Consider the following 120,919-nt stretch of genomic DNA (forward strand, 5'->3'; position numbering starts at 1 on the left):
GTGTGTGTGTGTGTGTGTGTGTGTGTGTGTGTGTGTGTGTGTGTGTATAAAAGTGCCTGTATAGTAGACAGTAGGTAAATACTTATTGGATGGATAAATGCTAGACCCCAAATTTTAGTGAACATCTAATGAACATCTTCATTTCAATGCCCTTGAGACACTGATCATTATCTCTCATTCCATTTGGCAGACAGAAGATTACCTCCATCCAAAGATGTTCAGGTCCTAATCCTTGGAAATTGTGAATATAACTTGTGTAGATTATGTGGAAAGGGGGAATTAGGTTGCAAAGGAAATTATGGTTGCTAATTAGCTGACCTTAAAATAAGGGCATTATCCCAGAGCGGCTGCAGGGACTCACACTGAGTCCTTAAAGCTGGAAGAGGAACAAGAGGAGGAACTCAAGAGTGGTGTGATGTTAGAAGAACGCAACTAGCTTTTGTTAGCTTTAAAGATGGAAGAAGGGGGTGACAAGCCATGGAATGCAGGCAGCTTCTAGAAGCTGGAAGAGGCAAGGAAATGAACCTTTTCCAAAGCCTATTGAAAGAATAGCCTTGGCTTTAGCCTGGTGAGACCCTTGCCAGACATATGACCTTCAGAACTAAGTAATACATTTGTGTTGTTAAGTCACTAAATTTTGTGGTAATTTGTTACGATTGCAATGGAAAATTAATACACTTCCTCCCTGTTCTCTTTAGATCTATTTATTCTCCTACACCCTCTTTATTACCAGGAACACAGTATAATACAGTGGTCATAGCTTTCTTTCTGGAGCAGGGTCAGCCTCCTCAAATCCAGTTTCTAGGTAGTAGCTTCAGGAAACTTCAGCCTTCGGAAGATAAACTCCTACTTATTTACTCCTGTTTCCATATCTGGAACCAAGCACACCTATAGTTTTGATCCCCATTTGTGTTTCTATTCTATTTCTGATCAACAGAGATGCTAATCTTGTATTTAAGCATAGTTAAGTTTTATTAAATTTTAATGTCCCCTTCCTTTCATAGTAAATCACCAAGTTTTATCCATTCTACTTCTAAAATGTCCAAGGGATTTGCCCCTCACTGAAATTGACACTAGTACTGTTATACTTTAAGTCCTAAGCATCTCTTCAAGGATTATTGCAGTATCTTCCTAACCGGGTTAGCTGTTTCCAGGCTTTCCCATTTTAAATCATTGTCCTCACTGCATACTGCCAGTTATAATTATAAGGATGATGTAATATTACTACACTGTTGAAAAATCTTAACTAGCTCCTATTATATTTAAAGTTCATATTATTAAGAACTGAGTAGTATTAAGGCCACAGGCTCTGGAATCAAATCGCCTGTGTTCTGAACTTTTTGTTTCAGTACAGGTTCTGGGTCAGAAAAATCTGGGTTTGCATTCCTAGTTTTTCCATGTATTGCATGACTCAGGGCAAAGATTTTTCCTCCTAAGAGATCACTAGAGTACTTTTTCCAGAATGGTGAGGGTTTCTGTACTGTAATACATGTAAATTGCTTAGTACCGTGACTGGCATAAAATGTGATCAATAAATATTAGCTGCTTAACTATGTAAGATAGTATTCAATGTTATTAAGATTCTGGCCCTTTATATTAGTCTGCTCAGATTGCTATAACCAAATTCCAAATATTGGGTGACTTAAGTAGCAGAAATTAATTTTCTCACAATTTGGAAGGCTGCAAGTACAAAGATCCAAGTGCCATCAGGGCTGGTTAATGGTTCTTCCTGGCTTATAGACAGCCACCTTCTTACTCTGTTCTCACGTAGACTCTTGTCTCTGTGCATGTGGGATGAGAGAGCTCTCTGGTGTCTTCCTCTTCTTATTAGGACACCATTGGGCTTAATTACCTCTTTTTAGGAACAGTCTAAATACAGTTACATTGAGGGTTAGGGGTTCAACATATGGATTCAGAGGGGACACAATTCAGTCTATGGCACCCTCCTTAACCTGATATTCCTGACTCATCTCTTTCTAGTGATACAAATGCCAGGCTCCTGCCATAATAGTATTTCGTGTCAAAAATGCATGTCCTCCCTTTCTTCTCTAGTCAAAATTCTATCCCGCTCAAATGCAGAAATAACTCATCTTCCATCTTTGCTCCTATGGTACTTTGTTCAAGCCATTAACATAGCTAACATAAGATTAGTATTTTTCAGTTGCATATTTCTTTTACATAAGATGTTTTCTGTTAAATCTCATCATTATATGATGTAATTATTATTAATGACCTTCCTTTATGAATGTGGCAACTGAGCCTCAAAGAGGTTGTTTATTAATCCTATCAAAATTGAGAACACTAAAAAATGTGATTGTTTGTAGAGGATGGTACCATTCACTGATTATGAAACATTGAAAAAGGAGTTTTATGGAGAAAGACGTTTTATTTGACACATAGCAAGTTCAAGGTGCCTATGACACATCCAAGTATGCAAATATTCTGTACCTATTTAATATTGCCAGTCTTGGATTAACATACAATTTGGGACTTAATCTTCTCATTCCATAATGTTAGCACAAGTAAGTGTTAAGTGGCAAATAACCTCTTTTAGTGGTTAGTGAAGAATAATGTGTTAGTGAGTAATAATGCTAAATTATCTATCCTATATGCTCAACATTCTTTTTTCTTCTCACTCTTACCATATATCTTAACTTCTTAGCAGACAATTTTTTAAATCATAGAAGTGGACAGAATCTGAAGTGAATGACATCTTAAGAGATTATCTAAAGACAGTTCTCTTAATTTATAGATAAAAAAAATAGTATAGTTAAAATGACTCATCCAAGGCCACAGTTAGTACTCACATAAGAAGTAACATTCATATTTTTTTTAAATTTAAGTTTATACCTCTTAAGCATATTCATATACATAACATTCATATTTTCTCATTCCAATCAAAAGCCTATTCCATTATACCAGTGATTCTCAAACAGTATTCTGCAGAACATAAACTATGTGAGAAGCTCAGTGAATAAAATCGTTCAAATGACTTTTAACCCTGAATACAATCCTCTCTCTCAGAGAGTTGCAGTGAACAATTAACTTTATTTAACCCAGAATTTAATGATAGAACCCCTTTTCCAGCATGTATTAATGCTAGTAGAAAATGCTTTGGGAAATGATGCACTATGCCATATTTTAGAATGACAATGGTGGGCTTAAATGCTCAGTAGGAAAATTATCCTGCTGAGATGAGGTCAGGCTAATGCAAAGGAAAGAATTTCATTTGTTTGATAGATTTACGCTGTTATTGGAAGATGTAGGGCATATTAAAAAATAGTTTTATGGGGCGCCTGGGTGGCTCAGTCATTGGGCGTCTGCCTTCAGCTCGGGTATTGATCCCAGGATCCTGGGATCAAGCCCCACATCGGGCTCCCTGCTTGGCGGGGAGCCTGATTCACCCTCTCCCTCTCCCCCTGCTTGTGTTTCCTCTCTCGCTATGTCTCTGTCTGTCAAATAAATAAATAAAATCTTTTTAAAAAAATAGTTTTATTAGTAAGTGAGTATGGGATTGTTTGAGTAACTTGCCTAGAATGTATTAATCATATTGTAGGGTAGGTTTTTTAAAGATCTTATTTTTCTTAGGTAAATGGAATGTAAGTACACTAAATTGGGTGTTTGAGGGCTTCCAGGTGGAGAATTGTTCTTTCCATGGTAGTTGCTGGGAACCAGGTAACGAAGTCATTGTGCTTTGTTTGACAGAGAAATTTTGGGAAAGACAGGAAACTAAACACAGAGTTAGGGTTTCATGTAGTAATTAATTCTGTTGCTGTGAAGTAGTAAAGAAGGCTCAAGGGAATTAATCATGATGGAAATCTCAGCCCAGTTTTATGGCTGTGCACTGACTTGAATTTGAATTAAAGGGAAATATTACTAATAAAATTTACATATGAACAGAAAGTTTCTGATTTTTTTAGGACTCTCTTTTAGGACTAAAGATCATTCATGCAACCTGTGTACATCCTAATGATACACATAGATGGTATTAAGAAATAAATATGTGATAAAATATGGAGCAATATAAATACTTCAAAGTAAATTTACATAATTTTCAAGTTATTTTGGTAAGAGAAAGCCATTATTGTCCTGTACCAGATATAAATGCAAACTTGACTGCTTTCAATATGTATTATGTTTATATATAGTGAATAAGAAAATTTTAAATATTAATTTGCATTTCTATTGTATTTAAGCAAGGTCACATTTTAGACGTTATAACTAATGAAATAAATATAAATAATTTAACATTAATCAAACATTCCTTCTTAAAAATATGCCGTTAATTAAAAAATTTTAAAACATTGCAAATAAAGAATATACCTAAAAGTGGAAAGGACAGATTTTGCCAGCTCTTTGTAGCTGGAAACTTAAGAAAAATCACAGATCAAGAAATATTCTATTTTTAAAATTACATTTTGGAAGTTTAGCCCTTTTCCCCCATATCTATAGAGAGTTAATCAAATCTATAACTATCTGTATAGTAATGGAAAGAAAACAATTGTGGCAAACATCTCTAAACTTAGAGGTCTGCCACTTACCTCCTCTATGAACATAGACCCTTCTATGTCTTTCAGGAAGTGAAATAAACTTATCAATTGTAAACCACCAAGCAAACATTAGATATTTAACTGGACCAGTCAGTACTACTTCCCCTGATTCCTCGCATGCTGAAAGATAATGAATTTTTAAATTCCCGTAAAGGCACGTATCATTCCTCCAACTAATACTTATTGATCCAGCAATGTTCAATGCACCATACTAGGTACTATGAATAAGACAAGTCCTTGATTTCCATTAATTTATATCCCAGGAGAGTAATTCTTTGCAAATACTAGGATGAAGGTAACGGTCATAAGCAAGTTACAGAGAAGTTACCACGACCGGCTGCTTTGAATCTGTTTCCCTATAAATAGCTTTGTAATTCTGCCTTACATCCGGTAGAGATATTTCTATAATGCACATTATACCACACCCTTCGGTAATGTATATAATAGTTGGCTAGACTTTATAGGATTTATCGAGGCATACAGGCTGACAGCCTTTACATTACTGGTGGCTCTTCCTCGCTGAGACTCAACCATCGTCTTAAGAGTGTAGTTCAGTATAACTAATATTACAAATTTTTAAAGACTAGGCTATATTCAGGCCCTAAGGTTTCGTCCTCAGAGCCTACCGCTAAGACCACGGCAGTGCGCCGAGGAAGGTGTTCCTGGATGGTAAAAAACACGCCAACGCCCAGGGAACGCGGCAAGTCCGCCGGCACAAAAGCTGTCAGCCCACCTAAGACCCGAGGCTGAGCGCAGGAAGGCCGGCGGCCTCCCGAGAGGTCGGAAGCGCTTCCTGCCCCCCCACTTCCGCTTCCGGGGAGGTGACTGCCAGGCCCTCCTGGCGTGGGGGGCGGTACCTGCAGGGGAGCCGGAAGTGGCCCGGCACTTCCGGTACGGGAAACTCCTTGCTGCCGCTCCGGCTGGCTTGACAGGCGCGGTCTCTGCAAGTACATCTCTCTCCTTTCGTCTTCCTCGCGTCCAACCCCCGAGTTCTTTTGCCGCTGCCGTCCCTCAACTCCTGTCTCCGAAGGCGCCCCTTCCCCATGTTCCGGGGCAGGAGTCCTGAAAGCGAAGACCCGCTCGCCGGTACCCCATCATGTCCGAACTGACTAAAGAGCTGATGGAGCTGGTGTGGGGCACCAAGAGCAGCCCCGGTCTCTCTGACACCATCTTCTGCCGCTGGACGCAAGGTACCCTGGCTGGGCTCAGACTTCCAGCCGCTTCCTTTGCCCTGCGAGAGGCTAGCTGTGCCCCCTGGCTCGCCCCGCACTCTGTCCCGGTTGTCCTGCTCAGTTCTGAAACGACTTTCTAGAAACGCCCTGCCTGCCTTGGGGGGAGTGGTTGGGTAGGAGAATGGTTACAGCTAAATGGTTACACTGAAGCCCCGAAGCGCCTCTGCCACTCCCTGGGCTGCCCTCCGACTGGAGAGCAGGGGTGGTTGTTGGGCTGCAGTGTGTGACACTGAGGGTACGCCCTGTGCCCCGGTGTCAGTTTCTCAGCAAGTGTTGTGGCCCCCTGAATCTTAACCCCCTAACAGGCTTCATGATACTTGTGTTTGGTTTAATTTTGGAGAGAGAGTGAAGTCCGCAGGAAAGTCAAAGTGGCTAATTCCAGAAAGCAGCTCTGTTGTTTGTATTTTAATTACGTGGTTAGACATAGTACTCGGTGTATGAATATAGTGTTGTTTGCTCTCAGGTGCTCTCTTGACCCAAAGCATCCCGGGCTTTGAGATGGTTTAGTATCTGTTAAAATTAAAAGGAAATGTGGATCATAGCACTTTCTGCGCTGGTCTAATTGTCCAGACGGGATTTTGAGTTATGTAAGAAGTTTTATTAATACGAACACTAATGAAATAAAAATTACCATTTATTGAATTTCTGCACTGTGCCAGGCCCTGCGTTAGGTACTTGATGCTAGCAATTATCTGTAATTCTGAAATTATAATAAAACACAACATTGCACACTACTTAAGGTGACTTCAGAAAGACTGGTGAAGTTAAGTGAGGTTAAGAGCCTTTGGAGTCAGAAGGATTGGTAACATAAGTATGTAAAACATCACAGGCCGGTAAATAATAGCCATTCATTCTTATTATTAAATCATTTATTTAGAGAATACCTGTTCTCAAAGGATTTGGGGCAATTTTAGCATAGTAAATCCAAGTTCCTACCTCATAGTATGTATTTTGTAACAAAAATTCAGGATTTAAGTAAATCCCTTCCTCTCTCCCAGATATGCCTCATTTAAGAGCTGGTAAAATTAGACTCCGTGTATTACAGTCAGCTTATTTAGTCCATCACTCTTTTTTTGCTGATCAGGAAAATGAGTGGTGGGGCTAAACAGGACAAAGTTGCACAAATTTATAGAATGGGAGTGAATTACAAGTCTCCCAATTCCTAATACAGCTCTGTTTTCACTATATTCCTTTGAGTTTCCAAACCTTAACATGTAATTAGTTTGGCTCTTTTTACACATTTTAATTACGTCACTGAAGTAATATTTTCTGAAACCTTGGGCTCCTGCATTTGCAGATTTTAAAAAGCTTACTTTCTACTTTGACTTAATTTATCCTAATAGTGAACAGCCCAGAAGTACACAAGGCTGTGAAGGGTTAAGAAAAAATTACTTCCTGTGTAAGTAGTTAGCATTAATTAAGCTTTTACAACATAGAATAAGATAGTATTCAGCCTTGTTTATGTTAATACTGTGATGCAGATTCCAGGAGAATTCAGAGGCCATTCTAATAATGGTTAAGAGAAGGCTTTGGAACAGGTGTACTTTGGTCCCAGATTCAAGTTGTTTAATTTACTTAAGCCTCAGTTTCCTTTTCTGTAAAATGCAGATAATAGTAGTGTCAACCTTACAGGGTCGTTGTGAGGATTGAAGGCATGTAAGTCCATTGAGGCCCTTAGCACGATATCTGACATACAGTAAACACTCAAGACAATGGAGGTTCTTAAGACTTAATTTAAAAAGCGTTTAATTGTAGGCTAAGCCAAAGATCACTCTCTCTAGCCGTGACCTGACAATTACAAGAAATTGTTTATTTGATGAATAATCATTTTTTTTACTTTTATTTCTTATTGAAGCATAGAGGATACATGATCATTATTTAAAGTACAACTTTATAATGATATTCGAAAATGCTGTGCCACAAGAAGTTCCTTAAGATTCATTCAGTCATTGGCATTTAAAAATAAAGGATTTTTTTTTCTTTTTAGGGTATGCTTATATTGTGGATATATAATTCCTCATGGTCTTACAGTGATCAAGATTTTCAGGTGACCAAATATATATTTTTAAGTTACCACCTCTGAATCAGAGGGAGGTTGTTATTGGCTTTGCGATGTTAACTGTTGTATTCATTTATTCATTTAGAGGCAGAAATCATTGCTAAAGATTGCTTTGGCAGTCATTTGGGATTATGAGACTAGGCACAAGACCTTGCTTTGCTGCACTTGCCTTAATGCATTTGTAATGTGACACCAACTTTGGCTCTATTTTCTAGTCTGTAATGTGCTTTGACAACTGCAGTCTTATAAGTTTTTGGAAGCAAGTTAAAGTGTAAGATGTTTAGGGTAAATATTTGTAAAATTATGTTTAGGCATATTCCATTTATGAACCCATATTGATCACATTAAGGTTTTTTCTGATACATTAAAACAAGCTGCAGGAGTTGCTGCAGCACAGAGTTGGTTTTTTTTTTCTTAATTGATCTGGCAGTTTCAGATAATACGTGAAATCAGTGAGCCACAGAAGTGGCACATAGTTGTTTTAATTCATTTGGCAGTTTTAGATAATTCTCTCCTGCAATTCCTTTTACTTTGGGGGAAAAAACAGGGTTTTATGGGGTTTTGGTTTGTGTTTGGGTTTTTTTTTTTTTTGCCAGTTTTTCTTTGAAAGACAGTAAGTCACATAATTTAAAGATTTGCAGCTGTTATTTTCTATCTTGGAAATTGAGTCTCTACCCCTGCCTCCTTCCCTCCTGCTCAGTTTTGCCTGTGATCATTTTTTAAGAAAAGTGCGTATTTTCTACCTCTTATTCAGAAGCACCATTTATCCTCGCCCCTTTCCCACAAACTATAGCGATGTTCCTAGGCCTCTGCAGGTTAGACTTGGTAGGTAGAATGGGAAGAAAGACAAATAATGAGCGTAGCACAAATGAAGTACATGTAATAGTTAGAAGGTAAAGAAATAGGGAGTTGTGGAATGGGGTGGTGTGGCTTGGCCTTATTTTAAGAGGAGATTTGAGCAAGCACTAGAAGCAACTGAGTTATGCAGTTATCTGAAGAGTGTTCTAGGCAGGGAGAATAGCCATTATAAAAGACGTGATGCAGAATATTCCTGGCTTTTTGTTCAAGGAGCAGGAAGGAAACTAGTTCAGCTGAAGAGGGAATGAGGGAAGGGGAGAGTATAATAAAAGATGATGTAAAAAATAATTTTCATATGATGGCCAGGAAAGCCTTATAGGCCATGGTAAGGACTTTGGCATTTATTCTGAATGAAATGAGAGGTCATTGCAGGGTTTGGAGCAGAGGAGAGAAATGACATGACAAGTTTTTAAACTGACTGACTGCTGTGTTTGAGGATAAAGTGTAGTGGCTTGAGTGAGACAGCAAGATCAAACGAGAGACATTTGCAGGAATCCATTGGGGTAGAGTTGGTGGCTTAGACCAGGATAGTAGTACTGGGGATGGTAGCAAGTGGTGTGACAGACCAACTCCCAGCAGAACCAAAATAGAGTCATCTAGATCTGACAGGAGTAAGTATAAATCTTATTATAAATGAAAACATTTTGACTTACTGGGAATTTCTGTTTTCTTTTCAGTATTGATTATCTAGTTCAGTGTTTGGCAGACTTTTTCTGTAAAAGAGTCAGCTGCATTTATTGTTTCTGTCTCAATACTCCTCTCTGCCATTGCAGCAAAAGCAGCCCTAGATAATATAGGTATGGCTGTGTTCCAAAACTGCATTTACAGAAACAGGTCAACCCCTGATCTAGATTATAAGCTCTGAGAAATCTTTTTTTTTTTTTCCTTTCCCCCCCGCCCTTTCCCCTAAGCTTTAAGTTATTTTATTGTTTAATGTATAAGATTAACCCAAGAGAGAGAAACACAATTCCTGCTTATACCTGTTCATTGTTTTGGGGGGCCTCATGGAGGTGGAAGGGGAATGGAGCTGTAGCTGGCTGAAATTAGAATTTGGACTTTTGATATAGGACAATTTTTGTTATGTAATATAAAAAAAATAAAATTTAACAAATAACATGATAAGTGAGGAATCAGTTAAAATGTAAGTATCAAATGTATTTACAAATTAATACATTTATTATAATATGATTTAACATTTTACCAAAGTAAATGTTAAACCAGTATAATTATTATTGTTATTATTCTTGAGAGAGGGTGAGCAAGCATGCACAAGCAGGGGGAGGGGCAGAGGGAGCTAGAATTTTTAGCAGGCTCCCAGCCCGGGGCAGAGCCTGACATGGGGCTCTTTCTCATGACCCTGAGATCATGACCTGAGCTGAAACCAAGAGTCAGACACTTAACCGACTGAGCCACCCAGGCATCCTCATACACCATTATTAATTAATTTTTCTTCCAAAATGAGAATAATGTGGATCATACCATTTCAGAGGTTTTTGTTGTTGGATGCCTCTTACTTCTCTCAAGGATATACTCCTTCCTCCAGCCTACCTGAATCATGTCACCTAAGATCCAGTTCTTTTAAACTTAAAATTTGTAAGCTTATATGACAAAGTTAATTTCTTGGTACTTTGAATACAAATACTTTGTTTTTTTAGTTCAAAGTATCTATCATAATATCTTACATTGCATTATGCTTTCCAGTTTTTGGAATTCTTATTTAATCCTTGCAACAACCCTGCGAGATAGCAAAGGATAAATGTAGTTATCCTCATTTTTATAGAGGAGGAAACTAAGGCACAGTTCAGATTTGACTCAACCAATATCATTGAGTTTGTAATGACAAACCAAGTCTTTCTAAGGGCTTTGTTTACTTGGGAGCCTAGAATTATGGAGGCAGAAGTTAAAAAACTGATTTAAATAACATATATATGCATAGTAAGTCATATGAAAATAAGATTGGAAAGTTACAAAGAGGTTCATGGCTCAGGTTTAAATTAGTTACGAGCTATAAAACTGAGAGATTTCTGTCTGTAGGACTGGAATGTGATACAAAATTACGTATTTAGGATCAGATGCTTTAGATGGCTAATTTCAGATTTAATCAGAAAAAACCATTTTGTGAAAAGATAATTCCTTTTAAAAGTAGGAGATCATTTGAATATAAGAATAAAAGAGAAATAACTGTATATCCTAAAAAATTAAACTCAAGTGAAACCTTATATTATAAAGGGAGAAGCCTACTTAGCCTATCTTGTTTTAGCATAGAATACTTAATTTACATTTAGTTGACTTTATTTCATTATAACCTTTTGCTCATTATCAGCACATTCAAACATGTATACGTAATTAAACAGAATTTGGAGCACAGCAGATCTGCCTAGAATTCTCGCCATGGGATTTTTATACAAAAGCAACTCACTGTAGTTCATTTCAGCTATAAGCCCCACCCATGGATCTTGAAAACTGCATTACATTACTAGTAATTTTAAGGAAGGTAAGAATTCGTTCCTGATTCATGTTTATCGCATAGCCCGAATGTTTGATAGATTCTAGTTTCGCTTTGCCCTTAGGCCCAACGTCAGGGATCCTTTCCTTATTTCTGGTAGGAACAGAACTGGACAGAGTGGGGGGGCCTCTTGGCTTCATCTCTCGTTCCTAGGTTGGACCTCAGATTTGGTTGTCTTGACATGATAACCACCACCCTTAGAGCTCATTTGTCCTGTGCATCATACCTGTTTCTCATCCTCCATATAGCCTGTCATCTGTTTCGTTTCTCCCAGGCTGCTATGTATCAGTGGAGAAAATTGTGGTCAGCATCAATACAAATGCAATAATCAAACCTTAGCTGAGACCTCGGCATTTCTCTCAGTTCTTTATCTTGTCAGCTTTTCCTAATGTTTTTTAGAATTAACATTCTCCTCAGTTCTCTCTCTCTCATTCCCCTCACTCTTATTCAGTATTATCACTTCCTCTTTGCCTATATATTTAATTTAGAAGCCTGCTAAGATTTACTGCTTCTGCTAGGCCAGTGGCTTTCAAGTTTTTTTAACTTGGGGCCCCATTATACTCAAGAACTTCAATATGAAAAATAAAATTAATGAGACCTGAGGCATTGTTTTACATTTCTGTAAGTCTCTCTAATGTCTGGCGCATTAGAAGACAGCTTGGATCCTTACATTTGCTTCTCGGTTCATTCTGTTGTAATATGTTGTTAGGAAGTGTATGCAGAAGATCCAGCCTCACCAAGATTGTAATTGGTAAGGTAGGAGTCATACAACAGCCTTTTCAGGTAATTGTGGATATTTGTCTTTGATACTACACCAAAACTTGACAGGTGGTAGTTTCTTAGAGGTTATTCGCAATATGCAATCTGAAACCACATGAATGAATTTTTTGTACTCTATCAAATTGAAAACCATTGGTTTGTCTTGTACTTTGAATGGATCTTTACCCATGCATTTCTAACAGCATGCATCAGTCATTTGAAAGTTATTGGTCCACTGGTTTATTCAGACATTCCAAATGATAACACATTTCAATATCAAAAATCACATTTATTACTGTCACCACTGATCTCATTAGAAAAATATCTAAGAATTGAGGTGTTGTCAAGTTCACAGTGGTAGATGCAGGTTTTCCAAAATGTTAGTTATGCTTGAAGGCCTGAAATTCTATCACTGGCGAATATAACTGTCAGTTATTTTTCTTGAAGTATCAGGCTCACTTCATTCACTTCTGAGAAAGGGTTTGCCACATACCCAAGTCTGAATAATCATAGTTTGTCAGTAGCTCTTCAGAATAAAAACAGTGCTCTACAAAAAAGTACTTACAGCTTGCAATTCAGAAAATTACATGCTTTTTCTTGAGACAAAGATCAGTCATCATCAAGGTATGTAGCACAGGTGCTTTATGGGTAGTTTCCGTTTTGTCATGCAGAATAGTTTTAAAAAGGGCACTTTATTCAAGGTCAAGATTTAAATAAAATTAGCCTCAGTGAGGGCATTCTTTAGTTAAATTGGCTTTTGTGTGTGTGTTTGAGAGAGGGTGGTTTTGTTTACTAGTATGGTAACTGCTAATGCAGTTTAATGACGCTGCCTTCGTGTTTGCTGACACACCAGCAATCACACCTACTATTTGCTTTTGTACCATGGCTATGAATGTCAACACAGTGTAAAGGGCAAATAATGTCTTAGTATCCTTACGAGAATTATTTTTACCCCTAGTAGATCCCCTGAAAGAGTCTCAGATTTCCAAGTTTCTATAGACCACACTTTGAGAACCTCTGTTTATCCAGTCTTCCCCCCCCCCCACCACACCACAACTCTTTCTAAGACTTGGAGTCTTTAAACGTCCTCTTTCCCATGTAATCACTCTTTTCCTGTTTTTAAACCCATGCCCTTCAGTCTGTATAAATAATAATTCTTTATCCAGCTACCCTTCAAGTTACCATATTTTTTGCCTTCATTTGTTTAACAAGTAGGTTGCTTTTACTCTTTCTCCTTGTATTCTGAATCACTTTAAATCACTTTTACTCTCTCCGGTGCTTTAGATTTCTTCTTTTGTATTCCCAGTGATATGCTTAATCCAGTGTTTTAATTTATGTTTTTACTCGATTCAGCAGCCTTTGTAGCCAGTGACTACTCTTTGCTTCCTGGGGGACTTCAGTGTGTTTTTCTCTTACCTTCCAGTCTTTGTCCATCTTCGCTGACTCAGCCTCTGCTTATTTTTTAATGTTCCCAACTCCATTATTTTTGTTTACTTGTTCTCATTTACTTTGACTGCCAGTGTTGAGGATGATTCAAATTGCTGTGTTTAATCCTAATCCCTGCCCTGAGCTTCAGACCCATATTTCCCCACTTCTAAGAAATGTTGCCAAATGGGGGCGCTTGAGTGGCTCAGTCAGTTAAGCATCTGTCTTCGGCTCAGGTCATGATGTCAGGGTCCTGGGATCAAGCCCCGCATCAGGCTCTCCGCTCAGGGGTGAGTCTGCTTCTCCCTCTCACTCTGTGATGTCTCTCACTTTCACTCTCTCGCAAATAAATAAATAAAATCTTAAATAAATAAATGTTGCCGAATGGTTATCTCACAACTGAACTTGGCACACCTAGAAACAGACTCCCCTGTTATCTTTCCTTGTAACAGTTCAAAAAGCACTTATTGAGCATTAACTATACTAGGAAAACTGGTCAGCAGAACAGGCAAGATACCTTATAGGCAAATAATAAACAAGTAAACAAGCAATATGAAGTAATCATTGATTAGGGAAAGTACTGGTTATGCTGATGGTAGGAGAGACCTACTTAGGTTTATCAGGGAATATCTCTGAGAAGTTAACACCTAAAATGAGTCCTTAATAATGAGAAGGATTCAGGTTTCTAAAGAGAGAAGGGGAAATGCATATAGAAGGAAGAAATGCATATAGAAGGAACAGCAAGCACTAGGGCTAAAGTAAAAACCTTGAGATGTTCTAAAGTCACTGTAGATGATGAATATGAGAGTGAACTGAGGGAATGTGGGTTTGATCATGGTGTCTTTTAAGGCCATGAAAAGGAGTTTGGGTTTCATTCTAATTGCCATGAGAAGCCACTGAAATGTATTAAGTAGGCTATGACAGAATCTGATTTCCAAGTCTGAAATATTCCTCTGGTAACTATGGTGAACATATAAGGATGGGGGGCAGGGTAAGTGGGGAGAAACAGGGGCATCTACTTGGAAACTTAATAGTATTCTAGATGACAGATGACAGTGGTTTGAACCTCAGGGTAGACCAGAGATGGGATAGAAATGGACAGATATAAGTCATGTTTTGGGGTCTTGAACCAAGAGGATCTTGCCTTAAGATGACAAAGAAAGGGTTAGGAGGTGTTTCAAGTGGAGGGCACAGTATGTTCAAAAGGTAAGAAACCTGACAGAAAATGGGTATTTGAGGGCCTGAAAGATGCTCGGCATGCCTGAAGGTCCAAGAGGAAGAGTGGCAAAGGATGAGATAGGAGATTTAGGTAGAAATCATATCATACAGGACCGTGTTAAGAAAACTAAACTCTGTTTATGTCTGGAATTGTAATCTGGGCTCTATTTGAGAATTCTCTGATTATAACCAGTAATGGAAATCTTGAGAGTGGATGAGTTACCTAAGGAAAATATATGGAATGAAAGAACCATAGATCCTAAAGCCAAGACATGAGGAACATTAGCATTGAAGAGAAGTTGACGGAGGGAACTGAGAAGAAACTGAAAAGGAAAATTTGCAACAAGGGGGACCAGTAAAGCCAAGGGGCAAAGGTTTTTTCAGAAGTCCATGGTCAGGTTTTCAGGTGATTCTCTGGAGAGTAAATAAGAAAAGACTTGAGAAATCGCCTGTATTGGTCATTGATGAACTTGGTGAGAATGAATTTGGTGCAGTCGGAGGTTGAAAGCCAAATTTTGGGGGTTAAATAAATTACAAGAAGAATAATATCATAAGGTTGAATAATTGTAAGGAGATTGAGAGAGTGCATATAAGACCAACTAGGTGGGCTTTGAGAGGGTGGTGGTTGGAGTTTTCGGTGGGTTTTTTTTTAATGGTCAGCTGGATTTTTTAAATTTAGACTTTACTTTTTTAGAGCAGTTTTCAGTTGACAGCAAAACTTGGGGAAGCTACAGAGGTTTCTCATATACCTCCTGCTCCCACAACATGCGTAGGCTCCCCTATTAGCATTACACCCCACCAGGGTGGAATATCTGTTAATGATGAACCTGCACTGACACATCATTATCACACAAGGTCCATAGTTTACAGCTCACTCTTGGTGTTGTACATTCTCTGGGTTTGGACAAATGTATAATATGGTTTCACAGTATTTTCACTGCCTAAAAATCTTCTGTGCTTTGCATATCATCCCTCTTCCCTTTCTCCCTCCACCAATCCCCGGAAACCACTCATCTTTTTATGGTCTTCATAGTTCTGCCTTTTCTAGGATATCCTATAGTTGGAATCATACAGTATTTAGCCTTTTCCAGTTGGTTACATCATTGAGTAATATGCACTAAGGTTCCTCCATGTCTTTTCATGACTTGTAAGCTCATTTATTTTTTAGTGCTGAATTATATTTTGTTGTCTGGATGTACCGCAGTTCATTTACCCACCCATTCACTTATTGAAGGACAACTTAGTTGCTTCCAAGTTATTAGCAATTATGAATAAAGGAGCTGTAAACATCTGTGTGCAGGTTTTTGTGTTTACGTAAGTTTTCAACTCTTCACTCAGAGAAATTTGGGTCGATCCTTAAGGAGGATTTTTTGTTTTTTAAATATGTGAGACACATGTTTAAGTACTGTTTGAAAGAGAGGGATTGAAAGGTTAAGAGAGCAGAGGTGGGATGGAATGGGCTCCTCTATGCTGTCTCTTATCTCAATTGTTATCACCTAGTGTCTCAAGCTAGAAACTTCAGAGTCTGCTCTAATTTCTTTGCCCCACTTGCACATACTCATCAAATCTTAATTTTTACCTAAGAAATACTATTTGGATAGAGTTTCTCCTCTCCATACTAATAATGTCAATTTTATTAGGTCGACAGCATCTCTATATGGCTGTTGAAACAGTCTCATCCCCATTCTGTTCCTTTAAAAAAGGGGAAAAAACAGTATGATCATATTACAGTTTAATTAGTACTTGTCATGGTCTGGCCCTTCCCAGTATTAACCTCTTGTCAGCTTTCCCTCCTCCCAGTTACCATCTCCCCCGTCCTACCCCCATGCTACCCTTAAGCTACGTTAAATTTCCCCCTGCCCCATAAATTTGTCTTGTTCTTCCCAAACCTTTTTTCTTTAATAAAGGTAAGTTTTCTTTACCTGAAAGTCATTCCTCATCCTTGTCCTCACAAACTCCTGTTCAAGATCAGCCCCAAAGCCACCGGTTGTGACTTGACTCAGGCAGAGTAATCCGTTCCTTTCTGTATCCATAATACTGTCTTCATACTTGTTTTTTTTTTTTTTTTTAAGATTTTATTTATTTGACAGAGACACAGCGAGAGAGGGAACACAAGCAGGGGGAGTGGGAGAGGGAGAAGCAGGCTTCCCGCGGAGCAGGGAGCCCCATGCGGGGCTCGATCCCAGGACCCTGGCAGATGCTTAACAACCAAGCTACCCAGGCGCCCCCGTACTTCTGTTTTAACATTCATTTATTCTTTATTATTTATTTGTTCATATGTCCATGTTCACCTGTACTGTTGGCTCCTGCAGACCAGGGACTTTGTCATTCATGCGTACATCCTAGATGCTTGCTGTAGTATTTTATGTTCATTAAGTGTTCATGGGATGAATGACTGAACTACAACCATTAGTGAAACTTTACATATTCTTAGCATGTTCGAATTGGAAACAGTCATTTTAAAGATAAGTACACAGAGACCTAGGGAGGCGAAATGATTTCCCAACAGTGATACAGATAGTAACTCAGTCCTCTGGACTTCTGGCCCTCTGCTGTCTGTAGGAACATCTACTAGTTGCTCTCAGTCCGTGCTGGTTGGGTAATAGTGAAATTGAGATAGAGCTAGTATGAGCACATTCCCTGTCTGATGCCTTTAATTTTTAGCTTATAGAATGTGACTCAAAGATTTGGTTGAAAAAATATTCTATATGGAAAGGATCCTAAAAATTCTCTTTGAATTCAGTAGATAGACTTGTCTTTCATCAAATAAAGTATTTAATTTAGTATTCTTTTACTAAGGTCCACACTTTATCCCCTTAGCCCACTTAGAGGGGTCCCTAGGTGCAGATTTTGTGTGCGCACATGTGTGTGTCTGTGAGTGTGTGTGTGTGTGTGTGTGTGTGTGTGTGTGTGTGTTTACATGCATTTGGGGCACAGGGTGGGAGCATAGGCTCCAGATCTTTTTTCAGAGGATTTCTTGATCCCCCCAAAAATTAAGAACCACTGTGCCTGAATAAATTGGAGATATTTTGCTTTTGTAATAAGTGATCTTTCTCAAAGCATACATTAAAAATTCTTTGGGCTGCTGTTTGAATTTCATTTTTAATCTTTGCTACTTGCTTTCATTTTTAGGGTTTGTGTTTAGTGAATCAGAGGGATCTGCATTAGAACAGTTTGAAGGTGGCCCCTGTGCTGTTATTGCACCTGTTCAGGTAACATAGACTACTTTACCAACTCCTTAAGAGGGACATGTTCAAACGTTTCATACTTTTTGTTTTCTACTATCTATATGTAATGAGACATGATCAGTTATCTCTTAACTTTTGTTCATGTAAATTGCTATAAATATCCAAAATAAAAAATGAATTCAGAACATAAGCAGGTTATGCAGCAATAGCCTTTAGACTGTCTTTATTTTCAAGAAAACGTAATAGGTGTTCACTGACCTTCAGAAAATGAGGAATTAATGATAATGACATCTTTCTAATACAGTGATCCTGTCAAGTCATAATGTTTTATGCTATTGTTAGGTATATCAGCAATTCTTTTCATTTGTTCTTTCTGTAAAAATGATTTTCCTACAAAGTTGAAGATGAATAATATTTTCATGCTCTAAAACCTTATACATTTTTAAAAATAAGCTGTATTTACAGTTTTAGGCCGTTGGCTTTTAAAATAAAATTAGTAATAACTGACTTCAAACAGAATTTCCAAAATTTTAAAAAAAGGTTTTTTCTTTGGGCAAGATAGTGTTAATCTGAATATATTTATTTATATATATATATGTATATATATGATTTTGAATCCTAATGTAGTGTTTGAATTTCAAAGGCCGATTTGCTGCAGATGTTACATTGTTAAAACCACAAATTGAATTTTCAGTTTACTGTCATACTTAAAATGTCTGAGCAGCAGTGTCACTTTACAACTGTTCTAAGAGAAGCTGGAATTTATTATGTTTTAATCAGCACGTTTTGAAAATACATATTTAATGTGATATTTATTATTCATTGAGCATAAGGAACACATTCCTGAACTGTTAGCTGCAAAGTAAATTTGTCTCAAGCCTTATGCTCCACATTATTAAATTAAAAATTTATCTCTGAAGGAGGCAAAAAAATCTCCTTTCATGACTGATTCCAAAATATAACCTTTATAGGTCATCATTTTATTTCTTTAAAGGGTAAAATTGATTTTTTGCATTAGAATTATAAAAAAAATTAAGAAAAGTTTGAATGTTTGAACGTTGCCTGGGAGTAACTGAATATAAAGAATAAAATTTAACTGTAAATTAGATTAGAGTTGTTATACTGTTAGGCTGGGGGCAGGTTTTGGTTGCTTGCAGAATCTTACTATCTGAGTTTGAAGATGCGTTGTCCTGTCTGTATTTAAATTAGATTATATTAATACTGCCCCTACTGGGTTTTTACTAAAAGTCTATGAATGTTGTTAAATGCAAGGTATACCACAGGAGCTCCCTGTTTTATAAAATTCAGTATATTTCCACAATGGTAGCTATTTTTTTGCAAGGGATAATTGTAATAATGTTCAAAGCCCTCTTGTATCTTTGAGGTAGTAATTTAGTTTCATAGTCACATAAATCTTTTCAATCATAGAAGAATTTTGGGTTTTTTTTTTAATATTTCAATGTAAAAGTCAAAACTAAACCATTAAGCCTAATGAAGGGAAATGAGCAAGTCTAGATATTAAAACTTTTTTAAACTATAAAAATTAGAATAAAAATTAGAACGTGGTACTATTGACAGAAGAATAGGCATATTATGGGACCCAGTAGTTAATACAGGACTAGACCACATTACATACAGCAATTTACCAAGAATTTATCACATACTACAAATCAGTGGTAGAATAAAATGAAATTTAATGAATGTCACTGGTATGCCTGGTTGCCAGTTTGAGGGGCAAAATGAATTTAGATCATCTGATACCATATACCAAATATGTTCTTGATATAATATTTAATCAAAGAAAAACTAAAACTAATTATTGTCAACACTAGAGAAAGGATGAGTTCCAGGCTCAGAAAAATATTTGCAGTGAATTAATATTGCAGTAAGTAGATACTATCTTTCTTATACAAAGAATTTGTACAAATTGGTTAGAAAACACTAAAACTCCGGTGGTGAAATGATGTGTATGCAGTCATCACAGGTGGAATAATGATAGACAACCAGAGAATCAAGATGTTCAACCTCACTAGGAATCCAAAAAAAGTACAAATAAAACTGTAACTATATTCTATTGGTTACTCTTTCTAATTTTTAAATATAAAATAATTGCTAGTGCATATATGGGTAGGATGATGCTGGCATATTCATACTGCCATATAGTACATTTGTACTTTGATTTGGGGAGGGAATTTACGTTATAACAGGAAGCATAATGCAGATTTTTTTGATGAAATGATTGTACTTCTGTGAATCTTAAAGAAGTAATCCTTAATATGGAAAAGGTTGTGTTCAGTAAGTTTTTATAGTAGTAAAAGAAAAAATTATAAACCTAATATACTGTAACGTAATTTACACATGAAATGATGTTTGAGTATATTTTGATAGCTCAGTAGACATTTAGTGATTAAGAATTACAGTTATGAATCCTGTGGGAAAACAAAAATGGGAAACATAGTCACATACCCGTTATGCTTCTCACTTGTAATAAAAAATAAAACAGGTATGAAAGAAAGACTGGAAGAAAGTATATCAGAATACTAACAGCGTTCGTATTAGTGGTGAAATAATGGGTATCCCACCTCATTTTTCCCGAATTTTGGGATGTAGTTATACACCTCAGTTTTATGGTTGTTGCTATACTGGGGAAAAGTCAGAAACACTTGATTATAGTATTGGTAGATTTTACTTCTATAAGAATGTTGTAGAATATTACTTAGTTTTTTGTTAAAATATTTTGAAATGATTGCTTATTAGGTGGCAGGTACTGTGCTAAGTGCATTACGTAGATTATTTCATATAATCCTCACTGCAGCCTTTTAAAGTTTATGCTATTATTATTTTTAGTTAGTAAAGTAGTGGAACCAAGATGCACACCTAGGTGTGTCTGACTAAAAGCAGTCCTCTTATCAACACACTACTGCTTTCGAACATGTAAGTGAGAAGCATCGAAGTAACCTTCTTCTTGGATCTGCCCCCTGGAAATTCAGATACAACAGATGGCACATAAGGGTCTTCATTTTTAATAACCAAGTCAGGTGACGAGGATGGAAGTGGTCCATAAACTGCACTTTGAGAAGGAAACACTACTGAACTGCTTTCTATCAAATCATTAGTATAACACACTTGACTCACTTAAGGAAAGGTGAGAGGTCCATTTGTTTTTTTTTAAATCTTGTAACTTTTTTTAGTTAAACCAGGAAGTTGGAACTCATAATAAAGTGATGAGACTTGTAGTGATATTCTCATATCACAAATCAGAGCTAATAGAGCAGAACCACGTTTGTATTTTGATTTCTTTTCCCCCAAGGAATCTAAGAGAAATGTAGACAGACTTGTTCCTGTTTCTAGGGTCATCACTTTGTGAATGAGCAATAAGTTTCTTTATGTGTTACATTATGTGTCTGTTATTTTGAATCAATTGAGTCAGTTCTTCTATTTGCCAGAAAATATGTATCATGAAAGAAGAATTTTATGGATCTAGAATCAAGTTTATATGGTAGTATATTCTGAATAATATGCTCAATTACTGTTGAATGTGAAGGGAAACTTTCTGAAATTTTTATAGCACTAAGTAGATCATAAAGGGGTACAAATTAGGGTTTTTTTTCCATTTTAAAATAAAAGAATAAGGTATGTTTATAATGCATTCTAATAATTATTACTTTAATTGTGTAAAGGCATTTCTTTTGAAGAAGCTCCTGTTCTCTTCAGAGAAGTCTTCTTGGAGGGATTGCCCAGGTATGATAGTGGTCTTCTATAAACTTTTCCTTCACCTTCCAATTTATAGGTGATCTGTGCAGCTTTCAGTGGCAATAGTTTAACTGAAATTATTTATCTTAAAAAATAAACTGTAAACGGGATACTTGAGGTTTATTTTTTTCAGTGTTTCAGAGATTTTCATCAACAGTGACTCCAAATGTTAATATGTGTATCCCCAAATTTGGTTTACCCAAGAGGTCTAAGACAGGATAATAGAACTAAGGACAAAAACCTTTGGCCTCTCACTAAAAAGTGGTGCCATTTCCCTGAACTGTTAAATGATAACATACCGTAAGGAGCAGTCATTTGTGTTTGTTTTGTGTTACTTAGCTCTGAGCAAGAACGGAGTTACCTTTGTATTCCTGCACCTTTTAGTACAGTGCCTTACACAGTGCAGATAACACTGCAAATATCTGTGGATTAAATTGCATACGAAGCTGTCCCAGCTTCTGCAAGATGATTAGGTCAGAGAGCTGTGTGCTGCTACCTGATAACAACAAACATTTGCATTCCACTTGACAGTTTGCAAAGTCTTTCCTTTAGTTAGGAAGTGAACAATTTCATGGGGACATCACAATAACTTCTGGAAGAATGGGGGATGTATTATAATCCTAGTTTGATATATAAAGGCAAAACAGTTTCCATTCCAAACCATACCCTTAGAATCTTCTAATGATTGTGAATTTAAGAGCTGAAGTGTCACTCGTGTATTTTTTATTAATAGCTGAAATGCAAAATAAATTGTAGAGAAGAAACCAAGAGATACTATTATTAACATCAATGTTTTATTTATAAAATTTGATATTTGTTATACAGAAATATATTCACATTGATAAAATATATAGCACTGTCATAAATGTAAATGTGGTGGTTATAAAATGACCTAATTCTTGCCTTTAAAGAACTGCTAACCTATTAAGAGAAGTAGAATTCTCCCCATAGCATAAAATTTTACACAGGATGTGTACACATCATATCCCCTTTGAAAGTTTCAGCGGCAATACTTACTTTTGGAGAGCTATACTGCTTGAAAAGGGGAGGTGCCAAGGCTCAGGAAGAAGTTGTCTGAGCATTTTCTCATTGCCCCTTTCTATAAAAGTCTAATGTCCAAATCACTGCAGTATAGTATCGGGAGCTTCTGTATTATGCAGCATAACCATGATGGCGTCTGCTAATGTAATGAATTGTGGTATTGCATGTGCTGACTATGTGTTATCTCATTATCCTTACTACCCCTGTGGGACAAGGAAATCAAAGACATTAGACTAACTCAGAAATGAGGAAAAAATAGAAGTCTCAGCAGGCCCTCACACTGTGCCTGGTTCTGCAGTCAAGGAGACCTCATGGCTCCAGGGCTCCCTTTGCAGCCCAAGGAAGGGGAGCGATCAGTACCAGGTTATTCCAAGTAACGTATTCTTTCTCCTAATGTTTAATTCTTCATTTTTCAGGATTCTTTTTCTAATTAATGGCAATATTTAATAGTGATGACATATTAATCCTCAAGCACATTGTTTTTTTTAAACAGATGGTTTATTGTGTGGGAGGAATCCTCCACTTACTATTAAATTAAAACAGTCTTAATATTGTTATCCATGACAGGATTTTTTCTTTTCAAAGAAAACCATTATAACTGATACTTTGGTTATTTTTAGAGGAAGAGCGGAAGGAACTCCTTTGTCATACCTTATGTGATATTTTAGAAAGTGCTTGTTGTGACAACTCTGGATCATACTGCTTGGTTTCCTGGTTAAGAGGAAAGACGGCCGAGGAAACGGCTAGTATTTCTGGGAGTCGTGCAGAGTCTAGTTGCCAAGTGGAACATTCTTGTAAGATACACTTTTATTTCCTGAAGTAATTTCTTGTACCTTTGTTTTAATAAAACTATTGAAAATCTTAAAGAAAAAATATTTAAAATTTTCATAACACATCTCTTTTTTTAGCCTGAGCTTAATTCATGAGCCTTAGTATTTTTCATTTCCCTGTCAGTTACTTTCGTTGTTGGAGGATATTGCACTTACCGTGTCATTTTTAGAAAAAAGAATTGCATCTTTTAAACTTTTCTAAAAGTTTTAGTTAATTTCTGCTTGATGACAATCTCTTCGGAGCTTTGGAACTCTCATTTAGAAAGTTTAAAGAACATAATCCTACTTATGTTAGTTTTAGATGCTTTAATGTTGGTTTTCTTGGTATTGGAAAAAAGGGATTTTTTGGGACATTAGAAAATTTCTTAAATATCTTTAGTTTCTTAGAGCAGAGATGGGTGCATTATTCTTCATTACGTATTGTTTCTTTTCCTCCTGAACTTTTTGGACATTATGTAATACAGTCTACATATATGGATTATTTTAAGGTAGTGTTACGAAAAGGATTTTAATTATTCCTTCATTTAAGTTTTTTATTATTGAAGATTTCTCTATTAGCTATTCTTATTTATAAAAAATATGCTGTGGAATTTAGCGTTTGAAAATTCTTATGCAATCGACCTCAAAACTGCCAGAATGCACTGGTAAAATGGAGACTTCTGGTGGTACTGAAGGTAGATAAAGAATTGCTGTTCTGTTTTTCTTTTCAGGAATTCTCTTGCTAGTGTGTGACTTTGATAATTGGTAGTACTACGTGCTTATATCGAAGAAGTGGCTTATTCTACCTGTGATGCATTCCATTAACTATCATCTCTGCAGAAATTATTTTTAAAGAAATTGGACACCTGATTTATAGAGAGTAAATTTTGATTACTCACGACATAATCTCGATTTCCATGTAGGATGATCCCTGAGGGACGATTGTCTCCACAGGCTGAAATGGCTCTGATTATGTCAGCGTCTTCTTTCTCCTGCAGTTGTAGGGGCAAATTCTACTGGGAGTACATTGGCAAGGAGTAATTTTTAAAATTTAAACAGTTGAATGATGTTTCTGTTTGAGGCCTTTTTAAACATAGCCTTTCAAAAAGAATTTAACATACTTTGAGAGTTGATGACAATTGAAGAAAACAAGTGGAAAATATTCACAGGGATGATAGTCAAAAATCTTAAGGTTGGCTTTAAAATATTTTCCAGGTTTTGCTGGGTTTCATGAAAGCACGTTTAATATTGCATTTAGGACATTAAAATTCTGTTAGAGGAACAGTTGAACTAATTAAAAGTTGTTTTAAAGAATATCTGCATAAAGCCAATCTATATATTAATATGCAAGAAAATAGTAAGATCTTTTCTTTTAACATTTTTTGTTAGTATTTTTGTAGTACACTCTGTACTTACCATGGGGTATACCGTACATTTTTGTAGTTAGAGGTTAAATCGCTCTAGGTTAAATAGCCTCATAATGTATTAACTTTGGTACTTGAGTAATTTAAGTGGGCATATTAGATTTAATTTCTCTTCAAAAAACATATTTTAGTAGTTTTCCAATTTACTTTGCCCCTTTTTTAAAAATGGATATGAAATAAAACCATATTAAATCTGTTTTTAGGACTGTAAAAATTTGTAAAGTTTTGTTAACTGAAAATTTGAGAATTTACCTTAGATGTTGACAAATGCAAAGAACTTACATTAAAGTTTTTATTCCGTATAACAATCTTTTACCTGTTCTTTCCTTTGTTCCCAGCTATGTTCTTTTTCTTGTGTTTTATATTTTTTCACCATCCTGCCTGCTAAGCTTTTTATTTTGCTTGCCTCTTTTTTCTAAATTACTATCTTTATGTCTACTTTCATAGTGTATACCCAGTAGAATTATTTAGGTAATCAAGCGCTGCACAGCAAATTAGTACAATTTGGAAAAGGTTAGGTCGAATTTTTATTTTATCCTGAAATTTTACATGTGAGTTGTTTTCCCCTTTGTCAATAGTACATTGTGCACAAACATTAATTTCATTGGCTTGTGTGGTGTGTGTAGTTTTTGGCTTTTGGTAACGCACACTTGTTTGCAGTAGTGAATGCTCAGGTTCAGTTTCAGTTTGTTTCCCACACATGTCAAAAGCTTATTGAAATTAACCCATTTGGACTGGTAAAGATTTTTAAAAGTAGTTTAAAACATTTGAAAATTAAAATGATTTTAAAACGATAGCCTAAAGAAACATTTTTAATTGTAATTCAAAAAAAATCCAAATTTTGAATTCATAATGAATTTCTTTGATTCTCTAGTAAGAATATTTAAAAGTACTAAGATTTGCTTTATAAAATGTATATGAACTTGTTCATTGTGATAAATTAGAGTATTTTGATTCACGTATGAGATCTTTAAAGCTGTTATCTTTGTAAAGAGAGCCAAGACTCTCTGGATTCAGATCTCAGCTCTGCTGTTTGTTGCGTTGTGCTCCAGGGAGGCTTCTTCTCTGCCTCGGTTCCTCTTCTGTAAAATGGGGATGATAGGGTTGTTAGAGGATTAAATGAGATTAGACCTGTAGAGCATTTACAAGGGGCTCTGGCACTTGGTATAAAGTGCTACATAAACATTACCTTGGATTTAAATGATTTCTTTTATTTCCTGGTTTTTTTAAATTTATAATTGTACTGTATTAATGATCATAATCTAAATAAGTTACTGAAAACTTCTCTAACAGTTGTACAAACAAATGAGGAAACAAACTTAAAGCTGTCGTTGAACCTGTGTAGTTTCAAAGTGCTATGCCTTTTTATACACATTAGTTTAATAATTAAAACATTAACCTAAAGATTTTACGTTATAAAGGAGGAAGATTAGCTGTGGTGATTTTATTTGGATCTGTGAATTGAAAGATTATTTAAAAGTGCAGGACACATTTCAGTGATGTGTGAAGCACTCTCAATAATTTCTCATATTTTATATACTAGCCTAACTGAATTGAAAATAAATGTTTATTATTTAATCACCCTTCTACATTCTCAGTATTATGTCCATTTTAGTTATAATCATGGTAACTAAGATCCTGAAATATAGATTTGTGTTATAGTAAAGTTGAAAATAAACAGAATTTTAAGAAGGGAGTAAGGAAATAGGGAAAATTTTGATTGCTTGAAAGTATTTACAGCCTGCTGTGTGTATCTTGTGTCATTTATTTGCCATGTGTAGTGCTGAAAAGTGTCTTTTATGTATAGCTGCCTTGGCTGTCGAAGAGCTTGGCTTTGAGCGATTTCATGCATTAATTCAGTAAGTAACATTGGAACATTTAAAATACTTACCTTGTGGACACATTGCCATTTTAAGTCTGTTCATACTGTGGAAAGGTACTTAGATTTATATACTTGAGGATTAATTTGTTATCAGTTCTTTTTAATAATAATTTATAAATGTTTACTTAAATTATTCTGATTCCTAAATTAGCTAACTACCAGAATACACTTTTTTATATTAAAAGATGCTTCATCATTACAACGAAAAAAATCATTCTAGCTTAATGTTTCTCTGACCTGAATGAATACAAAGATTTCTAATGGGATAAATATTTGAATTATTATTTCATTTGCCAAAATATGCCTTCTGTGATTCCCGTCAAAAGTGCCATATTTTCATTAGAGCGTTAAACTTTTTATTGTTAAAGGTAAGGATAGCTACATTGATAGAATTACAGGTGGCATTTGAAATACGACATTAATTTCTTTTAAAAGAAGCCACAAATGTATACCTTATCTTTGGTATTCAGATATTTATTACATAATTTTCAGGCTTTACAGAGTAAAGTTTTCTTTTTTCTTGAACACTTCTTAGAGCTACTTCATTCTTTAAAAATGTGTAATTATAGTAGACATTATTGATGCCAGACAGTTCACCTAAGTGATGAAGAGTTTTCCTGCCAAGTAGGCATTCTATTTTAACGGTATATATTTAGCGACATTTGTCAGCAGCTACAGCTTTTGCTTTTAATGGCTACATTTGTATTTGAAAATTTGAGACGCAGAAATCTCATTTGTACATATACAGTTTAATGTATAAGACGATTTAAAAATTTTCCCATTTGTCAATGTAGTCAGTCTTATCATAATACTAATACTTAATTCTTTCCCCCCCCACCAGAAAAAGCTCATTCAGAAGTTTATCAGAATTAAAAGATGCTGTCTTGGACCAGTATTCAGTCTGGGGAAACAGATTTGGAGTATTGCTTTTTCTGTATTCTGTGTTACTGACAAAGGTTTGTTTAAGAAGATGCTTCTTCTCGCTTTTATTAGAGTTCAGTTCTGTTTTTCATGCTGTGATGAGTAATTTTATTTTTCATACTGTTTCTAAATCTCAGAATAAAAATCTCTTATGCTGATAATAAGGAATCATCAAGTTCTCTTTCCTCACCACTCACTTAGTACTTAACCACTTTCAAACTTAGTTTCACCCCTGATCTTCTGTGTTATAGAGGTTATCAGTAATGTTCTAATTATGAAATGCACTCAGTTCTTCTGAATTTTATTTTCTTTCATCCTAACAGTATCTGGCATTTGACACCTTAATGCCGTCTGGAAGCTCTTTCTGATGCTCAGTCCCTCTCTTAACTTACTGATAAATCACTGTGCTAGTTCCCTTTTTTTAATGTCTAATGATCCCACTTCCTCACCCCCCCTTTTTTGATGCTTCATTTTCTTCTTTCCCTGTTAATTCCTGCTCCTTTCTCTCCCCCTCTAAGTTTTTATATTGCAGAAGTTTTTAGTCCCTGTCTTCTGTATGCTTTTTTTTTTTTATGGGCATTTTATTCTCTCAACTTACTTGTATGTGGTTAATTCCAGTGTGTACACTTCCTGTCCTGCCTTTTTTTTCCCCCAACTGCTAATCTCCCATCTCTAACAGCCTGTTAGTCTCAGTTGAGTATCCTGCTAGATTTACCACGTCTGCTATCAGACTTCTGTCATTTGACAGATGTGTATTGGGCATTGACTCTCTGCTGGGGGTTGGAATTATAATGTCAGAAACAATTTTTTTAAATGATTCCTCTTCAGTACTATAAAAAAAAAATTGACACAATAATTCCATGATGACACTGTTTTTAGATGTTTATTTGTTGCATGCACAAAGAATGGGGGAAAATAGAAGTCTTAGGTTTGGTTTTCTTTTTTTCTTTTTTTTTTTTTTTGGTGGAATCAAGGACAGACTTTACATAGTAGGGACAGTGTGGTGGGTATAGCGTCTTGATGGATGAGGAAACGTTTTCTAGATGGAAAAGCTGTGGGAAGATTTTTCTGAGCCATGGAAACAGCAAGTATAAAGGCATAATGAATTTGGGGGTGTAACACCAGAAGAACTATAAGGAGTTTAGTATTACTGCAGCATAATGTACCAGGAAGGCAGTAATGGGAGATGAGACAGTGCACTTACGATAAAAAGGCTCAGAATGTGAAGGCCCTTGTAGTCTGTACAAAAAATAATTGGCAGTCTCACCTGGCCAAAATTAGAACGGAGCAAAAATTTTGGACACGGTAATAACAAGATCTTTTTGTTGATAAGGTTCCTTAAATTGAGGTTAGAGTTGTATGAGAGGGAGTTGGTGGTGGGGTTGAAGACTAGAGTCAGGAAAATGAGAAAGAGTGGTTACTGAATAGTGAACCTAAGCTGGGGCAGTGACCATGGAAATGGAGAAGAAAGAGCATATTTAGAAGCATGTTCTAAATTTGGAAATTTAAAAACATTTTCGGAGCACGTTTAAGAGAAAGAACCAAAGGTACTTTGTAGTTGGTTAGATGTGGTGAAGAGCAATGAGGGTGGGATCTGAGATGACTGATGTCTTGGGAATTTGGCTTTGACTGTTCATTATTCCCCCATTTTTTATGCTTAAAACTTTTGATATCTCCTCTTCCCTTCATAGCCAAAAAACCATCATGTCTAGTTGTTCTTACTTGAGCTGGTCTTTGAGATGATGTCCCCTGCCTCACCAGTGATTGTCACTTGTTCTTATTATTCCTTTTGGCTTTATCATGGCCTGCTTTATATTGTTAACAAGGCAGCAAGTGCAAAATCTCATACTTGTTTGTGTTGTCCTACAATATTTAGGCGTTCGTAAAATATTTGGATTGTTGATTAATGTCTTTAATCCTTAGAAATGGTCTTAATCTGATAGAACCAGTGGTTAAAGTTAGGTGAATAGCACGGTGACAGGCAGTTATTCTTTGTTATTTCAGGGCTGATGAAATGAAAATGACCAGGTCTTGTACTTACCTAGACTTCTGGGGATTCGGATGCCCTTTTGAGGAATTAAAAAAATATCAGAAATTGGTTTTTAAGAAAATAATCCTCCTGCCCTCCTAGTTTTACTCTTTATTTTGTCAGTACATGTTTAAATTACTGATATTTCTGGGAATGCACAACCAACTCTGTTTCCTTCTGTACCACTTAGACATTTTGTATACTTAAATTGACATCGCTATCACCACTCATGTGTATGTCTTTAATACCAGTAAGTTTTTTAAAAGGCCTAATACTTCAGATGCCTTAGCAGACGTATTAAGTCTGAATTTACTTTAGCCTGAAATTAAATGAATATTAACTCTTAGGATTTAATAATTTTCTCCTCCCTCCTCCTGAAACTTAAACATCTCTCAGTACCCCTTGCACCAACATGCCGTGAGATCTATTACCCATGAGACAGTCAGTGTTCTTTGTATAGAGCCAAGGAAAGAAAAGATATTCTTGGAGGAGCTCCTTCTTAACCATTATCATCTCATGTGTTCTCCCACATCAAATCTGGGTAATTTTTTGGGAGAAAAGTTACTTAAATAAATGTGTTTTACTCATTTATAGTAAAAAATGGTCAGTTTATAAACTACTGTAATTTTCATTTTTAGTTTTTAAAATAAGTCAATGAATTTTTTGGTTCCTTTAGGGCATTGAAAACATAAAAAATGAAATTGAAGATTCAAATGAACCTTTGATAGATCCTGTATATGGACATGGCAGGTAATTAACTGAAATCTGTTCTCTCCCTACATGGACTTAAGTTTTTAGAAACTTGACTTAAAGATAATCTGAGTCAGATACTTCAGTCAGTGTTGACAGCGTAAAGCATGTGGATTTGAGTAGTCTGTGCTTTATGCATTGCTTGCTTTATGTACGAAATGATAATTTCCACTTCACATTTATGTATGCATTGCACTTATCGTGGCACATATTTTCTTTAAAGATGACAGCGGGTGGTATTTTAACAAATTCTGCTTTATGTTCCACTTAATTTTTTAATGAATGCAATTTACTTATTTTGACTTAGCAATAAGTATATCCTTACCTATTTGTAAATGCTTTCCTGCTTGAGGGCAATATTTTTTCCCTATTTTTCTCTGAAACCACCCCCCCAAGCTCTTTACAGTTCTACTAAAATCAGTAAAACTGATAGTTAACCCCACTCTGTTACATAACTCCTTCTCTTTAGATCTTTATGCCTCAGATGTTAAAATTGAATTGACCATCAAACAAAAAATAATAATTACATATATATTTATAGATGATTATAAATATTAAGCAAGTTATTAGTCTAAGTAATCTTTTTTCCATCCATTTAAACGTGATATCTTAAAGTTGTTAAATTTAGATGAATATGTAGAACAATAGATACCATTGTGATGATACACTCAGTGATACATTTTGAAAGCTGTTGTTCAGTTGAGTGTACAAATAAAAATGGAAGGTATTTCCTAACTTTGTTTCTTAACCAACATAATGTAGAAGTCATTACTTTATGCTTTACCACAGGGATCATTTGATGTGAAAACTAGTTTATTCATGTTTTAATTACTTTTAAATTTTTATTAATAGCCAAAGTTTAATTAACCTCCTACTGACGGGACATGCTGTTTCTAATGTGTGGGATGGTGATAGAGAATGCTCAGGAATGAGTAAGTATATTTTTTGCTGTGTTTACTCTTTGATGAGGACTATTTCCTTAGAGTACGGTTGAGTGTTATCTACTTAATGGCTCTGTGCTACTTAGAGGTTAACATAAGTGCTTTAATATAGAAGAATCCTTCCCTGTTTTCAAGGCACTGTCACTTAAAGAGTGTGGAATGGAGTGTGGAGGCAGACAAACTTGGATTCAAATTCCAAGTGTAAGACTTTAGTCAAGTTACTTCTCCCACCTTTAGTTTTCGCTAGTATAAAATTGGGATTGTAGAACTAACTTCTTTAGAAGGTATAGATCTCTTTTTATCTGTAAATCTAGTACATATTTATCCAGTGGTATCTGTAAATCTCAGACCCTATTGCATTTTCTTAAAATTGAGAATTACAAGTAATGCAATTTGAAATATTTGGTGAGCCTAGTGGTTTTTTCCTATATTACATTAAGTGTGTATAATTTCCTTCGAAATGCTGGGCAGATTTAATGTTATCTGAGAATTTTAAACTACCACCTCCTCCACCACACCTCCATTTCTGTCCCAGTTATTTCTTTGCTGTAGTTTCGTGCGTTCCCAGGGACCTTGAAGTGAAACACATTATTGGCCAGTTTATCCACTTAAGAGCCGATATATAGTTACGAATAAAATTCCCTTCAGCTTATTAGCGGGTCAGTCTAAATTCAGGTACTCATTCAACTTATATTAACTATATGTATCTCTTTTTGGAGTATGTAAAGCATAGGATGGGAAGCTTCTGTAGTTTCTACAGTTCACAAAGAAATTTATTTCTTCTATAATGAGATGAAACTGTCACCAGATAGCAGAAACAAATATTATGATTGAGTTGCTGCTTTTTACTCCCATTTAAATTAGGGAATCTTGATCTTAAATTTGAATTTTTCTCAAATTTTAGAAATAGGTATAGTTAATTAAAGAAACAGGAAAGGATATAATGTTAAGGGGGGGAAAGGTGAGTAAAAATTATAGAATTTCAGGTTTAAAAGCACCATAGCACAATCCAGCCCTTCATTTATTTAAGAAATGTAATAACTACCTTCCCTCCGTACATTAGATAAAATAGGCAAATTATTCACTCGTGTTTAGGTTAGAATGAGAACCTAGTTTTGCTGATTTCTGGCAAAGGACAAAAAACTCAACGGCCAAAAAAACTACACAAGTTACCTTGCTCTGTTTTTTGTAAGTGAGCCCATTCTATTCTTGAACCTTCCTCTGATTCAAAGCTGTGAAGACATTTCATCCTGCCAGTTAAAGGTATGTCATTCTTTCTTCAGTAATATGCGCTCACCCACACGGCTTCTGCACAACCTCTCCTTTTCCTTCCCCCTACCGTTTCTGGGGCCTGAAGATCTTAGATCAGCTCAGAGGATCAGGGAAGGAATGGCTGGTTCCTGTTGAACTTAGGTCGAGGTATGTCATCCCACCTGTCCCTGTCTTGGCTACTCCTCCTGATTCTACAGCTCATAAGTCTTTCCACCTGGACTTTGGTGCATTGCTCTGGCTCTTGATAGTAGTTACCATGGTCCTCCTTTCTCTTCATTCTGCAAATTCTCCTAAGACTCTCCTACTGTCAAAACCAGGCTATTCTGTCTCCCTAGGCTTTTCCTCACCTATCCTCCCATAGGCTTTTTTTCTTGCCGTGAATTTGTTACTTTCCCCATAGAGTATTAGTCACTTATCCAAGTTTTGGTTCTTGATGTGTACAAATTCATTCTTTTCTGTTGCTTGAAATATTAGCTTTGAAAGCTATTGTCTCGCTGTGAATTTTTTTTCAGTATAGTTTAACTATCAAAACTAAGCAATGACTTTAAAGTACTTATCTTGGAAAAGAAAATAGGCAGGGCATATTTCTTTCATTTTCCCTTAATTGTTAGGAATGTTGAAGTTGAATTTGTTTTCAGTCACCAAACTTAAAAATCTGTACATTATTCGGCATTTATTGGATGTTTTTCTGATCTAACAACATGGGAGGAGGTTGTGATACATGTAATATACAAAGAAAAAGTATAATTAAAGAGTTACTAGTCGTAAAATCCTTAGGCAAGCCACTTCTCCTAGCTTCAATTTACTTAGTTATAAAATCTGGAGGTTTAATGCCTTCCTCAAAGGGATGTTATGAAGATTAAGATCATATTTCTAAAATGCCCCAACTGGCCCATGGGGAGAACTTAACTTTCCCTCAGAAGCACACACATAGTTTGGAGAATTAAGAACGTGCACACAAATAACTATAATGCAATGTGAAATGAAGCATGTTGAAACAAAGTATTACAGACGAAGGAGAAAACTTCTACTATGATTATGTTGGGGTAAACAGAAATACTTTAAGTAGGAGTTAACATTTTAATGGGGCAAGATGGAATGAGCGAGAGGGCATTTTGAGAAAAATAGCAGGTTGTGTTTAGGAGCTGGAAACAGATCAGACTAGCACCCTGGTTCTTAATCCTGACTATATCTGACCACTGGGGAGCTTAAAAATAGGTCCATGCTCTGGCCTCAGCCAAGAGTAAATAAATAAATTAGAATCCCTAAGTGGTAGAGCCTGGGCATAATAATTTTAAAATTATCCCAAGATGATTCTGATGTGCAGGCAGGTGTGAGGACCCGCAGATGAAAGCACTGGATCTGTGAAGGAGACTAGTAAGAGGAAGGATCATAAACGTGGGGCTGAGTAAGAACTCAGAGGATCTTGAATACTAAGAAGTTTACATTTTAGTTGGCAAGCATTAGGAAGATAGTCACTGAAGGCATTTGGAATAGAAGAAAAAAGACAGCAACTAGTATTTATGTACTTTGTGTAACCAGTATGTTTTTAGATATGTGTCTTAACTTTGATAGATAAAAAGGCGAGCCTCAAGATGATTGAGTAATTTGCCCCGCGTCAAACAGCAGAGGCATAAACTGCTTTGGACCACACCCAAAGCCTGTGCTCATTCCACCATAGCACGTTCTCCCACTGTACCATTCTGTCTCTGTCGGAGAGACTACAGGAAGGTAGAAGTTACAGAATTCAGCTGATGAGATGCATGAGAAGAAAGTACAAATAACTAGTAGGTTTTCCGATAAAGCTTATTGAATAAATGAACACGTGAAGAAACATGGCAAACGGACTTGAAGTTGCTGTGGCTGTTTTGGTGGCGGAAAAAACCGTCTTTGTCCTCAAGTATTTCATTTTCTTTGAAGAGCAGGTACAGCTAATGATGATGGTCAGGAGTACTCATTGTACAGCAGTGGTGAACATTTATTTAACAGTGCTAAGCACTGCTCTTAGTGTCTAATTACTGTATTTTCCCCCCATTTACTCACTTCATTCTTAGAACTACTCTGTGAAGATCATACAGTAGAGGAAACTAAGGCACAGAGTGTTTAAGTATCTTGCTTCATTTCACACAGCTTAATAAATAGAGCTGAGGTTTGAACAACCATCGTCTGATTCCATGTAACAACCATACTTAATCATTACGATAGGCTGCCTCTTATACTACATTTCACAGAATCGAGTGCAATAATAAATATATAGAATGATGTGGAAACGTTTATCTTACTAAATTTCATACTGTGAGAGGTAGTTAGTTGCCTCATTTATGGAGAGATACTGATTTTGAGAATTTAATCCAAAGATTTTTGTCCATGAAACAGAGTCAGTGAATGAGCCATGCTGTATTTCTCATTCAAGGAGAATGAGGACTAAGATAATTTAGCAATTTGCAGGGTCTTTGCGTCACAAGAACAGTTGAGGTAGAAACCAGATCATAGGGAGTAAATATTTCAGCCATGTAAGCAAGGAAATTTTACTGGTGAAAGAGGGAAAGGGGAATTGATTGCCCAGGTGAAGAGATGGTGTGTGTAGTTTTTGTTTTTGATTTTTTTAAGATTTTATTTATTTGACAGAGAGAGACACAGTGAGAGAGGGAACACAAGCTGGGGGAGTGGGAGAGGGAAAAGCAGGCTTCCCGCTGAGCAGGGAGCCCGATGCGGGGCTCGATCCCAGGACTCCAAGATCATGACCTGAGCCGAAGGCAGACGCCCAATGACTGAGCCACCCAGGCGCCCCGTAGTTTTTGTTTTAAGGGATAGAAATCACTTAAATTGTTTGTTGGCCCGATGTTTATAGCAGCAATGTCCACAATAGCCAAACTGTGGAAAGAGCCAAGATGTCCATCGACAGATGAATGGATAAAGAAGATATGGTATATATATACAATGGAATATTATGCAGCCATCAAAAGGAATGAAATCTTGCCATTTGCAACGACGTGGATGGAACTGGAGTGTTATGCTGAGCAAAATAAGTCAATCAGAGAAAGACATGTATCATATGACCTCACTGATAGGAGGAATTCTTAATCTCAGGAAACAAACTGAGGGTTGCTGGAGTGGGGGTGGGGTGGGAGGGATGGGGTGGCTGGGTGATAGACTTTGGGGAGGCTATGTGCTATGGTGAGTGCTGTGAATTGTGCAAGATTGTTGAATCACAGATCTGTACCTCTGAAACAAATAATTATATGTTAAAAAAAAAAGATAGCAGGAGGGGAAGAATGAAGGGGGGGAAATCGGAGGGGGAGACGAACCATGAGAGACGATGGACTCTGAAAAAAAAACGGAGGGTTCAAAGGGGGAGGGGGGGGGGGGGACGGGTTAGCCTGGTGATGGGTATTAAAGAGGGCACGTTCTGCGTGGAGCACTGGGTGTTACGCACAAACAATGAATCATGGAACACTACATCAAAAACTAAGGATGTAATGTATGGTGATTAACATAACATAATAAAAATAAAAATAAAAAATTGTTTGTTGGCCAAGGGAAGGGAGCCACCTTTAATCAAAGTCAATGGGGTCAGGAGTAACAGTAACCTTGGAAAGATGCACAGTTCTTCTAAAATAGGAAGAAAGAATGTGCTGAGAAAAGAAAAAGACATTTGAAGTGTGAAAGATTTAAATAGGGAGAATTTTTGAGATTTTGAAGTCTTCTGAGAATGAATGGACAGAGGTAAAGTTGGAGGCATAAAAGGAAAGAGTTTGAGTCCACTGCTTTAAGAAGGGATAAAAAAATGGATCATGGGAGAGATTTTTAAAAGTGCAGTCAGCAGTAAGAGGTAGAGATGAGTTTACATAGAGTGATGTAGACTGGATCCAACTGGTAAAGCTTATAGTTAGGCTTTTTCCTGGCAGTAAGCATCTATCTGGCAGTTGGAGAGAAAATGAATATTATATATGTATCTAGGAAAGTCCAAGAAGGAAATAGGGCATTTTTCTTGCCTTTAACTATAAAGGATATCAATGCTTGATCTGTCATATATTTATATATATATGTATATATATAACATAAAGTAAACATATTTTTCCTAGTTTGTCTTCTGCCTTTAGTTTGCTTTGGTGAACATGTATATTGTTACCATTTTTGATTGTATAAACAAAAACTGCAGAGAACATTTTTGTGTATAAATTTTTACATATTCAAGTATTCCTATAGGATAGATTTCTAAAAGTAGAATGTGTGATAAAAATTTAGGCATCTGTTAATTTTTGTTACTAATAGCTTTATCAAGATAGAATTCACATACCACACATGTGATACTATTTAAAATGTACAATTCCATGGTATGTATGTATGTATTTATTTATTTCAGTTCCGTGGTTTTTAATTCTTAGAGTTATGTAATCATCACCAGATCAATATTAGAACATTTTTTTGTGCCCATTTGCAGTCACTCCTCATAATCACCTGCCCGTCAGCTCCTAGCAACAATTAATGTTTTCTGTCTCCATAGATTTGCCACAACTGGGGATTTCTTATAAATAGTTCTATAAATAGAATCATGTAACATCTGGTCTTCTGTGACTGACTTCTTTTACTTGGAATGTTTTCAAGGTTCATCCATGTTTTAGCATATACCAGCACTGTACTCCTTTTTATTGGTGAATAATACTCCATTGTGTAGAGAGACCATATTTTATGTATTCATTAGTCAATTGATGGGCATTCAGCTTGTTTCCACTTGGCCGTCCTGAATAATGTGGTTAGGAATATTTATGTAAGTTTTTGTGAGGATATATGGTTTAATTTTTCTTTGGTATCTATGAATGAAAATCCTGAGTCATATGATAACTCATATATTTAATCTTTGAAGAACATTCGTAAAACTGATAGATAAAGCCAGATTACCTTCTAAAGTCTGCTTTACCAACTGCTAATGTATCAACTTGGCTTTTAATGATGTAGGGGGCTTCCTGTTTTTCTGGATCCTGGCCAACACTCAGAACCGTCCATCTTTATTATGTCATTTTACTGATAATTCACATTTCTGTTTCCTCCTGAGCCTGTGCTTGATCATCTTTTTTGTGTGTTTGTCAGCTTTTAGTATTTCCTCTTCTGGGAATTGCTTCTTTCTAGCTTTTTGCATTTTGAAGGGAAAGATTATTGTCTTACTCGCAATTGCTAGGAACTCTTTATAAATTCTTTCTTTTTGTTTTAAAAATGTGTTGCAAATGTTTTCCCTCAGCCTTTTCTGTCCCTTAACTTTGTTAATGGTATCTTTTATTCTACCCAAGGTTTTCATTTTTATAAAGATAAATCATTTCATCTTTTCTGTTATGGCTTCTGTTTTTTTTCTTGAATCAGTTTTGTATTTCTCCCACCACAATATTAAACTAATAGTTCCTAGTATTCTCTTCAAATGATTTTGTAGGCCTTTTTTTTAATGTTTAATTCTTTAATCCATTTGGATTATTTATTTGTGAGTAGTATGAGATAGAGACCTACTTTTTTACTTTTTCCCAAAGAATTGCCTAATATCCTAACTTGTCATTTCTCCACCTGACACACCTACTTGATCAAATAACAGATTTTCCCATATGTATGAAACATTCTTTGTTTCTCTTCTATTCCACTAATCTATTTGTGAGTTCTTTGCCAAAACTACCTTATTGCCTAGTTTTATGTTCTTTGATATTTGTCAGCACATTTCCTACTCTTATTATTATAATAATATAATAATGTACAATTATTATAGCCATTTTTACATTATCTAGTCCAATTGAACTTCTTTCAGCTTTTTAAGTTGCAGTTTTAAGAAATTTGTGAGAATTTGAATGAGTTATGTTAAATTTGTAGATTATTTGAAAGAAGTGCCATCTTTACAGTAGTAAGTCTTCCCATTTAGTTTGGGCTTTTTTTGTACCTTTTAATGAAAGTATATAGTGTTGATCATATAGGTTCTATAGTTCCTGAATCCATGTACTTTATTCTACCTCAACTGTTAAAACTATCTTTTGCTTCTGCGATAGAGTACACATAAACTTGCAGTAGAACTCGTCACTTAATTTCATTTTTGCCCACCCTCTAGTCTTTCATAGTGGCTAGAGGGATATTTTAAAAACTAAGTCAGATCATGACAGTTTCTCACTTAAAACCATTCAGTGACTGGCTTCCCCATGCACTTCGACTCTTTACGAAGGCTCTCAAAGCCTTTTGTGGTTTGGCCCCGGTCTACCTGCCATCTGTCTTTATTTTGTACTAATGCATGTCTTTTGAACTGAGATTTTCTTTGCTTTGTTTGCCTGTAGATCAGTTTTTCGATGGTCTCTTTCCTACCTTCAAGGCATTCTGTTGTATTTGTGCACTGTGTTATTGTATGTACTGTACATTTATTGTTTATGTTTATTTGATTATTTGAATGTTTTCTTCATTTTATGAGATTGAGTCAGCTCTTATCAATCAGAAACCCAGAGCTTGCTTGCTTTTTCCTTTTTAATAGAAATCGTTATCACAGTCCATCCAGGCTACAATTAAATAGCTCATTGAACGTTGATGAACTTAGGATACTAAGAGAATCTAAACTGAAAATTAAGATCATTTTGAAATTTTAGTATTTTTAAGTAATATGAATTGCAATTTAGTGGCTAGTTGGTATACAAATTTGAAGTGTTTGGTTTATCAAAATTTGAGAAAGGGGCAGAAGTGCTTATTTTCTCTGTATTTTATTACTATAAAAATTAGCTGGAGCTAAGTTGCCAGATATAATACAGACTCCAAGTTAAATTTATTTGCAGATAAATCATTTTTAGTAAAAGTATGTGCCATTCAACGTTTGGAATATAGTTTTACTAAAAAAATTACTTGTTTTTTTAATCAGAAGTTTAAATTTAACTGGATATCTTGTGTTTTTATTTGCTAAATTGGGCAACCCTAGCTATATGTCAACACTGTAGCAACCTGACTTCTTAGGAATATAACAACCAGTAAATGGGTTTGAAAAGCTTTTCACTTTCAAAAATAGATTCATAGGTTCATAGATCAGATTGTGTGTATTTATGCAATTTATCTATCAGTGAGATAGCCAAATCTTTCTTAGTATCTTACTGCTTTTTAGTTTAGCTGTTCTAACATTCTTGCAAATAAGTCCATTCTTTTTAAATTTTTCTAACTACAGATTTTTTACCTTACTTACTCAAGGACCCTGTATAATTTCATTCTAGCTTATTTTTCAACCATCAGAAACCTATGCTTGAAAAAAATTATGCCACTTGCTTTTATTTCTTTGTTTGTGCTACACCTTTTGCCAAAGACCTACATCCCTCCCCGTCTGTGCCTCTGCAGTCCTTCACTGCCTACTTCACATGCCATCCCTCCAGGGATAGCTTCCTGATTCTCATGGCCGAAAGCGATCTATCCTTACCTCTGCGCATTTTGTTTTCATGGCACTTAACACATTCTACTTTGATACCTACTGTTGGGGGGGAGTTTTTTTTAAATGTAGTAAGAACATTTAGCATGAGATCTACCCTCATAATGATTTTTTTTTAAAGTTAAGATACAGAATTAACTATAAGGACAAAGTTGTACAGTGCATATCTAGAATTTACCTTACATAACTGCAACTTTATCTGTTGGATAGCAACTCCCCATTTCCTCCTCCTTCCATCTCCTGGCAGCCATCATTCTGCTCCACTTCTTTGAATTTGACTATTTCAAATACCTCATCTAAGTGGAATCGTGCAGTATTTCTCCTTTTCTGACTTGTATATTTCACTTAGCATAGTATCCTGAAAGTTCATTCTCTGTTGCCACGTATGATAGGATTTCCTTCTTTTTTAAGCCTGAGTAATATTCCAACATCTGTATGTACCACAATTTCCTTATCCATCCATCCGTTGCTGGACTTTTAGGTTGTTTCAACATCTTAGCTGCTGTAAATACTGCTGCACTGAACATGAGAGTGCAGATATCTCTTTGAGATTCTGATTTCAATTCTTTTGGATTGAATACCCAGAGGTGGAATGGCTCTGTCACAGTAGATGTATTTTTAACTTTTTGAGGAACCTCCATACTAATTTCCATAGTTGGCTATACCATTTTACATTCCCACCAACAGTGTACAAGGGTTCCAGTTTCTACAGATCCTCACCAACAACTTATGATTTGTTTTGACTTTCTTTTTGATAATGGCCATTCTAACAGGTGTGAGGTGATACCTCTGTTGGGTTTTAATTTGCAACTCTTATGATTAGTGATGTTGAGCATCTTTTCATGTATTGTTGGCCATTTATATGTATTCTTTGGAGAAATGTCTCTTCATGTTCTTTGCCCAATTTTTAATTGGATTATTTGGGTTTTTGCAGCTGAGTTTTAAGAGTTCCTTATATATTTTGGTTGTTAACCCCTTATCAGATATATGGTTTGCAAAAAGGATCTTGTCTTCATCTTTGTAGTCCCCATGGTAGCTTTGTATTCCTGCACTATGCAGCATTGTTTTTTTTTTCTGTTTTTTTTTTTTTCTTTTTTTGTTTTTTCAATACTTGGCACTCAGGGTATGTTTCTTAAATAAATGCAATGCAGTTATCTGGTTTCCAAGTCAGCATCAAATTTAAAAGGCCCAAGTGGGCCTTCCGTAGATTCACTGACAGCAGTGAGAAGTGACAGTTGAAGTGGAAGAGAAGAAGAAAGAGAGGCAAACTGAGGAATGTAAAACTTTGCATGTGTATACAGTCTCACTGACTGAAGCAGATAGGGTTGATAGGGACTCAACGTGATTAATCTTAAATGCAAGGCTAAGAAAACAAAGTTAGAAAATTCTAAAATATAATGACACAATTATTAGGGTTTTCTGCAAATATCTTAATAAGTCTTGAAGTCAATTTACAAGTCTTACATAAGTAAATTCTGTAAATTGTGATATGTGAGATTGGTATATCCTCACTACATTTACAACTTCATAAACTAATAAATACTCTTAAGGACGCACATTAGCTACTAAAGATAAAAATTTTAAATATTTTTTTTTAAAGAAATAATTTTTAAATATTACCATTTAAACTACATGCCTAAATATGTGCTTACTGACCTAATCTGAATAATTCATTACCCAAGAATTATGAACAGCTAGTTTGCTAGAGTTGGTAGCATGATATTATTATAAATATACCGTTTCAGGTATTTGTTTCAAATTCCGAGGAAATAGATGTTGTAGTATCTAATCATAACACTAGGTGGTGGTATCTGATTTTAGAAATTAAAGTGTGGAAATGTTTCTCAACATACGTATTCTTTGAACTGGAAAACATTTAGTGCTTAAACCTCAGAAGGAAGAGGAAGGAAAAATTAGGTAATGGAGTACCGTTTTTACCTATTAGGGTTGTTCACCCGCACTCCCTTTTTTTCCTTTGAATGCTATAAACCAATGATTAACATGTTGTTTGGTTTCATGCTCTTGACACTTTGTTTTGTTTTGGGTTTTGGCTTTTTGTGGGGGTTTTTTTTGTGGGTTTGTTTTTCTTTTCTTTTTTTTTTTGCTCTTGACATTTTTAAAAATGATGGAAGATCTTGGGTCACCTGGATGGCTCAGTCAGTTAAGCATCTGACTCTTGATTTTGGCTTAGGTCATGAGATCAAGCCCCATCAGGCTCCACACTGGGCATGGAGCCTCCTTAAGATTCTCTCTCTCCTTCTGCCCTTCCCCTCCAGGCATGTCTCTCTCTCAAAAAATTTAAAAAATAAATGATTCAAAATCCCAAAGAGCTTTTGCTTATATGAGTTATAACCAAATAATGTTCAGTATTTTTCTTCTTAAAAATTAAGACTGAGAAATTTAAAAAGATGTATTAACTTATTTTAAAATAACAATAATACACCCATTACTTGTTAGTATAAATATTTATAATAAGTAACTTTTCTAAAATGAGAAGAAAATTAGTAAGAAGAGTGACATTGTTTGTAAACCCCTTCAATGTCTAGGTTAAGGTTATTAGTGGACATATCTGTTTATAGATTCAATCTTTTGAGGTAGAACAAACATCATTTGGCCTCTGGAAAACTTCACTTTACACTCTTGAAAACTTAAGAGAAAAAAGCAATTAATGTTTTTCTAATGGAAATCATTTTGATTTCATGTAGTCTCTAAAAGGGTCTTGTGGACCCCTAAGAATCCTAAAACACAATTTGAGAACTATTGTTATACCTCCCAAGTATCTGTAAGAAGCTAGTGAAAAAATACAAACTATATATATATAATTACATACACATTCTGTTAACTTTGGACTTGCAAATCCAGAAGGTTCAACAACCAGTTCTTAGCTTATACTGTTGTATAAGGATATATAGTATGACTAAGAGTTGATGATATTACATTAATTAGAAAAATATCTTAATAGAAAAATGGACAAAACATGACCAGATGGTAAAAAGGAAACAAAGTTATAAATACATTGTATTTACAGTGGGCATAATTTTTAACCAGAAAAAAAAAATGCTTTTTAGAAATATATATGGACCCAAATTACTATTATAGTTGCATTTAATGTATGTTAGCTGAAAGCTATAGTCTGTAAAAGATTTGATTATCATTATAATTACATCTCTGTTGTGGAATAATCTGTTTTTCATTTTCTGAGCTTTGTCTGTTCTTTATTATCCACATGCATGACCTCAATTCTCATCTTTATGCTGATTCCCAAAGCTCTGTATCCAACCCTGACCTCTCTTCTGTGTTCCTGAGCCTTACTTCCAGTTGTGAATCCATCTCTAACAGAAGTCCTGAAGTTTTCTCCATCCCAGCTTGTCTAAAACCAAAGTCATGTTCTCTCTCCATACCACTTCAGGACTCCTTAATTTCCTTTACTTAACTTCCTTTTAGTTAATCACCATTTATCAGGTTCCCCAGGCTAGAAACCTTCAAAGAAAGGTTTGACATATTCAAACATTAAATACATAACTTTTCATACTTTGTTGTTTCCTCCGCCTTGAATTTTCTTCATACTCTCTTCTTGGTGACCTGCAAAATTCCTACATATGCTTAAAGATTCAACTCAAATGTTGTCCCATTTGTTTTTTTCTTTTTTGAAGATTTATTTAGGGATGCCCGGGTAGCTCAGTGGGTTATGCATCTGCGTTCAGCTCAGCGCATGATCCCAGGGTCCTAGGGTCAGGCTCTCTGCTCCGTGGGGAGCCTGCTTCTCTGTCTCCCTCTGTGATCCCCCCCCTTGCTCTCTCTCAAGTAAATAAAATCGTTATTAAAAATAGATTTACTTATTCATTTGAGAGAGAGCTGGAGGGGACGGGGGGAGAGAGAATCCTCAGACTCCCCCGTGAGCGCAGAGCCTCATGTGGGGCTCAGTCCCGCAACCCATGAGATCATGACCTGAGCCGAAATTAAGAGTTGGACGCTCAACCTACTGAGCCACCCAGGCGCCCCTCACAAAAGTTTTCACTTTTGTCTTTTCCATCTGAAAAATGATTTCACACTTAAAAAAACAAATTCCACTATACACCTTCCCTAATATAGTAAGCAAATGTTCTTTTATCACAGGATAAAGTGTATATGGGGCACCTGGGTGGCTCCATTGGTTAAGGGTCGGTCTCTTGGTTTCAGCTCAGGTTGTGATCTCAGGGTCATGGAATCAGCCCAGGTACCCCCGCTCCACCCCGCATCGGACTCTGTGATCAGCATGCACCCTGCTTGAGATCCTCTCCCTCTCCCTCTGCCCCTACCCCCTCACAGGCCTGCTCACTCTTGCTCTCTCTCAAATAAATAATGAAATCTTTAAAATATATATATATATATATATATATATATATATATATACACACAGTGTATATGTATATGTAAACAGAAAAAAAAAGCCTTTTTTTTCTTGTCTGTCTTGATAAACTTAGTCTTTGTAAGGCAGACACCTTGTTCCGTTGGTCTTTATTTCCCGAATCTTAAGCACACTGTGTTTGTTTATAGGAGAAATGGATGGTATCAAATACCCGTGTTTTAAGTATTGTGCAAGTAGGTTCACTGCTATACAGTGATAAATTTTACAAATAAAGATTAGCATATTCATTTGTTTAAGTCAGAGTCAATTCAAGTTGGCTGTTTTGCCTGGATATTATTAAGTATCTCTTCTTTATTTTGTCAGCATTCCTTGGGTTTCAGAGGGACAATGTCTTCATTTTAAAAGTTAAAGTTGAATATAAGGTTTTATAAATATAAATACATTTAATGTACATCTGAAGTATCACATCACCCACCACAAACATGATCTAATGGTATTTTATAACAAGTAGTAATATACTGATAATTTGGTGGGAATGCTTAACAATAAATATGTGCTAGGTTTTAAAGTATACTTTTGGGGAAAAGTAAAAATTCTGGGGTAAAATGTATATATGTATACATCTATATTTACGTTAAGTAGTTTTCAGATTTATGTATGTTAATGCAGTACAAACTTTTTTTTTGTAGAACTTCTTGGTATACATGAACAAGCAGCTGTAGGATTCTTAACATTAATGGAAGCTTTAAGATACTGTAAGGTAAGTTGATTTTTACGGTATTTTTCAATGTTTTTATTCACACCTCCACTGTTGTGGACGATTTTTTCTCCTATGATGACGTAGCTTACTGCTTTTACTATGTACTTCTCAGTTCTTTCCTGATCTCCTTTCCTAAACTGACAGGCATATTAAGGGTAGAATTAAGTTGGCTGATTATGCCAAGTTTCCTATTTGTGAGGTTTATTCCTTTTTGAGGGTAGAGGGCAGAGCCCAGTAAAAAACAGTTTATAAAAATAGACACACCATTATTGAAAATAAATTATTTTTTGGTGAACCAGGGGAAAAGGATGTATTGTTTCTTCCTCATAACAGTATACTTCACGGAAACAACTGGTAATACTTATCAGGCAAAGAAAAAAAATTTGCTAGATGCCTGAAGTTTTAACTTTTGTCTTTTCCATCTGAAAAATGATTTCACACTTAAAAAAGCAAATTCCAAGCATTTCACAGCATTAAATTCTTTAGCACATGGGCTAAGGTTAGGAACTGCCATGAACTTCTCATTTATTGTTAAATATTTCATTGTTTTCCTGCATCAACTGAAATAACTATTGGATGTTCCAAATAGTTTTAAACGGGGTTCAAATCATTAATGATTTACACTTAATGAGATGGCCTGATTTTGGAGGAAGGAAGAAGTAGATCTAATTTTCTTTTCCATTTTAGAATGTTGGGTCCCTAGCAGTGGTTCAGGGGCTTTGGTGATTTAGTAAAATAACAGTGTCTTGCCCTCTTTCTTTCTGTCTGTCTGTCTTTTAACTGGAAGTGTTCCTCTTTCCTGACAACACTTGGAGTGATATGGGTATGATAATCAAATAGGTTTCATCCTGCCCTTATCCATTAGTAGGGATCGTATTGTATCACAGTAGTAACTCTTTTATTTTCGGTGACTTTAATTTACAAGCTAAAGCTATTCTGAAGTAGCGTGGCAACCAGAGCATCAGGCTGCATCCCGTTCTCCCAAGAAACACACACAAACATTCATCGATCCTGAAAGTGTGTGCATGCCTGGGTGCACGTGCGCACACGTACAAATGATGACTACATAGAAGTGATGACTGCGTTAATTAACTTGATTGTGGTGATCTTTTCACAGTGTATACATATACAAAAACATTAAGTTGCACACTTTTAATAATATATACAGTGTTCATATGTCAAAGATATTGTAATAAAGCTGTTTTTTATAAAGCGTGTGTGTGTTTTGCAGGAGGATCGGGTGTGGAGATGATGCACTGTGACATCTTCACCGTCTGGCCTGTAACGCCCTGATCTAGACCCTGTCTGTCCCTCTTCAGTTGCTTTGCCCTCTCCACTGCTGTGCTCTGGCTCTGCTGGGTTCCTGCCAGATTCTCAGACGCACCCAAGCCCTTTCCTGCCTGATAAGATTTCATTCATACTTGCTGTCATTTCTGCCTGGAATACTCCAGCTTGTAAATGGACGGCTCCCTCTCCCTTTCAGGTCCTACTTAAAGTGGTGCCTCAGAGACCTTTTCCTCAGCCATTCCTTCAGTGACTCTTTTTCACAATGTCTTAAGAATAATCACTCTACAATGATCTTTTCTCTTTACTTATTTTTTTAATCTTGAATTTGCTTTTTAATTGTCATCCCCAGTGGATTATAGACTCTCTGAAGCCGGTGACATTGTCTGTCTGGGTACATATACAGTGTTCAGTAAACATTTGTTGAATGAATGAATGGCCAATTTCACCAGAATTGTAAGCTGTTCTAAATCATGTTTTTGCTTTTCTTTAGCTGTTAGGTAGAACAGGGGAATGCCTGTTTTCCCCCTTAGATCTTAGTGGGAAAACAGTAGTGGCTGTGTATTCTCCTATTCCATATTGCTCTAGTGTTCTAGCAGTAACTGGTAGTTTATAAGAATTAAAGATTCTTTTAATGGCCAGACACAACACAGTGGTACTCAGATAGATGAAAGGCAGAACTCTCCGTTACTTTCACTTCCAAACAAGGGAGGGCTACCAGACAGGGCCACCGAGGGGATTATACCTGCGGACAGGGCAACGGTGAGGCGTGACCATAGGGGGCGGCTTTGGTATGGGTGTTGGGATGGAGTTAGGTAGGTTTCATGGGCTCCCTGTGGATTAGATAATTTCAGTGAGTTCTAAGGTTCAGGGGTGAATCTCCTTGTCTGACACCTGGCTCCAGGGCGCTTAGGGCCATACATAGTGGCCTGGAGTGTGGAAGACCTGGAAGGGAAGTGGTTGGGGTGGTGTGATACAGCTTTTTTGGAAAAACTGTGTTACACTGGTGTGTTCGTCTGTATGTAACTGTAGATGTCCCTCTGAAAACCTGTATACATTTACTTTTCACTGAACATTTAGAGAATAACATTAAGGAAATCACTGTGTATTAGTTTTATGAATCTGAACATTTCCCCATTTTTTAATATTATAGCAAATTGCTCTTTAGAAATTAACATTTTCATATCATTTTGACCATATGTGTTCATTAACACAAATGCAAGTCCTCACACATAAAATGAATGAAGAAGGTGACTGAGTGCTTTTGACTGCCCCCCCCCCTTTTAAGATTTTATTTCAGGGAGAGAGAGAAGAGAGTGCTAGGGTGAGCAGGGGAGAAGGGGCAAAGGTAGAGGCAGAAGCAGACTCCCCACTGAGCAGGGAGCCCAACACGGGGCTTGATCCCAGGATGCTGGGATCATGACCCGAGCTGAAGGCAGACGCTTAACCACCTGAGCCACCCAGGCACCCTTCTGTGCCCTTTTTTTAATAGATAACTCGCATATATTAAAACTCACCATTTTAAAGTGTGCAGTTCAGTGGTTTTTCACAAGGTTGTGCAACCATCACCACTTACTAAGAATGTTTTTCTTAACTCTCACAAGATCCTCTAAACCCATTAGCAGTCACTTCCCCACTTCTCCCCAGCCTCTGGCAGCTTTATTTCTCTGTGGTTTTGCCTATTCTGGACATTTCATCTAAATGGAATCATACAATCTGTATCCTTTAGTGTCTGGCTTCTTTTCACTTAACGTTTTCAGTGTTCATTCTTGTTTGAACATGTATTAGTACTTTGTTCTGTTTATGACCAAATACTCTTGTCGTATTATATATCAGTTTTGTTTATCTGTTCATCAGCTGATGGACATTTGGGTTGTTTCTGCTTTGTGCAGAAATTTTTATTTTTTTATATTTATTTTAATTAAATTTATTATTACTTTATAGTAATAAATAATACTGCTAGGAACATCCATGTATATAAATTTTTTGTGAACATGTTTTCATTTCTCTTGGATGTATACCCAGGAGTGAAATTGTTTGTCATATAGTAATTATATGCTTAACTTGCTGAGGAGCTGTCAGACTGTTTTTCCAAAGTGGCTGCACTATTTATGCATTCTAACTTATATTAGCATAAGACACTTAATGAGTTCATTCATTTACCTTTTGATCCTACCATATATTATCCTCATATTTTGCTTTTACCTTAATTAAATAACACAAATGCACAATTTTCTAAAAGAGAAATTAAATAACTACTAAACTTTTCACCACAAGAGGCTGCTACCACATGAGGAGTCAGAAAACCTGAGTTTTAATTCCCGCTCTGTACTAGTTACCTGTTTGAATTCAGACAAGGCACTGATCCCGTATATTTGAAGGACTTATGCTGAGCACCTCTGAAATCCCTTCTACTCTGAACCTATGATCAGAGCTTTTCCTTTGTCTTTGTCCTTTGCTCTTACTCTCTGTTTTCCCCAGACATCATCCTTCCTGCTCTCCTGGTTCACCATTGCCATCACATCCCGCTCATCCTTCCCATCATAGGACAAAGATACTGGTGCTCCTGTCCATGAATATGAGAGTACCTATTTCCCACTTCCTAATGATTAGATAAATTCCAAAGGGCCATCGTGGTGGTTGAAAGCAGGGCATCCTGTCAGGGCTGTTGACTAATGAGGGAAGAATTGCCCTGATTGCTGCAGGTAGCCACTTGGCATTTCCCTGTTCCAGGGAGTCTGTGTGAGAAAAGAAAATACACCAAATTAGATTGGTAAGGTTGTTTTTAAGTTGTAGTCTCTGTCCTCATAAAAGTATAGAATTGATTGATGTGAACATGATGCGATTTCCCAAGTCTGTTTTTTGTTGTTGTTGATTTTAAACTTTCTCAGTCACACACACACTCTCAAATTTTGGATACTGTGGTTTTTATAGATTCAATATATAGCCATGAGACAGGCTGTAAGTGTAACTTTTTGTACATTGTAAGGAGACTTCTTATTGTAGAACTTAGAACTTACCTCCAACCATGAAGAATCAAGTGACAGGATTCGTTCATATTCTTAAACATTTTGGAGTATATATTTTGCTTTGGAGAGATTATATTGCCCTAGGTTCTTTGAAGACAGGATGTGCTTAGGCTTTTTCCCTTTACTTATTTATTCGTAAGTATATTCATTTGTTAATTTATAATTGGTCTCCTGATAAAGTAATTATCATCAAGTTTGTAGTTTAAGGATTTGAGAACAAAGCTGAAAATCTAGAAGTGGTCATTCTGTTTAGCAACTTTAGTAAAACCTGAGAATGATTCTTAGGGCTAAACTAAGTTTTTCCAGCTTCCTGTTAAATCTGTATTACTGTTACTCTGATGTAAAGGTACAATATAAGCTTAGCCCTGGCTGTCTTTATAACATTGATTTTTACATTCAGCATTTGACCTTTATGGGTGAGGCAATCTGGCACAATACATTATTCCATTTAAGTATAAATTGGACACTTCAGTTATGCTTCTAATATTCGTGGGCAAATATTCAGCAGGCAGTATAAAATTTTCATTTGTTTGTTTATTTTGCTACATTTGTTCTAGGTTGGTTCTTACTTGAAATCTCCAAAATTCCCTATTTGGATTGTTGGCAGTGAAACTCACCTCACCGTATTTTTTGCCAAGGTATGCTTATAGCAGGACTTTTTTTTTTTTTTTTTTAAGTGTGACATCAGGCAACTAGTAATCTTAGTCCATATTTAGTTTGGATCTTTGTGCAAAATTCAGTGTATTCCTACTAACAAGTGGATTCTTCCAAAATCTAAAAAATTAATAGTAAAGAAAATATTGTTACACTGCTCTAGTTTTACAACTATTTCTGTAAACTCTGTCATGATTAGTTATAATTTCTTTATCTTTTATAACTTTAGAGCTTTGGTTTTCGATATTTTTCACAAGTCACTGTTAAAAAAGTTTTAGAGTGCTCTTCTGTAGAGAGGATAAGACTAATTTACATAACAAAATAATTTTAGTTTTAACATCTAGGAAAATATTTTTAAATCTATTAATAGTTCAGTGGTATAGAAGTGTTCTTTTAAGATGTAATAAATTCTACAGCTTTGATATATATATGGTTACAATATTGACATAGATTAAATGCATTTGAATATGTTTATTTTCAAATTCTTAAAACAAACCTGTTTGTAAATTTCATCCTTTAATGATGGTATTTCTTTCTCCACATGGAGTGGTTAAGAGCTTTGGAGTCAGACAGACTTCGTTTGAATCCCAGCCTTCCCACTTCCGAATGTTCTTCAGCCTCTTTTCCCATGTCTTTAAAATAAGGCTTTCTGATAATACCTCACTCTTAGATTTGTCGTCAGGTTTAAATACAAAATGTTTAGCAGTACCTAGTGCAAGTTAAGTACCCGGGAAATCTTGGCTGTTGCCATCATCATCCTCACTGCCATCGTCGTCATTCTGCATTTATTAAACGTGGAATTGCTGATGTTGGAGTAAAGGGAGAAAATACAGAATTGTTTATTTTGAGGTTCCTTATGTCTAGAGGACTTTCCTGATTACCCCATATGCTTTTTTAGATTGTACTTGTTAGTGTAATTTTACTAGTGTCTGAAAGAAGTATGACTCATATAAATTATACCAAAGAGTGAGCTGACAGTGCTAAGTTGTGGGGATCTGTTTTCTCACTTATTACTGGATTACTTTTAATATGCTGCCAAAATCTAGTGAGTGGATTTAGAGCAAGACATGTACTTACCTTAAACATAAAAAGCTATAAAATATAACTCAAAAAGTACAGACTTCGACAGAACTACAGTAGTAAAAGTACTGATGAGTTAAATTTAGTCTGAAAGCTTTTGCTGTTTATTTCTCTCCTGAAGTAGAAGAGAAGTTAAAAACATAATGTAAACTATAAAAACTAAACAACTTTGAATTCCAGAGGGAAGATTTCATCATTGACTAATTTTTGTGTCAAGTGTTCTAAATTTCCAGAAAAGAAAATCGGTTCCAGTTTACATGCAAAAATGTAGTTTCAAGCCAATTATTATTTTTATCTCCAGCCCCATTTTTTTTTAGCACAGGAAAGCTAATAAATTCTATGAAACAATGTAAGTTTCATATATAAAAGATAATGAGATGAAAATATTTTAAATATTAAATTTTATTACTGATATTTAAGAAATGAATTTGTTGTTAAGTATCAGGGATTTTACAGGAGGTTAACTGGAAGGAACAGTGTCAACTGAGCTCTACAAATACACAGACATTTTGTATTTTAGCATCTGTTAAGGTCTTTTGATAGATACCTTCTTTTCTATGAAACATACACTTTCTACCCACCTGCTTGGTGTTCTTTGTTGTTTCCATAGCATTTGGTCTGTTGTGCAATTGCATTTATCACACAGTGCATAGTTCCTACTTTCCATACCTTTTGTTGTGTGTCCCGTGAGCCTTGTGTAGGGCAGGGACCCTCTCATTCATCTTAATCACAGACCTCAACCACGTGCAACAAAACGTTGAATGAGAGATGTGCATAGAGAGAAAGACCCCTGTCTCACAGAACAAGCTCCGTGTACGCCTCCTAAGTCAGACAGCATTTTCAAATTTCCATTTACTTGCATCCCTGGAGCTACCGATAATCCTGATTGGAAAATGCACAAACACAGAAAGTGATAAGAAAGAATTTTATGGTGAGATTTTAGGGTCTTCCACTACTTAGGGTCTTCAACTTCAACTATATAATAAGAATCACATATATCAAGTACCTTATTTCTCTTTTAGAAGTCTTGACTTTTATTCTAATTGTTTGGTACTTACCTTTGTATCTCTGGATCTAGTACATAGTCTGGCACATAGTGTAGGGATTCATTAGTTCAATGAATAAAGCCTGTGCATAAATTTTCCACACTTGGGTTCCAGTGATACTTATATCTTCTAAAAATATTTTTTCATGACTCATTCTGAAGCTTCTTAAAAGCATGACTACTTCCTCTTCAGTGTATTTTAAAACAACTCAATTTAGACTGTTTGAACATGGTTCTTTAAAAAGAGTTGCAAATAATTTTTCCCTTTGAGATAAAAGCTGGGAGATCACATAAGTAGTGAATGAGATCAGTAACATTTCGTAACATTTAGTAGGTCCAGTTTAAAATTTTTTTAAATAAAGTAGTATTTATGTAGTCTTTGTCATATAGAAAATACATAAATTGCGCTGTTCTTTACATTCTACATTCTAAGACCTATTATTTGATCATTCTTGGATATTTCTATATTTGAGCAAGTAATTTTGGCCTTGTTTTGTTACTCAAAAAGTAATCTAGAGGTTTGTTTTTCTTATTTATTTTTGAGTTTGGATTTATTTCTTTTGGGGGATTCACTCACTTTATGTTCCATGGCCTGAAACAAACAGGAGCGTAATGTAAATGCTGAGGTCTTTTTCTGTAAAACTGATATGTTTGTATGGATATGTATTTCATGTGCTGACCTCTTTGCGCTGATTATGATTAAGTAAAAAAGCATGTTTATGGGTCACAATTTTCAAAGCAATCTGTAATTTAACATTTTAAAATGCTTTTGGAAAGCAGTGTAATTCTTGATGTGACACACCGGAGGTGATGGTAGTTGCAACTGTCCTCATTCGTGTGTATATTCATTTGTCAGAAATTTACTGGGCATACAGTATGTGCCTGGCATTATGCCAGGTGCCGTGAAGACAGTGGTGAGCAAAAGTAGATGTGCTCCTGTTCTTATGGAGGTATACATTCTAATGGGGGAGGTATTCATCAAAGAATCACTTATAAAGCTATAAAATTATAACTCTGATGAGGGCTGACAAAGTACAGGTCTATAAAGCTCTTAAGAATGTATCTTAGTTTTGGAAGATTAGGAATGTTTCTTTGAAGAACTGATGTCTACAATGAGCATCAAGGCATTAGTAAGATGAAACTATGGGAAGAGGGAAAAAAGCCTTTCCTAGACAAGAAATAGGAGCCAAGGACTATGGTGGGAGCAAACTGGAAGAGGAGAGCGGGAGCACTGAGGATTCGAGGGGCAAAGTGTGAGATGAGGGTACAGAAGCAAAAGCAGATCTTTGACTAGAAAGACTCTGTTCAAAGAGCAATGACAGCAAAAATCGGTGGTGGGAATAGTTTTGGGGGAAATAGGAAGGAAAGAAACAGGATTAAATTTGCATTTTGGAGATGACTTGGCTGATTGTGGAAAACAGACATCCTGAAGGATAACCTAGGGAGTGGGTAAAGAAGACTTTTGTTGTAGTCTAGGTAAGCAGGGGATGTGGTTTGGCCAGGGTAATGATGGTAGACATTAATGGAAGTACATAAATGTGAGAGATTTATTCCTGAGGTCAACTGACAGGACTTGGTGACAGATTGGATTGGATAGATGAGAGTTAGAGAAAGGTAATGAGATGAATGTTTTTAATGATTAATCTTAGAGTGTCAGAGCTCAGCAGCTTTGCTCTTGTTGAATGTACCCACTCATGATTAAAACAGTTTTTCACTGGGCCCATTGACCCAGTCAAGAGTAAAGACACAGATACTGTAGTTCGGGGTAACTCAACAAAATTGGCCCAGCCACATAACCCCACAGTGCGGTTTACAGGTCCTGCCCACATGGGCAATGCTTGGAATGCTTACATGAAAAACAGAAATCAGAGCGATAGGGGGAGTACGTGGGTGGGTGAGCCCGGTGACGGGTATTAAAGAGGGCACGTACCGCATGGAGCACTGGGTGTTACACGCAAACAGTGAATCCTGGAACACTACATCAAAAACTAATGACGTAATGTCTGGTGATTAACATAACATAATAAAAAAACTTAAAAAAAACAGCAATAGGGGAAAGGAACTCAATAAAATAAATTTAAAAAAAAAGAAAGAATGGAGATAGTGTAGGACAGTATAGGGCTCAAAAGAAAACTTCAAAAAACCAAAAACTGTAAGAAGTTATTATATCCATGAAATTCTGGAGGCTATGAGGAAAGAACATTTGACAGACAAACCAGAAACTGAAAAGTTACTGAAAGAATTGAAAGACAAATTGGAGAAATCTCTCCCCTAGATTGTTGGCAGTAGCTTCCTAACTGAGGACTATGCTGTTGCCCTTTGAGGAGCTGTAGTATCTTCTCAAATCAGCAACTAAAATGGCCCTGTTAAAATGTAAGTCACTTCATGTTACTCTTACGCTCGAAACCCTACATTGGTTCCCCTTCATTAAGCATAAAAGCCAAAGTCCTTGGAATAACTTAGTAGGCCCTACCTCACCTCATCTGATTGTTTCCCCATTGCCTTTCTAATCACATTTCCCACTACTCCCCCTTCCTGTCTTGCTTGGCCACGCTGATCTTTCCTCTAAGGAATGAGGCAAGCCCTTTGCATGTGCTGTTCCCTTTGCTTAAAATGATCCTGCCTCAGATGTCTGTATACAGGATTCTTTTCTTCCTTCAGGTCGCTATTCAAAAGTCACCTCCTTAGTAAAACCTTCCCTGGCTACCTTTTCTAAGAAGTCAACCCCTTACTCCCCCCACCTTTTCATTAACATTCTCACAGATACAGGTATATTTTAATTGAGATGAAATTCACATAACAAAACCATTTTCGAGTAAACAATTTAGTGGCATTCAGTACATTCAGGGTGTTGTGCGACCACCCCCTGTAACTAGTTCCAAAACATTTCCATCGCTCCAAAGTAAAACCCCACATCCATTAAGCATGTACTCCCCATTCCTTCTCTCCAGAACCCCAGTAACCACCAATTTGCTTTCAAGGTCTATGAATTTACCTATCGTGGATATTTCCTATAAATGGAATCCTACAACATGTGACCTTTTGTTGGGAATTCTTCCACTGAGTGTAATGTTTTTGAGGTTCGTCCTCTTTGCAGCACGTTATCATCACTACTTCAGTCCCTTTTATAGCTGAATGATACCCTGTTGTATGCACAGAACACAATTCAGTTATCTGCTCAGTGGACATTTGGTCTGCTTCCCCCTTTGGCTGGCGTGTATAATGCGAATGTTTCTCTACAAGCACTTGTTTGAGTCCCTGTTTTCAATTCTTTTTGCTAAATACTTAGAACTGGAATTGCTGGGCCATATGGCAATTCTATGTTTAGCTTTTTGGGAAACTGTTTCCACAGCAGCTACACCATTTTACATTCACATCAGCAATATACAAGGGTTCCAACACTTGTTATTTTCCTCTTCCTTTTTATTATTATTATAACCATCCTAGTGAGTGTTAAGTGGTCATTGTAATTTTGATTTGCATTTCCCTAATTAGTGACTAATGATGCTGACCATTATTTTATATACTTTTTGGCCATTTGTATATATTCTTTGGAGAAATGTTTATTCAAGTCCTTTGCCTATTGTTGAATTGGGTTGTTGGTTTTTTTGTTATTGAATTTTAAGAGTTTTTAATATATTCTGGTTTTAGGTGCATACTATATATTTGTTTTATATATCTGTCTTTCTCAGTAAGTTCTCTGAAGGCAGGATTTTTGTCTCTCTTGTCTCCTATTTTCCACTGCCTAGAACAGTGCCAGACAGTGTTGGTGCTCAGTAAATTTTTGTTGAACAAATGATTCCAGAAAACACTGAAGTTTTTTCTCAGCAAAAACTGTGATATAACCATGTTGGTATTTGAATAAGGGGAGAGATGGGGACTTAGGAATACTGAGTTGTCTTTGATCGTAAGAATTCAATAGATCTCTAAGCTTATAAACCAAGAAATAACAGTTAATGTATTCAATATCTATACAGAGACTAAAACAGAAGAACTCGCTTTTGCTCTTCTGCCTTATCAACTTAAATACACTTACAGGTTCTTTCTCCAGATTAGTGAATAAAAACAACTCTGATGAGTATTTATAAATAAACATTGTCACATTTACTTTATCATATTTAAAATTTCTGTTCATGGTTTGAGGATGGGTAAGAAAATTTGTTCCTATTCAGTAAAATAACTTTAATTAACTGTAGTTTATTTTAAAAGAGGTGTAAAGTTTGTGATCTTAAATTTGAGTGCCAAACTGTTTACTTAATAAAGTTACCTTTGATATTTGAGATGTCCAGTGGCCCAGAATTTAACTTTTTTATTTTATTGGAACCCTCTTCCTGACCCATGGAGAATCATTCAACACATTTTGTAGGGTAGGTAGAGATTTTTCACAATTCAATCTTACTTGAAAATCAATGGTAAAAGTAAATTTAATAATTGACTTTATGAGCGGGTAAAACTTCAGATTGATTATAACCATCTTTTTTTATCTCCTTTAAGTTTTTAAATTTAACTATCTGCCACATTTTATAAGTCCTCTTACTCTTCCATCTGACATAGACAAAGTGATCTTTATCTTATTAAACCTCTGTATCTTGGAAACAACAAATATGATATTGTACTCTTTGATGTATCTTAGAGAATGTGGTTGCAAAACATACATAGAAATCATCCTGTATAAGTGGGAGTTTTATACTTAGGTTATGTGCTGTTCCTCCTCCATATTAACTGCAGGGATCGCATAGGAACTCAGATCCATCAAGCAGCAGGGGTCCCACAGAACCGTGTAATAAGAGGATGTGGGTGAAAATGGACTTCTTCAAAGAAGGAAACTTAATTTCCATTAAGTAGGGTGGAGAATTCTCCAAGCAAGTCATTTGAGCCATGATGGAATAAAATTTTCAGATCGGTGCATTGTGAGAGAGTGTGCCTTATAGGTATGGGTAGTATGTTAAAAGTCATCATACCATGGTACTTTTATTTTTAATTCAAGTACCATGGTACTTTTGATAAATTGAAAACTTAAGAACTTACTGCACAGGTAAAAGAAATGATTTTGAGTAGTAGCTGCTTGAATACAGAACCTATATTTTTAAACTTAGCTTTTTTGAATTATTTCCCTTAATTAAAAAAAATAGCTCTTATTGTTAAAATAAGGCTGTGTAACATTTTTAAATCATCTTGTAGGAGTCCGGTCTTTTCATACTGGAACACGTATACTTTAAATGCCCAGATATCACCTGACAATATTTGGGCAGTTGTCCACTTACCTTTTTCTTCTCTCTAACCATCAATTTTCCCTTTGATTTTTTTTTTTGTCTTCCTTTTTTTATATTTTGGTTTTAAGATTAAATTATTTGGGTCATTTTCATTATTTCCTCGTGAATTGGAACTAATTATGAAATTAATTTTTAGAGCAAATTCAAGATGAGGGCTTTACATTTGAAAATATGATACTTTTGGGACACCTGGGTGGCTCATTCGGTTAAGCATCTGCCTTCAGCTCAGGTCATGATCCCAGGGTCCCGGGATCGAGTCCCGCATCAGGCTCCCTGCTCGGCGAGGAGCCTGCCTCTCCCTCTGCCTGCAGCTCCCCCTGCTCTTGCTCTCGCTCACTCTCTCTCGCCTATGCTCACTCTCTCTAGCAAATAAATAAGTAAAATCTTAAAAAGAAAAAAACTGGGCGCCTGGGTGGCTCAGTTGGTTAAGCGACTGCCTTCGGTTCAGGTCATGATCCTAGAGTCCCGGGATCGAGTCCCACGTCGGGCTCCCTGCTCGGCGGGGAGTCTGCTTCTCCCTCTGACCCTCTTCCCTCTCGTGCTCTCTCTCTCTCAAATAAATAAATAAATAAAACCTTTAAAAAAAAAACTAAAATACTTTAAAAAAAGGAAAATATGATACTTTTGATTTTGTTAGAATTATATGTGTATGAAGTAGTAGACAAAATAAATTTGTTTTTGTTTTTATTGTGCATTTCAATCTCAATGTGGGATGACAGCTGCTGGTTCAATATAGAAATAGCTGGAACCCACCTATATACAGCTAGTTTCATCTTCGGAAGATCGGTGACTAATTTCCCTGGTAATCCATTTCATACTGTCTTTTGAAGTTGGAGAGATGAGTTTTACATCTCTTTTTGTTCTCTTTTATGGTTATAAAAAGGACTCTGTGTGTGTGCAGAGTATCACCTTTGACCTTTGCTGTGATAAAGCAGTTTTCCTTTTAGGTAAGAACACATGAAATGAAAGCACATGACTGTTGAAACTCAGAACACATAAAGAAACTGAACTGAATGCGAAGGAGGAACAAAACATGTAACTGTTCCTGCATGAGCTGACTGCTTACGGTGGTATCTGTTACTGGGAGTCTGTTCAGTGTTCTTTCTCCGGGGCAAGCTCCTTTTGTGTGTTCATCCTTGGGTGTAACGTTAGGAGACTACTGAGATTAAGTGTTAGGTTTCTTTGTTTAGCTGTTTAAAAACTGGACAGCCCTACTGGACCATTAATACATTTCTCTACATGTCATAAACGCAATTTTAAGAAAAAGTGAAACAATGCTTTAGAGACTTTGTTATAAAGAAAATTCAACCTGTGTGTGTGTCTTCCCTTGTTGGGTCAAAGTCGTGGAACTTGGAAGGCAGGTAAATTCACAGGTGGGCATTCTGTAACATGTAGAAGGTTGCAGTTTGGGTTTTGCTATATTAATGTAGTTAGTCACCCCATCCATTTATCTTAAGTAGATTTGTGAGTTTGTGCTTATGTTTCAATGTCATGCCTTCTCTACTATAGAAAGGAAATGGATTTGAGACCTAAAGTACTTATTTTTATAGTTAAAGTCATAACTTGTCTTGTGTGCCTTTAACACCTATCCTCTAACATAAGAATAGCATCTGGTATTTGAACGACTTGGAAAGTTTGGGTAGGAGTCTACATAAATTAACAATTTTCAGTTACTTAAATTATTGAAAAACTGTGAATTTTTAACCACAAACTGTTTGCTAACTGCTTAGCACACTTTGGAGCTAACCCTCATCAGCTATCTGTAGGGTTAGGCCAAGGATTTGTGCCGTCATAAATTTTATGTTTAACTGTTTTTATCAGAGATCTTTCAAAATATATTATAAATATTCTTGCCTCCTTCAAGTGACAAACCGCTCTCTCCTTCTCTTTCATACTACTGTGAATGCCCTTAGGCAACCATTTCTGTGTCTGGTTTTTATTTTTAGGATTTTGCTTCTCTGTTAATCATGCCAGTCACGTCACCCTGCTGACTGAAGGCTATCCCTCTTTCCCTTTCAATTTGTTTCTAATGTTTTCTTGTGATGGTAGTCATACAATTATACAAACAAGGTAAAATATCATTGATAAAAGGCCTGCAGCTGTTCTGTCATGAGTTTTAATTAGAATCGGTATGGATAGGTCGACATCTCTAGGTGTCTGTCTCTAATTGACGGAAATAATTGCAGTAAATACACCAGCTGGCAGAGTAGAGCAAAAGGTCTTATGTAGGTAATGGATGATAGTGTTAACAAGTTTGTGAGTTTATTTCTCTGTGCTTTTATTTGTGTCACCCTCTACCCAGAATGCGACCAAAATCCTGCTCGTTATTCATGGTCCAGCCTTGATGTCTTTTGTGTTTTGACTCCTGCTTCTCTTACTCTCTTGTTGCCCCTAAAATTTCTTCCAGCTTTTTACCTCCTTGTGATCACTGATGCGAACTGCACTTCACCTGTTTTCCCCCAGGACCCGGTGTAGCTACCAATACTTAGGCATTGCACTAAGTCCTCTGGAATTGAAGTGCAAAGACGAATGACATGGTGCAGTGATTTTCTCTTTCCGTTTACTGAGCGGCGCCTGTGTCAGGCATTATGCTAGCCACCTTGCACGCATTCCTCATTTAGTCCCCAGGGCACCCCTGTGAGGTAACGACCGTTTCTCATCTACATTTTATAGCCTGGGGCCAGTGAAAAATAACCTCTCCAGAGTTATATACGAGTGAACACCAAAGCCAAGATTCAAACTCCAGTCTTCTGACTCCGTAGCTTTTCACTTGTTCTGTCCCTGAGGATAACAAAAAACAAATAATTACACAAGGGTGGAATAGAGACCAGAAGAGGGGAGAGGTGAGTGCACAGGATATGATACTTGAATTAAAGGACATGATAAGTTTTTGACTTAATATGACGTAAGGGCAATATTCTAGGCTTGGAGAAAAGATAAAGCAAAAGGACGAGATGGGGGATGTGACGGTCCAGGCTATATTTGGGGAATAGTAGTTGGTTTGGTATGGCTGAACCATACTGGTTGTGCTGGAAGACTAAGAAGGAAGCAAAGGTTGGGATCAGTTATGGGACCAGCTGGAATAATCCCTTATTCCCAGACCATCTTCACTCTACTATGTCTGCATGCTTAGCTTGATATGGAAGGCTTAACGTGAATTTCCAAGGCGTGAATGTCAAGCATGTACATGGAAGTAGAATAACCTTCATAATGAACAAGAAGAACTTTTCCGTAAAGCTCTGATAAAACTTAAAAGAGTATTAGAAATTTGAATATTGTGACTATTTTTCATAGTCGAACCCTGTTTCAAATAATATAAAAGGAGAAAGGATTTGTGGGCGAGAGAAGGGTGTATGGTCAGGGTTGTCCCTTTGCAGTGATAACTAATGCAAGCCTGCCAAGCTTAAATTACACAGTGTTATGTGGACTACAGTGTAATCTTTGTAGGCATTCATTTTCATACAAAACGTAGAAAGTCTGTGTATGTGGAGATTCCCCTTTATGCAGCTTACAGTATTACAGTCAATGTCAGAGGGTAAACATGAAGGGAAAGACAAGAGGAAAAGGTAGGCCAACTATGAACAGGAATGGCAAATATACACGTGGCACAAGCAAAATAAAGCCCCGGCCAGAATCATTTTAATTCCTTTTGCCAGTTTCTTGAAGTAACAACCCGGAAATTTCAGTGATTTATTCCATATTCAAGAAGGAGGCAATGAGAGCAGTCCACCCCAGGCAGGAGGGATATTAGACCACTAGAATTATTTAGATTTCCCTGCCTGTGTTGGTGATTATAAAAGCATTTCAACAAGGTGAGTTGTGTTATATTTCAATCCTCTACAGACCGTGCACCCTGTATTTGCCTATACTGGGTACACCGCTCCCACCGTACCCCTTCTCCCCAAACACACACCAGAGCTTAGTTCTCTCTTAGTTTACATGGTGGCTGCAGGTGTGTTCCATGTGCCTTCTTCATTCTAAGATCTGGACTGAAGGAGCAGCCTGTCAGAAATGTGCAATTCTCGGGGGGTGGAGGGAAAAGAGAAAGACACTTGGCAAAGCCACGGGTGGGCACTTAAAGCGTCTAGGAGCTAGCAGAATGTCACTTTTGCTTATATTGCTCGGGCCAAAAGAAGTCACCTGGCCAAACCTGATGTCAGTGAGGGTAGGAAGTAGACCCCTCCCAGAAAGGTACTTCACAGCCCATAGCCACAGGCCGTGATAAATAATCCTCCTGTTATAAGGCAGGGAGGCGCAGGAAATTGAGAACAACAATCACCCAGCACCAGAAGTTACTTTGTGTCCAGGTGATTTAACTGATTTTAGAATGATTCAAATGATACAGAGTCTTTACTTAGAAATAAGGAGGAATTTTCTGATTTATTTTTATCCAGGTGATCATTGACTATTAAACCATTTAAAGAAGTCACAAAATCAGTTTTCTTGAATTATGCAGGTATTCATGTGCGGAGAGAGGAGTGGCTTAGGCTAGCCGTTCTCTTCATGAAATTCAGTAGTTGAAAGGCTAACAGCTCCTTCTCCACCTGCTTCTTGACCTAAGCAAGAGAACACAGAAAATGATTATAGATAACCCAGCAGAGTCATTACTCAAAGTGGATGCCTTGGGCCTTAGGGATGAATTCTTTGGCAGAAACCAGTTGAGAAAGGCTGGAAGGATTATTAGGGTGAGTTGTATAGTTACGACAATAGGGAGAAAAAGAAGCGCATTCATTAGTATTAATAATAGTAATGATTCTAATCATGTCCATCGGAGACTTCCTCCTACTGCCGTATTTCTGCTTGTACATTTAGAGTGGTTTTTTTGGAGAAAGAACCTTGAAGGGCTTTTCTTTATGTTCCTTCCGTGACTTCTCTGCTAGTGCAACACAGATCAGCACTACACAGCAGCAGGCTTTTGTGGAGAGAGCCAGGGGCTTTTGCCCATTTTGGGAGAAGTAATGGAAGAATAAGGAAAAAGTCCACTGTCCTAGCTACTTTCAGTTGACGTGGCAGTACCTGAATTGTTTCTGACATTTGCACTGAAGAGTATTATGTACTTGAGAGCATTTGGTGATTGATTTAAAATTGGTTTCGTAGTGATTCCCAAAATATTTCCAGAAGTATAGTTAGTGAGTTTGAGTCAATATGAAATATAAAGTGATTTTAGAGCGCAACATTACTTAAAGCTTAAAGGGAAATTATGTACCAGTTAACTTTTTTCTTTTGAAGAGCTCTTCATGGCACTATGAAATGTTGTCTGCCAGCTAAAATGTTGTTACATATGTGTGATCATTCCTGAAGTTAGGTAAAACTCTTAAAGGTTCTTTGATTACTTAGGAGATTTATCTTGATAATGATGAAAGGTATAATGAATAAACTTTAAAGACCTTTTTTCAGTCATGAGCTCCTTATACCTAGCCAACGAACTGAACACAGGCCTGCCTTATATTTCAGTAGGTGTTTAGAAGGATAGCTAATGTTACGACATTTTAAAAGGTTTATGGTGAACGGCGAATAATTATAGGAGTAGTGCAGACAGAACTACATGAAAGAGAGCTACTTGTTACATGGCTATAGGATATTGGATAGTCCCATTACAGCTTGGCTTTCTTTTCCCCCCTTCTCTTCTATAGCACTTTGTCAGCTAAGGAAAGTTGGTTGAGGCTAGATAATTTTAAAAAGCTGTATTGTTTAGCAATCCCTGTTGGCCAGTAAATTGGCTAAATTGAAATTGTTCTGACATTTCTCTGATAAAAGCATCTGATTATATTTGACCAAGTAGAGAACTACTTTTAGAGTAAAAATAATTTTGATGGTAAATCAGAGTTTAAATAACTAAAACACTATTTAAATAACTATTAGGTTTAGTATCTTTTCCCAGTGGAGGTACCTAAAAGAGTTTCAGATGCAATAACTGTGGAAATTTTGTTCTACTTAATAAAGCTAGTGATAAAGAAAAGAAAATGCTTACAGCTAGCCTTATTGACTTGCATAACTTGGAATTACATCATTAGAAACTATTTATAACTCAGTGGTTTTCTGAGGGCGGGGGGTTGATGTATGTTTGGATTTTATTTTAGGAGGTAATTTTCTTAATACTATTCATCAACATAAGCATATAGTAGCATATTTTTCTCTCTTCCAGTAGATTGTGACCATAAACATACAACCTAGGTCTTTACCATTTCACAGGCTTGCCAGCCAGTATTCAGAACATTGTGGGTGTGTGCGTAGTTGTATGCAAAAAAAAGTATTAAATATATAAAAGCTATTGCTACATGAAGTCCTAGAAATGGAAACCTGAAAGGTAAAGTTCTCGCATTATTCCTCACACTTAACGCTGTTAGATGAGAGTTCTCTTTAACTTCATCCTTTATGGTCAGCGAGAAAAATAGAGCAGTTGTATCTCTCACTAAAATACTTTGTCTTAAGATTATAAAGGACACTTTCTCAGTCGAATGAATTCTTTACTTCCCACTCAAACGTGCTATGCAAGTATGAAATACATTTGACATTTAATATATTACCAAATTCACCACATGGATCATTCTGTTCAAGATCCTTAAACCAGGAACCTTGTTCAGAAGTCTTTAAATAAATTGGCCAAAATTAGTGTTGGCATTTGTCATTTTTAAATCAAATTAGAAAGGTAAAGTGTTCAACATGGAACACCTTAATGGGAATAGGTGGTTTTATAACTTTCCCAGATCTCCTCCATAAACGTTTAAACATTACATAAACTTAAACAGCCTTTAACAAAAGATCATTTTCTATGCTAATCTAAAAAGCATTGTAAACAGTCAAACTAGGCAAGCCAGTAATCAGTTGGGAAGACTATACTGGCTTTTGGAATGTTTTCATTGGAATTTAATGGGGGGGGGGCTTTTCCTTTTCTTTTGTCCCTCTAGCATAAATACATCTTAAAATGAGTGGTATGATTAAAAACAGTTAATTTCTAAGGACTTTAGCAAATTATTCGTATATCATTGGGACAAAAGGAGCAAAACAAGATTTAAAAAAAGATCATTCATGACAAAATTTATTAGTAATGACCATCACAGTTGCTGGGTTCATTATGTGGAACCTGACCAGTGCCATTGGGTTTTATTTTGGGAGGAGAAAAGGAATTTCTCTTTAGATAGTTCACATCTGGGTTGTTTGCTCACATCCAGGGTTTTGAGCTACTTATTTTACACTTCTGAACTTCAGCCACAATTCCTTTTCTGCAGTCCTCCATTCTGACATCTTTGAAGTAATCTGCTGTCCTCCATTTCCGTGTCTCACCTCGTAGGTTCTCCAGCCCTGGCCTCCCTCAGTGCTCAGGTCCTGCTCCCACTGGCCTATGAGCATCTTGCAGTTGGCAGACGTGGAGTGTTCGTGGTGCGCTCAGCATTAGGAGAACTCCATGTGCTCCACTTGGATACATAACCGTCACCTCCTAGCCCCTGATGTTCACAGTCAGATTCATTCTTCCATCAAGGCTGATTTCCCTTCCTCACTGCAGCTTTTCTCACAGTTCTAGTCCCCCACCCACGGCTCTGCTAATTCCTTCCAGCTAGGATTCCCTACCCTCTTTCTCTTTGAGCTGAGAGCAAAGTATCTTCTTCGTAAAACTTGTTAAGGGACGCCTTTGTATTCCCAGATGTGTCAGAAAGAAGGATGTTGAATATAAGTGCCAGTGCACTTGGGGAAATAATATGTTCTCTACAGCATGGGGCAGCAAACTGGCCCAAAGGCCAGATGAAGCCACCAGCTAGTTTTGTAAAATAATTTATTGGAACACATCCATGCTTACTTGTTTATGTATTATGGTATTGTCTTGCTGCTGAGATCACATGGCCCTATTAACTCTCTGGCTCATTACAGAAAAAGTACGCCAGCCCCCAAATGTTCTAAATGAACATTTGTCAAACCAGAGTACACTGGGAGTTGTGCCCAAGCTTCAAATGATCTTCTAGATCAGGCCAGCCTATATATATATAGCCTGTTCAAACAAGAATAATACATTTTCTAAAGCCTAATTTTTTGTATGTTCATAACGAGAGGTAAGCGATATGTAATGAACATTTCATTAAGTCTGTTTTAATTCTTCTCTGGGTTAGCATAGTATATTTTTTATTTATAGTGCTTAGAGCTTAGAGATAAGGCATCAGGTAGTTCACTTTCAGTTCTTTCACACGCCTGCATTTTCTGACATCTTTAATGCCAGAGAATTTGATGTAAGCCTTTTTCTGTGGCTAAAACTGGAATCTTCCTCGTTAGCTCAACAATAATTTCCCCAAATTTCATTTTGTAAGAATACTAAAGTAATAGCTGTATTCTTTGCCCCCCTTCCCCTGAAAAGATTTTCTTTTGTGACCGAGAAAAACAGTATTTCCTTTACCTTTATTTAGATAACTCAAAGTCCTGTTTTAACACCCATTTTAAGCTTTTCCTCATCACTTACTAATAACAAAGGTTGAAATGCAACAGATGGTTAATAGAATGTATCCTCATCTTGGGCCAGTATAAGTTTACCCTTGGGTAAAATCTCATCTGCAGCTCTACCTTCTCCTCATCCAGAATTTCAGTGACAAATCCCCAAATTCCAACAGCCATGCTAAAGGAAAGAATCGAAAAGAAGTGGGGTTGGAAATAGTTAAGAAAACTAAAGCTTATGGTGAACTACATGGAGCAACTTTTGTAATTACAGTTGGAAGTGATAAAAACAGCTAGGGGATCATAATAATAGCCCCAGTGTTAGTAATTGCTCCCTAAATCGGAGAGCTGACAACATGGCAATCCTAGCGTCAATACGAAGTTCATTATAGCGCTAAGGCTGTACTGGTGATGTATTATAAAAAGGAAAGAATTTTTAAGAAATACTATTTTAAATAGGCTAAATAAACATAACCCAAGAATCTGGCATTATCAACCCAAATTACAAATGCATTCTTCCTTTGACCCAGCAGTCCTACTCTGGTGCTCCATCCTACAAATGAAAAACTGTGCATGTATGAAAATTACATGTTCAGGTTTATTTGGTGCGGCCGTGTTTATCACAGCGAAAGATCAGACATTGTCCAAGTATCCAGCAATGAAGAACTGGATGATAAAATCAGAAAGGGATTGAAAGGCCAGATGAAAACATGCCACTTGACATGCAGTTATCCGCAAAGTAATATTGAAAGTGCAGGGAAAGGAGACCCTAAAAGTTGCTATCGAGGGATAGTAAATGGGAAAGAATTGTACATTCCCAAATTTTACTGTGTTTATTTAGCACTTTTTAACTTTATTATGTGAAATATGTGTAAGGGTTTGCATCTATTGATCTCCCGTTTCCATTTGACTTCTATTCCCATACAAACTGAAGCACCTCGTCTCATCATAAGAACTACACTAATTGATTCTTACACTTTGTTCCTTCATCTTTGAGATAAAGAGGGGCGCGGTGATTCGGGCAAAAGTTACTATAAAAACTTATTTCCACAGAGGAATAGCATTTCAAATTGTATTTAACAGTTTTATCCTATAACTTGTTAGAGGATTCAAGAAGGTTAAAAGGGGGTAGTTAGAAACTTGTTCTCTAATGAGATTTGTATAAGTGAACACAATTTTAGACAAAGGCTCAGGCCAACGCTATGAATAGAGGCAAACAACTGTAGCTCCGAGTCTAGAATTCTATCAAGTAGAATTTCATAACAGTTTAAATATGTGGAGCAAAGGTTTGTGAAGAGTCTAAAGTAACATTGAATTCTGATTTTTTTTGATAAATTGTAACATTGCTTACTATGCAATTAGTCGTGATAAAGAATTTTATGGGAAAAAGAAATCTGCCTTCAAGATATTTCCTCTGAGTTAAGAAAAACTAAAATTCTGGACATGCAAAACTTGATTATTGATCTGTGGCTAGGTATTGCTATAATAGGTTTACTAAAGTAATAAATACCAAATGCATTTCTGTGTAATTGTTTGCTATCATATCTCTGGATTTAATTTTTAAACATTTAAAAACTAGATATATTGTAAGTTTTATTTCTTTTTATTTGAACAACGATTAAAGCAAAAGTGTAAGTCATTACTTTTTGCAGGTTGCCTTTTTATAGTAATTATCTATTTAATATTAGACTTTTCGCGTGTTTTTATATAAAGCTTCAGTATCATGCTCACAATAATTCCCTATGGTTGCACTATTATTCCCATTTTTCAAATGTCCAATTAAGGCCCAGAGAGTTTGTGACTTAGCTAGTCACACACATCTGATAGAAATATCACTCAAAATCTTCTGACTCCCGATTTCCTAACTTCCTCACCCTAGCCTCATATTTGTTCTGTTTATTTTTAAGGCCATGCTATTATTGTGGCTGGTTGATAGCAGGCTTTTTATCTTTTCAGGACATGGCTTTAGTTGCTCCTGAGGCTCCTTCAGAACAAGCCAGGAGAGTTTTTCAAACCTATGATCCAGAAGGTAAAAGATTTTATTTTATTATCATTGACTCAGTGTTTTATATCTTTATATGTTTGAAATGGATTGATACCTGAGTTTTATTCAAAAGTATTTTTGGATTATTGAATAAAATGTAGGTTGCATTTTGTGAAAATTTTAAATTGGAAACGTAAAAATGGGAACAAATAAGGATGCTTAATGATTGTCAAACTCACATGGTGTAAGGTTTGCAGGTTTCTTGGGGTAACAAAGTTATGATTACTTGCATCTTGACCTCTGAAAGTCTGTGTTAAACAGGAAAATATCACCTTCTAAACAAGCTTTTTGAAGTTATTCCTTTATTCTGTTATTCAAATTAATATTAAATAAGTCTTCCAGAATACTTTTAAAAATTGAAATAGACAAATATTCTGTAAATTTTAGGTATACAAAGTGTTGCTTTGATAATTTATATATTGCAAAATGGTGACTACGGTAGCATTAGCTAACACCTCTGTCATGTCACATAGTTACCATTTTTCTGTGGTGACAATTAAGATCTAGTCTCTTAGCAACTTTGAAGTTTATTTATAGTACAATATTTTATACTATAATAACTACGCTGTGCATTCGCTCTCCAGAACTTACTTATCTACTAGTTGCAAGTAACATCTTAAAACACCTCCCCCACTAACCTACCTCCCCAGGCCTCGGTAACCATCGTTCTTCTCTATTTTTTACAAATTCAGCCTTCTTAGATTCCACGTACAAGTGACATTGTGCAGTATTTCTTTTTATCTGTCTGACTTATTTCACTTAGCGTAACGCCCTTGAGGTCCATCCATGTTTTTTCAGAGGGTAGGAGTTCCTTCATTATCGTGGCTAATTAATATTCCATTGTATGTATAGGTATATAAACCACATCTTCTTTATCCATTTACCCACTGGTGGACAGTTAGGTTGTTTTCACATCTTGGCTGCTGTGAGTAATGCTGCAGTGACTGGGGTAGTGCAGATACCTCTTCAAACTATTGATTTCAGTACCTTCAGATAATACCTACCACTAGGATTGCTACATCATATGGTAGTTTTCAATTTTTTGAGTAATTTTTATAGGTTTTTTTTAGTAGGTGTACCATTTTATATTTTCTCCAACAGTATATACTGATGCTCTTTTCTCCACATACGCATCAACATTTATCGCTTTGGATAAAAGCCATCCTAACAGGTGTGAGCTGATGCCTCATTGTAGTTTTGATTTGCACTTTCTTGGTGATTGGTGATATTGAGTATCTTTTCATATGCCTGTGGGCTCTTTGTTGTCTTTAGAATAATGTCTCTTCAGACCCATTGCTCTTTTTTAATTGGATTATTTTATTTTTTGCTATTGAATTCTATGAATTCTTAAGGGGTTAATGCCCCAAACACATTTTCAGATAGAGGGTTTGGGAAGATTTTCTTCCATTCTGTAGGTTGTCTTTTCAATTTGTTGTTTTCCTTTGTTGTTCAGAGGCTCTTTAATGTGACCCCACTTGTTTATTTTAGGGGTTTTTTGCTTGTGTTTTGATGTCTTATCCTAGAAATCACTGCCAAGACCAATGATGAGGGTCTTTTTTCCTATGTTTTCTTAGAGGAGTTTTACAGTTTCAGGTCTTACATTTAAGTCTCTGATCCATTTCAAGTTAATTTTTGTGAGTCGTGTAAGGGATCCAGTTTCATTCCATTCCATAGCCATCTCATGTAGATAACGAGTTTTTCCAGCACCATTTATTGAAGAGACAGTCCTTTCCTCAGTGCGTGTTTGTGGCATCCCTGTCAAAAATTAGCTGACCGTATATGAATGGGGTTATACCTGGGCTCTCTGCTCTGCTGAACTGGCCTCTGTGCCTGTTTTTATGCCAGAACCATACTCTTATTATAGCTGTGTAATACAGGTTGAAAATCAGGTAGTATGACCCCTTTGGCTTTCTTTCTCTTTCTCAGGATGGCTTTGGCTGTGCAGTCCTCTGTGATTGCAAACAAATCTTCTCTATCTGTGAAAAATTTCTTTGGAATGTTGACAGAGATTGCATTGAATCTGTGGATCGCTTTGGGTACTATGGACATTTTCACAGTGTTCTTCCAAGCCAAGCATACAGGATATCTTTCCATTATGTATCATCTTTGATCTCTCATCAGTGTCTTCATTTTTGGTGGATAGGTCTTACATCTCCGTGGTTAAACTTATTCCTAAATATTTCATTGTTCCAACGCTATTGTAAATGGGATTGCTTTCTTAATTTCTCTTTCAGCTAGTCCGTTATGTATTAAAATGTAACTGGTATCAGTACGTTGATTTTTGTATCCTGCATATAAAATGAAACTCCTTATTAGTTCTAACGGTGGTTTAAGGGAGTCTTTAGAGTTTTATATATATAAGATCATGTCATCTGTATGAATGCCTTTTCTTTCTTTTTCTTACCCAATTGCTATGGCAAGGACTTTTTTTCATCACCGAGTATGATATTACCTGTAGTTTTGTCATCTGTGCCCCTTATTACATGAAGGAACATAACTTCTATAAGAAATGTTTTGAGCGTTTTTCTCATGAAAGGATTTCCATTATGTCAAATGCTTTTTCTGCATATTGAGATGATCATATTTTATTTAATTTTATTAATGTGACATGTACCACATTTATGGATTTCTGTATGTCAAACCATCCTTGCATCCCTGGAATAAATCCCACTTGATCATAGTGTATGATCTTTTTAATGTGCTATTGGGTTTGGTTTACTAATATTTTATTGATAATTTTTGCCTCTGCATTCATCAGAGATATTAACCTATAGTTTTCTTTTCTTGTAGTGTCCTTACCTGGCTTTGGTATCAGGATAATACCGGCCTTATAAAATGGTTGAGGAGTATACCCTCATCTTCAGTTTTTTTGGTACAGTTTGAGAGGAACTGGCATTAATTCTTTTAAGTGTTTGGTAGATTCACCAGTAAAACCATCTGTTCCTGGACTTTTGTTTGTTAAAAGGTTTTGGATTACTTTGTCAGTCTCCTTTTGTTAGTGATCTGTTCAGATTTTGTGTGTCTTCATGATTCTGTCTTGGTAGGTTATATATTTCTAGAAATTCATTTCTTCTAGGTGGTCTAGGGTGTTGGTGTATGATTGTTCATAATAGTCTCTTCTGATACTTTGTGTTTCTCTGGCATCAAGTTGTAACGTTTCCTCTTTCCTTTCTGATTTTGAGCCCTCTCTTTCTTGGTGTCCATAGCTAGAGGCTTGTCTGTTTTTTCAAAACCAAGCTCTTAGTCTCATGTTTTCTGTTGGTTTTCTGGTCTCTATTTCATTTATTTCCATTCTGATCTTTGGTATTTCCTTCTTTCTGCTAACTGTGGACTTAGTTTGTCTTTGTTTTCTAGTTTCTTGAGGTGTAATGTGAAGTTGAGATCTTTCTTAAACTCCTCTTAAAACTGCTTTTGCAGCGTCTCATAGGTCTTGATATGTTGTGCTTCCATTTTCATTTGACAATATTTCTTGATTTTCCATTTAAGTTCTTCTTTGACACATTGGTTGTTCAGGAGCATGTTGTTGAATCTCCATGAATTTGTGAATTTTCCAGCTTTGTTACTGATTTCTGATTTCATACCTTGTTGGTCAGAAAAGATACTTGGTATGATCTCAGTCTTCCTAAATTTGCTAAGACACTTTTTGTGATCTATCATGTGATCTATCCTGGACGTTCCATGTGCCTTTAAGAAGAGTACGCATTCTGCCGCTGTTACGTAGAATCTTCCGTATATGTCTGAAGTGTCATTTAAGTCCATTGTTCCCTCACTGATTTTCTGCATCGATCACTGTTGTTAATAGTGGAGGAATTCACTACCCCACTTTTATTTCATTGCTGTCTAAAATTCTCTCCCATGTTAATAAGTGTTTACTAAATTGAGGTGCTCCAAAATATGGTACATAAAGGTCTATAATTGTTATAGCCTCCTGATGAATTGATCCCTTTATCATTACATTGTGGCCTTTTCTCCTGTAACAGTTTTTGACTTAAAGTCTATTTTATCTGATATAAGTATAGTTACCCCTGTTCTCGTTGGTTTCCATTTGCTTGGAAAATCTTTTTTTAATCCCTCTGAGAGTTCTTCAAGTTTAAGTGAAGTCTTTTGTAGGCAGCATATAGTTGGGTTTTGTTTTCTTTATCCATGTAGCCACTCTTTTCATTGGAGAATTTAAACCATTTAGAGTAATTATTGATAGGTAAGGACTTACTATTGCCATTTTCTTAATTGCTTTCTGACTACAGTTCTGTAGTTCCTTTCTTCTCTTGCTGTCTTGTGACTTTTAAAGCAGTATGCTTTGATTCTTTTCATTTATTACAGAGTTTTGCTCTGATTACTGTGAGGCTTTCATCATATGTCTTACAGCCATCCATTTTAAGCTGATAACAATTTAACTTCAGTTACATCAGAAAGTTCTACCCATCAGTGTGCCCTACTCATAATTTATTTTGATGTCCCAGTATACATCTCTTTTTACTATGTATTCATTAACATAATATTGTAGCCATGATTATTTTTAACACTTTTGCCTCTTAACCTATATGCTAGAGTTCACAGTGATTTACACACTGTTACAGGATGAGAACATTTTGTTCATTGAGGTATAATTGACATAAAACAATTTCAGCTGCACAACATAACGACTGTGTATATTGTGAAATGCTCAAAATACATAGGTTTTTTTTCTTGTGAGACATTTCAAAGTCTATTCTTTGAGCATCTTGCAAATATGCAGTGCAGTTTTACCTGTAATCACCCTGCTGTACATTACATCCCTGTAAGTTATTTTGTAACTTGAAGCCTACACATTTGACACCCTTCAACCTTTACATTCTCTATCCCCTACCACCAACCCCACCCCGAAGCAATAAGTCTGTTCTCTTTATCTGTGGGCCAACTTTTGTTTTTAGATTCCCCACGTAACAGAGATCACACAACATTTGTCTTTGTTTGATGTATTTCACTTAGCCTAATACCCTCGCCTTCCATGATGTTGTAGAAAATGGCAAGATTTCCTTTTTTATTGAGGAGTGATATTCTACTGTGTGTGTGTGTATATATATATTTCCCCCCCCCACTCATCCACTGATGGACACTCAGCTTCCATATCTCGGCTGTTATAAATAATGCTGCAGTGAACGTGGAAGTGCACATATCTTTTGGAGTTAGGTTTTTAATTTTTTAAGGAACTTCCATACTATTTTGCAGAGTGGCTGCACCAACAGTGCACCAATGTTCCCTTTTCTCTACATCCTTGCCAACACTTGTTATTTCTTGTCTTTTTGGTAATAGCCATTCAACAAGTGTAAGGTAATCATTGTGGTTTTGATTTGCATTTACTTGATGACGAGTGATGTTGAGTACCTCTTCATATACCTAGGTGTTGGCCATCTGTGTATCTACTTCAGAGAAATGTCTATCCAGATCCTCTACCCATATTTTAATCAGATTGTTCGGGTTTTTTTGCTGTTGAGTTGTATGAGTTTATGTATTTTGGATATCGACCCCATATCAGATATATCATTTGCAAATATTTTCTCCCATTTGGTAGGAAGTCATAGCTAAGCCATGTCCTAGAGCTTTCCACCTATGTTTTCTAATAGGAGTTGCATGTTTTCTGATCTTAAATTCAAGTAGTGAAAGGATTAAATTTTTATGTATGGTATAAGTCAGTGATCCAGTTTCATTCTTTTGCATGTAGCTCTCCCAAATTTCCCAATGCCATTCATAGAAGAGACAGACTGTCCTTTCCTTGTTGTGTGTTCCTTTGTTATGAATTGGCCATTTGTGGGTTTACATCTCTATTCTGTGCCATTATGTGTCTGTTTTTATGCTAATATCATACTCTTTTGATTACTGTAACTTTGTAATGTACTTTGCTATCAGGAAGCCTGATTCCTCCAGCTTTGTTCTTCTTAAGATTTCTTTGGGTATTTGGGGTCTTTGTGGTTCCATACAAATTTTAGAATTGTTTATTCTAGTTCTGTGAAATATGCTGTTGGTATTTCGATAGGGATTGCATTGAGTCTGTAGATTGCTTTGGATAGTATGGACATTTTAACAGTATTAATTCTTCCAATCCATAAGCACAGAATAGCTTTTTATTTGTATCTTTCACTAATGTGTTATAGCTCTTTAACTTATTAAATTCCTATTTCTTTTGATGCAATAGTAAATGGGATTATTTTTTATTAGTATATAGAAATGCAACAGCAACCTCACTGAATTTGTTAAACCATTTTTTGGTAGAGTATTTAGGGTTTTCTGTATATAATGTTCTCTGCACATAGTGACAGTTTTACTTCATTCTTCCCAATTTGGATGCCTTTTCTTTTTCTTGTCTAATTGGTTGGCTAGGACTTCTAATACTTTGTTGACTAAAAATGGTGAGAGGGGACATCTTTGTTCCTTAACCTTAGAGGAAAAGGTTTCAGCTTTTCACTATTGAGTGGGATAGTAGCTGTAGGTTTGTCAAACGTGGCCTTTTATTATGTCGAGGTAGTTCCCTTTATAAATGTCTGCTATATTGAGAGTTTGAATCATGAATGGATGTTCAATTTTGTCAAAAGCTTTTTCTACATTTATTGAGATGATCATAATATGATTTTTTTTTCTTATCCTTCATTCTGTTAACATGGTGTATTAATTGATTGAGTTGTGGATGTTAAACCATCCTGGCATCCCTGGAATAAATCCCACTTGATGATGGTGTATGATACCTTTAATGTATTCTTGAATTTGATTTGCTACTACTTTGTTGAAGATTTTTACATCTGTGTTTATCAGGGATATTGGCCTACAGTTTTCCTTTCTTGTGCCATTTTTGTCTAGTTTGGGAATATTCCTGCCTCTTCTATTTTTGGAAGAGTTTGAGAAGAATTGGTATGTATTCTTTTAACATATTTAGAATTCATCAGTGAAGCCACCAGGTCCTGGGCTTTTGTTTGTTGACAGGTTTTTTGATTACTGATTCAATATCCTTACTCACAGTCTATTGTAGGTTTCTAGGAATTTATCTGTTTCTTCTTGTCCAGTTGTCCCATTATTTAGTATATAATTGTTAATAGTCTCCTCTGATCATTTGTATTTTCTATGATCGTGGTATCAGGTGTCATGACTTTGATTCTGATTTTCTTTGAGTCGTCTCATTTTCTTGGTGCATCTAAAAGGTTTATCAAGTCTCTTCAAAAAAACAGCTCTTAGTTTTATTGATCTTTTTCTATTTAGTGTCTATTTCATTTATTTCCGCTCTGATTCTTGTTCCTTTTTTCTCCATTAATGTGGGACTTCATTTCTTTCTAGTTCCTTGAAGTGTTTGACATAAACAAACAGTCTTCTGTTACACTTCCAATAGAGGATTTTGAATTTGACTGTATATTCACCTTTACCATTGAATTTTATACTTACATGTTAGTAATTCAGCGTCCTTTCATTTCAGCCTTAAAAACCCTTGTATTTTTCATTTCAGCCTTAAAAACCCTTGTATTTCTTGTAGGGTGGGGTACATGGTGATAAATTCCCTTAGCTTTTGTCTCTCTGGGAATATGTTTACCCAGCAAAATTGTCATTCAGAAAGGAAGGACAGGTAAAGTATTCTTGTTGACAGGTTTTTCTTTTGAGCACTTGCTCTCTTGGCCTGCAAGGTTACTGCTGATGGCCTGATTGAGATTCCATGTATATGAGGAGTCTTTTCTTCTCAGTCTTTGATTTTTGAGAGCTTGATTACAGTAACATGTCTTGGTGAAGAAGCTCTTTCGAGATCTTTGAGCTTCATGTACCTAGATGTCCCATCTTGCTCTCCAGATTTCACAAGGGAAACCCTATAAGGCTATCAGCTAATTTTTTCAGCAGGAACTTTGCAGGCCAGAAGTCAGTGGCTTCGTATGTTCAAGTGCTGAAAGGGAAAAAAAAAAAAGAAGAGATAGAGTTTCTCACAGCAACCAAAATTAGAGGAGTTCCTCACCCCTAAACCAGCCTTACAAGAAAGGGTCAAGGGACTCCTTTAGGTGGAAAAAGGCTACAACTAGAAGAAAATTATGAAAAGAAAAAGTTTCACTAGTAAATGCAAACATTACAGTAAAGGTAGTAGATTAATTGTATAAAGTCAATATGGAGGTTAAAACACAAAAGCAGTGAAATCAATTATATGTACAAAAATTAGTCGAGAGGCAAAAAAAAATGTAAACAGGACATCGTCTACATAAAATGTGGACTAGGGAATAAATATTTAATGCTTTTAGAATGTGTTTGAACTTAATATAGACACACACACAGCATGCTGTATATGAACCCCATGATAACCAAAAGATACACAAAGAGAAAGCAATTCAAACGCTAAAGAAAACCATCAAATCACAGCACAATGGCAATACATACATAACTATAAAAATTACGTTAAATGTGAATGGACTAAATGCTCCAGTGAAAGGCTATAGGCTGACTGAATGGAGATAAAAGAATAATATTCTGATGTAAGTGGGGTGTTAAAAGTCTAGGCCTGTTAATCTTTGCTTTATATAATTAGGTTTTCTTATGTTGGGCACTTAGATATTTACAATTCCTATGTCTTCTGTTAGAAGGATCCCCTTATCATTATGTAATGCCCTTGTCTTGCTGCCTTTGTTTTAAAGTCTATATTTTGTCTGGTATAAGTATTGCTATCTTGCTTTTTTTTTTTTAAACTTCATTTGTATGAAATACCTTTTCCCATCCCTTCACTTTCAGTCTGTATGTGTCCTTAGGTATGGAGTTTCTTGTAGGCAGAATACAGACCAGGAACAAGACAAGGATACCCACTCTTGCCGCTTTTATTCAACATGGTAGTGGAAGGTGCAGCAATCAGACAAGATATAAAAGGCATCCAAATTGGTAAGGAAGAAGTAAAACTATTTTCAGATGACATACAACTATATATAAAAATCACAAAGAGTCTGCCAAACTATTAGATCTAATCATGAATTCAGGAAAGTTGTAGGATTCATAATCAATATACAGAAATCTGGTGTTTCTATACACTAATAAACGAGAAGGGAAAGGAAGGAAACCATGCCATTTACAACTCTATCAAACAGAATAAAATACCTAGCAATTAATCTAACCAAGGAGGCAAAAGACCTGTACTCTGAAAATTGTAAGACATTGATGAAAGAAATTTAAGAAAACACAAATGGAAAGATAGACCAGGGTCTTGAATTGGAAGATTCAATATTGTTAAAATTATTGATATCACCCCAAGCAATCTACAGATTCAGTGAAATCCCTGTCAAAATAGCAATAGTGGCTCTCACAGAACTTGAACAAAAAATTCTAAATTGCATGTTGAACCTCAAAAGCCATAGCAAGCTTGAGAAAGATGAACAAAGTTGGAAGTATCACAATTCCAGATTTCAAGATATACTACAAAGCTTTAATAATCAAAATGGTATGGTATGGCATACAGATCAAGGGAACAAGGTAGCCCAGGAATAAACCCATGCTTATGTGGTCAATTAATCTATGACAAAGGAGGCAGGAATATACAATAAGGAAAAGACAAATCTCTAAAATAAATGGTGCTGGAAAAACTGGACCACTTTCTTAAACCCTACACAAAAATTTAAAGACTTAAATACGAGACCTGAAACCAAATGAACCCCAAAAAAACCCACATTGGCAGTAATTTGGATATCGACCTTAGCACTATTTTTCTGGATCTGTCTCCTCAAGGGAAACAAAAAAAATAAACTCTTGCCCCTACATCAAACTAAAAAGCTTTTGCACAGCAAAGGAAACCAGCAAAACAAAAAGGCAAGCACTGAATGAGAGAAGGTATTTACAAATGATATATCTGATAAGGGAGTATTATCCAAAATATATAAAGAATTCATACAGTTCAACACCAAAAAAAAACACATCCAATTTTAAAATGAGCAGAACACCTCTATACATTTTCCCAGAAAAGACCTACAGATGGCCAACAGATGAAAAGATGCTCAGCATCACATTAGTGGAAATGCAAATCAAAATCATATCACCTCACATCAGTCAGAATTAATCTGGTATCTAAAACAAGAAATAAGTGTTGACAAGGATATGGAAAAAAAGGGACCCTCATGCCGTGGGGGTGGGAATGCAGGCTGGTGCACTATGGACAGCAGTATGGCATTTCCTCAAAAGTACTTGTAAAAATACGGGTACTACATGATACAGTAATTCCACTTCTGGACATTTACCAGAAGATAAGGAAAACATTGATTTAAGAAGACAGAGACACCCGTGTGTACTGCAGCATTATTTACAATAGTCAAGCTATGGAGGCAACCCAAGTGTCTATAGAAGAATGGATAAAAATGTGGCATGTACACAGGAGTATTACTCAGCCATAAAAAAGAATGAAATCTTGTCATTCACAACAACATCAGCAGACCTAAAGGGTATAAGGCTAAGTGAAATAAGCCAAAGAAAAATACCATATGATTTTACTTAGATGCAGAATCTAAAAAACAAAGGAACAAGCCAGCAATACAACAACAATGGTGACAAGAGAAACAGACTCAAATTGATGGTCACCAAATGAGAGGAGGTTGCGGGGAGGGGCAAAATGGGTGAAGGGGATCATGAGGTATAAACTTCAATTCTAAAATTGAAGCCACAGGGATGAAAAGTACAGCATAGGGAATATAGTCAATATTGTAATATGCTTCTCATGGTGAACGTTTGTAACATGTAATTGAATCACTGTGTCTATATATATATGTATACACACACACAAAATATCAACTACAATTCAAAATTACAAGTCAAATGGCTTCCTAAACTGCTAAGAACACTTCTGTTGGTATCCGACGGCCTGGACTCAAATCCCACCTCTGTTACTCAGCTGTGTGATGGTGGGCATGTTCCTAATCTCAGTTTTCTCCTCCCTAAAATGGACTTAATACCTACTTTACATGGATTATTCGAGTACTCAATAAATTGACCACGTCGTTGTTTTAAAAAAAAAAAAAAAAACGGTGGCACAGAGCTTCGCTTTCTTCAAAGCACTGAATTCTACATAGATGGTATTTGAAATGATAGACACAGGTTTGTGTATTACACACAGTGGGATTTGTTCTGTTTTCTCTTACTCCTCCTCCTCCCTCAACCCTCCCCCTGGTATAATTACATTTCAGGAAGCAGCCCAGTTTGGACAAGGGATATGTATTTGGATTTAAAAAAGAGCCCCTTAAATGCTATTTCTTTAGGTTGATGAGATACAGTGACTGTTTACTGTTCATCAGCCCTTAGACATTCTCTAGAAATTGCCTTTTGTTCAATTCAGTCCTCTCTATTCCTCTTAAATGATACCATTTTCTTCTGTTCCCTTGCTGCTCCCCCCCCCACCCACCCCCCCTCGTCATGGCCATCCTTCCCCTTGCTATAGCAAGGTCAGCGCTGGTTTGGTGTGGGCCCCCCCCCCCCCCAATAGTTTCTCTGTGTCCCGCCACCATGTTTTGTCTTGTAGCTTTCCTGTCACATAATACAGGTGGTTCTGTAGGACAAGCCATAAATTACTCCTTTCCTTCTGATTTTTCTTATGTTTACAAAGCGTTTTTGGTTGAACCATGGTGCCTGAACAGAGTACTTTGTTGAAACTTTAAGTTAGGACTAGCTTGAATACTTAAATATAACAAGGGTTGTTGAGCAGCCATTGTGACAAGCAGCCTCTACCTGGCAGGACCTCACATCCACCGGAGCCAGGTGAGCCAACCAGTAGTAATACTAAGGCAAAGAGACCAAGAAACACTGAAACATGAAAATGTCATAATTTCGCCTAGGGACAGAAGTTGCATACTTTTTTCTACAGGTTATATTAGCTATACATTATTAAATTTTCAATAAGATTAGGTAAAATATAATAACGTTTAGTAAAAAGGAATTTACTGTTTGACTAAATCAAACAGCATTAAATTACCTTTAGATCTCGATTTTATTTTCTATTCCCAAGAAACTTGACTCTCACACCTCCAGTGGTTTGAAAATGTTACAGTCCTAAGTGCTGCCCTGTTCTCCTCCATCCCCCATCTCCTCACAAGTTGTCTCCTGCCTTCTCTGTTAATGCCTGAGATTTGCTTTCCTCCTGCAGCAGTTTAACTGGTGACAACACTTGCCAGGCTCTCCCTTTTATTCCCTTGGCTTTCAGAACAGAAACCAGGATTCAGTGTAAATGGTGAGCTGATCCGGAAATGACTCACCGAACTGCAACTGTAACTTTCCTTCATCGGTGCTTTTTTACATTGAGTTATTCCTCCTCTCAACCACTCCACACTTTTTACAGTTAAAGCTTCTAATTTTTAAACACACAGCTTTTCCCCTTTTCAAGTGTTTTAAAACAATTTAACTGTATCAGAACACTTACATGATAAATGCTTAAGATCACAACTGGTGCACTCTCACGTCCTCTCTCCACCTCCTGTCCCTCATTCCTCAGAGTCTTAAAGCCTGTGGAAGTCCATTTTATGCTCATCTGGTTAAGTTACCGATGCATTCAAGCTGTAGAGTGCTGCTGAGGTCTGGGTAACTGGTCAGCAAATGGTCCTCGCTGCTATTTCCTCTGCTCTTGGTACCAAGGGCTTATCATTGCATCTCTACTTTAATCATCTCTCAGGAATTCCTTGCCTAAATACTAGATGTCCTAAGCTTCATCTGCTTTCAGACTTAAGGATTTCTTTTTCTAAAGAGTTTGTCTGATACTTTATTTGGTATGAATTTAAGAATAAAGTAACATCACAATAAAGGTTTTAAAAAGGTAAGCAGTTTTCCAAATCGCCTCTTCTAATTGGGGGTATAGTAAAAGTCTTTGGTATATTTTATGAAAATTATAGTCTAGCTTTCAAATACTGTATGCACTAAATGTAGAATCACTGAGTGGGTAGTTACTGTTATTCTCCAGAATATCTGTGCTTAAGATACTCATAGGTATCTTAAAAATATGTTGGAATATTTATGTTTGAGGTTAATCGTGTTTGAATGAAGAAGGTTGTTTTCCTAGTTGTTGTTTGCCTCTTTATAGTGCTAGTTAGCTCCTTATCTGGGTGGAAGCTGAGTCTCTAATTATGTTAAGAAGAGCTAAGACATCCCACCATTCAGGGCTCCTGAGGAACACTGTAATACAGACTGTTTATCAGGTGGATATACATGAGAGCCCAAAAAACAAGGAAACGTATGCAGATAATTGTTCCGGTCAACTAATGGCCAAATAAAGCCTGTTTTACATTTTGAATGCTGACGTTTTAGCTGTGACTTACCTAAACAAATGAGTTTTCTACCTTTTAAACTGAGCAAATTTAAGCTTACAAAGCTTGAATATTTTCACATGTACCTTCAAACAAATTCTTTACTTACTCTATGCCTCAAATTAGTGGTACCTTGAAGATTTGGATTTAAACCTCCACTTTTAAAAATTATACATGTTTAATTATCCTAAATGAGGGGCTATCCTAAATGAGGGGGGCCTAGGTGGCTCAGTCGGTTAAGCTTCTGCCTTCGGCTTAGGTCATGATCCCAGGGTTCTGGGATCAAGTCCTGCATCGGGCTCCCTGCGCAGTGGGGAGTCTGCTTCCTCTCCCACTCCCACTGCTTGTGCGCTCTGTCAAATAAATAAATAAAAATCTTAAAAAAAAAATCCTAAATGATTCTTGGCCTTTTAGTCAAGGCCCATTTTTCTTCAAATGGCTAAGCATCTGCTTAAGAGGTTTAAGACTGTAAAATCTTAACTTCTTCCTTTCCTTTCTGAAGTCCATGCCACATCCTCAAAGAACCACTACATTTTATTCTGCAGTATGATTATAGAAGCAGATCTTTTGTACATCTTGTTCTCCATGACGAGACTTAGTTTCTAAATTATCTAATTCCTGAAAAGGATATTGTGTGGAAAGTTGATTTAAAGCTGAAACAGTCTCCAGGAATGAGTAAATGGGTAGAGAAACTCAGACATTGCACATTTAAGGGAATGAACTTGCTTGTTAAAACTGATTTGAAATGGCCCTACACGCTTTCTTTGTGTGTCATGTGCTATTGCATCATCCAAGTTTGGGCCCTTTCCCAATGCTATTTCCTCAGCAAGCCCAAGAAAAGGAGTATTTTCCATAAACTAGTCTTCATCAACCATTTGATTCTGTTCTGAATTCCAACTTTTGAATTTTTCCCACTAAATCTATGGCTTTTATTTAAATGAAGTCTGTTACAGGGATAGCTCTTGGTCCTATATTGTCAGATATTTAAATAACAAAACATCATTAACATTATTTCAAAAAGAATGACATAACTGCCATTGTAACTAAAGGAATTTGTTGGTAAAGACTTAATTGGATTTCTTAAAGGGAATTTAAAGGTTCACATTGTTATTCAAAGACATAATTACTTAATAATTATGAAAACTTTAAATAGAAAAACACTTTTATTGTTGAAATTTATAAGCCTCTTTAAGGAGTAATTTGACTTTCAAGTTTCCTTGGAATTCTCAGGTAGAAGTCATGTGGATTTTTTTTTATCAGAAAAATAAATCATTGCCTCTGTGCCTAAGAAAACTCAAAGAAGAGAGTAATAATAGGCACAGTTGCCTCTCACATGATTTTTCTCATAGCATTTCTTGAAGTAAACTCTTATTCAAGATGCTAATGCTATTTTTCCCCCCCGCCAGATAATGGATTTATACCTGATTCACTTCTAGAAGATGTGATGAAAGCACTGGACCTTGTTTCAGATCCTGAATAGTAAGCTAAATAGGAAATATTATTTAACTGACTCAAAAGGATTCCATTACATTTAAAACAGTACACACATTTTGGCCTTTTTTAAAAATCTAAACCTGCATATAGGCAGCTTAGTTCTTTACGTAAAGCAAAGATTTAGGAAGAAATCAAACTAATCCGTATTTATAGCAGAGACTTAACATACTCTTTTTCTATTGTTTTTTCTCACTACAAAACCTTTTCCATTTCTTTTAAATTTTGTTCATATCTGAAAGTAATGACAGTTATCTGTAATGTCCGTATTGCTAGTTGCCCTGCTGAAAGGACCAGCAACCTTCTGACTTGGTCTTAAAGACATCTGATCGAAGACACTGGACACTCTATATCATTAAATTGATTGATCTAAAACCTTTGTAAGCAACCTTACGGAATGTTATGTTTTGTTACAGAATAATAGTTTTCAGTCTTGCCAAATGTTAATATGTCCTCTTCATTCTTTTATATTTTGTACATTGATACATCTATAACTTCTTAAATTTGTGCTTTTTGTTATCCATAAGAATCTCTCATTAAGGGGATACATCTTTTGCTCAAATAGGAAAATTTAAAGATCACCTATGATCTGTACTAACTTTTCCTCCTTCTGCAGTTTATTTTCAATCTGAAAGTTATCTGACAATGAACAAATTAGAGCTTACAAAACATCAAAGGAAAAGATTCAGCAAAAGCATCATCAAACATACTAGTATATGCAGTTTTTAGAACTTGATATATAAAATGGCTTGGTGTATTTTCTTTGAGAGTATGAAACACACAGACATTTTCAAATTGCTCACATCTGAATTAATTTGTGTCTTATTACCTAGAGCTCTGATATTATTCATTAATTGCTTCCAACTTAAAGAGGAGGAACTCAATTCAGAAAATTAAATTTGTCCAATAAATGGTATAATTGTAATTATGAGTTGCGATTTTACGAAATATGTTATTTCTTCTAAATGGATTTCCAAGTAGAAACCGTCTTGTTTATTGACTAATTTGCCAAAGAGAATTGAACTCGAGCAATTTTGGTTACTGACAATTCATAAGAGGGAAAGGAGGGAAAAAAAAGGTTTTTTTTTTTCCAAATTCTTAGATATGTGGCTATATGTCTACTTAATTTTCCTTTTTTCATCAGAATACATACATACCTTGAATTATAAAGTTAGTATACTAAGTGAGACTGTTTTTCTAGAAGTAGCTGACAGATTGGACTGAGTCCTTCATTCTGTATTTTGGTCTACTCACATTTAAAATATGTGATGGCCTATAAATGAACAGCACCTCATTAGGATTAATGAATTAATACATTAAATATGACCTTGCCTTCATTTGTTTCATGTCCTAACCTGCTGCCTTTACTCAGACCTGCTCAACCGTCATATCCTTTGCGTTGTAGAACAAGGTGTATTTACCCTGGCATGTAGGATTGGGGAGAGAACATGGAAAGTGAAAAATTTCTGCAAAGACCATTTTCATTTTTACAACTCTGCCTTCCTAGTCACACATAACCCCTTTCACCAGCCTTGGCTCCACCTAAATGGCAAGGGCTAAGCAAAGCACCGTTCACTGGAGTCTGCTTCTGGAATAATATAGTCCGTGCCTCTCACTGTCCTTCACTACACCTCAGCTCTCTTTACCCTCTGGGTTACATCGTCTAAGCTTAAATTTTAAGCTTCCTTCGCATTTGGTTCTTGAAAGTAAGTCTTTTGGGAGATGTTTTTGATTATCTGATGTTCCTTTTGATACCGTTTCTTCTTTGAGCTTAAACATTTTTTTAAGTTAAATGCCTCATATGATTGTTAAATTCAGGCATACCTATGAAGCAAAGAGAATTGCCTGTGGGAGGTTATAAGCCTGCCTTTACAAGCCAAGCTTTTTAAATTACTTTACCTAATAAGGGACCATGTTCCAAAGTCGTCATCATCATTTAAATTCTAAATAGTAACAGAGTGCTCTGGTTTAAAAATAACCAAGTTTTGGCAAATTAGATGTCATTCCTGTGTATTTGTCATTAAGAGTCTAAAAAGAACAGCTCTTAAGATTTTTGGCAGTCAGATGTGTTATAGTACTACTAATTTAATCTTTATGAAAGAAGGAAAATAAGCTTTTTCTCCTTTGGTATCCACTGATTTTCTTTTTTCTTTTTTTCCCTCCCCATAGTATAAATCTCATGAAGAATAAATTAGATCCAGAAGGATTAGGAATCATATTATTGGGTCCATTCCTTCAAGAATTTTTTCCTGATCAGGTAACAGAGTTGAAGAAATAGTTAAATGTTTTGTTCTATTGGGATGAACATTTTGTGATTGTTTCAGCATTTCTTTTCTACTCAGGCAAAACAGTCTAACATGCAGATGGAAGACAAAGCACAGTTATGATGTGAATACTTCTCCATACAGAGAGGGTAGAAGGGCATGTGTGTTCCAAAACAGTAATACAAAATTTCTGGGGAAGAGTATACAGGCACCAGTATATACACACTATGGTAGTGTTTTTCTAAAGGGAGTATGACATTAAGAAACAGGTGGAGTAAGAAGAGAAAGGTCCTCTTTATCTGCCTGCACCTTGTTTTCCTTCTCTCAGGTCACGGTCAGGCATAGATGGTATGTATCTTTTTGGAACTTTTTAAATAGATTTAAATAAATAGAGAAGGTAAGGAGTCCGTATGGAGGGGAAACGCCTAAGTTCCAGGAGAATTTTAGTTGAGTAAAAGAACCTTTGAGAGGAGCTGTGCTATTTCATGTTAGGACTTGTCTTCCACTGGGCTTTGAGAGGAGCTAGCCTCAGTACTCCTGAGTGATGACGACATCATTGACAAAGCCCATTCTGTAGCTTACGCCTGTCTTTTCTTCATGTTTCCTATCTCAGTGAAGGATTTAACTGCTAAACCAGATGCTAACTTTAGGCCAGGTATAGTGGGATCGTTTCATCAGATACCATGGTGGTTTATGTTAAAGATCATTGTTTCGATAGAAATGCCAGTTTCTGTTTCACCTCTCTTATAAAGGAGAGGTACTGCCAAGCTTAAAATGATGGAGGGAAAATGTCAAGATGTAAGTGTTAATTTGATGTTTCAGGTTTAAATTCACAGAGTGGACATTATCACTGACATTCAGTCTTGGTAATTAAAAGAGAACCCATATTTTCTGAATCTGGATCTGTTATGGTTAATGTGAGGAAAGAAAGTGAGGTGAAATTCAAAAAGTCAGTATATCACAGGATAGCTAGGCTTCTTTAAATTTTGGTAAATGCTTCATGAAAAAAATACTCTTTTCTGACATTAAAATGACTACTGGATTGTGGTATCCTCTGTTTTAGATATCTTAATGTTTAGTAAATGATAGCATTAACTTTATAGCATTAAATTAAAAACTATTGCCCTAAATCTGGAGGCAGATTTTGAAAAGTGCTTGGGAAATATAAACAAAGTGTGAGTTACCAATTATTCTTTTCAGATGTGATTCATTACATAATAGTATTTGTAAATATTCTAAGAACTTAGTAGTTCAAGAAATTAAATTTTTAATTGTAGTATTCCTTGAGGTAATTTTAGTCCCCTGGTTCTTTCGAAGTGTAATCTCCAAAAGCTTATTAGATGTGCAAGTTCTCAGGTCCCTTCTCCAGGGGATTCTCCAGGTGCCAGAGTTTGAGACCTGCTGCTTCAGAGGAAGACTGGTCACACTCCCGCGCCTACTCTCATTCTTCTGAACTTCCTGTGGCACTTCTCTTCTGACCACAGCCCACACCACTGAGGTCATCTTTATACTCCTTTGTACCTAACAGACCAATTTTGTGAAACTCAGTAAACATTTAATGGAGTAAAGTTGCAAAACTGGGGTCAGAAGGGCAGCCAGGAAAATACCTAACTTCAGTAATCTCTGCAAATGCTTAAAGTAGGTGCCAGGGAAGAGCAATTTCTTTGCCTGGCGGAAAGGCAGATTGGAGTGGGAGGTTAGGGGGGCTGTGGAGGAATACAGAGAAGGATTTCCAGGCAGTTTGTTTATAATAAGAGTAGCAGAAGCAACTACCATTTTTTTTTTTAAAGCTCATAACTATGCCTGGGGTACTGTGTGCCTTATGAGCTAGGTACTATTTTCCCTCCATTTTGTCAATGAGGAAATTGAGGATTAGAGAATGTAAGAAAATCGCTTGAGGTCCTACAGCTAGACAGTGGCTAATTCAGCAGTCCAGGGTAGGTACTGCGCCACTGTGTTAGTTACCTTCTGTTGATATTTTAGCATTTTCTGCCAATTGTTAATGAGTGGAACTAACGAATATAAATTGTGTATCCATTCCAGTAAAATGTTTACTTTTGAAGTACATTAACTCTGAAAATAAACAGCCAAATTATCTAAGTGACTAATTCCATCAACTCATGTATACAATTAAGAAAATGATCACATTATTGATTTTTCTTTTTTGTAAAGCATTTTGAGTAGGATGCAAAGAATTATAAGCTTCGATTTATTAGGTCTCTTTTTTAGTTATCTGAGAGAGAGCATGGGCAGGGGGAGGGACAGAGGGAGAAGCAGACTCCCCACGGAGCAGGGAGCCTGATGTGGCGCTCCATTCCAGGACCCCGGGACCATGACCTGAGCCGAAAGCAGACGCTTACCTAACTGAGCCACCCAAGCACGCCACTTTATTAGATCTCTTTTCTCAACTTTCAAGTTTAAAAAAAAAAAAAAGTGAATGTACAAAGAGCCAACAACCAAGTCTTTTCATGGGAAAATGACTAATACGTTTGTCTGAAACAGAAAATTCAGACAACTGAGTAGGTGGAGAAATGGCAGAAAAGGTAGATTAGGTCCTGTATTTTAGGATTCTTGGTTGCAAATCACAGCCTGAATTGACTGCAGTGGGAGGGAAAAGGAAGAATTGTGAGGAGTAGCTTACATGCATTCAGGAACGGAAGGAGGGAGGGCTGGGGCCGTCTGTCCCTCTCCCGCCCTTTCTCTGGAACATTGAAGCCACTGTTGCCAGCAGCTCTCTTCTCTTAGTTCCAGAAATGGAACAAATTCTAATATGGACCAGGACCAGTTTTTGTCCCATGCGCATCCTTACATCAATCAGATAAGGCAAGGAACACAAGGCCCTAGGCCCTGAGGGAAATAACTGGAGCCAGGTACCTCAGGTGGGGCCAGACCATTAACGGCCTTGAATACCAGGTTAGGAGAATTGAACTTGATCTTTAGCTAACTGAGAACAGAAGGTTAAGGCAGTAGGGATAACATGATCAGATTTCCTGCAAGTTTAGTAAAATAGGAATTTAGAGGATTTCACTTCTTTATGGAATATTATTAAAGTCTCTTGGCACTGTAATTTGCATTTTCATTTCCCACAAGGATCTTCTCACTATTTAAAAGTTGACAGTATTTAGATGGGGGAGGGTAGGTGAAAACCCCTAATACAGTATTGTAAGCTGAATGGAAAATATTGGTACAGAGATGTTTGCAGGCTAACGAAAACTGACATTACTGCTCTTATGTATTTATTGAGAGGAACAAATTATTTACAACCAGCAAGAGAGGGTAAAATTTTAGGAAATATTTGTGTTTTAGAACCCTGTCCTTTAAAAAAAATAAACCAATACAGAAGAGCTTGTGATAAAAATCAATACTTCCCCACTTTCCAGCATCTTCCCCAGAAGCAACTATTTCAGTTTTTGTTTTCTAGTAGATAAAGTCTTAAGTTTCTTGCTTCAGCAAATGATTTTCCAACCAAAATTTTCCTTTCAACTGCTAATTAGAAATTGCCTAATATAAAAGTATACTTTAAAGTCTTAATAGTATTTTATTTATAATAGGGCTCCAGTGGTCCAGAGTCTTTTACTGTCTATCACTACAATGGATTGAAGCAGTCCAATTATAATGAGAAGGTATGATCATTCCAAGTAATTTGTCTTCACTTTAATTGGTAAATATGAGTATATAACAAGGTTTGATTCCCATAAAACTTTCCAAGAGTCTCTACTCTCTTTACTATTACAACATATTTTAGCACTGTTTATATTTTGATCTGATCAGTGTATGTTAGTCATTGAGATCTTCATTGGAGTTTGGAACAATAGTTTCACTGTGACAAAATAACTACATTTACTACATTTTGTTACTCTTGGCTATATAGATATTACTAAGTCAAGTTTTGCCCATAAAATAGGTCCTGTTTTATCTGATAATTGTAGTAACTTCAGTTAAATTCTTTGTGGACAATTTTTCAGAAATGGAAGATGTACTGGGGGGAGTTAAAAAGTGTGAGTTGTACTCTCATTGTATTAAATTTATTTCACCACAACTAGAAAGTAATCTATTAACGCAAATAAAGATGCAAATGTGTTTTTATGGAAACTCCCAGTTAAAACTAAGAAAGCTTATAGATTTTATATTGGAAGAACCTAATTACAATCATGTGTACCAAACACTGAATATATAAAAATATATGTACTTTGGAAGAAGGCAGTCTGTATCTGTTCCTTTTAAATTTTACATTTGGAATTTCTCTTCCTACAAAGAGAGATTAATGACTGACTCGTTTAATGTACACAGTGAGCCCTTATAATGGGTTGGGGTATTAGTATATTATTTCATAGACAGCTCTGAAAGTTTATTGTAATTAAGTCAGAATAAAACTTGTTTCCAATATCCACCTGCCCATGTATATTTTATATGATCATTGCCACTGTGTATAAACTACCTGGCTTGTTTTATCTGCCAAACTTTTTTGTTTCTGTCCTAACACCCTTCTTTATTTTTTCTCCGTGATTTTCCATGCAGTACAGAGTACCCTCATGAATAGCGTTTCATAATTACAGTAGCAAATTTGCCTCTAGCTCTGGAAATTTAACATTTTTAAATTGAAAGAAAGTCCTCCTCTGAATATATAGCTCTATTTGTATTACAGTTTCTCATCTCATGAGACAGCATTTCCATTCCAGTGCCTCCATATTAAAGCAGTAAGAAGTATATGTTATATAAATAAACATTTCTTCCAACTCGTATATGTTAATTAAAGGATGATTTTTTTCCTTTATCAAAAACAACCTGCATGTATTTTAGGATTCACATTTTTAAAATCATGATCTTAATCTAAAAATCAACTGCCAAGCTATCAGTTAAAATGTGTATCACCATCTTGTTTCCAGATATATTTTCACATTAACTAGTAAGCAAATATTCTTGCTCATATCAAAATAAAATTAAATATAAAGTTCTATATGAAACAATATGCAACGCCTTGTTTGCTAGCCCATGCAAAGTTTTATATCCTTCATAAGAATTGGCTAAGAATATTGGTTGACCTTTGTGGCTTTCTTTGTTCAACAGGTAATGTATGTTGAAGGGACCGCAATTGTTATGGGTTTTGAAGATCCCATGCTACAAACAGATGACACTCCTATTAAACGCTGTCTCCAAACCAAATGGCCATACATTGAATTACTGTGGACCACAGATCGCTCTCCTTCACTAAACTAATTTGCCTATTTATAAGGAAGATTGTAATAGCAGATGTTGAAAGAGGGATGCAAGACTGGCAGTCGGCTACATTAAGCTATACACTGGTATCACTGATTAACTGTAAATAACAATTAAAAACACATTTTCGGTGTTTAAGATATGTTTAAATTATTTGTTTTAAAGCTTTATGTTAAAGGTTATCCTATTTTAACTCTTTATGTGAAATTTACTGGCAAAATTAAGCTTTAATCAGAGTTCATCACTTTTACAGTCAGATAATTGATCATTTATTGCATTGTAAACATCCTAATACTATACAGCATTTGTATATTGAGTATCAAAGTTACTATTTATAAACTACTTTGGGTTTTTATTTCATTCAGACATTTTATGGTTTCAGTGATTCTGGCTTGCAGTCTATCAGCCTCCACATTGAAATGCACAAGAGTTAAATCTTATTTCTTCTCTAAAATCTGGTTTCCGTTAGGAATACTGATAAATTATCAACCTGGATTCTTTGCCAATTGGCTTAGCTCTGGCATGTTTATAAAAAGTAGAAACTATAAGGGAACATTACCGTTTATTCACTGATATATAGAGGATGTATTTCATAGCTAAGAGAATCTGTTTGATGGTCCTAACACTGTTAACTTACTGTGTGTGGCCAAATACACTTTTCCAGATCTGTCCCAGCAGCCCTGTAAGCCAGCTTTCTTGTATATTTATGTGATAACTGCATGAGAACATCTGTTATTACATTAGTATATTGCATTATTTATTATGATCCTGGTGGATGGTCTAAATAAACATTTTTTTTCTTTAACTGTAGCTTGGCATTTTTTATATTAGTGACTCAAAAGAAACTAATACTCAACGGTGTTTCTGCCCAGCAATCCTGAGAGTACATCATAGAACAAATGCCTACTGAACTTCTACAACACCTTGAAAAGGAGACCAAACTGTATGTTGACCTCAGTTCTAGAACTTACTTACTTGGACAGCCAGGAGTACTAGAACCTGCATAGACAAAGTTACAGGAGCCCCAGCCTGTTTATTTTATAGAGAGATTTATTTCAGTAGGTTTGTTGCCCAGCAATTTGAAATGTGAACAGCCTCCTTCCTTCACTTGAGAAGCATTTGTCAAGTATCCTCTTAGGAATTTAAGAACTGAATTTTATGGGCACCTGTGGGACTCAGTCAAGTGTCTGCCTTCAACTCAGGTCATGATCCCAGGGTCCTGGAATCAAGCCCCACGTTGGGCTCTCTGCTCGGGGGGGGGGGGGGGCGGGCGGGGGGGGGGGGAGGCCTGCTCTCTCTCCCTCACTCCCACTCTCAAATAAATAAATACATCTTAAAAAAAAAAAATTTACCTTCATTGTTTAGCTGAATATGTATTTGCTCTGTGAAATTGGGATTTTATTTAAATTTTATCTTTATAAATGTTAACAATTCTAATATAAGTAGGTTTTAGCATAAGAAAAGATTTTTGGTGACATGTTCAGGAGTGTGATACTAGCTACGAGAATTACAGCTGTGCGATGTCTTTTTTTGTTGTTACTCTTGGCTTCTTCCAAATGTATATAAAACACATTGTGCTAACTCTGGTCCCAAATTCCATAGGATTATGAAAAAGCATAGATTTTCCCATAAACATTGAGCCTACAAAATAGTGTTTACTTTTTTATGATTGTTATATAACCATCCCAAAAGCTTCGTGGCATAAAACAATCATTTTACAAATTCTGTGGCTGTAGACTTTAAACAGAGCACAGTGGGGAGGGCTTCTCAATCTAGAGGCTCAGCTGGGAGACTGGAGGCATCTTTACTCATGTGACTGGACCTTAGCTCGACCTAAGAGACAGATAATAGAACACTACACTTAAGGCTGTGGATACATTTTCTTTACACATGGATGTGAGATGCTTACCAAGATCAACTATATGCTGGGCCATAAAGCAGTCTAGATAAATCCCAAAAGTTGGGAAATTAAGCGGCACACATATAAATAACGCAAGGGTGAAAGAGAAATTGGAAGTTAGAACATGTTTTACTGAATGATAATTAAAACAGCAAAAATTATGGATGTGACTAAAAGTTTGGAAATTGGAAAGCTAAGCTTTCATCTCAAAATAAACCAAAGACAGTAAACAAGATAAAAAGAGGTATTAACATAAAAAGAATACATTTGTACTCCTACCTCACACCATATGCCAAAAATAACTTAAAATGATCAGAGGTCTGATTGTAAGAGCTAAAACTATAAAGAGTAAGTCTTCATGACTTTGAACGCATAGCAACAGTTCCTCAAAATACCAAATACAAAAAGATTGTCTGGACTTCACCAAAACTAAAACCTTTGTGTGTCAAAGGACCTTATGAAGAAATATTTTCTCCCCATAGAATGGGGAAAAATCATATGTATCATAGGGAATTTGTATCTAGAGTATATAAAGAATTCATAATTTAAATAAAAAACAAGTATTTTTCAATGGGTAAATGATTTGAAGAGCTGTATCTCCAAAGATGATACACAAATGTCCAGCTAGTAAACACATGAAAAGATGCTCAACATAGTCATTAAGCAAAATCAAATCAAAACCACAAAATAACCATTTCACACCCACTAGGATATCTAAAAATCAATGGTAAAGTCACTTTAGGAAAATAGTTGTATGGTTTCTCAAAGAGTTAAATACAGAGTTAGCATATGATCCAGCCATTCAATCCTAGCTACATATATTTGCACAAAACATTTACACCAAAATCTTTTATGTGGGCATTCATAGTAATGTTATTCATACTCAACAAAAATGGCAACAACCTAAATGTCCATCAAATGATGGACGGAAAAATACAGTATATACATACAACTGAATATTTGACAAAAAAAATTTACACATGCTACAACATAGATGAACCTTGAAAACATTATAGTTAAAGAAGCCTATCACAAAAAGGTCATATATGATTCTACTTTTGTGAAATGTCCAGAATGGGCAAGCCATAGAAACAGCAATGGGATTAGCAGTCACCAGGGGTTGAGGATAAATGGAGTAGAGAACATAATTGGAGAGTAACTGCTAATGTGTATGGAGTTTCTTTTTGGGGTGATAAAAATGTTCTAGACTGGATCATGGTGAAGGTTGCATAATTCTGAATAGGCTAAAAAACACTGAACTGTGAGAATAAAAAAGAAAAATGAAATAAGCAGATAAGAAGCAGATACATAATAGGAAAAAAATCCAGAAGTGAACATTTGCTGGATATGGATCCTATGTGTATACACAAACACGCACGCACACACACGATGGCACATTACTCATCCCTCAAAAAGAATGAAATCTTGCCATTTGCAATGACAGATGGAATTAAAGTGTATTATGCTAAGCCAAATAAGTCAGTCAGGGAAAGACAAATACCATACGATTTCATTCATATGTGGAATTTATGAAACAAAACTGATGAACATGGGGGAAGGGATGGAAAAAAAGATAAAAATAGAGAGGCAGGCAAACCATAAGAGACTCTTTAACTATAGGAAACAAACAGGGTTGCTGGAGGGGAGGTGGCTGGGGGCATGAGGTAATTGGGTGATGGGCATTAAATGGAGGGCACTTAATGTAATGAGCACTGGATGTTATATGCCACTGATGAGTCACTAAATTCTACCTCTAAAACTAATACACTATATGTTAAGTAACTTCAATGTAAGTAAAATCTAAAAATAGTGAAAAAATTAAGAATGAAATAACACACTAGAAATTCTCTAGGTATTAAAAAAACTGGAGGATATTATATTATTATGCCAATAAATTTAAATTTTTAGATGAATGGACTAATTATATGAGAAATAAAACAACTGAAATAAGAAAATCTTACATCCATTAAAGAAGTTTAATCAATACTTTAAAGCCTTCCTTCAAAGAAAACTCTTGGCCTACAGGGTTTCGCTAGCAAATGCTTCCAGACACTGAGGAAAAAATAATACAAATTGTAAACCAGTATCCGCAGGAAATAGACAAAAGAGCATTTATTTTATGAAGCCAAAATGGTGCTGAGAGAATAGAACCTGACAAAGACTTTATAAGAAAGATTACAAACCAGTATTTCCCATGGTCATGAAAACAAAAATCCTATACAATATGAAACCCATCAATAAATTTGTATCTGTTGAATCACAGATCTGTACCTCTGAAACAAATAATGCAATATATGTTAAGAAAAAAAAATAACAGGAGGGAAAGAATGAAGGGGGGGAAATCGGAGGGGGAGACGAATCATGAGAGACAATGGACTCTGAAAAACAAACAGGGTTCTAGAGGGGAGGGGGGTGGGAGGATGGGTTAACCTGGTGATGGGTATTAAAGAGGGCACGTTCTGCATGGAGCACTGGGTGTTATGCACAAACAATGAATCATGGAACACTACATCAAAAACTAAGGATGTAATGTATGGTGATTAACATAACAATAAAAAATAAATTTGTGTGTGTGTGTGTGTACAATGTGCTTATATGTAATACATAACTAGTGAGTACTGCAGAAGTATTAAGTTCGTTTAAGATAAAATCAGTAGCTTAACATTAACAGATATATAACGGTATGAAACTAGAGATCAATTTCAAGAACTAGGAGAAATACAAACAAATGGAGGCTAAACAATATGCTACTAAACATCCAAGAGGTCAATCAAGAAATCAAAGGGAATCAAAAAATATTTGGTGAGAAATTAAAATGTAAACACTACAGTTCAAAATGTTTGGGCTGCAGCAAAAGCAGCTCTAAGAGGGAAGTGTATAGCAATATAGGCCTATGTCTAAAGAAAAGAGCCCTACATTAGTAAGAGGAAGGAAATAATAAAGATCAGAGCAAAATAAAAGAACTAAAAAAAAAATAGAAAAGATCAATGAAACTAAGAGCAGACTCGTGGAAAAGATTAAAAAGAATAGTGACAAACCTTTAGTCAGAATATTCAAGATAAAAAGAGAAATTCAAATAAAATCAGAGGTGAAAGAAAAGTTACAACTGCCACCAAAGAAATACAAAATATTATAAAAGACTATTGTGAACAATTTTACTTTCCAACCAACTGGACAACCTAGGAAATGTGGAAAAATTCCTGAAATGTACAGATATATAAACTTCTACGACTGAATCGGGAAGAAATAGAAAATCTGAACAGACTGATTACTAGTAACCAAGTTGAATCAGTTAAGAAAAAAAAAGCTCCCCACAAACAAAAGTACAGGACTAGATGACTTCACTGGTGAATTCTACCAAACGGTTACAGACAAGTAAGTAACCTATACTTCTCAAACTATTCCAAATAAATACAAGAGGAAGAAATGCTTCCAATCAGTCTGTGAGGCCAGCATTACCCTGATACCAAAACCAGACAAAGATACTACAAAAAAAAAATTACAAATACCTCTGATGAACATAGATGCAAAAGTCCTCAACAAAATATTAGCAAACCAAATTCAAAAATACATTAAGAGGATCATTCACCACAACCAAATGAAATTTATTCCAATGATTTAGTATTTGCAAATCAATCAACAAGATAAACCACATTAAGAAAATGAAGGATAAAAATCATATGATCATCTCAATTGATGCAGAAAAAGAATTTGACAAAATTCAACATCCATTCATGATAGAAACTCTCAACAAAGTAGGCATAGAAGAAACATAATAAAGGCCAGTATAACAAACCCATAGCTTACATCATACTCAATGGTGAAAAGCTAAAAGGTTTTACTCTAAGATGAGCAACAAGTAAAGGATGTCCACTCTCTCCACTTTTATTCAACATAGTACTGGAAGTTCTAACCACAGCAATCAGACAAGAAATAAAAGCCATCAAATTGGTAAGGAAGAAGTAAAACTATTTGCAGATGATATACTATAAATGGCAAACCCTCAAGACTCTACCAAAAAAAAAAAAACAATTAGAACTCTTAAAAAAGAAAATCACAGGCCCAAAATGGTTATGACTTAGGTTAAAGCCCCCAGTCAATAAACTGGAATTTTCTGGTCAGCATCAATGAGGTGACTTGCCACATGGGCCATCTTCATCCCCAAAGGAAGATGAAATGGTACGCAAAATAAGATCCCTTGAACTTCCTTGTAAGAGAAGGTGATCTTGCCTGAAACAATCCTTCCTTTTATTTTGCTAATTACTTTCTTGGCCCACCCTCCTTCCTGTAAAAACCTTCCATTTGGGGGGCGCCTAGGTGGCTCAGGTGTTTGGTGTCTGCCTTTGGCTTACGTCATGATCCCAGGGTCCTGGGATCGAGCCCTGCATGGGGCTCCCTGCTCAGCAGGGAGGCCTGCTTCTCCCTCTCCTGCTCCCCCTGCTTGTGTTCCCTCTCTCGCTGTCTCTCTGTTCTGTGTCAAAAAATAAATAATAATCTTAAAAAAAAAAAAAAACTTCCATTTTGTACAACTCCTCAAAGCCCACCCTCCCCTCGCCCCCGTTTACTAGCTGGGATGCTGCTTGATTCATGAGTCATTTAATTAAGCCAGTTAGATCTTTAAATTTTACTTGGTTGATTTTTAAGATTTAATAGCAGCAATGGGATCCTAAGTGAACTCCAATAGCATTCGGAGACAAGAAACACAGGCATGGAATCCAAAAAGCTTTTGAGTTCACTTTCTTGCCATTTCTGAGGGCTATGGGTAAGCTTCTCTCAGTTGTGAGCTCCAGTTTTTGTTGTTGTTGTTGTTGTTGTTGTTAACATTTGAGCTCCCAAACTAGTTTATTTCCTTCACAGGGCAGGTAAGCTTGAGAGGGCAGATGGTTATGCCTGGAGCCCAAATGAGCTGGCAGTTTTGCACAGAGCCCCACTGAGCTGGCCGAAGGGTCTGCTAGAGCTAAGCCCCTAGCCTTTCAGACCACAATTCCCCAGGTGTAAAACGTCGGTAAGGTTCCATGAGAGAACTGGTGGTGCACAAAGGTCCTTCTTGTGTCCCAGACACAGTAACATGTCTTGATTACTCCAGATACATTAAGGTGCAAGTTTGTTTGCTTTCTTTAGTGTAGATAAAAGCCATGCTAACAGGGATCTTGGAGACCAAAAAGCTGCAAAAATTGGTGGGCACAGGCCAAGCATTTAAAGGCTGTTAGGGTGCTCCTTAAGAAGACTCCCATGATAGAAAATCTGACCACAGCAAGAGTTAGATTGACACTATGTCACCCACCAACCTCAAGATGAGATACACTGTGAATCACACACAATCTCGAACCCTGAGGCACATCCCTTCTTCTAGGTATCAGTTCTGAGAAACCCAAAGACTTAGCTAATGGGATCCTTAAATTCTCAAGAGTCAAGTATACAACTTTCCAGCACACCTGTGTATTTTACATCTCAGAACTAGAGTCCCAAAAATTGCAGATACCTAGCAAAAACAGCAAAATCTTACTAAGCTTGTTTCATCTCCTGAGAAACTTGGCTTGGTAACCATTAGATGGAGATGGGGGTGAACAAAATAAGGCCAGACAAAATGTGGGTTAACTCCATTTGCAGCTAGGGTCCTACCAAACTTCTGCCAGCCCTCAGGGGAGTTACGACTTAGAAATACAATGGTCATTATGAGGAATATTCCAGTTAGTAAGATCACTTAAGAAATGCACTTGAAAGCAAGGGTTCTAGTTAAGTGGAATGGGATACCTATTTTAACTGGCATGGAGGAGCATCCTAAAGTTTTCAAATTTCTAAAGTAGTTTAACTGAAATTCATTACAAAAAAAAGCTAAGAAAAAAACAGGAAAAGATACCTAGAACAAAAGATTGTAAGACTCTATAACTCCTGATGTTCCCCTCTATCATTTGAGTACTCATCCTAGTAATTGTCTGAACTGCTTTTCCACTCTGAAGTGACTATTCTGCAATTATTTTTTTTTTAAATAAAGGTACCCAGAGGGAAAAAAAAGCAATTCAAACATAGGTTGATAGAGGTTAGTCTTTAATATCATTTAGGCGGAAACCCAATTCTTTGAGGAATTAAAAACTGTCCTTGGAGGGCAGAAAAGATGGCAGAGGAGTAGGGGACCCTATTCCAACCAGTCCCCGGAATTGAGCTGGATATCTACCAGACCACTCTGAACACCCACAAAATCAGCCTGAGATGTAAGAAGATAGATTTGGATCTCTACAAACGGAATATCGCAGGCGGTTCTGTGACTCTGTGGGCAGATACCAGAGGATAAACGGTAGCGGGAGGGAGCCTGGCCATGGGGATCCTACATCTCTGGTGAGCGACAGCCTCCCGCGCTGGGGATGGGGCACAGACTCGCCGACCGCTAGTGGCGGGGAAAGGACTTTAGGGCAGCCCCCCGATGGAAACCAGGAGCGGACCACACGTGCAAACTAGGGGCAGTTTTAGAAGCACAAAGGGCAAAGACATGCCCTGACCTGGAGGCGAGAACTGGGAGCGCTGCGGAGGGGCGCACAACCCAGGAAGCTGCAGTTTACAGCAGCACAGACAAATGGAAATAGTGTGGCCTGGAGAGCTCACTGAAGAACAGACCGTGATCTCTCCACTCTGAGACAGAGGGTTGGAAACAGTCTCTTCTGCTCTGATTCTCGGAAGAGACACAGAAAGCTGCCAGAGAACAAAAGTCCCCAAAAAAACGGTTTTTACTGAGCCCATCCCCCGCCACAGGGGGCAGGGCAACCCTGCCCAAACAGGGTTGCCTGAGTAACAGCGTGGCAGGCCCCTCCCCCAGAAGACAGGCTGGGAAAACAAGAGGCCAGCAACCCTAAAGTCCCTAGAAAACAGATGCATCTTGCTTGGGTTGTGGTCAATAATTTGGACTCTGTACACTCCCTCAACCACCCCCAACAGAATGACCAGGAGGAGGAACCCCCAAAATAGGAAAGAGGCTATGACTAATGCCACAGATTTACAAATGGATTCAGATATAACCAAGATGTCGGAGATGGAATTCAGGCTCACAACTGTGAAGACAATAGCTAGAATGGAGAAATTGATTAATGGCAACATAGAGTCTCAAAGGGCAGAAATGAAAGCTGAATTGGCAAAATTTAAAAATGCTATCAGTGAGATCCAATCTAATCTAGATAATCTAACAGCTAGGGTAAGTGAGGCAGAACAGATTAGTGACCTGGAAGACCAATTAATAGATAAAAAGTTAAAGAGGAGGCCAGGGAAAAACAACTCAGAATCCATGAAAACAGAATCAGAGAAATAAGTGACACCATGAAATGTGCCAATGTCAGAATTATTGGGCTCCCTGAGGCGGTGGAGAGAGAGAGGACTAGAAGATATATTTGAGCAAACTGTAGCTGAGAACTGCCCTAATCTGGGGAATGAAACTAACATTCGTGTCCTAGAGGCACAGAGAGAACCCATCCCAAGATCAAGGAAAACAGGCCAATGCCCCGGTATGTAATAGTAAAACTCGCAAATCTTAGAACCAAGGTAACCATCTTAAGGGCAGTTAGGGGGAAAAGATTCCTTATGTACAGAGGGAGGACTATCAGAATAATGTCAGACCTATCCACAGAGACCTGGCCAGCCAGAAAGGCCTGACAAGACATATTCAGGGGCTAAACGAGAAGAACATGCAGCCAATGCAGAGACTGAGCCGAGGTGTGGGCTCTCAGCTCAGGGTTGCCATAAACTGTGATCTGCGGCATAGTCGGGCCACTGCTCCTCCAGCAGGGACCCAACAAGAGGCAGAGCCGGGGAGACTCCCCTTCCTCCCCCGGGAGGAGCGGCGCGGGAGCGCACCGCGGGGATTTGCCGGGTTTGGAGACTCCACACGGGGTCGTGTGCCAGAAATAGAAACGCTTGGTCACAGACCGGGTGAGCATGGAGTGCGGCCGGAGACCAGGGAGACGGGACTGATGGACTGCTTTTCTCTGGGGACACACTGCGGAGCGGGGCCCCGAGTTCTTGGCTCCTCCGGGGCGGAGATTGGGAGGCCACTATTTTCACTCTCATCCTACAAAGCTGTACAGAGAGCTTGCAGGGAACAAAAGCTCCTGAAGAGCAAACCCAAGCAGATTACTTAGCCCGGACCAGGCAAGGGCGGGGCAATTCCGCCTCCGGCAAATACATGTGGGAACCACGGCAACAGGCTCCTCCCCCAGAAGATCAGCACAAACAGCCAGCCAAGACCAAGTTTACTGATCAATGAGAACGGCAGAACTCCAGCGCTAGGGGAATACTGCACATAGAATTCATGGCTTTTTCCCCATGATTCTTTAGTCTTTCAAAGTTAATTTTTTTTAATTTTTCTTTTTCCCTTTTTCAACCAACATTTTATCAATCCCTTTTTTAAAAAGCCATTTTTATTTTTCATTTTTAGAGTCATATTCTATCCCTTCATAGTAGTTACCCTTATTTTTGGCATATATATATATATATGTAGTTCTCTCTTTAAAATTTTGAGATACAGTTTCTTCTAACAGATTAAAATATACCCTAAATCTCTAGTGTATGGCTTTGTTCTAGTCTCCTGCCTGATCACATTCTCTCCCTTTTTTTTTCTAAATCCTCTTCTTTCTGTTTTCAAACTTATCAATTCCTTTTATAATATTTTTTATAATTTTCATCTTTACAGTCATATTCCATCCTTTCATCATATCAACCCTTATTTTTGTACAAATATGTTTTTCTTTCTTTAAAATTTTGGGAGGCACTTTCTTCTAACAGACCAAAATACACCCAAAATTTAGTGTGTGGCACTGATCTATGCACCAGCCTGATCATCTATGATCATATTCTGTTTGTCTTTTGTTATTGTTGTGTTGTGTTTTTGTTCATTTTTATCTTTTTCTTTTCTTTTTTTTTTTTTTTTTCCCTTTCTTTTCCCCTGGTTTCAGGTCTTTTTTGATTTGTTTAGAGTATATTTTCTGAGGACACTGTTATCCTGTTAGCATTTGGTTCTCTCATTCGTCTATTCTCCTCTGGACAAAATGACAAGATGGAAAAAAATCACCTCAACAAAAAGAACAAGAGGTAGTACCGACTGCCAGGGACCTACTCAATATGGACATTAGTACGATATCAAACCTAGAGTTCAAGAATCATGATTTTAAAGATACTAGCTGGGCTTGAAAAAAGCATGGAAGTTATTAGAGAAACGCTTTCTGGAGAAATAAAAGAACTAAAATCTGACCAAGTTGAAATAAAAAAGGCTATTAATGAGGTGCAATGAAAAACAGGGGCACTAACTGCTAGGTTAAATGAGGCAGAAGAGAGAATCAGTGATATAGAAGACCAAATGATGGAAAATAAAGAAGCTGAGAAAAAGGGAGATAAACAACTACTGGATCAAGAGGGCAGAATTTGAGAAATAAGTGACACCATAGATGAAATAATATTAGAGTAATTGGGATCCCAGAAGGAGAGAGAGAGGGGCAGAAGGTATATTGGAGCAAATTATAGCAGAGAACTTCCCTAATGTGGGGAAGGAAACAGGCATCAAAATCCAGGAGGCACAGAGAACCCCCCTCAAAATCAATAAAAGTAGGTCAACATCCTGACATCTAAGAGTAAAACTTACAAGTCTCAGAGACAAAGAGAAAATCCTGAAAGCAGCTCAGCCAGGAGATCTGTAACCTACAATGATAGAAACATTAGCTTGGCAACAGACCTATCCAGAGAGACCTGGCAGGCCAGAAAGGACTGGCATGATATATTCAGAGCACTAAATGAGAAAAATATGCAACCAAGAATACTGTATCCAGTTAGGCTGTCATTCAAAATAGAAGGAAGATAAAAGCCCTCTAGGACAAACAAAAACTAAAAGAATTTGCGAACACCAAACCAGCCCTACAAGAAATAGTGAAAGGGGGTCCTCTAAGCAAAGAGAGGGCCTAAAAGCAACATAGACCAGAAAAGAACAGAGACAATATACAGTACCAGTCACCTTCCAGGCAATACAATAGCACTAAATTCATATCTTTCAATAGTTACCCTGAATGTAAATGGGCTAAATGCCCCAATCAAAAGACACAGGCTATCAGATTGGATTAAAAAACAAGACCCATCGATATGCTGTCTGCAAGAGACTCATTTTAGACCCAAAGACACCCCCAGATTGAAAGTGAGGGGGTGGAATACCATTTACCATGCTAATGGACACCAAAAGAAAACTGAGGTGGCAATCCTTGTATCAGACAAATTAGATTTTAAACCACAGACTGTAATAAGAGATGAGGAAGGACACTATATCCTACTTAAAGGGTCTATCCAACAAGAAGATCTAACAACTGTAAATATCTATGCCCCTAACATGGGAGCAGCCACTTATATAAGCCAATTCATAAGAAAAGCAAAGAAAGACATCAACAACAATACAATAATAGTGGGGGACTTTAACACCACCCTCACTGAAATGGACAGATCATCTAAGCAAAGATCAACAGGTAAATAAAAACTTTAAATGACACACTGGACCAAATGGACTTCACAGACATATTCAGAACATTCTATCGCAAAGCAACAGAATACACATTCTTCTCTAGTGCCCATGGAACATTCTCCAGAATAGATCACATCCTAGGTCACAAATCAGGTCTCAACCGGTACCAAAAGATTGGGATTATTCCCTGCATATTTTCAGACCACAGTGCTTTGAAACTAGAACTCAATCACAAGAGGAAAGTCGGAAAGAACTCAAGTACATGGAGGCTAAAGAGCATCCTACTGAAGAATGAATGGGTCAACCAGGAAATTAAAGAAGAATTTAAAAAATTCATGGAAATAAATGAAAATGAAAGCACAACGTTCAAAAATCTTTGGGATGCAGCAAAGGCAGTCCTAAGAGGGAAATATATAGCAATGCAAGCCTTTCTCAAGAAACAAGAAAGGTCTCAAATACGCAACCTAACCCTACACCTAAAGGAGCTAGAGAAAAAAAAGAGCAAATAAAGCCTAAACGCAGCAGGAGAAGAGAAATAATAAAGATCAGAGCAGAAATCAATGAAAGAGAAACCAAAGAACTGTAGAACAGATCAACAAAACTAGGAGCTGGTTCTTTGAAAGAATTAACAAGACTGATAAACCCCTGGCCAGACTTATCAAAAAGAAAAATGACCCAAATCAACAAAATCAGGAATGAAAGAGGAGAGATCACAACCAACACCAAAGAAATACAAACAATTATAAGAACATATTATGAGCAACTCTATGACAGCAAATTAGATAACCTGGAAAAAATGGATGCATTCTTAGAGATGTATCAACTACCAAAACTGAACCAGGAAGAAATAGAAACCGGAACGGACCTATAACCACTAAGGAAATTGAAGGAGTCATCAAAAATCTCCCAACAAACAAGAGCCCAGGGCCAGATGGCTTCCCAGGGGAATTCTACCAAACTTTTAAAGAAGAATTAATACCTATTCTCCTGAAACTGTTCCAAAAAATAGAAATGGAAGGGAAACTTCCAAACTCGTTTTATGAGGCCACCATTACCTTGATCCCAAAACCAAAGACCCCATCGAAAAGAAGAATTACAGACGAATATCCTTGATGAACACGGATGCAAAAATTTTCACCAAAATACTAGCCAATGGGATCCAACAGTACATTAAAAGGATTATTCACCAGGACCAAGTGGGATATATCCCTGGGCTGCAAGGTTGGTTCAACATCCGCAAATCAATAACGCAATACAATACATTAACAAAAGAAAGAACAAGAATCATATGATCCTCTCAATTAGATGCAGAAAAAGCATTTGACAAAGTACAGCAACCTTTCTTGATCAAAACTCTTCAGAGTATAGGGATAGAAGGTACCTACCTCAGTATCATAAAAGCCATCTATGAAAAACCTACAGTGAATATCATTCTCTCCCTAAGGTCAGGAATGTGGCAGGGATGTGCACTATCACCATTGCTATTCAACATAATATTAGAAGTCCTAGCCACAGCAATCAGACAACAAAAAGAAATCAAAGGCATCCGAATCGGCAAAGAAGTCAAACTCACACTGTTTGCAGATGATATGATACTTTATGTGGAAAACCCAAAAGACTCCACCCCAAAACTGCTAGAACTCATACAGGAATTCAGTAAAGTGGCAGGATATAAAATCAATGCACAGAAATCAGTGGCATTCCTATACACCAACAGCAAGATAGAAGAAAGAGAAATTAAGGAGTCGATCCCATTTACAATGGCACCCAAAACCATAAGATACCTAGGAATAAATCTAACCAAAGAGGCAAAGGATCTGTACTCAGAAAATCATAAAATACTCATGAAAGAAATTGAAGAAGACACAAAGAAATGGAAAAACGTTCCATGCTCATGGATTGGAAGAACAAATATTGTGAAGATGTCAATGCTACCTAGAGCAATCTACACATTCAATACAATCCCCATCAAAATACCATCCACTTTTTTCAAAGAAATGGAACAAATAATCCTAAAATTTGTATGGAACCAGAAAAGACCCCGAATAGCCAGAGGAATGTTGAAAAAGAAAAGCAAAGTTGGCAGCATCACAATTCCAGACTTCCAGCTCTATTACAAAGCTGTCATCATCAAGACAGTATGGTACTGGCACAAAAACAGAGACGTAGATCAATGAGACAGAATAGAGAGCCCAGAAATGGACCCTCAACTCTATGGTCAACTAATCTTCACAAAGCAGGAAAGAATGTCCAATGGAAAAAAGACAGTCTCTTCAACAAATGGTGTTGGGAAAACTGGACAGCCACATGCAGAAGAATGAAACTGGACCATTTCCTTACACCACACACAAAAAGAGACTCAAAATGCTTGAACTACCTCGGTGTGAGGCAGGAGTCCATCAACATCCTAAAGAACACAGGCAGCAACCTCTTTGACCTCAGCCGCAGCAACTTCTTCCTAGACACGTCGCCAAAGGCAAGGGAAGCAAGGGCAAAAATGAACTATTGGGATTTCATCAAGATAAAAAGCTTTTGCACAGCAAAAGAAACAGTCAACAAAACCGAAAGACAACTGACAGAATGGGAGAAGACATTTGCAAATGACATATCAGATAAAGGGCTAGTATCCAAAATCTATAAAGAACTTATCAAACTCAACACCCAAAGAACAAATAATCCAATCAAGAAATGCACAGAAGACATGAACAGACATTTTTCCAAAGACGACATTCAAATGGCCAACAGACACATGAAAAAGTGCTCAACATCGCTCGGCATCAGGGAAATCCAAATCAAAACCTTAATGAGATACCACCTCACACCAGTCAGAATGGCTAAAATTAACAAGTCAGGAAATGACAGATGTTGGCCGGGATGCAGAGAAAGGGGAACCCTCCTACGCTCTTGGTGGAAATGCCAACTGGTGCAACCACTCTGGAAAACAGTCTGGACGTTCCTCAGAAAGTTGAAAATAGAGCTACCCTAGGACCTAGCAATTGCACTACTGGGTATTTACCCCAAAGATACAAAGGTAGTGATGTGAAGGGGTACGTGCACCCCAATGTTTATAGCAGCAATGTCCACAATAGCCAAACTACGGAAAGAGCCTAGATGTCCATCAACAGATGAATGGACAAAGGAGATGTGGTTTACACACACACACACACACTGGAATATTATGCAGCCATCAAAAAATGAAATCTTGCCATTTGCAACGATGTGGATGCAACTAGAAGGTATGCTAAGTGAAATAAGTCAATCAGAGAAAAACAATCATCATATGTTCTCACTGATATGAGGAATTTGGGAAAAAAGACATAGGATCTCAGGGGAAGGGAGGGAAAAATGAAACAAGAGAAAACCAGAGAGGGAGACCAACCGTAAGAGACTCTGAATCTCAGGAAACCAACTGAGGGTTGCTGGAGTGGAGGGGGTGGGAGGGGATGGGATGCTGGGTGATGGACATTGGAGAGGGTAGTTACTATGGTGAGTGCTGTGAATTGTTTAAGACTGATGAATCACAGACCTATACCCCTGAAACAAATAATACATTTTATGGTAATTTAAAAAAAAAAGTAAAAAATAAATAAAATTAAAAAAAATAAAATGTATAGAGAGAGGCACCTGGGTGGCTCAGCTGGTTGTGCGTCCAAAACTCTTGATTTCAGCTCGACTTGTGATACTGGGGTTGTGGGATTGAGCCCCATGTTGGACCAGCACAGAGTCTGCTTGGGTTTCTCTCTCTCCTTTTCCCTCTGCCTGTCTCCCTGCTTGTGCTCTCTCTCACTCTCCCTCTCCGCACCGTCCTCCACCAACTAAAAAAATAAATTGTAAAAGAATGGAAAGACATGAAAGACATGAACAGACATTTCTACAAAGAAGACATCCAAATGGCTAACAGACATATGAAAAGATGCTCATCATCATTCATCATCAGGGAAATGCAAATCGAAACTACAATGAGATATCACCTCACACCTGTCACAACGACTAAATCAAAAACACAAGCAGCAACAAATGTTGGTGAGTATGTGGAGAAAAAGGAACCCTCATATACTGTTGGTGGTAAAGGAAACTGGTGCAGTCACCAGGGGCAAACAGTATGGAGCTTCCTCAAAAGTTAAAAATAGGACTACTACTTGGTAGTAGTAGTAATTGCACTACTTCGTATTTGCCAAAAACAAATACAAGGACACTAATTCAAAGGGATACATGTACCTCTATGTTTAATGCAGCATTATTTACAATAGCCAAATTATGGAAGCAGCCCAGGTGTCCATTCATAGATGAATGATAAAGAAGTGGTATACACACACACACATACACACACACACACACACACACACACACACAATGGAGTATTACTCAACCATGAAAGAATGAAATCTTGCCATTTGCCACAACATGGATGGAACAATAGAGTATAATGCTAAGCGAAATAAGTCAGTCAGAGAAAGGGAAATACCATATGATCTCACTCATATGTGGAATTTAAGAAACAAAACAATTGAACAAAGGGAAAGATTCAGACTCTTACAGAACAAACTGATAGTTACCAGAGGGGAAGTAGAAGGGGTAATGGGTTAAATACATGATGGAGATTAAGGAAGGCACTTGTTTTGATGATGTATGGAACCTGTTCAATCACTATATTGTATACCCGAAACTAATATAACACTGACTGTTAACTAACTGAAATTAAAACAGAAACTTAAAAAAAGAACAAATCAGAGAGTTGGGACAATCACAAAGGTTTGAGAAACAAATAAAAGTTAGAACAGGGTAGAACAATAAGGCTCATCTCCTGCAAGAGAATACTCCATCAAGACTGAGAAAGGTGGCTATTTTATCTACTACATAAAAACCAACATGGAGAATCAGGGAAAATAAAGAAACAAAGGAATATGTTCCACATGAAACAAAAAGAACATCAGAAAAAGATGTTATGAAGAGGTAGGTGATTCACCTAATTAAGGGTTCAAAATAATAGTCATAAATGTGCTCATCAAGGTCGGGAGAACAATGCATGAACAAAGTAAGATTTCACCAAGATAGACAATTTAAGAAAGTACCAAACAGAAAACACAGAGCTGAAGAATATAGTAACTGAACTAAAAAAATACATGGGTTCAACAACAGAATAAACAAAGCAAAAGAAAGGATTAGCACTACCCTTAAACAGGGCGGTGGAATTCATCTGATCAGAGCAGCAAAATAAAAAACTGATGACACTTTAGGAATTTAGAGGACAGTATCAGGTAAACTAATTTTGCATTATAGAGTCCCAGAAGGAGAAGAGACAGACAAGGTAGAACACTTAAAGGAATAATGGCTGAAAACTTTCTTAACCTGGCAAAGGAAACAGATATCCAAATTCAGGTATTTCAGAGAGTTCCAAATAAGAACCCAAAGATACCCACACTTAGTCATATAGGATATAAAAGAGTCATATAGTAATGAAAACAACAAAGATAAGTAGAGATCTTAAAGCAGCAAGAAAAAAATAAGTTGTTGCATATAAGGGAACCATAAGAATATCAGGTTTTTTGTCAGCAGAAACTTTCCAGGCCAGAAGAAAGTGGCACAATATATTCAAAGTGATGAAAGGAAAAACCAACAACCAAGAATATCCTACCCAGCAAAATTTTCCTTCAGAATTGGAGCAGAGATAGTTTCCTGTCTAGAAAAACTAAATGAGTTCATCCTCACTAGGTTGGTCTTACAATAAATGTTAAAAGGAATTCTTTAAGCTGAAACAAAAAAGATGCTAATTAGTAATAGGAAAACACGTTCAAATGTAAATTTCATAGACAAAGTTAAATATTTATTTAAATTAATACCTTAATGCAATGGTGGTGGGCTAATCATTCCTAAACCTAGTATGAATAAGACAAAAGGAGTAAAAATTATTAAAAATACAGTAATTTTTTAGTTGATACACAAGACAAAAATGCATAAATTGTGACATGAAAATCATAAAGCATGTAGATAGAAGAATGCAGTGTTTTAAAATGTGTTCAGACTTAAGTTGTTATCAACTTACTAGACTGGTATAATTATTAGATTTTTATGTAAGCCTCACATTAACCACAAAGGAAAAACCTATAGTTAATACACAAAAGATGCAGAGAAAGTATCTAAGCCTACTTTTAAGGAAAAATCATCAAATCACAAAGAGAACAAGAGAAGAAGGAACAAAGGAATTATAAAACAGCCAGAAACAATGAGCAAAATGACAATAGTAAGTCTATACCTATCAATAATAATAATTACTTGAATGTAAATGAAATGAAGAATCCAATCAAAAGACATAGAGTGGCTAAATGGGATAAAAACAAAACAAAACCCAACCATATGCCATCTACAAGAGACTCATCTCAGCTTTGAGGACACACATAAACTGAAAGGAAAGAATGGAAAGAGATATTCCATGCAAATGAAACCAAAACAAAGCAGAGATATTATACTTTTGTCAGACAAAATAGACTTTAAGACAAAGACTGTAGTAAGAGACATAAAGGTCATTATATAAAAAGAGGAATAACCCAACAAGAGTATATAACATTTGTAAATATATACCTAAATATATTAAGAAAAAACACTAACAAGTATGAAAGGGAGAAATATACAGCAACACAATAATAGTAGGGGACTTCAGTGCCCCACCTTCAACAATGGATTATCTAGACAGAAAATCAGTAAGAAAACATTGGGCAAAATCTACATATTAGATTAGATGGACTTACACAACATTTCCACAACATTCCATCCCAAAGGAGCAGAATGCACATTCTTCTGAAGCACAATGGAATATAATTCAGCATTAATCGCATGTTCTATCCCAAAACAAGTCTTAATAAATTTAAGAGGACTAAAATCATATCAAGCTTCTTTTCTGATCACAATGGTATGAAACTAGAAATCAATTACAAGAAAAACTGGAAAATTTAAAAAATACAGGGAGATTAAACACCACATAGTGAATGGGCCAAAGAAGAAATCAAGGGAGGATTCAGAAAATATCTTCAGACAAATGAAAATGGAAATACAATATATAAAAACTTATGGGATGCTGCAAAAGCAGTTGCAGGAGGGAAGTCTACAGCAATTGACACATTAAGAAACACATTCTCAAATGACCTACCTATACCTCAAGAAACTAGAAAAAGAAGAACTAAATCCAAATTTAGAAAAAGAAAAGAACAAAGGTCAGGTGGGAAATAAATGAAATAGAGACTAAAGAGAAAACAGAAAAGATCAGTGAAACTAAGAGCTGGGTTTTCGAAAAGATTTTAAGTGACAATTAGCCAGACTCACCAAGAAAAAGAGAGAGGACTCAAATGAAATCAGAAATGAAAGTGAAGAAGTTATAGTGGATACCACTGAAATACAAAGGATCACAAGAGATCATTATAAAAAATTCTATGTCAAAACACCTAGAAGAAATGGATAAATGCCTGGAGACATTCAACCTATCAAAACTGAATCATGAATAGAAAATCTGAACAGACTAATTATTAGTAAGGGTATTGAACTGATAACTAGAAACTTCCCAACAAAGAAAAGTCCGTGACCAGATGGCTTCACTGGTGAATTTTACCAAACGTTTAAAGAAGAATTAACACCAATCCATCTCATACTGCTCCAAAATTAGAAGAGGCAAAAACCATTCCAAACTCATTTTATTAGGCCAGTATTACCCTGATACCAAAGCCAGGTAAGGACACTCCAAAAAAAAAAAAAAAAAAAAACAAACCTATAGACCAATATCCCAGATGAACATAGATGCAAAAATTCTCAACAAAGTATTAGCAAACTGAATTCAAGAATTTATTATAAGGATCACACACCATGACCAAGTGGGATATATCCCTGGGATGCAAAGAGGGTTCAACAAACACAAATCAATAAGTGTGATACATTAATAAAATTACAGAAAAAATTCTATCAAAATTCTAATGACATTTTTCACAGAAATAATAGAAACAATCTCAAAATGTATATGGTACCACAGAAGACCCCAAAGAGCCAAAGCAATCATGAGAAATCAGAAAAAAGACAGACATCACATTTCCTGACATCAAACTATACTACAAAGCTAGTATCAAAACAGTGTGGTATATAGACACACAGACCAATAGAACAGAATAGAGAGCCCAGAATTAAATCCTCACATATGCGGTCAACTAATATTTGATAAGGGAGCCAGGAACATCTGGTAGGGAAAGTTAGTCTTTTCAACAAATGGTCATGGAAAAACTGGATAAACATACACAGAAAAATTAAATTGGACCCTTGTATTACCCCAGCAACAAAAATTAACTCAAAATTGATTAAAGACTTAACCATAACACCTAAAACTCCTAGAAGAAAACATAAGGATGAAGCTTCTTGACATTAATCTCAGCTGATTTTTTGGATATGTTTCCAAAAGCACAAATGAAAAAAAAAAAAATCGAGGAGTGCCTGGGTGGTGGTTCAGTTGCTTGGGTGTCTGCCTTCAGCTCAGATCATGATCTAGGGGTCCTGGGATCAAGCCCAGTGTCTAACTCCCTGCTCAGCAGGGAGCCTGCCGCTCCCCCGGCTTGTGCATTCTCTCTCTCTCTCTCTCTCTCTCTCTCATTCTCTATCAAATAAATAAGATCTTGGAAAAAAGAAAAGAAAAATCTACACATGGGACTACATTAAACTTAAAAGCTCCTGCACTCAAAAGAAACCATCAACAAATGAAAAGACAACCTACAGAATGGGAGAGAGTATTTGCAAGCCCATCAAATAATGAGTGAATATCCAAAATTTATAAAGAACTCATAAATTCCATTTTTAAAATTATTTATTTATTTGAGAGAGAGAGGCAGAGCACAAGCAGGGGGAGGGGCAGAGGGAGAAGAATAAGCAGACTCCCCGGTGAGTAGAACTCCTAGATCATGACCTGAACTGAAGGCAGATGCTTAACTGACTGAGCCACCCAGGCACCCCTCATACAACTCAATTTTCAAAAACCCCGTAACAATTGGATTTTAAAATGGGCACAGAAAACTGAATAGGCATTTCTCCAAAGAAGACATCCAAATGGCTAACAGGTGTAAGAAAAGGTATTCAGTAATCACCAGTGAAATGCAATCACCATACTTGACACCTGTATGAATGGTTATCATCAAGAAGACAAGAGATAACAAAATAGGCAAGGATGGGGAGAAAACGGAATCCTTGCGCGCTGTTGGTGGGATTGTAAACCACTTCGGCCAAGGTGAAGAACAGTATGGAGATTCCTCAAAAACTTAAAAAGAGAACTGTCACACAATCCAGAAATCCTACTTCTGGGTGCGTATTCAAAGGAAATGAAAACATGTTATCAAAGGGATGGATGTACTCCCATGTTTGCTGAAACATTATTCACAAGAGCCAAGATATGTAAACAACCTAAAAGTCCATCATTGGATGAATGGATAAAGAAGGTGTGGTATACGTTTACAATGGAATACCATTCACCCAGGAGAAAAAAGGAAACCTTGCCATTTGTGACAACATGGATGGACCTAGAGGGTATTATACTGAAAGAAGTCAGACACAGACAAATACTGTATTATCTCATTTATACATGGATAAACAAAGTGAACTCATAGACTCGGAGACCATATTGGTGGTTGCCAGAAACAGGGGTTGGATTGGGGGATGGGGTGAGGGGTGGGGTGAAATGGACAAAGGTGCTCAAAAGGTACAAACTTCCAGTTACAAGATAAATAAGTCCTGAGGATGTAACAGCATGGTGAATATAGTTAACAATACTGTAAAATGTATTTGAACATCACGAAGAGAGTAGATCTTCAAAGTTCTCATCATAAGAACAAAAGTCTGTAACGATGTGCAGGGATGGATGTTAACTAAACTTACTGTGGTTATCATTTTGCAATACAGTATACATATATCAAATTATTAAATTATACACCTTGGACTAATACAATGTTGTAGATCAGTTATATCTCAATTGAAAAAAGGAGGCTGATGATAGGAATGTAGAAATAAGTATCGACAAACTAAGCAAAAGAGATAGTTAAAGGCTTACAAAACCAACATACTCCTCTGCTTTCAAAATCAAACACTGATTGCTGAATGAGTAACACAGGATACCACTAATCTTTTAGGCTCACCCCAGTCCATTCCAGGAAGACGAACAATAAAGCACAAAGAGCACTGGACTTGAGATTATAAAATCGGATTTTAAATCCTGGCTCTATCACATATTTGACTTACTCATTTAGAAAGCATGCAGTGACTAGCTGCTAGGTACCAGGCTGTGTGCTGGCTAGGTCACTAATGTTTGAATTCTAATTCCTCCGCTGTAAAATGGGAATAATTATACCTGTCTCACACAGTTATTATCCAAGTCAAATGAGATAAGTTGTGACTGTTCTTGACTCCCATTTATACTCAGTCGTAGCCAGTTGAAAACATTTTCTCTTGTTTAATTCCTCAGCATAAGATTCTTGGTAACAATCAGAAAAAAGAGGCCAACTAGTAAAAAAGGTCACACCGCGGGTCAAGTTCAGCATTAGTTCTGACAGTATGTCAAGTATTACTTTCACAAAGTTTTTCGATTATAATTAGAGACACCATTTTTTATGGTGTCTCTGCGTCAGCCACTGGACTTGTCCTAAGACTTTTCAACAACCCTACTACACTTTTACGAGTGTAGTACTTAAAGTTTAGAGATGAAGTTACTGTGCATAATCACATGATCAGAACATGGCAGAGCTGAGATACAAGGCTGGTTTTGTCTGTCCCTTGTACCCTGTCCCTGACCACCAGTGAGCCATGGTGGCCCTGAGTCCAGAGAACAATGTCACCCATGCTTTCAAAGATAAGGTGACTTTTGCACAGCTCAGTACAATGAGACACAAAAATGTCTGGTCTCATCTCTGAATATTTGCTCCCAGTATAGATTTGGGCAACTTATTTAAATACTTTTATTCGTATTTTATGTAAGATGAAGTTGAAAATGATATTCATCTTCATTTACAAGAATTTAGTGGTCACTTCCATACATACTAAATAACATATTAAAGATAAAGCATTCCAGCCCATACTAGATGATCAATGGATTTTTTTTCTTTTCTGCTCACCTCTTCCTCATGAAGAAGATGGAATGTGAAAATCGCAGAACTGCCATATGGACTGGGAGACACTTGTACTGCAGTCCAAATTTACACCAGCCCAGAATTTGTAAAAAGAACTATCTAACTGGAGAAAAAAAAATATATCACATGATTTACCGGCATATAAACATAGGATGTATCCTATCAGGGTATGTAACTTAAAACAATTTTCTAAGTATGAAAAAAATATTTTGCCATGAAAGTCTTTTGATTTGAGTAGAAGACTCACAGTACAAGTATTTTTTTCACCATGTTCCAAATCAGAATTAATACTAAACATCTCCACTGAAGAACACTAACTCATTCTATCAACACAGTGGTTACATTATGTAATAACATTTTCCTCCCTGTCAATGCACTTCTCTTGTTCTCACTAACTGGTGTTACATATTAAACCAATTGACTAATTCTAAACAAATATTTTGAGTGAAAGAGCAAATGCAAGCCATTTCTAGCTGTCTTGCCGAATTAAATTAAAACATTTTGTCACATAAACGCACATATAATCGTTTTAAAAATTTAAGAGGGGACATGTGCCATGTCAAAATCATAATGCTCCAGGAAAACAAAAAAGGGTGTTTTTTTTTCATGTACTAAATTTCCTATAACATCTTATTTAGTTACCGTCACACTTCTCATCTACTCATTTTTATAATTTCAAGAAAGTCGGTACCACTTTTTCCTATATGGCAGAGTTCCAGAATCCCAATTGAAATACACAACCTTGCAAGAGGTTGGAACCAAAAGCTAACCTAGTGGACGTTTCTGAGGGCATAGTGGACCCCTGACACTGGTCCTTCCATTCACTAGCTATGCATTCCTGAATAAGTTGTTTTGTTTCTATCTTGTTTTCCTCACCTATGAAATGGCTTATTGTGGAACTCCAAACATTTTGCATGCATTTTCTGGCTCAAAGTAAATAGTAGGTGGTGGGAATTACAATGTTTATCATTGATCTTCAGGTTATTCACTTGCCAAATAATGACTCCATACCCTGATCAACCAACAAATACTTTTCTAAAGGAGATGGTGCACAAATCTTCTGGGACTAGACAGAAAAAAAATAGAACTATTTAAAATATTCAAGCTCCCAAACAATCCAACTTCTTATGGAACAGAGTGACAGTTTTCAGTACATTCCCCAATGCAGGTCGGTGACCTCAGTTACAATGCTAATAATCACAGCAGTAAGTTTTGGGCTTCTAAGAGGTAGCACCAAATCTCATTCCCTTCTGTGGTTCTAATAACACCTTGTTGAACAAACCGGGACACAACCGTGGTGTACAACACTCATTTGCAATCCTTTTTAATAATCACCCGCTTGAATTAGGGAAATTTCATGAATTTTTTTTTAAGATTTCATTTATTTATTTGAGAGAGAGAGTGCTCACAAGCATGAGCATGGGAGAGGCAGAGAAAGAGAGAAAAGGAGAAGCAGACTCTCCGCTGAACCGGGAACCCAATGCAGGGCTCGATCCCAGGCCCCTGGGCAGATCCTTAACCAACTGAGCCACACAGGCACCCCATGAATTGATTTTTCTTTTAAACTACTGGGGTTATAAGAGTCCCCTTCCTCCAGAGGAGTCCACTGTCCTCAGTACATGTGACACCTGATACAACTACAGTAAAAGATAATTAAGAATAAAGTAACATATTAAGATTCAACTGACTAGAGGTCTCATACTCCAACAAATGAGGCTATTGGGTGGCCCCACTGAATCTTGACTGGTGAAATCTGAAGCCGGATCAGTTAGGAGATTAGGTAAAAACCCCAGGTGATGGCATAAGAAAAAAAAAAAAAAGCCTGCTTTAGGTATAAAGGCTTGTTTCTCTCTCCTCGCGTGGAGCAAACCCTTGAGCAAATAGCAGCTTTGGTTTGGCTGCAGAGGAGTCTTACATTTGTGGAGCAAAAGCACGTGGGGTTTGGGAGCAGAATCTTGCACTGAGGAGTTGAGGTCTCATGCTTAAATATTTAAGAGGAGGCCGTGGAGAGTGCTGAGGTTGCATAAAGACAGGCGGGAGGCGGCCAAATGTAAACACCCTGGTGCAACGTTTCTAAGAGGAAATGGTGTTACAGCCAGGACAGGGGTATTTAGGAGTCGGAACCAGACATTCCCAAAGGGCTGAAATCCAAGAAGGGGGAACTCCTTTCAAACAGCAGGTAAGAGGGCTATCCAGAAAGACAGAGGCTACCTGGTAGAGTTCATGTTACATCCCCACTCTACAGGTGAGAAAGCAAAAACTCAGAGGTTGAGGCTCAACGTCCCCGGTAAGTAGCAGAGCAGGGGCTCAAACACAAATCTTTGAGTAGGTCCTACCTGTCCCTAAGCCAAAGGCAAAGCTGGACTGACAAGCAGGGAGTCTGTGGTCTCCAGGGGCAGGGAGCCAAGCCAATCAGTATTCTTCCTTCTGCAATCAATCCTCAGCCACCTCTAGTACTGGTTCTTCTAGTTCCGCAATGCTGCACTGGGTCACCAGCTACCATCCTATCACCACTTTCCTCCTTTCTTCGTGTAAGAAAATGAGAGGAAAGGTTTCTGGGATGGTCTGTCCTTGGGGCAGTGCAATATTCAAAGGGCATTTCCTCCTCACATCATGTTTGAGAGTGGGTACTGGGCTCCCCTCCCTAAGACCAAATGAAAGAGGCATCAGGGGAAACACTTTTTCTAACAGTGAGTGCCTGCGACATTGAGAGACCTTCTCAGACAGCAGCCTGGGGATATGTTCATATGCTGTTCTGAACAAGACAGAAGAGAACCAGAGAAGCCATGACTCAGCAGTGGAACGACCTTCATTTCTACTGGGACACCAGGGGTGTGTGTGGGGGGGGTGAGGGGGTAGGAGTAGTTGTGCTTGAACTACGTCCAGGTGGCCCAGCTAGGATAGCAGCCCCCAGGAGTCCAGTATGTCACACATCAGGCAACTGTAGAAGGAAACCCCTCAGCACACTGTAAAGAACTCCTCCATGTACCCCCCCCCACCCTGGAGAGAGCACCACTGGGAACCCATACATGAGAGGATCAATGGCAGGTTAGTGTCACCCAGGAAAGGAGTACAGCCAGCCAAGAGAGGGCAGCAAGACCTTCCAGTTACATCCCTTCCCTCCTTGTTCAGCACACTGGAGCATCATCCCCTGCACTTTGCTCCCTCCCTAAAGTAGGCAGAGTCCCAGTAAGGGTGGGGAATGGAGGGAGATGAGCTTCATATGGAATTTGAAATTCAAGCTTTAGACTAGATTCATTTCATAACTTTAAGTGAGCTGAAAGTTCAGGACTCTTAAAATAATTCTTAATCTCCACCTTGCCCCCTCCCCACAATCAAACCAGCAAAGGAACCTGTCAGGTTTACCTCCAGAATATGTCTATAATCCAGCCACTTCTCGCCACCACACGGCTTCTTCTGGGTACAAGCCACCACTCTCTCTTTTGTAGATTATTCTAAAAAGCCTCACCCCACTGGTATCCTGGCTCCCAAAACCTTGCCCCTCTACAGCTTATTTTTAACACAGCAGACAGAACAGTCCTGTTAAAATGCAATGCAGATCATGTCACTCTCCTATTCAAAACCCTCCAATGGTTGCCTTTCTTGTTCAGAATCAAAGCTTAAGTCCTTACACTGGTCAATATTGCCAGATACGATCTGTACCCACTCATGCCCCATTTCTTATTCCTATAACCACCCTACAAAGACACTCATATGTTCCAGCCACACCTGGCCTCTTGGCCAATTTTCAAATTCCCCTGCACACTCCTGCCTCAGGACCTTTGCACTTGCTTCCCCTTTTCTTGAAATTCTCTTCCCTCAGATATCCCAAGCCTCACAGAAATAGCAGCCAACCTACAAAGGCCATATACTGTAATCTTTGTCATTGTTTTTGAAGGTCATTACCACATAACTAACTCTAAGCTAACTGATACACTAATTTATTTTATTATCTGTATTTTCCCACTAGAATATAGGACAAGGATGTTTGCTTGTTTTGTTCACTAGTGCTTAACACACAGTGGGAACTCCGTAAGCATTTGCTCAATGAATTGCTCTAGCCAAGAATTTGTTGAAGGATGGGAGACAACATTTGATAAATTATGGTTTAAGCCAGTGACTGGGGGGTGGGGAATGTTTTGACACTTTCACTACCACAGAGTTATCACACAATAATGAACCAGTTATCTGTGTGCTTGGGGTACAGCAAATGCTGCATCAAGGTGTATTATGCCTATTTTTATTTGTATGTCAAGGACATGAAACTGAAATGAGGGTAGAAAGGCCAAAGGTATTTCATGAAGGGGCTGGGATGCTGGGATAATGGGAAATTCCAAATGGCCTTGCTCGTGTGGCTGAGTTGGTGCAGGTTGGCCACTGGCAGTTCACATGGGGTGGTGTCCAGGGTCCTCCGTTCTTTTCCACATGGACCTCAACACACAGCTGCTTGAGCTTCTGCGCAACACGGAAGCTGGACTCAAAAGGAGTGGCCCAAGAGGGCAAGTCTCAAAGTGCTCGTGCCAAGCAAGCCTCCGCTCATGTTTCATCAGTTGATGTCTCAATGGCCAATATTAGACGCGTGGCCAAGCTCAGAGACAGTGAACAAGGTGACTCCATCAGGACAGGAGCATCAGGGAACCTGGATTATTGGGAGGAGCCAAAGGAACAGCTTCTCACAGCCATCTCAGGGAGTATCTGGACCAAATACAGACTAAACATCCAGCATTTCAAACTGTTCACTTAATCCAAGGGTAAGCTCATTTGAGAGATCATTTCACACAAACCAACTTTGCAAGAGCCTGATCTATAAATGATAATGTCAATTCTTTAGTTTTTCTTGGGAAATCTGCGTATATTCAAACTCTGTGCCATTCATGTATGGCCTTGTGAGGAGTCAACAGGAGACAAAAATTTCTGGCCATGTGGTAAGCAAGCAATCAGTAAAAAGGAGAAAAAATAAAGAATAAAATAAAAATTTTGCCTTGTCAAAAGGTCATTACAGCAAGTTAATAACACCTAGTGCTATCATTTTCCAAGTCAAAGAATATTTTCATCTCAGTCCCTGGAACTAGTCATTAGAGTCAAAGCAAGGAGCCCTATGGGCAATGCTAAACAGAGCAAACTTATTTCACTCTTTAAAATTTCTACTTTAAAGACTTAATATTGGCTTGTGCAATTATCATTTCAGAATTAAAATACAACCAGATTACCAAGGACACATCTACTAGTTTAAATTTAAACTGGTGGTTTCTGGATAAAATTCAAGGATACCGGTTTCAACAGCAAAATACATATATCTCACAGTTGATTCGTTACTCTAATAGTTAATCACATTCACTTCTTTATGCTTCTACTTCGCAACAATTGTACGGAGTGGTATTTTTGTACTTGCCTCCAACTCCTAAAAGGAATATACCCTATTTGGGCATAACATTTGAAAACAAATTTTTTAGAAACCTCAGTCTGGCATCACTCTCCAGAATGTTAGAAGAATATAGGAAGACCAAACATGGAAAAACAGATCAATGATATGGGCCATGACTAAGAAAGGGAAGAAGGAATCTGAAAAATCACAGAAAGAAAGATCAATGGGACCTGATGGAGGGTTGAATGGGACATGGGGTACAAATAAAAGGGAGGAAATAAAGAGGACTCCAAATTTTTCCTTTAGAGGACTGAGAAAACGCAACTTGAGAAAGAAAGTCACTTAGAATCAGACAGAGGAATAGGATGAGAGATTACCGGAGGGAAGTGCCAAGTTCCAAATATATTTATCCAACAGATATGTTTTGAGCTCCCACTATGTGCCAGACACTGGTCTAAGCTCCAGGTCCCAGTGAGGGATAAGACAAGGATGCTGTCCTCAGGGAGTTCACCTTCTGCTCGAGAGAGGCAGACTGCAAACATGTGGGCAAATAAGATAATTTCCCGTAATAATAACTTAGAAATGCCATGAAGGAGATACAAATAGGAAATGGGATAGAGAGTGAATGGGACTGATAGGAGAAGTGGTAAACACATTACCTCAGAAGGTCAGCTGAGAGCTGGGGGATGAGCGTGATCTAGTGAAGGAAGCATCTGGGAAGGCATCCCAGGCAGAGGGAGAAGCAAATGCAAAGGCGCTGCAGTGGGAAGTAGCCTTGCAAGTTTGAGAGTTGGCACTGAGAGAGTAGGAGATCAGTTTGGGAAAGGTAGGCAGAAATGAGGTAACACAGGGACTTCAGGCCATGGTGAGAAGTCTGGACTTTACTCTGATATTAACGGGGTGCCACTGGAGAACGTGAAACAAGGTGACAGGATCTGATTTAAAAGATCACTCATTCTATTGTCAAATCAACATGCTGTACACCTTGAACTGACACAATATGTCAATGATATCTGCAGAAAGCTGGGGCACACTCTGGCTGCTCCATAGGGGTATATCATAAAAGGTGCAGAAGCTGGGAAGAGACCAGTTAGGGAGCCCCTGCAGGACTCCAGGTAGAGCGGCAGAGGTAAGAACTGTCCTGTTGGTGGTGGACACACTCTAATGGAAGCCCCGGCTGATGCATTCATGGGGGGATGTGAGGAAGAGAGATGAACACACAAGACAATCACCTGCAGACCCTAGAGAGAGATAATGTGAGAATTTGAGAAACAGCAAAAATAGGATTGCGAGATACTCTAGATGAGGGTATTCTCTAGATACCTAGAAATATAGGGCTAGAATTTAGGTGAAAAGTTAGGGTTGGAGGTGTAAACTTAAGACTTATTAGCTTGAGTATGATGGCTGACATGTTCATGCACTCTAATAGACTAAGCATGGAGTGGGCATAGCCAGGCATGCCAAAGGGAGTATTCTTATTTAGAAATTAACAAGATGAAGGAGAGTCACAGAGCCAATTACACACACATCTGGCCAGAGCAGGGAGAGAGCCAAGCGTACTGAAGCCGTGACTGACAGGCTCCAGGTCTAAGATGATTTTTGTCTCTTAGCAATGCCCCAAATAGGGACTTGTTAGTTGGTTTGTCTGAGACCCAAGAAAGTGTTTCTAAAATCGGAGAGGAAGTCTAAAAGGCTTTAGTGATCCAGGAGGATGAGGTCCTGGAAAAGGCTAGGTAGTGAAAGAAAAGAAAAGAAAGAAAAAAGAAAAGAAAAAAGAAGAAAAGAAAAAAGAAGAAAAGAAAAAAGAAAAGAAAAAAGAAAAGAAAAAAGAAGAAA

General features: G+C 36.9%; 1 protein-coding gene across 6 annotated transcripts; it reads left to right on the top strand.

Annotated features, from left to right (window-relative positions):
* The first annotated feature begins 5,417 nt into the window (after nt 1-5,417).
* Nucleotides 5,418-91,445, top strand: MINDY3 (MINDY lysine 48 deubiquitinase 3). Of its 6 annotated transcripts, none has more exons than XM_073879873.1 (15): nt 5,418-5,740; nt 17,740-17,819; nt 21,476-21,536; nt 23,210-23,383; nt 26,630-26,681; nt 27,546-27,660; nt 30,331-30,404; nt 31,257-31,336; nt 45,078-45,148; nt 50,019-50,099; nt 67,888-67,960; nt 76,717-76,843; nt 84,889-84,976; nt 88,535-88,606; nt 91,012-91,445. In XM_073879873.1, the coding sequence occupies exons 1-15, from the start codon at nt 5,647-5,649 to the stop codon at nt 91,108-91,110; spliced, it is 1,341 nt and encodes a 446-aa protein (XP_073735974.1). In that variant the 5' UTR covers nt 5,418-5,646; the 3' UTR covers nt 91,111-91,445. The 6 variants fall into 6 exon arrangements, 5 of the variants coding, with proteins under 5 accessions (XP_073735974.1, XP_073735975.1, XP_073735973.1 ...); XM_073879872.1 differs by lacking the exon at nt 91,012-91,445 and adding an exon at nt 90,051-91,005 and having other exon boundaries at nt 5,423-5,740; XM_025853549.2 differs by lacking the exons at nt 76,717-76,843; nt 91,012-91,445 and adding exons at nt 82,635-82,707; nt 90,051-91,005 and having other exon boundaries at nt 5,424-5,740.
* The last annotated feature ends 29,474 nt before the right edge of the window (nt 91,446-120,919 follow it).

The sequence above is a fragment of the Callorhinus ursinus genome, unplaced genomic scaffold (assembly GCF_003265705.2).
Source record: "Callorhinus ursinus isolate GAN/ISIS: 27379988/994484 unplaced genomic scaffold, GSC_fseal_2.0 scaffold36, whole genome shotgun sequence".
NCBI lineage: Eukaryota > Metazoa > Chordata > Mammalia > Carnivora > Otariidae > Callorhinus > Callorhinus ursinus.

Coding starts and splice junctions, on each gene's coding strand:
- MINDY3 (XM_073879872.1), top strand. CDS start 5,647: ATGTCCGAACTGACTAAAGAGCTGATGGAGCTGGTGTGGGGCACCAAG. Junction 27,661..30,330: donor ATTCTGTGTTACTGACAAAG/GTTTGTTTAAGA, acceptor TGGTTCCTTTAG/GGCATTGAAAACATAAAAAA. Junction 45,149..50,018: donor AAGCTTTAAGATACTGTAAG/GTAAGTTGATTT, acceptor CATTTGTTCTAG/GTTGGTTCTTACTTGAAATC.